The sequence below is a fragment of the Eriocheir sinensis genome, chromosome 17, assembly GCF_024679095.1.
Source record: "Eriocheir sinensis breed Jianghai 21 chromosome 17, ASM2467909v1, whole genome shotgun sequence".
Lineage (NCBI taxonomy): Eukaryota > Metazoa > Arthropoda > Malacostraca > Decapoda > Varunidae > Eriocheir > Eriocheir sinensis.
In genome coordinates this window covers 10144185-10269184 of record NC_066525.1, presented here as the reverse complement: position 1 = coordinate 10269184, position 125000 = coordinate 10144185, and the positions used below count along the sequence as shown (strand labels likewise).

Below are 125000 nucleotides of genomic sequence, written 5' to 3'. Positions count from 1 at the left end.
TGTGTATATGTGTGTGTGTGTGTGTGTGTGTGTGTGAATCAGCTGGTTGGGGGATGGAGCATATTGAAGGGGTACTGTAGGGTTGGTGTGTGGTGCTGTTGGTGCAGCGGCAGAAAAGTAAACAACCACTCATTGCGGGTATTTCAGATCTCACGCTGGTTGGATTTTTGAATTATTTTATTGTTCTCTCTCTCTCTCTCTCTCTCTCTCTCTCCACCAATTTGGATTTTACTACCACATTTCACCAATGCAGTATCCCTGAAAATATTCAGATACAAAGCTAATGTAGAAATTGAGTCGCAACATTTTTTGATATTATATAGGCTACACCATCTTCGTATGTCCTAATGATTTGCCCCCACACATAGGGTTATGCTCCCTATAGTGCATATTGAACATTCAGGGTACCAGTCTAGAATCTGAAACTTGAATGCTGAGCAAGTTTCTCTAAACAGGATCTTTTAATTAAATTATACATGAAACACTGGCCTCAGGCAGAACAGGATTGGGTGGGGCAAGATGGGGTAGCCAGAGCTGACAGCGAGAATGGTGGCAGAAGGATGCCTGAGTGATAGTAACGAAATGCCTTCATCATCATTATCCTCTTTAATTTGCAATAACAATTATAATAATAATAATTACAATACTCTTAACTCAGTTTCCCAGACTAAGAGGTTGGAGCTCATATTTAGAAACCACTAAAGTCAGGACATTGGTAACGTCCAGGGGCCTTGGTCCATTCCCGGATATTCACCAAACTCAGTCTGGTAGTCGCCAATATTCAGTACCGGCCCTAACATTGTTCAGGCAGGCAGTGTCCATAAAATGAAGGAAAAGCTGGACAAATATAAATTGGAAGACAGTACTAACTGAGCTTCAGCTCAGGCCCTGTATACTACAAATAGGTAAATACACACACACACACACACACACACACACACACAAAGAAGAAGAATAGCTTTCCACAAAGAGTGTTGGATACCTGGAATGGCCTGGAAAAAGACGTGGTCCATGCAAAGACGATTCATGAATTTAAGGCCAAGTTGGATAATAGTAGATGTAGAGGCGAGACAGTACGAGCGTAGCTCCCCTCCTGTATACCACAACTAGGTAAACACACACACACACACACACACACACACACACATAGTGCAATCAGAGTTCTGTAGTGCAGTGGTTAGTGCAGTTGCCTTAAAATAGAGGTCACAGGTTTGATTCCCAGGCAGAGTGGAGACAGATCGTCAGTCTCCTTTGATCCATGCCCCCTGTCCATCCAGAAGATAATGGGCAACAGATGTTAGTTGGGGGTTGTTCCTCCTCCCTGGTGTGTATGGGTATGATGTTTCAACCATACGCAGAGACCTATCATTTGTGAGCTCGTTGCTTCGGGAAGGGTACTGGCTGGTGATTGCAAGTCTATCATGTGGTCAAACCATGGTGAATCATTACAGAGATGTGTGTGTGTGTGTGTGTGTCCATTAATATTCTTGATCTGCGTGTGTGTAATATAAGCTTTGGTCAAGAAAAAAAAAATATATATATATATATATATATATATATATATATATATATATATATATATATATATATATATATATATATCATTCAGCCTATAGCGCCAGTAGGCTTTCATGAAGGTGCCTATTGGTCGGCCCAATCCCATTAGTGGCGCAAGCAAGTGTTTTCTGGTAGGGCCATTCTGGCTGGGCTCATTCTCCCTCCAGAGCTCCACTTGATCATTTTAAGAGGGTTTTGCTAGAGTTCAGGTTGATAGGTGCCCATCAGGACAGCATGTGGGTAGTCTTAGACCACTTGGCGATGAAAGAAAATTGTCAGCTTGTAGTGGCAGGCATATAGAACTCAAGAAATTTAACATTTGTGGGGGTCTCTGTTACATAAACCTTGCTAATGTTGAGGGACAATTGTACATTATAGATGCCCACACAAATGGTAAAATTGAGAGAGAGAGAGAGAGAGAGAGAGAGAGAGCGCAATCTCATACCAAACATTACCCTAGTACAGCCATACCTTTGTTTATGATGGCTCGACTCACAGAAATTTCCAGACACAATATTATTTTTTCATTAGTAAAATAATATACCAATTCAAACCATGCACTGCACAAGGAAGCAAAGCCCTTGTGACTCATGGTCTCCTAGGCCAGAACCAAGGTACAGGTGTTTGGAAGCTTTCTAGGTGAAACAGTATAGTCTGTTCGTGCATGTGGTAAGGGTGTTGAGATCTTGGAAAATTTCACATACCTTGGCAGCATAGTTCAGGACAGTGGTAGGTCTCACCAGGAAATCTTATGGTGGATTGGCTTGGCCCACGGTGTTATGAACCTGTTCAGCATAAGTAAATGGTATTGTTAATACCTCTGCAGAAGGACAAAGATCCAGATCTTCAAGTTACTTGTGTTCTCTGTCTTACTATATATATATATATATATATATATATATATATATATATATATATATATATATATATATATATATATATATATATATATATATCTATATATATACATGGATACTAAATAGTGACTTGGAGAGGCAGATTGATGCCTTTGGTAATAAGTATCTAACACAGAATCATGGGATATTGATGGAATGACTGTGTCAAACCAGTGACTACTTTGTGAGACTGATTTGACATATATCATGTTATTAGTCTGTCAGTGCCAAATCAAGCTATACAGTCATGTGGCACACCTCCCAGAAGCTGACTCTGCTCATCAGATTGTTTCCATAAGAGACAGCACTGAGTATAGGAGGCCAAGGGTATGCCCATAGAGTTTGTGATCTGAGCAAGTCAATAGATTCAGGATGGGCATGGGGCTTGCATGGAGACCTGCTCAGAGGAACCCCCAGGTTTGGCATCATAGGGTGGGTGAGGCAATGTGCCCCCTAGCATGTGCCCACAATGATTGGTTGATTGACTTAGTACAAGTTCGTGGTCCGCAACAGATGGCGACTGTGCGCTCCCACTTTCCCCTGCATATTAGCCCAGACCATTGTTCTTATCAATACTAATAATATCAGCTGTAATTTTTGTCATTTAGACTAGATTTCCCCCAACATGTCTCAGAAACAGGTAAAGATTTGTCTAAGGTCCCTCTTAATTTCTGATGAAAGGTAATCTTCCATAGTTTTGGGAGTAGAAATCAAATCAGTACACATAACCTTTGGTCATGTGTTATTTTGAGATAAATGCAAAAAGAAACCTATTACCTCATGGTAAAACTCCAAAATTACACCTAATTCATGATGGTGGATCTGGCCACTACTGAACCTGCAAGTTGCTACTCTGTGTTTTCATTATGGTCTGTCCACACCAGGAAAGTTTGTTTGGAAACATTGTTTCTGAACTGTTTGTAAACAGTTGGCAAACTGTTTATAAACAGTTTGGATACAGTTGGGAACCAATTTTAATTCCTACTTGTTTCCCATCCTGAATGGGAAACAATGTGTGTGTGTGTGTGTGTGTGTGTTTTGTGATGTTTAATATATATATATATATATATATATATATATATATATATATATATATATATATATATATATATATATATATATATATACACACACACACACACACACACACACACACACACATATGTATGTAATATTTTTTGTGTAATCAGCAATTTCTTTCTGTATGTCTTGTCTGTATTTATGTGTAAAAACTATTTTCTACTATAAATAGATTGTGACAGTGAGGTGAGTGCAGTTAGATGTGAGCATAAGAGAATTAAGGCCAGGTGCATGTGCTCACATATTTTAATTGGTGCAGCATTGGTGATGAGTCATCAATACAACATGAAGTGTCAAATGGAAAGCACCATGTGGCCATTTCTTTGTCTTTTTCTTGCTCTCCATTGAGTGCAACATTAAGTAAAATGCAAAGGCTATTGCAGCAACTTCCTCACTCAGTGACTTTCTAATAACAACTGATCTTGACAGGAAACATTGTTTCCAAACAGTGTTTCCTAACCGTTTGATAACAATGTTTCCAAACAAAGTTTCCTGGTGTGGACTGGCCTTTAAACTAACAGAACCCCCACATAAATCTAACAGATAGATAGATAGAACCTAGAACCTGTCGCTGCTAAGAGTCATAGTGTATCACTGCTTATAAAGTAAACTATTGACTTGAAGCAAAGTGCCTAAAAGATTGCCACAGACAGGAAGCAAGATCAGAGTGGCAAGCAGTTGGAGAGTTCATTCAAAGATACTTGCAGTATTTTAATAATTTTAAGTTATTTCTTAATTCCTGCATTCATCTCAAAATAATATGTGACAAAGTGTCCCTGATGTGTACTGGTTTGATTTCTACTCCAAAAACAGTGAAATATTATCTCCTCAAAAACTTAGAAGGACGTAAGACAAATCGTAATTGAAATGGAAAAGTAATGAGAATGGTAGTGGTAGCACCATAGCAACAGAAAATAATGTGTAATTGAAATGGAAACCAGAGTGGAGAGTGGGGAGAAGCTGACTGACCGGGTGTGTGTGTTTACATTGAATCTCTTGAATGTAGGAAAGGACAATGAACATAATCTTGAACATATAAAGTAAGTCGTACCAATGCATTCAGCCATTATTAGTAAGAAAAGAGGTGTAGTTATGGAAGAGTTGAAGAGAGTATAGAGGATCTGTCTAAAAAACTAATGCCTCATAGTCTAATGTTGATACAAGAAAAGTGAGAAGTCTGTTTGATGATGTTAAGGCAAAATTTGGTGGGGATGCAAAGGAAGAAACTTTCAATGCAACTCATATTTGGTTTGCGCAGATTAGGGTCTGCAGCATTCTCAGAAATGTTGGATAGCATGGTGGTGCTGGTGTTACTGTGTGCTGGCCAACCAAGAAGCTGCTTACAAAAAAAAAAAAAGTTTTGGTGATGCAGCACAGGTGCCAGGCAGTGTAAGAAGGCCCACTCCACATATTCTTGTACTTTTCCTATACAGCACTGTACAGTATATGTAAATATATTACAGTCTTTGAATTTATGCTTGTTTATATTGACCATAAGTGCATGGAAATAAGAGCTACTGATAATTGAAGAATAGAGGTTAGTGAATGATATAATGTCTGCAAGATAAAAGTTGGACTTATGAAAAAGAAATCAGGAACAAGATATTTTCATAAGTTGGCAACTGTTAGTAATTATTAGCACACCACTCAGTGAACTCTGGTCATTCATGCCTCACATTAGTAGTACCTCTACACCTTAACACCAATATACAGACATCAATCATCTTTGTGTCACAAGTCATTTATTTCATACAAAGGGGCCACTGGAGACCGGTAGGAGGAACTGCATGAGGCTCTTCCAGGGTAACTGATGGCGCAGTTCATCCCATGAACCAGAGATCACAGTGGGATTCTATACAGTGGATTAATAGCCATGGGAGTCTATAAAGAGTATGCACTGTTCTCCCTTTTAGTTTATATGCCCAACAACATTTCATATGACCATAAAATAAACTGATATATTAGATCATTTTTTGTAATTATTAAATTAAGGGACAAAGCACAAGAGCACTTTACACCAGTAAAACCTCAATAAATCCCTTGCCTCAAATGATGAGTTAATGGTTAATTCATAGTGAAGAGAAACTAATGTGCTCTCTCTCTCTCTCTCTCTCTCTCTCTCTCATTATTTTTTTATTTATAGTGACACTAGGTATAGATTAGGAAAACGTACAAATTGAGGCCAATCAGGTGGCTTGCTGTAAAGAATCAACATGGAGACTACTATAAGCTAAGGTGATAAAGGGTTAAACTACTGGCCGTAGCTTGGTATCCTCCCCAGGCAACTATTGGTAGGATTGATCATGCTTCCTGTTAAACTTAACATGCACTGGGGTCCTTAAAAATGACAGAATTGCCACAAAAAATTATAGCATGAATTGCCCTCATCCCTCAGGGAATATCCCCTTGCTAAACAACAAACAATAACAGCATTTGTCTGTGTTGATATACTGACAGTCCTCAAGTTATGACGGGGTTTGGTTCCAACAGTCAGGTCATAAGTCAAAATTTACATTAAAAGTTAAAATAAAACGTACACCCTGTATAATTGCGTACCTATCAGATGGGACCAACAACCAGTGGGTGATTATAATCCTTAGTTGCTAGGCAACTGGGCACCTAGTTTAGAACTGAATAGTATACAGGAGTTACTGTTTATTTATGTATTACAGTATGATTTATTCAATCATGCCCTGGATATGCAATGGAGGTTTGCTTACCACTGGCAGCACACACCCGATGACCAAGATCAAGACTTTGTAAAGGAAGTGTGTGGTTAAACCTCATTCTATTATTGGAGTATACTGTATGGATTATCAATTGTACTACAACTTTCTTTTATTGCCACACAGACTTATGAATAAAACCAACCATGAACCAACACTAATACCAACACCAAAACAATAATGATGGATGCCGACAAATTACCGTACCATACACCATTACCAATCATCTGACCTTTTCCAGTAGTAACACTTCTCCTTTGTCACCTTCTACCTCTAAGATTCCTCTAATTTAGAAATGTCGTCACCGACAGTAGAGTGAGTAGTGCTTACTGAGTGGGCTTCACAGGCAACTGTGGGGTAAGCGTGGGTGAATTAGGGGTGAGGGCAGTGGTGGAAATTAGAAGGCTCAGGAAAGCTGTATAAAGAGCTGCTCTCTTTACAGTGAAATTTTAAAAATCTGGAATCATTACCTGGTGTTACTAATATTATTGGCCTCTTCATAACTGCAAGCAGTTATAAGTCACATATGTCGTAACTCGAGGACTATATACGTACTATATGTATACGTGTATATATATATATATATATATATATATATATATATATATATATATATATATATATATATATATATATATTCAGTAAAAGTCCCTTAATCCGAAATGCAGGGAGTCACGGACCCGTCGGAAAATCAGATTTTCCAGATTACCATGAGGGATCTCAAAATGTTCAAAACACATAAGGCCGATATACAGACATAACTGGCAGACCTTTATTCTTGGGAGGATGCAGCTGCTGCTGCCCTGCCACACAGCCACGCATATATATATATATATATATATATATATATATATATATATATATATATATATATATATATATATATATATATATATATATATATATATATATATCATTGACATAAACCAGACATAATGCCATACAATGCCTTAAAATGATTTTCCAGATTACCATGAGGGATCTCAAAATGTTCAAAACACATAAGGCCGATATACAGACATAACTGGCAGACCTTTATTCTTGGGAGGATGCAGCTGCTGCTGCTGCCTGCCCTGCCACACAGCCACGCCTGGACACTATATGCGGATCATCAGATATATATATATCTATATATATATATATATATATATATATATATATATATATATATATATATATATATATATATATATATATCATTGACATAAACCAGACATAATGCCAGTACAATGCCATGAGGGTGACAGTGCCTGTCTTTCAGAAAAGATAAAAAATTTCAGTCCTATTATGTAGAAGTACTGATGTGAACTGTCACTTAAAACATCACTATACTTTCTTTTAATCACCAACAGTCTTTTTGGGCATATGGAATTTTTTTTTTTTTATCTTTTCTGAAAGACAGGCACTGTCACCCTCACATGACTTGGTGACCTGCCCTCTCTTGCACCTTCCTCCTGTCTCTTATGAACATCATACTTGGTTGTGATTGCAGCTGCTTCCACTACAGGATCACTTGCAAACTCATTTACCATAAGCTGCATGAGGATTATTGATGTGGTATACATACAGTAAATGTCTGATGATCCGGCATCCAATAGTCCGGAAATCCCGATGGTTCGGAATTTTCAGCTGAGGGTAATGTTTAGCTTCTCAGTTGAATCAAGGCAAATTTTTGGAAGGACATTATGGAAGCCGCATGATGCACCTCATGCTTTTCTTTGTTTATAATCACCGTCGCCCTCAATGCCTCTCCACCACCACCTCGCCCACGTCACCTCATTGCAAGTCAAGGTTAAGGCTAAACTCCCAACTATTATTTACCATAGCAGGACTGCCTAACATAACCTAGCCCCATTATATTAATGGCCTAGATCCACCAAATTAGCAAGCTAGATTCCACCAAATAGGAATAGTGAGTCTGGATTAAAGCAGAATACTGATATCCTATCATCTAGAATTACCTTAATTTTTGCTGTAAATGCAGTGTCCCCCATTTTTTATTGTGCATAGAACTTTTAAAATTATTTGCTAGATATGGGGTTTTGACAGCTCAGCTCAGCATAGACAGAGTGGTGACTCCTCATCCCATAAGCACCAATTTTCATACTCATGGAAAAGCTGACTTGATTTCATGTAACTATGTAATGCCATGCAATTATTCACTGAGCTGTTCAGTAAACAAGGTGATGCCACCTAATTTACCAAGCTCCTCAGTAAATAGCCCCCATAAAAAAACTATAGGGATGATTTCCCTTTGTCCTTTCTTTATCAATGTTTACATTTGTAAGAGTTTGATAGCAATGGAAATCAGTGAATTTTATTGTGCACTTCATGATTTGAGGTGTTTCTGTACTAGTATGTAGTGTTAAGATAGGATGTGTTTACTCAGTGGTGATCATCGTATAATGTTATTATCATTATTACACAGTTGTTACCATTACACATTTTATTAGTGTTGTTATATATTTTTTTATTTTATCATTTGTGTCGAACTGCTCTCCTATTCCTACATGTCCATAACAAGAATGACTGCATTCCTGTTGCAACACATTAATACTAAATTAATGCTATTTAACCTTCAGTACTCCCATAGTGCATCTCAACATACCCAAATCACAATGGGAAACACCTTTTATCCATCGCTGACTTTGCGATCCTCATCAGTACTTAAAGAGTTATGATTTTCCCATACTCTACACCATTTTAATTGTTACATACAGTAAAAGTCCAATAATCAGAATGGCAGTGGACCAAAAGTCATTTGGATCATCAATTTTTTTAGATTATTGAAAGGGGCCCTTGAAAATAAAAATAAAATACATTCATATAATTAGAAAATAAATCATGACATTTTATTACCAGTAATGCACAGCAGTGTTAAACAGCAGTTTTAGGAAGGTAAATCCATGTAAAGAGAGTAGACCCAGAGGTAATAAAAGCAACGGAGGTAATAAAAGTAACGGAGGTTCACTGTGATGCCAAGCAAGACAGAGGTGCCATTGGAAAGGCGTTCCCCTCCAACAATCATGGAATTGAGTCAAGGCTGCCTGGATACTGTATTTTCACTTCATCTATTCACTTTTCACTCATTTATAATAATTTGACCTAATATTATTGTACTGTGCAAAATTCATTAAACCTACTGTACATGTCACTTTGTCATTTTCACTCCTTGTCCTTGAGCATCAGCTCAGGACTGTCACTTGTAGAAGCCGTGGGAGCCACCTTTCTGGCAATATTGGGCACTATAGTCCAAATATCAAGTGAATATTTGTCTGTCAGCACCGAGACAATATGAATCTCTTCTGACCTCTTTCTTGTTCCCACTGCTTGGTGCTGCTCAGCACATTTGGCACCTGTTATTTTATTTTTTCATTTTTTATCAGCCACCTTTAACCCCTTCACTCCGGCGACGTCGATGTCAGCGTCCGACGGAATCACAGTAGGAAAAGGGTTAGTCCTCTTCTAAACCTTTTAATCCTCTTCCATTTCCTCTTAATCATCTTCTAAACCTCTTAAGAGGAAATGGAAGAGGAATAAGAGGAATTTAGAGGAGGATTGAGAGGTTTAGAAGAGGATTAATCCTCTTCCATTTCCTCTTGACCCTTTCCATACTGTGATGCCGATGTCTGCGTCACGGATGGAAAGGGTTAAAAGCTTGAATTATTGAGATTTTCATATTATTGGACTTTTACTGTAATTACATGACATTTTCTGTCACTGCTCTGCAACATAACCACAACATACCTAACCATTTTGAAACACGATTCACATGAGGCGTAAGGGATGAAGTCTGTTTTTTCAGTTTGCACTAGGAAAGGGAGGCTGCACACCCCAGGAAGAACAAGAAATAAGTTTTAAGGGAAAAGTGACCTTGTATTTGGTGTACTGATAGTTGCTTTCCCCTTGCTACTTATTTTTTTGTTTTCCTGGTATATGTAGCATCCTTCTATTAGTACAAACTAGAAAAAAAGAACTGCTCGGCACCTCCATTATGTCCCTCTTGTCTTGAAGGTGGTGAGGCACTCTTGAATGCATCTCCAACACCATCTTTCTCCCCAGTACTTATATGTACTAGATTTAACTACAATTTGAGTTCACATCTTAACTTACTGCCATATAGCCAATTATTGACCTGGTGCTAGTCTTACAATATTCAATTGAAGTCACACCTCTACATGTAGTATATATGTAGGATGAGTACGAAATACACATTAACCCTTTCCATCCGTGATGCAGACGTCGGCGTCACAGTATGGAAAGGGTCAAGAGGAAATGGAAGAGGATTAATCCTCTTCTAAACCTCTCAATCCTCCTCTAAATTCCTCTTAATCCTCTTCCATTTTCTCTTAAGAGGTTTAGAAGAGGATTAAGAGGTTTAGAAGAGGACTAACCCTTTCCATACAGTGTCGCCGTCAGACACCGACGTCGGCATCACCAGAGAGAAGGGGTTAAAGTTTAATTTATATAGTATAATTTATAAGACAATAATACTTTGTATAAGAACACATATTCTTTGGTTATCACAAGTCTAGAAGAGGGAAAAATATTAATGTACATACAAATCCTTTAATAGATTGTCATGCATATCTACTACATGTGATCCCCATGAAATAAAACCTAAACTAAATAGAGCTGCAAAGCTTTAACGTGCAGGCAAATAGTGAAGGTGAGTGAGTGTCTACTTCATATGATCCCCACGAAAGAAAACCTAAAGTAGATACAGAGTTGCAGGGCTTTAACATGCAAGCAAATGGCAATGGTGAGAATGACCAAAAAGGGTTATCCTTAAACTAGAAGGGAAAAAAAGTACAATATTTCAAGGGAATGTGTTAAAGTGTGTGAATATCAGCTACCACTCCGAATGCTAGGAAATTGTAAGGTGAAAAAAATAAAAAGCATTGTACCCAACTTGTATGTTTGTGCCTACCTCCTTGGGGTTCTTGTTTTACATGCCAAACAGGTGTTAAGGTAATGGGTTTGTAGTTTTTCATTGTGTTACCATCTGTATTGTGGGAAGGTAATGTAAACTGAGGAACTGTTGCAGATGATGATGATGGCTGCAGTGAGTGGAGGATGTGAGCCAGCTTTGGTTACTGTTGATGGCAGGAAGGTGTTCAGTGAATAGTGTGGGACTCTTCTAAATCCTCTTGATGGCAGTAGCACTATAAAGTAGTATGTAACATGATAAAATTGAAAGGTAATAGGCATGTCTGCCAAATGCCAGACTTAGCTGAACCCCAGATTTTTTTTACCTGGATTCTATTTCGGTTCCCGGACTTGACCTGGCATATGTTCGACAACTGCTGAACCTCAGATTTTGTCTGGGAAATTCAATATCCAGGAAATCAGTGGTCGAGTGTATTTTTTGGAAATTCTCCAACGAAATTCATCTTTCCCATAGGTTGTTCTGTTTGTCCAGTGCAATTTTTTTCATCGAATGTGATGCTATCTCTGACCAAATTCCTGCGTTGGACATGAAACAAAACACACACTTACACACGCAATATGGCAATAAGACAATTCCATATTGTTTATTTTATTTAAACATTGGTAATCATGAACATTAAAGATAAATTAATGGTTTAGTGCAAAATGAATTGGGATTTGATTTTTGAATCGCAGAACTAATGCACTTAGGATGCTGTGAGCGACTCTGACACATCATGAGTAACAAAAGAGCCATACCTGAATGTCTACCTCAAAACATATCCCCACATCAATTCATGTAAAGTTCTCTACACACTTGTGAGATATCCAAATCATATGCAGGTGGAACATCATACCTATTGGCTTGAGAGTACTCTTCCACTCTGATTGATTTACTATCAGCAATGTTTTGCAGGTCATGAGGTGGTGATACTAGCATAAAATTGATAGCAGGATATACAAAAAATACAAATATCAACAACAGTGTTATTATCACACTGGGAAGAGCTAATGCCCAGTAAGGCTGAGGAACATATGTAAGATCAAAGGAAGCCAAGTATGTGTGTGGCACAAAGGCCCACACAATGTAACAACCAATGCCAGACCATCCCAGCAAATACAAAACAAAACCGTAGTAAGATCGACCAGGGGAAGGAGCAGGGGTATGTTCTCCCATAGTATCTTGCGTCAATTATAGTTTACAAATAGAAATGTCATAAATTAAAATGTAACTCTGCTTGCAGCTTGATTACTAACTAACTAGTTATATTAAATGTTACCAAGATCACATTTGTTTCTTACTTTTAGTCAGACGTTCACACACTACTGGCAATACAAGGTCAAATGAAATATATGCTAAGAACTTATTTAAAATACGAGCAATAAGTAATGATAATTCTTTGTCATTTTACACATACTTTTTTACATTGCTGCATTGGAGGTCCAAACTGATTTACAGTCTTTGTCACTAGGTGCAGGAGATCCATGAAGGAAGAAACAGCTGTCCGTAGCTGCCGAACATCAGGAGATCTGATTTCCCTAAGAAGGAGATGATAGTCTATGAGAGATCTTTATCTTGAACATTATATAACATTAAACACTTGGTTAAGCTGCTAACTTGTGCACATTACAAACAATTGCAGACATTGTACAAAGCAGAAACAGCCAGTGACATTGATTGCTCAGACCCCTTAAGTAACAGATGGCTGAATGAAGCTGTCCTTTTCCTATTCACATGTCCAGTGATTGACATATCTTTGCGAGCATTTAGGGGAGTCGGTGGCTAAGTGGCTAGCATGCGGGTCCCATGTTCACTGCGTTCTGGACACTACGGGATCAAATCCACTGCTACCTCCTGGGATTTTTCAGTCATAGCTGAGTGCCCTAAGACTACCTACATGCTGTCTTGTAGACCACCTATCAACCCGGACTAGAGAAACTGTCCAAGGGAATCAAGACTGAGCTCTGGAAGGCAGCATGAGCCAAGAATAGATGGCGCCACTATAAACACTTGACTTCGCCAAGACGGGCTTGGGCCAACCACCGGGCCCCTAAAGAAAGCCTACTGGCACTATAGCCCATAATGTAAAAAAATAAATAAATAAATAAAAAAAAAATATATTACTGACCCCTACTCACAGTGGACCACCACGACTGTGAGGCACAAGACCTCTAGACACAACTAAGTAAACTAAGTAAGTAAAAATACTTTACTTCCATTAATCAGGTTTTCAAAATCTTATTGCCACCAGCTAGTTATCATCACTGGCAATCATTTAACCCGTGGGCTTCGGCTATGGGAAAGCCGAGAAGTGGCCGAGAAACGACAAAATTACACTGCATTTTGAGACTAAGAAAAGAGCATGGAACATACATCAGAGTACTCCTCTCATAACCATAAAGCCGTTAAAAATATCTACTTTTACTCAAACTCCATTATTTGTGGGTGGTGTTTGTTACAAAATAAACAGTCTAGTGACGCGTGGCATCAAGCTGAGAGTCGCTTGTTGTCTACTATAGAGAATTTGACAAGTGATTCTTGTATGGATACCTAATTCAGTCTGCCATGACCTTACAGCACCACCTATGACAAAAAAGCACACCTCAAGATCACTCACCCACCACAATGACCTAGGGCATTCATGGTGGGTTGCACTATGCCACCACCGCCTACAATTAGCTCGAATTAGGTGTTTTATGGTGAGCCCTTTTTAGGGTCCACCGTACCACAGCCACGACTCGTGAAAGCCCTGAAAAGGGTCTGCCGACGTTCTCAGGTGAAACATTACCATTTGATGCACACATGATAGCCTCAATTAATGTTTTTACTTCTTAACCCGGTAGCAGCGGGGATCATGTTTCTTAATGGTCCCCCCAAGCAAGAAAAATGAGAAAAAATCACCCCTCACACAAACCATTTCATAATATATATCCAAGCATTTGTGATCAGATTATATATCATCTATTTTTGGGGGTTTATATCATGGCACAAATTTGGCCTGTCGCTGCTACACGGTGAAGCCACAAATTTGGCCCGTCGCTGCTACCGAGTTAATTGCTTCCAAAACACTTTGCAGTAAAAGTTAGTTAATCCGGTTCCCAGGGGACAAGACTCGTGCCAGATTAAAAGAAATGTTGAACTTGGATGGTACTACAGTCTTATATATTACATTGTAGTTTGCCCTTATAGTCTGCTCCCTGTGCTGCCAATGAACTACTGCATTTACTGTGTTATGAGTTCTGAGCTGGACACCTTATTACTCCCACCCTCTCATATTAATAGGTTAGCGTAATAAGGAAGGCAAGGAAGAATAATATGGTTTCCAACACGCTTAAGAGTCAAATGTCAGGTGAGGCTCCTCCCATCCCTTGTGCTAATGTATCTGAGTGATAAGGAAGGAAGGTAAGATGGATGCATATACAGTACTGATAATGTGTTACTAATGTGGCTGGTAATATGTTTGGCTTGCCAATCGTCTTCCTAACAATGAATGGAGCCATGAGCATAGCTGGGCACAATAACAGAAAACCTTATTCCCGATAACCGATAACTGATAATTTAAAACCTTATCGGTGATAACCAATATTCATTAACCGGAGACAAATATAGGCGATAACCGATAACCAATATAAATCCACAATTCCAATACTAGCTAGCGATAAATCCGATAGGCAAAAACGATACTATATTGATATTTCAAGTAGAATAACATAGATGAATTCAAATTTTCATTATCTGCATTCTTGAAAACTTACAAAACCTGAAAACCACAAGTTGACACGTACATATGGACGGTAATACTAGAAACGCCTGAACCGGTGTTGTGTTATTTGGCGTCCCCACCGTCAAAAGCTAGCTGGCGCTATTGTTTACAAACACTGGTCCCTCGTGAACTGCGCATGCTCAGACCAGCAAGCGTAGATCTGTACAGTCTCACAAAGCTTTTTAACCATAATTAATAGCCTCTTTCATTTAGCGTAACCCGTTTCTGGGTCGTGATCTGTAGAGTCCCTTGATAGATAGAGTCCCGACAGCCTAAGATTTGGACGCCACTATTGGCCCTGTTTTCGCCGCGAGAGCGTGTGCTAGTGTTTGAAAAGCGCGGCGAAAACACAGGGCTAATAATGGCGTCCAAATCTTAGGTTGTCGGGACTCTATGAGGGACTCTACAGATCATGACCCAGAAACGGGTTACACTAAATGGAAGAAGCTATAAAAGTTGCTGGAAGGCTGAATCAGACATACAGTACCACCATCCTCGCTGTTTCTAGAACGACACTCTACGAGTTGTATTTATATGTACAGAGTGTCGTTCTAGAACCAGCGAGGATACTGTATGTCTGATTCATGTTTAAAAGCTTTGTGAGACTGTACAGGGCTACGCTTACTGGTCTGAACATGCGCAGTTCACGAGAGACCAGTGTTTGTAAACAAAAGTGCCAGCTTCTGACAATGGGACACCAAATAACACAACACCGGGTGCCTTCAATACCATGGCATGTTCACAAACGAATATGGAATATCAAATTTGAGGTAGTGAATAATCATTTTTGGGGCAAAGTTAAATGATTTTTCTCTTTGATATCTTGATTTTTGAGAAACATAAAAAAATAACCTAATGTTTTAATGTTGATGATCTAAATATGGAATCTCTTCACTGAAGATATTTCATACCCCAAAGTTATTTCCATACAACACTAGGCCACGCATGTACAGTAGGGAGACTTTTTTTTTTTTTATGAGGCGGAAAAAAGTAGCGATTATCGCTAGTTTGGTTACAAAAGTAACGAAGACACCGATATATATTTAAATAAGTAGCGGATGACCGATAACCTGATTTCGTTATTAGCGATAAAGTATCGCGATAACGCCCAGCTATGGCCATGAGGTACTTAGGATGGGAAAGGGGGCTGCATGGAGGGATCCCAAAGATGCCATTGCAGGGTGGGTGAGGCAACACCCCCCCAGCATATGCCCCTATTGACTGATTGACATGGGGATAAATTTATGGACTGTTAAATCTTGACAACACTACTATCATGCCTTCCTGTGTACCACATGACTACCTAGCTTGTGTGTCTATTTTGTTCAGCTCATTATTTCACTAAAAGCCAATTCTGTGAGTTGGAAAAGGAAGCCATGAAAATATTAATATAGACCATACAAATAACTTACACACACAAAATGTTCCCCTTGATGGAGAAAACTTTTGAAGATCCTCCCCTCTTTGGTTCTCTATCAACTTGCAAGCTGTTGCGAACCACTTCAGCTTCTTGTTGGGAATTATATGGTATTTCCAATTTTCTAACATACAATATATTAAGGATTGTAACAATGTGATATACCTTATAACTAGAAATTGCTTTGAAGAGAAGAAACATGCAAATTATGGGCATTTATAATAAAAATTAAGAGTACAGTTTCTGCCAAATAGATTATAACTGAGCCTGCCATCAGCCTGTCACATGATCCCCAACTACCTTAGGTGTCAGAATCATAAATATGACTTGTTATCAAAAGATATCAGCAAAAACTAAAACATCAAGCAAGGGGAAATGGATGAAAGCGTTGCTAAGTGAGATGAGAGAATTAGAAGTTTTTAGAGAAGGCATAAGAAATCAAACAAAGGAAAATATTAAAAACAAATGAAGGAAATAGATACAACATGTTGGAGAGAAGATCTGAATGGAAAGACAAGTGTGATACTCTACAGAGAATGGAGGAAGGAGATTGGAGGAAGTATATACTAATGACCCAGCCTCAGAAATACTCTTCAAGTGCAGATCAAACACCCTAAGGCTAAACGATAGAAATAGATTCAAGAATGAGAAAACAGAGTGTAATTTGTGTGGAGCAAAAACTGAAAACTTGGAACATTTCCTACTTTGGTGTCCAGCATATAGTGAGGGAAGGCAGAAACATGTTAAGCTACAACAACCCTATAAAAATGAAGCAATCGGAGATCTACTCTTTAATAACACTGACATACATGAATCAAAATCAACTATTTTGAATTTGTGGAAAATAAGACAAAAGGTAATGAAAGAAGAAGGAAATAATATTAGCCATCAGTGAAAAGCACAACTCATATCCCAGACAGCGAGAAGGATGCATCAGGGAGTGCTGATACAAAAGCTATACTCCCAACCTACAACTGAACTTCCTTCACTATTGAAAAAAGCTCAGGAGAAAACAAACAAAATTGAGCGTGAGAAATGGGAGGTAAAGGCATCCATTTCGGCAAAACTAATGCAACAGTTTTGTGTGTGTAAATGTAAGGATACGCCACTGCTGGGGGTTGATGAGATTCACTTTCTACTTCCATAGCATTGGCCATGGATGTGTATGCAGGAAATTATTAGATGAGTTTTCCTGAAAAGATAAAACTATATGAAAATTGAAAATATAAAGAAAACTGAATACTGTAGTGTATTGTAATGATTCCCAATTCCTGGACTTTTGTGGTTCCTGATTCCCCCTATTAATCAGGGAAACTGAGGGTAGCTGTTACACAATGAAAAAATCTATCTCCACATGAAAAAACATCATGTTTTACACAGAAATGAAAAGTCAGGGTCTTGGAATTAGAATGCACAAGCCTCCAGTATTTTTCAACCTTACTTTGTAATATGAGAAATATAAACAAGGAAAGTTATATTACAAAATAATACTAGAGAATGTAGAATAAATTTTCTACAATACTGTGGGGCCATCATGGTATACGTGTGGGGCTGTCATGGTAAGTGTGGGGTTGTCAGGGAGGGCTGTCATGGTATACGTGTGAGGCCGTCATGGTAAGTGTGGGGTTGTCAGGGAGGGCTGTCATGGTATATGTGTGGGGCTGTCATGGTAAGTATGGGGTTGTCAGGGAGGGCTGTCATGGTATATGTGTGAGACCATCATGGTAAGTGTGGGGTTGTCAGGGAGGGCTGTCATGGTATACATGTGGGGCCATCATGGTAAGTGTGGGGTTGTCAGGGAGGGCTGTCATGGTATACATGTGGGGCCATCATGGTAAGTGTGAGGTTGTCAGGGAAGGCTGTCATGGTATACGTGTGAGACCATCATGGTAAGTGTGGGGTTGTCAGGGAGGGCTGTCATGGTATACATGTGGGGCCATCATGGTAAGTGTGAGGTTGTCAGGGAAGGCTGTCATGGTATACGTGTGAGGCTGTCATAAGGTGACCAGATTTCTGAGACAAAATCCGGGGACATTTTTGGTTCAGAGGCGTGAAAACCTCCAAAACATGTAGTGTTTTTGTCATTGAAAAACTAAAACGGGGACACTGCCCTTACCATTCATGAAGCAGCATTCAAAAGTTTCTCTCACCCTGTTTATCCTAAATTGCAAAGGAATTGAATAAAAATTCGGTAAAATTCTAGTGTTTGCCCATACTCCCCCCTCCCCCCATACAAGCCTGGGGACCTGGTGGGAACACAGGGTTTCGGGTGGGGGACACAAAATCCGTCGTAATCATGTATTTTTTTTTTGTAGGGGGAGGGATAAAAACTCCCTAGATCTAGGGATTTTTCCTCCCACCACCACCAAAATGAGCGTTTGCAACGAATTTAGTGTTTCCCATACAGAAACCACACATTCTCACTGGATCCCCAAGCTTGTTTTGAGAGAGAAGCGTAGTGAACCCACCAAACGATGCTCACCTCACCATCTGGCGTGGGGCCAGAGGCCATTTGCGCTCACATAAACTGCCTACTTCACACTCATGCCCTCTCTCTCTAGTAGGTTGTCACCTCATTGCAAGGTTTCTGTCCTCCAAGTAGAGTCCGTGGCACCAAACACAGTGTATCTTCATTGTTTATCTATGACACAAGCAAAACCACTGGCAAGCCGTGATCCTTCCAATGCTGCACCTTAAACAGTATTGCGGATCCTAGAGCAAGTGAAGGCTCTCGAACCTCCTGCCCAAGCTGTTCGAACACGTGAATCCTTACTGACCGCATTTTGAATCTGCTTCACGGGTTCGTATTCCCAGTATACAAGGTGATCGTGGATGTTGACTCCGCGCCTCCAGAATACGATAATATGCTTCCATATATCATAGTTAAAAAAATAAAATACATGTCCCTCAACCATAATATGAAGGTGGAAGTACTTAAAAGTAAAGAAGAATCCGAATTAATCCCCTTCCCCCAACGATCTTGGGGGACCCGTGGGAAGTCGGGGTATTTGGGTGGGGGAGCATATTTAAACTACTCCAACCGAACTTTACGACCTACTAACAGGGGGGCTTTGCCCCCCTCGACCCCCCTGCTGACCAAGGGGGGCTGCACCCCCCCCCCTTTTAAAGTACCCCAACCGAACTTTACGACCTAACAGCTTACTGAGGGACATTGAATACAAGTAACCTGTGTTCGAACCTGCTTCATGGGTTCGTACGTGCTACCAGTAAGTGAATACATCATCTTCTCCTTCTTTTGAACTGTGACACTTTTGACGATTGCAAGGTTCCTGTGATGTAAATTACTTACCGTTTAGATGCTTCATTATGACCTTAATTCTGTAACGGGGGGCTTCGCCCCTCTCGAACCTCCCTTTAGTATGGAGAGAGAGTGAAATTGCGTGGTTTCCGTACGTTGTAAAAAAGACCCGGAATGTATGAAATTTCTCTACTTCTAAGTAATTGAAAGGAATTTCCCTACATCTAGCGTATTTTTCAACCTCTCGTAACTCAAAAACTATGCATTTGCGACACATTTCATGTTTACCACCGCATTCCCCGGTCTCAATGGCCCCCTAGCCAATTTTGGTTGCGAGGGGTGAGTATGGGCAAACACAAGAATAATACCAAAAATTCAATTGATTAACAATTTGTATGTTCTTGGAAGGTAGTCTTGCAAATTATGCTGTGCAAAGCTGTTTATCATTTCCTTAGTTATATACACTGTACACTGTACAGTGCAAGTAGTATGGTGCGCAACTATACGTATAGTTTGGTCAACATTTTTTTTTTTTTTTTCCTTTATTCGAATTTCGGATCAGTTAAGATTCGTTTTAGGTCCGTGCCAGTATCTCATTACCTACCTTATGAAACATCAGTATCTCTTCATATATCTTTTCTACAAACCTTCAACAGTCATGGAAACGCTTTGAAAATCCAATTCAAGGACTTTTTTTTACTCTTGAAAATAGGGGATAATGTTTACGAAAGCGTGTCACCTCCTCTGGCGACAGTGCAGCCGGTGTTGCGAGAAATACCTCCTCGCTGAAGTAAGTCACATATACATGTGGGGGGGGGCACAGCACCCCCGTTAGTAGGTCGTAAAGTTCGGTTGGAGTAGTTTAAATATGCTCCCTGACCCTAAACCCTCTGCGAGCTATTTTACGGCTGCGGCAGGTGCAGCGTCGTCGCAGCCGCCGCCAGAGGAGTCGACGCGCTTCTGTAAACATTATCCCCTATTTTCAAGGGTAAAAAAAGTCCTTGAATTGAATTTTCAAAGCATTTCCATGACTGTTGAAGGTTTGTAGAAAAGATATATGAAGAGATAGTGATGTTTCATAAAGTAGATTATGAGATACTGGCACGGACCTAATACGAATCTTCTTCTTCTTCTTCTTTGTGGGTGTTTTATGGGGCTAGTTAGGCTGTGGGCCCACAGCCTCTAGAGCCCCGTCAGTGGTAGTTGTTATCAGGAGTCGTTTATTGTGTTGGCCGTCCTGTCACCAGGGCGGGAGTTAGATCCTGTCAAGTTGCCCCGACTTCTGCAGGAAGGTTTGCGTGCACTTGAGGGCGTGGAAGGCAGTGTTGGGGCTGAGGGCGTCGCTGCCCAGCAGGTCCTCTAGGGTTGGCCTGTGAATACGGAGACTGGTTAAGGATGCTTTGAGGGTGGTGCGGAGGGAGTGGAATCTTGGGCAGTGGAGGAGGAGGTGTTCTAATGTGTCAGGTTGTGTGGGGCACCATGGGCAGTGTGGGTCTTGGACTATGTTCAGTCTGTGCAGGTGGGCGTTGAGGCAGGTGTGTCCAATCCTCAGACGGGTGATGGCTGTGTCCAGGGGGCGACTGGGGGAGAAGGGGCGCCAGTGCCGGGCGGGGGAGTGTCTGTAGTGTCCGAGGGTGAGCTGTCTGAGGTCTATCGTTAGTCTGGTGGTCCAGTGGCTGTTGGAGGACTGTCGGAGGTGGGTCTTGAGGTCACTGTGGTCTGGAGAGCTGTGAATTGGCTGGGGGTGTGAGTGTGCCAGGTTGGCAGCTTGGTCCACCACTGTGTTGCCCATGATGCCTATGTGGGAAGGGACCCACTGAAGGTGTACCCGTCTGCCCCCGGAGGTTAGCTGTGCCAGGAGGGAGTGGATGGCAAAGCATAGTGTGTGGTGTGTGTGAGGTCTGTGAGTTGAGAGGAGTTGGAGGGAAGTGAGGGAGTCAGTAAAGAGGGAGACTGATTGTTGTGGGGGAAGTGTTGTCACTGCTGTGAGGCCGTCCCTGATGGCAAAAAGCTCTGCCCCAAGGATGGTGGTGTGGGGTTGGTTTCCAGTTGGTGGAGGTGTGTAGGGTGAAAACCGGGGACAGCAGTAGCCGGGGACAGGTCACTGAAAACGGGGACTGACCCCGGAAACCGGGTACGTCTGGTCACCCTAGGCCGTCATGGTAAGTGTGGGGTTGTCTGGGAGGGCTGTCATGGTATACGTGTGATGCCGTCATAGGGGACACTCGAGATTATAATTCATACCAGGACGGCTAAGCTTTCACCATAACATCTTCCTTGAAGTCACCCGAGGGGCAGATACTGTGGAGGGCCCTGGCAGCCCACCTCAAGCAGGCAGGCACAGGGTCTTGGGTGTTTGATGGGGCTAGTTAGGCCACAGACCACTCACCACGCCGCACTCGTAAACATTGGCAGATACGCGCTTAACTTTTTTTCGCTTTCATTTTTGAGAAAGAACTACTGCATATGAGAACTTTGATAGATTTAAGTTGAAGATAATCAGAATTATTTGAAAAATATGAACGGCTCTTCTTCTTCTTTTGATCTGTAACGCTTTGTATCGCTTCTTAGGTCCTCCTCTCGTTCCTCTTTTCTTCTTATTCACTTATTTTACACTTTCCTTTTCAGTATTACATCACTTTCTTAAACACTTCATCCTGAACTTATGTGTTTTTTTCTGTCTTTCTTTCCCTGATTTACTTACTTTTCTGTGTGCTTTAGGCCGGGTCACACGAGTAGGTTTTGCGGCACTCATAAGAACATAAGAACATAGGGAAACTGCAAGAGGCCGGGTAGCCTACACAGGGCAGCTCCAGCAGAATCCCCCTCCTCCCACTACTCACGATGGGTGAGGTAGTTTCAGGGTTACCCTGCACTAACTATATGATTGCTGAGTCTATTCCATTCTCCCACCACCCTATTACTAAACCAATGCTTGCCTATATCTCTCCTAAATCTATACTTTTCTAATTAATTTAAATCCATTACTGCGAGTTCTATCCTGCTGGCTAATTCTCAGTACTTTACTTATATCGCCTTTGTTGTAACCCTTGACCCATTTGAATACTTCTATCAGATTTCCCCACACTCTTCGTCTTTCTAGTGAATGTAAGTTTAGATGTTTCAGCCTATTTTGATATGGGAGGTTCCTCAGCCCCTGAATCATCTTGGTCATCCTCCTCTGAACTGATTCTAGCAAGTTGATGTCCATTCTGTAGTGTGGGCACCAAAACTGGACAGCATAATCTAATTAAGTGTGGCCTAACTAACGCTACATATAAATAGAGTCTGAGGATGACCTCTGCACTCCTGTTGCATGGTTACCGTCCTGTTAATAAAGCCTAATACCCTGTTAGCCCTATTCCTTGCACTATAATACATTGCTTCCTTAGTTTTAGGTCAAAGTTCGATCACTAACACTCCCAAATCCCATTCACACTCAGACCTGCCTATCGATGTGGAGTCTATAAACTATACCCGTGTAATGGGTTGCATGTTCCTACACTAAGCACGCTACACTTGGTGATGTTAAAATTCATCTGCCATTTCTCTGTCAAGCTGACAGTTTGTTGAGATCCTCCTGCAGTGCTCTAGCATCCTCCCCTGTCCTAATAGTGCGTCCTATTTTGGTGTCATCTGCAAATTTACCTATGTCACTAGTTATCCCATTGTCTATGTCATTGATGTAGAATTGTAGATAATGAATAAAAGCGGGCCTAAAACTGAACCTTGAGGAACCCCACTGGTAACATTACCCCATTCAGATTTTTTACCGTTATAATGGTAACCCTCTGTTTCCTGTCGCAAATCCACGCCTTAAACCAATCAATACCTTCCCTCCTATCCCATGAGCCCTGACTTTATTTAACAGTCTCTGGTGAGGTACCTTATCGAAGGCCTTACTAAAATCAAGATAAACCACATCATAGCTCTCATCATTGTCAGCTGCCTCGTATACTCTATTGTAAAAGGATATAAGATTATTGAGGCACGACTTTCCTTTAATACACCCATGCTCAGATATTTTTTTCCCAATAACATGCCAAGAAATTTTGTGTAAGGTATTAATTTCACTGCTTCCTCCTTACAGCTTCTATAGTTCTAACACCGTACTTATTCCTCCGTCTTCCTCCTTTAGGTCCGTAGTGTCAGGGAAACGACGTTGCCAGACTGTCGTGCTCTGCCTCTTATGTTTGCCGATTTCCGACCCCAAAACTGCTTTCATCACCCAAATAACTGCCTTCATATATGTTTATCGTTTAAATGGTTAATTATTGGTGTTTCTTGGCAACAGTTATGAGCCAGAAACCGGTAAATACGCGGCTCTGAGTACGATAATCTGGCAACGGTGCAGGGAAACAACGTGGTCGCGGCGTAAACAACTCTCGCGCGGTGATCAGCTGAGAGCCGCCTGCTGCTGTGCTCCCGATACTGGCCGGTATTATACTTGTTACTTGTTACTTGTGTTTCTCGTTTATCAGGTCCCACTTCCGCCAAAGCGCTCTGCAGGACCCACATATTTTAGTTCATTAAACTTTCAGTATTGATCACAACTTGTGCCATGTTACTTGTCAATGCTTCCATGTCGTAGCAGGCAGAGAACAGAAAAGTTTTTAGTTCTTTCTTAAATTTGAAGAGATCCTTTCTTCTTCTAATGTCAAGAGGGAGCTCACTGTACAGTCTCGGGGCGGCAGAACTGAAAACGCGCAATCCAACATTTGAAGAGTACCGTGGTTCATGAAGTGTGATTCCAGAAGTGGCTCGGCGAGTGTTAATGCCTTCACCTGGCTGTATTTCATGTAATAATTCTCTCAGATACGGTGGACATATCGCTTCTCACATCAACTGTTTTTAAAGGTCAAAGAGGGGATCAGTTGGGTTCTAATGAGTGTTTCTTTAGGCTCATGTTACTGAAGAAGGATCAAATTACCACCAGGCTCATAAAACTACTGGAAATGCCCTCAACTCATACGAAGCGTTATCAAAATGAGTTTCTTTAGGCTCATGTTACAGAGGAAGAGTCAAACTACCACCAAGCTCATAAAACTACTGGAAATGCCCTCAACTCATACCCAGCATTGTCAAAATGAGTTTCTTTAGGCTTATGCTACTGAGGACGGGTGAAATACCACCAGGCTTATAAAACTACTACTGGAAATGCCCTCAACTCATACCAAAGCATTGTCAAATATGTGAACTTTGGCAACAAAGTGTTTTAAAATACGGCCCACTGTAGTAGTCAAGTTTGCTCTAGGTTAATAGGTGGCCAGGGTAGTATGGAATTAAACGTAACCGTGTCACACTCAACCACACCAGGAAAGACAAAGGGATGACCACTGACGGGGCTCTGGAGGCCATGGTCTGACAGTCTAACTGGGCCCCTAAAACACTCCAGAAGATGATATTCATGCATTTTTTTTTGTTTTCCAGTATTGAGTCTGCAAGGAAGGGGTAAAAAAATACAGATATGGGAAAGAAGCAGAAGAAAACACCTAAAATAACAGGGGAAGGAAAAAATAAGACTGCCCTTCTTTCTGCACCAGTTGAAGCTTCCCATGAATTTGAAGGTCTTGCTGGATTTGAGGAGCTGTCAACATGCACATTAATAAAAATGAGCAAGCGTGGAGAAATCACCAGAGAAATGTGGCAGGATGGGAAGATTGTGAAAAAGGTAAGTAATTCAAAGTGTGATTAGACTGACAGTTTTAGCTAGCACAGTCATACCCTGACATCCATGGGGATTAGATAATAGAGACGCCTGCAGATGATGTTGAAAATCCGCAGATATCTGCTGCCCCCTTAAAACACCAGTGGTTAGCGTGGTCCCTTCATCCAAGAGGTCCCACGTTCATTTTCCAGGCAGACTACAGACAGGTGGGAAGTCTCCTTTGACCTGTGTTCCCTGTCCACTCAGAAGTTAATGGGCACTTGGTGCCAGTCAGGGATCGTGCCCTGGCCTCCGCCTGCCGATGTCATCACATTCATTTTCAATTCTTTTATTAATTCCATACTTTGTTACATCTTCTGTAAATGTAGAAATGTGAAAATAATTCTTCCCCACATACCTAAAGCCTCCCTTTCAAGCATAAGAACATAGGGAAACTGCAAGAGGCCGGGTAGCCTACACAGGGCAGCTCCAGAATCCCCCCCACTACTCACGATAGGTGAGATGTAGTTACAGGGGTTACAGGTAGAGGCTTGATCCTCGTTATACCGGCGGTACTAGGCACGCATCCAGTACCCCGTCACCTTACTGCACCCACACCTCACTGCCACCTGTTGTCCTCGTCCATGTAGCTATTCAGTCTACTCTTAAAACAAGCTATCATCCTTGCACTAACTATGTAATTGCTGAGTCTTTTCCATTCCCCCACCACTCTATTACTAAACCAATGCTTGCCTATATCTCTCCTAAATCTATACTTTTCTAATTTAAATCCATTACTGTGAGTTCTCTCCTGCTGGCTAATTCTCAGTACTTTATTTATATCGCCTTTGTTGTAACCCTTGACCCATTTGAATACTTCTATTAGATCTTTCCGCACTCTTTGTCTCTCTAGTGAATGTATGTTTAGATGTTTCAGCCTATTTTGATATGGGAGGTTCCTCAGCCCCTGAATCATCTTGGTCATCCTCCTCTGAACTGATTCTAGCAAGTTGATGTCCATTCTGTAGTGTGGGCACCAAAACTGGACAGCATAATCTAAGTGTGGCCTAACTAATGCTAAATAGAGTCTGAGGATGACCTCTGCACTCCTGTTGGTTACCGTCCTGTTAATAAAGCCTAATACCCTGTTACCCCTATTCCTCACACTAATACATTGCTTCCTTAGTTTTAGGTCAAACTGACCATCTCCTCAGTAGCATTCTCCATATTGGGCCTCAATACACTGTTATGTGGGGCCAGAGACATGGTGATAGACCTGAAAAACCTTTCCGAGTCATCCTGAGATTAGGCAGGACACTTCCCAACCACCTACAACTCACTCAGTGGCAGAAAATTGCACGGGGAAAAAATGGTTAAAATTTACACACGACACTCAATTGACCAGCACAAAAAAAGTGTAAATTTTACGTACACAATGATGTAGGAGTTAAAATAATTTCCAGTAAGACAACCTTGCTTCATCCTGAGCTGGATGGTGGCATGATGTACAGTGAGCCACAAGCTGTTTGGCTCTCCTTAAGAACACCCCAGAAAAAATGTGGATACCCAGATCTTTTAACTTGATTATATGCTCTAACTTGTTACCTCACGGATATTTAAATCAGCGGATGTTAAGGTACTACTGTATATAAGAATGATGTATGTTTATTCATCTTTATGTGACTGTCATTATGTTTTCTTGGTTGTAATACATTTCAAGATTCAATTGACTTTTCAGAAAAGAAAAAACAAAAAGAAGAAACAGAATACCAAGAAGAAAAATAAAGAGGACACGGCTAAACTGGTAGAAAGTAAGCTTATCAGTGATGTTTCTGATGAGGAATTGGATGAAGAGTCGAAAACAAAATCTTCAAACAAAAGAAAGAAGCAACGTAACCCTTCAGACAAAGGGGATCAGACTGGTAAGAAGGCTCGTTATGACAGTACCACCTACCACGGGGCTCAGCATGGCATGGCTGCTAAGGTAGATGTGTCTGCCTGGAAGGAGGTGTTTGCCCCGCTGCCAGTGCTTGAAGCTCTGGCTGATCTTGGATTCTCTCAGCCAACTGAAATCCAGGTATTGTAAACATATTATTTTATCATTCTTGAGTTGTATCGTAAATAACTTTTGAGATCTGAAAAATTGTTTTATCTCTTAACCAGCTTTCAACTTCAGAAACCAAGAATATTGATGTTCTGTATACTCTGAAGTGATCTGTAAGAGTGTGGGCACCAGAGAACATAAGAATTGCAAGAGGCTGATTGGCCTACACAGTGTATTGGCACACATTACTGCCAAGTCTGTTCCACTCATCCCCGACTATTTTGGTAAACCAAATCTTGCCTATGTCTATTATCTCATGATATTTCAGAAACTGGTCCTCCCAGCAGCCATCAAAGATCGTTTGGATATAATTGGAGCTGCCGAGACTGGAAGTGGAAAAACCCTTGCTTTTGGAATTCCTATTATCCATGGTATTTTGACTGATAAATCCCATGAAATGGAACATTCACCTGCAGAGGCAGCTGACAGTGGGCTAGAGGATAGTGAGCAAGAAGCAGAAGATTGTGATGCAGACCAAGAGTGCCTAGGAAGTGGTTCAGATGTCGAGGAAGATATCTGTGATAATGATGATCAAAGCGAATCAAGTGATGATATTGATGCAAATGTCTCAGATATAGAAGATGTAAATGACATGAATGAGGAAATGGGTTGTGTTAAAGTTATTGATAATGCTGACTTTAGTTTTATGGAAGAAAACGATCAGGAAACAACCAAAAATCCTTCCAAGAAACTCAGAGCACTCATAGTAACACCAACACGGGAACTGGCAATTCAGGTAAGGTCTAATGTGTTGATGATTTCCATTATAAACATTTTATCTGTGTAGACCTTGCACACCTTACTTAGAGATGATCATAATATATTTACTTTATTATTTACTATTGTTTATTTCTATACTGCACCCTGAGATACAGCGATTGTAAATTCTGCAGTGCAATTAACCCCTTCAGTATGGTGATGCTTGTGTCAATTTCATGGAGCCTTGGTATATACAATATATGATGACACCAATGTAGGCATCATGAAACATACTAGCTTACTAGTCTACCATACAAGCAATGGCCTTTCAAAAATTCATACGATTTTGCTGTATAATGTAACCTATCGTGGGAAATTAGTTTTACTATTATTATTGTTGTTATTACTATTATATATACAAATAATGAAAATATTTCACAGAAAAAAATAATTTTTGTTCATGGTTCAAGAAATATTACAGATTTAGCATTATATTGTAAAGTATGTGATAGGACAATATGAATACCCTCATCTGTCAGTAATGACAATAGTGCCAAACTGCTTATCTGAATCTCTCTCTCTCTCTCTCTCTCTCTCTCTCTCTCTCTCTCTCTCTCTCTCTCTCGTTTGTTAGAGTAGTCATCAATGCACTTAGCTACTTCTTAGCCAAAATTCGCATTGTCTGTGACATTTTGGGTGTTTTCTTCAACTGCAGCTTAAATATTTTTATTGGAGAATGATTAGGGGCACATTACTTGTTTGTAATTATGATCTCTTTTAACAAAATGGGTGGAGCATTCCTGTTGTGAATCATTAGTGCTTCATGACTGTCTGGCTGAGCAGGTGTGTATGTTCTGGAGTGGCCTGCATGGAACTGAATTGAGACAAGGAATTACTTTCGTGGGAATACTGGAATGGATAAACTTCTAAATGAGTATGACATGAGTAGCTAGCTGTAGTTTGGGGTTGGAGTCGAGGTCTGGACATATGTGCCAAGCAGCTGTTACTTTTCCTCAGGTGTACACCTGGGTGCTAAAAGCTGGCAGTCTTTTGTATAACTTTCATACAAATCCACCCCTAGGTGTAGTTTGAGCTTATCCTCAGAATGCCTATGTCACTTTTCACTAATCACTATCTTTCTTTTCAGATAAAAAATCATTTGTGCGCTGTTCTGACTCACACTGACATCACAATAGCTGTTGTGATGGGGGGGGTGGCACCACAGAAACAGGAGCGATTATTGCGTCAAGGTCCTGACATTGTGGTTGGCACTCCTGGCCGGCTATGGGAGCTGATCCAGCAAGGCAATGAGCACCTCAGTCAGCTCTACACTCTAAAGTTAGTATTAAAGTTTTTAAACACAAAGAAATTATTGCTATTCTCCTGAATTTCTTTTTAATACATTTAATACATTTTTTATCTAGTAATTAAGGGTAAATTAACTTAATTAACCCCTTTGTTACAGATGAATACTCATTGTAGGTCATGGAAACTTTTTGCTGATGAGCCAATGAAATATTCCCATAATTCATTACTACACAGACAGTTCAAAGGCTTTATTTTGTCAGTTTGTACGACTGTCATGACTTGTATCAACAAGTTGACAAATTTCCAACTGACCATCAGTCGTTACAAAAAATTAACAGCATGATGAAGCAGAGACTTAATAGTGCTTTTCTTTATGTACTGTAGCTTATTTTGTACTACTATATAGCTTATCATTTTTCTTGTATGTAAATGTATGTCATTGACATATATATATATATATATATATATATATATATATATATATATATATATATATATATATATATATATATATATATATATATATATATATATATATATATATATATATGAAATTATAATTATTGGCATCAGAGCTGTAGCAACACATACATTTCAAGGACTAATGCAGTGTTTCCCAAACTAGGGGGCGTGATTCCGTGGGCCAAAAATTGCAGTTTTGTACACACACACACACACACACACACACACACACACGAAGGAGTTACGGTATATAAACAAGCGATGGGGGGGCGTGAGGATTTCTTAGAAATCAATAGGGGGCATCATGTAAAAAAAAGTTGGGGAACCACTGGACTAATGGGTGGACATGCAGAGTAGTCTTTGCCCAGCTGTTGAATGTGGAGGTGCTATTTTTTCCATTTTGCCACAGGAAATTATATCTAATAAATTGTATTTCACTTAAAACACATCTCATGGCTAAAATCTATCTGAGCATGTAAAAAAAAAAGTAATATAAATCACTAAATAAGAGTGTAGAGATAAATATAAACTACCCTCATGAAATTGGGCAAAGCGGGCAAAAAAGACGGTGCTGGAGATTTGTGTTGCGGTGCAGTGGCAGTGTGCACTCAGTAAAGAAGGGGTTAACTAATTGTTATAAATGTTATAAGTTAATTGTTATAAAATGACAGTGCTCATTGCAGAAAATGAAAGTGACTTACAAAATTTGGTCAGTGTTTTTGATAGTGTCTGTTAAAGGAGAAAGATGAAAGTAAATGTCAACAAAAGTAAAGTGATACCTTGGATCAGTTATGTGTAAGCATGGTGGTACAGAGGGAGAGATAAGAGAAAGGGCATTGCAAGAAAGAAGGGTGGTAGGGTCTTTGGGACGAATCATGAATGGCAGAACTGTGAGCATGGAGGTAAGAGGGATTTGAGAAATACAGTAATAGTACCAACCCTCACATATGCAAGTGAAACGTGGGCCTGGAATGAAAGTCAGAGGTCTAGAGTGCAGGCAGTGGAAATGAGTTATTTGAGGAGTGCTTGTGGTATGAGTAGAATGGATGGAATGAGTAATGAAAGTGTGTACGAGCATTTTGGAATGTGTCACAGGGGTGAAGGGAAGAAGTGTGGAGTGGTGGAAGAAGTGAAGCGACAGACTTCAAAGTGGTTTGGCCACATGGAGTGAATGGAGGAGAGTAAGATGACCAGAAGGGTGTATGTAACGTGAGATAGAGGGAGGGAATGCTAGAGGACGACCTCCAGTGAAATGGAGAGATAGGGTGCAGGAGTATGTTATGGAGAGGGGTGAAAGATCTTTGTGAAACTTTGAGCAGGCAAGGAGGGAGTGTCTGGATAGAGAGAGATGGAAACTTCTGCCGTGGCCATCCCCTGGTGGGAGCTCCTAGGAGCAGGCGTCGATGAAATGATGATGATGATATAAATGTGTTTATTTATCTATCTATCTGTCTTTCCTAGCAATCCATAGTTCCAACACCCAATGTCTTCCAGAGTTGAGGAATATATGATGAGAAGAGGGAGGGAAGCTGTTGCTATTAAATAAAGGAAGTGTTTTAAGAAGAACTGGAGACTTGTCCTCTTGTTATACTAGTCTGTGCAGCATTTACCTTCTAAGATAAGGTTTTCAGTGGCATCTGCCATTATTATTATTTATTTTTTATTATTTTTTATTATTTATTTATTTATTTATTTATTTATTTTTTATTTTATTTTTTTTGCATAAAATTAGTACTTGACCCCTACAACATTGTGTGGGTAAAATTAAAATGCTTTAATTTTATGCATTTTTCCCATACTATTTCTCATCACTTAGTGGGCTGTAGATGGCTGGGAGGTGTTCTACCCCTTCTTAGGGTGACTCAGCAAGGTTTTTCAGGTCTATCAGTGTTTCTCTGGCCTCATGAAGCAGTGGCCTGTGATGGATGGCACTACTGGGGGGAGATTGTCAGGTTTTAAGGGACTGCAGGGGGCGAGGGGGGGAAGTGGAGCATCATTTTCACATTGCCACATCATTTTCACATTGCCACATCTGCAGGCGTAATATATGGAGGTAAAGAAAGACCCGGAATCGCGTGTAACATCAGCGGCTGGGAGCTAGGGTAGCTGTTGGGGGGATTGGTTATAAGGGTGTAGGAGGTGTCTGGTGAGTCTTGATAGTTAGGGGAGGATTATTATTATGTATTTGCGTCATTGGATGATGTAACCATGGTTATGAGCTTACGAGATGATTGTTATGACAGCTGGAGGCCCCCCCCCCAAAAAAAAAAAATGTTTAATACACTCTGAATCAAATGATTATTTACTTCAGTATTAGTTTAACACTAACTTTATACAAAAAAAGAATCACTGAAAAGGTGCTACTCCACCAAAATCTTTTTGTATGAGGGGGTCAATGCTCTATGAATTAGGTAACCAAAAAGTAATGAAAATAACAATCATTGGATACACATCCACATTAAACTATTTTTTTTATGGCCTCCATGCCTCCATCCTTCCCACAACAGAGGGCTGGATGAGAGAGAGAAAGAGAGAGAATTCATGAAACTCTAATTGTTCATTTCTTTCAACAGATACTTAGCAATAGATGAAACGGATCGCATGGTTGAACAAGGACACTTTCAAGAGCTGACTCAGCTCTTAGAGTTGATAAATAGTAATGAGAATGCCAAGCAACAACGCCAGACATTTGTGTTTTCTGCAACTCTAACTATGGTCCACTCTGCTCCAAAGAGAATGCATATGAAGAAAAAGGTATTTATTTTTCAGATGTCTGTGTATTTACCTAGTTGTAATTGTATACAAGATCTGACTTAACCTTGTGTTTCCTTGTCTTCATATTAACTTGGATCCAACTTATTTTCAAAAGTTGTGACTGTTCCTTGCTTGCACCAACTCTGTCCAGTTCGTTTCGAGCATCATACTTGTATTCGGGAAACTACGTTTCTTGATATTATATGTACATAATAAGGCAGCTCATACACTGGTGCAACGAATTGAATATTTTTCCAATACTGTTGTTGGATGATGACATTGTTTTGTGTTGTGTAAGCAGAAAAGAAAAAGGGAGGATCATGAGTTCAGCTTTATTTTATCAATAGTTTTCAATGCAGGAGTGTTATAAAAAATTTGGAGATAGATGTTTAGAATGTTGTTTCAAGTTGTCAGATGAAGAAGCATTTGAAACATCAAAGGACACCAAGTGGTGCAGTGTATAGCATGCCAAATCTGCAAGCCTGGGTTCAAATCCTTGCCGGGGCAGTCAGCACATAGTCCACCCATCTGTTGCACTGGCCTTGTGTCCTGGGCCAATGGGCTCTCACCCACCACAGGCTCAAGGGCCAATGTTGCAGAGATGATCACTATAGCCGCATGCAACTAAGAGTGAATGCTCCCAAATTTACTTTTACCTTCAAATTGGTAAAAAAAAAAAAATAATAAATAAATAAAAAAATCCATTGTAGACCTTGAAATTGAGGCTAAGTCAGGGTGTAACAAAAATCAGTAACAAAGTGATAAATAGTGTTATGTCATCTCATCCTCCTCTCCCCCATCAGCTGAACAAAAAATAACATTCAGGCGAGTCACAGAATGGAGGTCCAAGATAGGCTTGGTGTGTCTTGCATGCACACACATGCCTTAGCTACTAGCTGGCAGGGAGATCTGTGTCTAGCATGCAGTTTCAAAATAAAAATATGGTATGAAATTTGAAAAAAGTCAAAATGGTGGGTACTGTATGTCAAAACCACAAAAAAGGAAAGGTATTTTGAAATGTTAAATCAGTAAAATGTCACATAACATGTTTGAATAATGGGAATTGCTTGTGCCATTTTATTATATTTTCAAGTTATCAGTAAATGATCACTTGATTGATAGATTTTATCATTAGTATTTCTTCTAACACCTTCTATTAATTTATTTTCTTCTATATAGCCAAACTACACATTTTATGGTACATAAGCTGTAAATATCACTATATAGCCTAACTGATACATATCAAAGTATGATATTGCAATTGAATAAAAAATCTTTCAGGTGGTAAAGATGACACCAACTGTGAAAATAAATCAGCTGACAAAACTCATCGGTGTTAAATCACATCCTAAGATTGTAGATGTGACCCGAAAGTTTGGAACAGCACAAAGTTTGACTGAAGCGAGGATCAACTGTGATAAGGTATGTAGACAATTATATTGGTGTGTGTGTGTGTTTATTTACCTAGTTGTAATTTTGCAGGGCCTGGGCTTACGCTTTCCACCGAAACTACTTCCTCACTTAGTCTAGTCCAAACCTCTATGCTTCTTTGTGGGAAGCTATATTTTTTTATGTCTCAAGCATCTTCCCTTTCCCATATTTTTTACTGTGTCCTCGTATGTTGCTGGTGTTTTTTACTTCTCTTAGTAACAACTCCTCATTATCTACTTCCAATTTATTCTGCAATTTGTAAATTAGTATTAGGTCTCCCCTTTCTATTCTTTGTTCCAATGTTGGCAGGTCCATTTCCTTTAACCTTTCTTCATGACAATCCTTCCAGTTCTAGAACCATCTTCGTTGCCATCCTTTGTATTCTTTCTAGTTTTTTCACGCGTTTCTTCTTATGGGGAGACCACACAGTTTCCACATATTCCAACTTTGGTCTAATCATAGTGGTAATCATCTTTTTCATCATATCTTTATCCATGTACTGGAATGCTATTCCAATATTTCTTACTATTCTATACATATCTCCGAATATCCTATTTACATGACTCAGACTGTTGATATCTTGTATTGTCACTCCCAGATCTCTCTCTTGAACTCTTAATATTTCTCCATCTCCCATTCTTTAACCCCTTCAACACAAGGACGCGTATACTGCGTCCTTGCGTGCCCCGTACCATATCCGAGGACGCGCATACTGCGTCCTGGCTCACTTTAGCCAATATTAGAGTTATTTTATCTCTATATTTATGCTTACATCTCAAAATTATCAATTAATTTATGCTTCTTTATGTGCACCATTTAATTCTGCATGTTTTCATATATAAAACATGATGATTATGTTGAGTTTATGGCTGAAAACTTGTTATATTCAATAGCAACATTTGAAATTTGGAGCGCTCGGCGATCCTGGATACGGCGCAGGGCACTGTTTGGGCCCAGTCGTAGTGAGTTTCTTTATGTGCACCATTTAATTCTGCATGTTTTCATATATAATACATGATGATTGTGTTGAGTTTATGGCTGAAAGCTTGTTATATTCAATAGTGACATTTGAAATTTGGCATGCGCGGCGATCCTGGATACGGCGCGGGGCACTGTTGTGGCCCAGCTGTAGTGAGTTTCTTTATGTGCACCATTTAATTCTGCATGTTTTCATATATATAATACACAATGATTGTGTTCAGTTTATGGCTGAAAGCTTGCTATATTCAATAGCGACATTTGAAATTTGGCGCGCGCGGCGATCTCGGATACGGCGTGGGGCGCTGTTTTCGCCTGGCTGTAGTGAATGGGTTAAGTCTACTTTGGTCTCCCTTCACTCTTACCCATTTCTATTACATGACATTTCTTCACATTAAACTCCATCTCCCATTTCTTACTCCAATCCCAAATCTTATTTAGGTCCTCATGCAGAATTTCAGTCTTTACTATTTCTTATGTGTCTCAGCAATTTTGCATCGTCTGCAAACAAGCTCATGTAACTATTTACTTTCTCTGGAATATCATTTATTTACACTAGGAAAAGTATTGGTGCCAGTACCGATCCTTGAGGCACCCCACTATCTACATTTCTCCATTACGATTTCATGTCCTTTACCACTGTTCTCATTTCTCTTCCCTTTAAGTAACTCTCCATCCAGTTTTTCCTTTTCCTTTTCAATCCTCCTCTATTTTCCAGCTTCCATAATAGTCTTGTATGTGGAACTTTGTCAAAAGCCTTCTTCAATGCCAAGTACACGCAGTCTACCCATCCATCCCTTTCCTGTGTTATGTCCGTCACTCTCGAGTAAAAGCTTAACCCCTTCAATACGGTGACGCCGACGTCGGCATCACCATATGGAAAGGGTTAATCCTCTTCTAAACTTCTTAATCCTCTTCCATTTCCTCTTAATCCTCTTCTAAACCTCTTAAGAGGAAATGGAAGAGGTTTAGAAGAGGATTAATCCTCTTCCATTTCCTCTTAACCCTTTCTATACTGTGACGCCAATGTCTGCGTCTGTCTCACACATTCCCGGTCCCGGTCGCGACCGTCCCCGATGACTCCCGATAAGCCGATCGGGGCCTGATTGCCGACAAAATAGGCAATAATCCCCGGACCGGCGGCTTACCACTGGTCTGCCGGCGGTAGACCGGTGACCATATATCGATTTTTGATTTCTCCGACTGGCGACTGCAGCAGGTCAGTCGGAGGTCGACCGCCGGCCTACCGGCGGCACATCGACGAGCAAACACTTCGTTGCCACACCCATTTGGAAGGGTATATAAACGCCCGTCCAGGTGTTTTGATCATTCGTGAGTTTGACATCGCAATGGCTTTCCTCGGCTCTCGTGAACGCGAAATTGAATTCCTGAAATTATAATTATTATAATTATAATAAACAGCTTCATACCTGAATTCATTCGTGTGCATAAATTCTCTCTCTCTCTCTCTCTCTTTCTCTCTCTCTCTCTCTCTCTCTCTCTCTCTCTCTCTCTCTCTATATATATATATATATATATATATATATATATATATATGTAGACATGCCACACCGGGAAAAAGAAAAGAGAAATATAGTAAGTACTTTCATATATTACAGACTAAATTTAGTCTGAAGATGTAATATACAAAATTACAGTCATCCCCCGCCGTCATGGTATTTCGTTCGGACTTCGGTAGCGATCGCTGAAACCCATGACGGCGGGACTATAACCCTATGGGAAAATATGCATTTGGGGAAGTCACCTCTGACACGTCATATAAAACATGTTTTTTTCGTTCTTTTTAATGACTGAAATGAGACAAGACCTTGTTAGACAACAATATGTAATCAACACTCACCCTGCAGTCAAAATTTAGTAGCACAGAAGACCCAAAAGTAGCCCAATTTGCAATAAGTAGCCCAATCTGGCAACACTGCAGTGTGGCGGCGCGTGAATTTTTTTTTTTTTTAGGATAATGTTGCTATGAGAAAATCTCGACCAATAGCAGTCGTCCCTGAGTGAGCTGCTGGCCAATAGGAAAGCATGACGTCACAGTCTAACCATGACGTCACTCAGGAGCAACCTAACGTCCCTTGCCCCGCCTCCCGCCTCTCTCCCTTCCCCCTCCTCTCTGCCTCCTCCCTCCTCTCTGCCTTCCTCCTCCTCCTCTCCTTCCCCCCCTCTCTGCCTCCCTCCTCCTCTGCCTCCATCCCTCCCTCCCTCCTCTCTGCCTTCCTCCTCCTCTCTCCCTTCCCCCCTCCTCTGCCTCCCTCCCTCCCTCCTCTCTGCCTTCCTCCCTCCTCTCTCCCTTCCCCCTCCTCTGCCTCCCTCCTCCCTCCTTTCTGCCTTCCTCCCTCCTCTCTCCCTTCCGCCCTCCTCTCTGCCTCCCTCCCTCCCTCCTCTCTGCCTCCCTCCCTCCCTCCTCTCTCCCTTCCCCCTCCTCTCTGCCTCCTCCCTCCTCCTCTCTGCCTTCCTCTCCCTTCCCCTCCTCTCTGCCTCCCTCCCTCCTCTCTGCCTTCCCATTTAGCGTCAATGCATCCGCAGATACGCTGAACTGGGGCCAGATAAGCGGGGGTCACAATTAGTTGATCATGAATCGCTGAAACGCGAGGGGTGAGCCCGCGACCGGGGGGGTGTGACTCTACTTACTATATCTATCTTCTTTATCCCAGTGTGTTATATATATATATATATATATATATATATATATATATATATATATATATATATATATATATTTTTTTTTTCTCTCTCTTTCACCCATTCCTCTTCCTCCTTTCTCTCATCTCCCTCTCTCTTCATACCTCGCTCCTACCTGTTCCTCCTCGTCTTCCTCCTTCCTCCCTTGCTAATCCCCAGGTCAGACACAGGTGTTCACTCGCGGTCTGCCGTGGGTGTTGGCGGTTGACTGCCGGTCGATCAGCGACATTTTTCGACGCCGCCGGTCGACCAGGCGCATCGCCGATATCTTTGAAAATTTTAAAGTTGACCGGCGATGGTCGGCTGTGTCTACGGTCCTCAGGGTCGACCGGCGGTAGACCGGCGGTCTGCCGCCGGCAATACCCGATCTTACAGCCGGTCGACCAGCAACCGGCTTATCGGGAGTCATCGGGGACGGTCGCGACCAGGACCAGGAATGTGTGAGAGCCCCTTAAAGTTAATAAGTTTGTTACACATGAACGCCCTTGTCTAAAGCCATACTGTTTTCTGTAATTATATTGTGTTCTAGAAATTTTGTCCATTGTTTCTTTATGACTTTTTCATGTATTTTGCAAACTTTACTGGTCAATGATACTCGTCTATAGTTCAGTCAATGATACTCGTCTATAGTTCAGAGGTTCTTCCTTTTTCCCACTTTTATATATAAGGACCACCTCAACCCTTCGCCATTCCTTCGATACTTTACCAGTTGATATTGAGCACTTTATGATATCATATACCGGTCCGATCAATTGATTTCTGCATTCTTTCAAAACTCCATCCGGTCCTATTGCTTTCCTCTCTTCTAGCTCCTCCATTATTTTATATACATATCTCTTCTTTAGTTACTATTACTTCCTCCATTTGAACATTCATCTTGTCATCTTGTGGTTCATTAAATTTTGATTCTTTGTAAAAACTAGTTGAATTCTCTTGTTTAGTAGCTCAGTCATGTCTTTAGGATCTTCAGTTATCTTATTTCCATCTTTCAGTCTTTGTTTTTTCCTTTGGTTTGATTTTTTCATTTATAAATCTATAAAACAATTTAGGTTCCTCCTTACACTTTTCAACAATATCCTTTTTGTATCCTTTCTCTTCCTCCCTCCTTATTTTCATATATTATGTTCATTTCTTGCTATCTTAAAGTCTTCTTTATTCCTTTCAATCCTTTGGTTCTTATTTCTTTTCCATCTTTTCCACGCTTTGTCTCTCTTTTTCTTTGCACCTGCACATCTTGCATTGAACCAATCTTGCTTTCCTCTTGCTATTGGTTTATATAATGGGGCATATTTTTTAACTCTTCTCATATGCCTCTATGAAGATATCTTGCTTTTCTTGCACCTCGTTTGTTCTTTTTAACTTTTCCCAGTCCAGTTTTTCATTATATTCTTGAGATTTTCTGTGTCCACTTTCCTGTTGTTTCTCCTTTTTTCTTTGTATGATTCGTCTTCCTCAGTGACTTCATCAGTTTCCAACTCTATTATTACATTATCACTTTTTCCCTTGGGACACACGTATCTTAATTCATTTAACAAGTGCACTCCCTTCGTCAGCACCAGTTCCAGTCTTGCTGGTGTGTGTGTGTGTGTGTGTGTGTGTGTATTTACTTAGTTGTAGCATATAGCACCTGAGCTACATTTGTGTGGTCCCATTTCTGTAAATCAGTAATTGTCCAGTCTTTCCTTAACTGTTAAACACTGCTATCTCTTCAAGATCACTTATTAGTTTATGTATGGTAATTAGATCTCCTCTTACTCTTTTTTCCTCCAAAGCTGTCAAATTCATAACCTGCAATCTGTCTTCATAAGTGAATTCTGGAACCATCTTTGTTGCTGTTCTTTGTATTGTTTCTAATTTCTTTATATGGTTATATGTTTATCTTTATGTGGTTGCCATTCTACTTCTGCATATTCCAATTTTGGTCTGATCAATGAAGTAATTAATAAGGTTTTTCATCATAGCCTTGTCCAAGTGATGAAATGCTATTCTTATATTTCTTAATAACTCATCTCAAAATATTTTGTTGATGTGACTTTTCTTGTATGTCACTTTAAGCACACTCTTGCCCTCTCTTCAACATTTTATTTCCCCTTTATAGTTCTTCAATTTCTTTCTCTCTTTCCTCACATCTTTTCTCAGCACCGTCTCTTTTCCCAAACTTATACTCTTATTTTTCCATACGTTAGTCCCCAATAAGGCCAACAATTATCTTTATCTGAGTTTCTGAATGGTGTCCTTCATTTCTATCATTTCACTCTTCAGATCTTCTCTTAGCCCCCTCACCTCCAGCTTTGTCTTATCATTTTCCAGTTCAGTCTTTCTCAGCCTTGTTTTGAGAGCTGTAGTTTTGATAGGGTGCAGGAGTATGTCAGGGAGAGGGGTGAAAGATCCTTGAGAAACTTTGAGCAGGCAAGGATGAAGTGTCTGGATAGAGAGATGGGAACTCTTCTGCCGTGGCCTTCCCCTGGTGGGAGCTCCGAGGAGCAGGCATCAAAGATGAATAGCTTTGTCGTGTTTAACACCCACAGAATGGAGAGATGGGTTCTACCGGTTGTGTTTCTTCTATATTGATTGAACCACTTTATTACCTTATAGGTCCAGTGCATTTTTGAGACAGGAGCCAACACAAAATTTAGCCCCCGCACCCACCTGTACCACAGACTAGGCCTGAAGTTTTAATCAGCTGGTCCTCCTCAACCGCCACCGGGTTTGTTTACAGAGTGGTGATGTGTGCGTGTTGACTCATCTATGTTTCATCTCCGTGTGTCTTATGTGAGGGGTCCTGTCTCTTAGTCTCAGTCCATCAAACGTAACTTTAAACTGATATAAATTTTGAACTTTAACACTCTGTCCAGGTTGTTCTAATGATAAATGCATCTTTTAGGAAATCTGTATCTTGTTATTTTTTATACATTGTCTTTTTCAACTTCTTTTCATGTCCTTTAGTTGCTTCCGCATCCCATACAGATTCTCTTCATTTATTCTTTCTTCTTTCATTACCCTGAACACCAATCACGTCACATCTCACTCTTCATTCTTTAATAGATGTCAAGCCAAAACTTTACAGTCTTTTTTGGTATGTTACATCTGTGAGGGTCCAACTTGGTTGCTGCTCTTTATATTCTCTCAGTTTTGTTTATGTGGGGACTGCATATTCCAGTCTAGGATGGACCACAGCTGCTATCAATTTCTTCATTATCTCTTCATCCATGTAATGGGATGCCACTCAAGTTTGTCAGCAGCTTATCAGTCCCCAACAGTTTTGTTTATATGCTTTTTTTGGTGACAAGTCAACCTAGACCAGCAGACCCAGGTCTTTCTTCTTTGCTGTTTTGATATTTTTGTATACCATTGAGTATTTCCTTGACAGCCTTTTAGAACTGGTACCTATTTCCAATACTTTACATTATTTTGCAGTAAATTACATTTTCTAACCATGCTTATTATTGTGTGGAAGGTAGGCCCATTACTAAGTAAACTTTTCTTTAGGCTGTTTTCCACCATCTCAATATTCACCACCTGCTGCTCTTCCTGCATACACAACTGAAATGCCAGAATTTGCTCTTTACTACACTCCCACATGGCTTCTGCGTGTAACGAAACACACGAGAAATTAATCCAGACAAGGAAAGGTTTGCCGGTGCCGGGGATCGAACCCGCGACCAGCGTAACAGGAGAACCACTCCTTTACCAGTCGGCCAAAGAGGTACCCCACTGGCAGAGGGAGTTATGGGAGGCTCACCCATCAGGCTAGTCGTGTCACTACACGGCTCCCCATTCCTATTTAGATTAATTTCTGTGTGTTGAGTTCCCATTTTCTATGAACTTCGGAGAGCATGGGCCATCACTCTACCTGTTACCCCTTCGGGGAGACACAACAGAACCACAGGAGAGGATGCCACCGCCTTGCCACCAGTGAAATGCCAGAATTGCTCTTTACTACACTCCCACACGGCCACTGCATGTAACGAAACACACGAGAAATTAATCCTGAAAGGTTTGCCGGCGCTGGGGATCGAACCCGCGACCAGCGTAACGGGAGAACCACTCCTTTACCCCAGTCGGCCAAAGAGGTAACCACTGGCAGAGGGAGTTGTGGGAGGCTCACCCATCAGGCTAGTCGTGTCACTACACAACCCTAGGTTATAACATTTATGTTATAATAATGAAGCAAGACTTATGTTAATCAGTGTTGTGTGTTCTTTTAGAAATTTAGAAATTGTTTTAAGTTAGCCATGAAATAGTATCCTTTTGCTTACCAATAGAGCATCTGACTTCAGAGAAATATAACAAGGTCAGTAATCACAATCACTCAGTTTTGTGCCAGGCTCTCATGTTACATGTGAAAATATTCCTTTTTACAGGACGAGAAGGATCTCTACCTCTACTATTTTTTAAAGTGCTATCCAGGTCGCACTTTAGTTTTCTGTAACAGCATTGATTGTGTGCGAAGACTCCAGAACCTCTTCACTTTGCTTCAGTGTCAGCCACAGGTATGAGTATTCTTTATTATATTTTACTTTTTAATCATAAATGTATTTATTTACTCCACTGTATTTTGTAAGAGGAAACTAGTGCCACAATACAGGAGGTTAAGGTAAAGGAGTGAGTGCCCCCTAACAACTATCCTTTGCACAAAATACTTGTAAGAAATGTCACATTGCCTGTTTGACTCCCTACCCTGTCTTTTTGTGAAACAGTTAACATGATAATGATTACCGGTATGAAAATTACAGTGTGCACATCACTTAACTAACACAGGATATACTCCTCAAAGCTCCCACCCATAGATATAAATAACATTGAAGTACAGTACCCTCCTGAGTTTCGCGATCCTCGAGTTTCGCACTCAATCCTAAATTTTTACCATCCCGACCTTCGCGCAATATCGCCCCAAGTTTCTCGTTGCTTTGACATGTATGCGTCACACGCAATTCCTTAAGGCGGTGTCACACTGGCCGTTTTCCTCCAACCTTTGGGGCTACTAGCAACTGCGGTTGCCCGTGCACCCAACCGGGAGCGAATTGTCGGTTGTCTGTACAGCTGGAAAACGGTTGGGGATATGAGCGACCGCACAGCTGTATGTAAACAGACGACGGCAGTGGCTGAGGAGTGAGGAGCGGTGGAAAATAGCCAATCAAGAAACTCGTAAAGTAAACTGGCAGAGCTGCTTTGTTTACGTTGTGAATACGGACAACCGACCTTGGCCATGTGTGACGCACACCCAGAAAAGTTGGAGTTGCCAGTCACCCCTATTGCCAACGCGGTTGAAGGAAAAAGGTCCAGTGTGAGACCAGCAGCTTAAAGTCGCGGTCACACAAACTATTTTCTTGGGAATTTCCCACCGAAGTTATCTCCCGACAATTTTCTGCCTCAGATTTATCCTCAAGTTTGGTCACACAAAGGACTGTTGCATTCTGGGATATATCAGCTGAAAATCAAAACAAACAATTGATCCAGACAGTGCAGAGTTTGTTTTTTGGTGCTTGCTGAAAAAAAAGAAAAATAATGAAAGGAAAGCATTTGTTGGTTCGTGAGTGTTTAACTCAGAGACAAAGGGAGAGTGTGTTACAGCTTGCTACCATTAATTAAATGCCACAAGAACTTTGGAGTGAGGGCCCAGACATGATAATGCAGTGGCTACGCTTGGACAAGACTCAAGTCCAAGACCTGCTCAACCTGGTTACTCCAAGCTTATCTAGCTTCGTGGAACTCATTGTGGTACTGGAAAAAACACGCAGATAGCTACTAAACCGATTAGCTGATACCCTCTTCTTCTTCTGACCACAACTTACCGATCTCATGAGAAAATAACTGACATGCTGGTGACCGAGTTTCTGACTAGAATTTCGATGAAATGCAGTCGACTTTGAATCTCTGTACAAAATTCTTGAGAAACTAGCGGTTGGGTGACCGTGTTCACACTTGCTGGTGTGAGATTCACAGAGATGCATGCTAATGGCCTGTGGTAAAAGCTACGAACTAATGATTTAACCATCAACGTTGACTTCAGATTTACAAAGCTTTCATTTCGTCATAGTTAGAGGCCGCTGAACTCCGTCGATGACGTCATCGGACTCAGCCAATCACAAGCGTGTACTCAGAACGGTCAGCCAATCATAAGGCAGGTAGCCCCCTTCAGTTGTGGCTTCAAAACAACCTATTCTCTCTTCACATTTTCTTCCTTTTTACACGGCATGTATTTTGAGATAACAAGGTGTTCTCAACACCCCGAGTTTCGTGATCCGCGAGTTTGCCGCTATACCTGCAGAACGAAGCAAGCGTGAAACTTGGGAGGGTACTGTATAGCAATGGGCATCCTAAGACATGCATGCCCCTTCCTCACTCCATTCCTCACCCCTCACAGCACACAGTACGTAAGTCTTGTCCATTAAGATATAGAAATCAAACCTGGGCCCTCAGATTCATAGAAAGGTGTGCTAACCACCTCACCAAAGAGGCATGCAGTGTTAGTTGTAGATAAATTCACCTTGATTTAAATGTAATATCTTTTTAATACATATCTGCTGTTAATAAGAAAAATTAATTTGTTCATTTATACTGTACCATTTTTTGTGTGGAAACTTAAAGATAATTTGTGTTAATGTTTTCAGTCTCTTCATGCCTCACTGCAACAGAAGCAGCGGTTAAAAAGTTTGGAACGTTTTTCAAATAGTCCTCAAGCACTTCTCCTGGCTACAGATGTTGCAGCTCGAGGCTTAGATATTCCCAACATACAACACGTTATTCACTACCAAGTTCCTCGGACAGCTGAGGTATTTCAAAGTATACTTTAATTGAAACTTTACAAGTAATAATGCATGTATTATTTGCATTGTTTTACTTTAAACTTTGAAGCCAAAATCATGCAGTATGTTACTCTAGTAAGTAAAAGGATGTAGAATGAGATAAGAATAGTGGAAAAATGAGCAAAACAGTTTATCATTTAAATATATTATACTATATTATATAGTGGATGAGACTGGAGAGAAAGATGTCATTTTGACTAGCAGAAATAAATAGCTGTTAAAGTTCTGATCATTGTAAAAGTAGAGAAAACAGAAGTTTTATTATTAAGAGAAGTATTAACTAATGAATCCCTCCAGACTTATGTTCACCGGAGTGGTCGCACAGCTCGTGCCCAGCAAGAAGGATTGAGTGTTCTTCTGATTGAGTCATCAGAAATAAAGAAGTATCGTCAACTGTGTGTCACCCTAAACAGGGCCACAGATCTACCTCCATTTCCAGTTGACTCAAATATCATGAGTCAGGTGAAGAAACGTCTTGATCTTGCTCGCACTCTTGAGATAATGGAGCACAGGATACGAAAGACAAATGCTAACAATGAATGGTTCAGAAGAGCTGCAGAAGAAGCTGACATACTGATTGATGAGTAAGTAATAAATGTTTTCATACATGTGACTGACTACCTGCTTCTCTGTTGCTTGAGTACTGTTTCCATTATTAATTATCTTCAGGAGCAACAGGAATCCTTCCTCTTCTTATATTTTTCTATCAAATACAATCTATCTTTATCTATCTCTGATGCAGCTTTACCCAAGGATCTCCCCTAGGTATGGTAGCCATGTCAACAGTTCCTCATTCATTACTTTTTATTCAAAACACACTCCTATTTCTTATGTATTCCCTTACCATTTAATTTCATCTGACTTGTTTTATTATTATGTGGTCTCCCAGCCATTTAATTCGTTACTCTGAATTTGTGCTCTTTTGTCATGACTCAGCCCCACCAATTATCATTCAACACTCAAGACTTATTTCATTTTCATACCACACTGACATATTTCATTTCTTTTGCCCACATACTTTTAAAAAGCAGCAACTATACTAATAATCAGGTTTCTCCTTACCCAAATGCTTAGATTTCTACCTCAAGATTTTCTCAACTGACTTTATGACTACAGTATTCCCTCCAAATGCACATCTTTTTTTAATGCATGGCTTTGGTTATGCACAGTAACAATAAAAAATGACTAAATATAAAATCACCAAAATTAAATGAAAAATTATGTATATTTTATTCAGCAATGGAGCAGGCCTATTTAGATGAGCAGCACAGTGCACACAATCACTCAGAGCTGTATCCTTCTTGCCCTCTTTATGATTAATCCTTCTCTCCATTATATGTGCCAAATCCAGAGGACTCTTAGTCCACCCACATGTTTGCCATGTGTGGCATCCCTATAAGGCTGGGAGACTGGAGTCGTGGAGGTTGCGATGCTGTAGTCGTATGCTGTGGCTAGCAACACACAGCTTGCTACCATTAAATGCTACGAGAACTTGGCAGTGAAGACCCAGACAGGATGAGGCAGTGGCTATGCTTGAACAAGACTCAAGTCCTAAACTTGCTCAGCATGATTACTCCAACCTTATCTAGTTTCGTGGAACTCTTTGCCGTACTGGAATAAACAAGCGGATAACTACTGAACCGAACAGCTGATACGCTCTTCTTCTTCTTGTGACCATGACTTACCGACCCCACGAGAAATTAACCGACATCGGGGGTAGGCGGTGGCCGAACTGGTAGCGTACTGGGCCCACATTCACCGCGTGATGGACGACGCGGGTTCGAATCCCCACGCTACCACTCGGATTTTTCAGTCACCGCCGAGTGGCTTAAAACTACCCACATGCTGTCCTGAAGACCACCCATCAACCCGGACTCTAGAGGAAGCCGTCCAAGTGAATCAAGAACGAGTTCCGGGGGGCAGCACGAGCCAATGCAAAATGGCGCCAGAACGGGCTGGGCCGACCATCAGGCCCCACCTGGAAGAAGCCTTGGGCTGACCATCAGGCCCCACCAGGAAGATGTCTACTGGCGCAACAGGCAACGACGTAAAAAAAAAAAAAAACTGACTAGAATTTCGATGAGTTTCCTGTGAAATGTAGCCGACTTTGAATCTCTCTCGAGAAACTAGTGGTTGGGTGACCGTGTTCACACGGGCTGAGGCAAGATTCACAGAGATGCGTGCTTATATAAATAATATATATAAAATATAATATATAAATATATAAATAATAAAATGAATATAAGGTTGCTACTTCACAGATTTTCGCCTATCGCAGGGGGTTCTGGAACCTATCCCCCATGATAAACGAGGGATCACTGTACATCATATCCATTATAATAGAGTTTCATAAGGCTATAGTGAGCGTTTGAATGAAAAAGTTGTGATGCGGCACGCTGGCTGTCTGGCATCACCCGGCAATGTTTACATTTGCAGGTCGATGCCTCCCCAGGACCAACTTTAGCTACTCGTGCTGAGTCCCAGATTAACACCCGGGATATAGGACTCCACAGGGCCGGTTTGGGCTCTTAAGACGAGCCAGAGACAAAGTGTTAGCTTTATAAGTATATGCCCAGAGAGGTGTGTTACTAGCAACAGCACACAACTACATCGCTCACCCTCCAAGACTCCTATCTCCCAACCTTGCAGGGACACCACACACAGCAAACATGTGGGAGGGTGTACCAACCCATCCTCAGGGTTTGGCATGTCCAATGGAGAGAAGAATTATTCAGGAAGAGGGAAAGAAGGATACAACTTGAGGTGGTTGAGTGCACTGTTACTCATCCAGATAGGCCTGCCCCTACCATAAAACATAAATAATTTAGTTATTCACAACAATTTTCTAAAAATGCCAAACTACAGAAAACAGCTACGGGCCCATTTTCTTTTGTGGTAGAATAATAGGACAAATATAAACATCCTCAGATACCACACTTGGGCCAGGGATGTATGAGTATTTATACATCCCTGTGCTTATTTTTTTTACAAGGAAATAAGTTGCTCTCTTGTAATCCCTCTTATAGTTCCTCTTCACTTTATATATTTTAAGTAATGAATTTTTATTGCATTGAGTGTACCATTTTTCTCACCTTGATATTTTTACAGGGACATCCTTGATCCAGATGAAGAAAGAGAGAAATCCATGAAGACTGCTCAAGAGAAGCGTGAGCTTAAAAATAAGCGTAAAATACTAATGAAGATGCTTTCAACCCCATTCATGAGCTCTGACTTCTCAGGGAAATACCCAACCCAAACAGGATCACTTGTAACATACAGCATAGGCATGAATTTTGACACAAGTACCAAACAAGAAAATAATGACTCCAATAATGCATTGTCTGTGATGAAAAAAGAATCTAAAGATTTTCAAAAGCTTGTGAAGACCATAAAGAATAGGATACCAAAGAAGAAAATAAACAAGAAAAAATTTAAAGGTTTTGAAAAGAGGAAATTGAAACAAAAGAAGAGTCTTGCTAATGATACTTAGGATCATATTTAGTATAAACAACTTTGACTAAATTTTAATATAATAATGTTATTACTTATAAGTATATAAGTAACAATCAAGTCATATAAACATCAAATATTTGAATTCTTGGATGAAACAGGTCAGCTTTGTTTCACTAGCCTTGTATATAGTCTGTATTTAACACATTACCCACACTGGGGTGGAACAACAGACATTTATATCTCAGACAATCTGCCTGTCAGGTTTTATTGATTTTCAGCTTGTTACAGAACACTGCTCAACTGTTGTGTTAGAAATAAACAAGTACTTATACATGCGTGTGATCTGTTTCTTGTACTGGCCTGAATTCATAGAATTTAGTGTAGGATACATGAATTAAAGTATAGAACAATGTGGTACTTTCCAAAGTGTAAGTATGGGTCAGGACAATGTTATCTGGTACCTCAATGTGAAAGAGATGGAAATGTAATGCCTCTCAGGTGCTTCTCTAAAAGAATGGTGAGACAAAGTTCAATATTTCATTCTAATAATTTTGTATTAAAATATAGCAGAGAAAATGGCATTGCTCACCTTACTCTACTTTGTGCAAAATTAAGCCATTGATGGGAAAATCTGACAACTCCACATGCTACTGACCACCCTCTTCTCAAGCTGATAAAGTTGAGTGAAATAAAGCTTCCAGTGCTATGATCCATATTAATATGTTAGCTTAATTTTTGGTGTAAATGAATTTAGTATAAATGTTGGCACATAATACCAAAGACACCATCTGTCAGACAAGAGCAACCTGTTATTTATTTCATTTGGAACACTTGCAGAGGGGCAATTACATAGTTACTGCATGCTGCCTCCCTACGGAAGTCAGTATCTTGACTGGTTTGATAACGAATAAAACGAATGTCATCAGCTGCCCTTGCCTGACAGATGGTGTCTAGATATTACGTGCTAAAATACATTCTATATTTATTTTGGTCTAAAATGCTGCCAGGTTTTCCCTAAAATAGTTTCCTTTTGCTAGACATAAGGTCAAAGTAAGCAATGCTTTTTTTCTCAACAATACAAAATTATTTGAATTAAATATTGTACTACTTTATCTCAGCCTTTTTCATTTTCACACTGAGGGACTGTCTACAGTACTGCCCTTTATCAAAATTTAGTTTAGAAAGTTCATTATCTCATATATATGCTATGAAATCATTGATGATAACATGTTCCTTAATATTTATCAAATGCCAGTGGCACTTTCTACCTATTTATGTGCCAAAATTCCTCGAACTTTAGGTCTATATGAAGCAAAGCCATCCATTTTCACCTTTGGCATTTTGGGGGGCTGTAAAGAAGCTCGGGCTGCAACTCTCTTTCCAGCAATGTCAATTTCAAAATTTGCATTTTGTAGAATGTAATCAGGTGTGATATTTTCCCCTTGATGGTGCCTAACAAAGCCCAAGCACACCATCTGGTTCAGTGTGAATCCAAACCTGAAAATGTAAGAGAAATTATAATCTTGGTGGCTAATTATGATACAGCTGATGCTAATCTTGTGCACACAAACTTCCATCAAAGTATAATCCAAAGAAATTAACTTTGAGTTGAGAGTGAACTTCCTGAACACTGTTGGAACACAAGACTTTTGAGGTGCATAACTAGATGTGAAATCTAATATGAATAATAACATGATTTGTACAGCAAAAGGGGTATATACTGTAGAAAGCACTGAACTGTGACTCCAGCTCTCACAATGGATGCCAATGTTTACATGCCCAAACAATTTTGATAAATTTCCCTAGCTACCCCATCAACATTGCTACACCAAATCCAGCAGTGCAGCTCTGATCTCTGGTACCAAGAACCTGCAATTCCTATTCTCCTGGACTTTTCAAAATTCAGGAGAGAGTTGTGTTCCTGGTACCATAGCCATGGGAATTGACACATTACTCATGGCCAACTCTGTCAGTGCCAGTAATAAAATTAAAGTCATCCAAGACAAAAAGTGTGTCCTTAGTGGGGCACTGGTCTAATATGAAGTCGAGTCCAGTGTAGAACTCATCCTCTTCACCTACACATATCTCAATAACAGCATAACCTGAAAAAAGGAGAAATGAAGCCCCGTGTGCTTTGGCCTCACTGACATTATACGCTCATCAACTGGAGTAATCTCCACCACAAATAGCTGCCGTTGGCTGGAAATGCCTATATCTACCTCCTTAAGATAGGCACCATTGCTCAAGCTAAACCAGTACTTCCCACATCTGATTTTACTACTGCCAGGCCTCCTCATCTTAGCAAGTCCCCCTATATCCACCTTCAGCCTTCTGAGCTCATTCACTAGGAAAAGGCATTCAGTGATCCTCTGAGAGGCTCAGGATGTCTCAGGAGCCCACACACAGAGCCCTTCAAAGGTTAATCCCAACTAATATAGCTCTTTCAGGTAAATTTCACTCTGTTTTAGAGGAATGTTCCATGATCTTACTTAACAAAATATAGTTTTATTTCCATCAAAAGTTAGTGACACTCAAAACTAGTACATAACTAAGACTACAGGAGGAATAAAAATTTCATTTACCTTTGCAGCAGTTTACAGTAGGACAAGGAAAAATAAAAGTTGATGGCAAAGCTTTAAAAAATTGCTCGTTTCTTATAAAGGACATCTTACTTGTAAAAAAAAAAAAAAAAAAATAAATATATATATATATATATATATATATATATATATATATATATATATATATATATATATATATATATATATATATATATATATATATATATATATTGGCATCCTGAAGAAACAAAGAAGGCTTACAGCAATGATTACTGGAGGCAGAGTAGCTTTTAGTTGTAAGTATAAAAGTTGGTTTAAAGTCTACTGTTGCTCTGAGTGTTTTAGGTGGAGATAATTTCAAAACAACATGGATAGCCAGTTCCTGCCCCTGCAAGAAACCAAGGAGCCAAGCTTGTCAATAACTATGCTGAGAACAAAGCAAATACTCACGCTGATGATGTTGTATTGCCAACATAGTGGTTGTTACGGTAAATGGGTTCCCCTCCCCATGGCCAAATGTCTACATCAGCATCAAAAGTGTCTTCCAGTACAAAATGGACCAACCTCCTCTTCAAGCCTTGGCTGGACTGTCGCATGAGTGCAAATTTTCCAATGAAGTACTCTTTCTGAAACATTGAAATGTATATTAAATTTATAATAATGATGCAACGTATAAAATATGTATATCTCTCATGGAGGTACAGAGGGAGGGAGACCCCATCTTAAGTGAGAAGTGAAGCTGCTCAGAGCACTGGTGGCCATAATGTGATTGGCAAAAAACAAGCAGGTGTGACCAGATGCACCCAGCTCTGCCTGACAAATTCAGTCACAGACCACATTGAACTTTCCTTCGGTCATTTAGAAGTATGAAAGACTCTAATAACAACTCGACAGTTACAGTTTTCTGCTGCTTATAAAAAGCTCCTAGTATTTAATGGCATGATTGATACAGTTTGTGGCAGCTGTTTGCCAGTAGAATCAGTACCAATACCAACTTGTAAGAATACTGTTGTACATAATATAGATCCTCTCTGTTTTGAAAAATAGACATGTATATAATTTTCATACACTCAAATGAGCACCATAATTAAATATATGTTTCTAGTAATTTCCACCTGTCAAAATGTTCCAACAAAATTGGTACATATACATATTGCAGGCCTGTTAATTGATGTTAGCAAAACTACTAAAAGGTTGTATGGCTGTGAATAGTGGCAGCCTGATTCTGCCGGTCAAAGGTGTGGCAGCTGCATGGCTTCAATGGGATGAATGGTCCAAGCCAAGCAGGGTGCCTCCTCTCACCATACCTCCATGATATCACTTAGGGTAATTCTCAATATCAAGATTGCAAGGTCCATGAATCATGATCATACATTAAGCTTAACTTTGTAGCCTCTCCCGACTTCATATGGGGTAGTTGTGGAGTCCAACTCTTCTGCCCAAAAGGGAATGAACTTCTCAACTCGTAAAGTTCGCATCGTCAGCATTCCCACATTTCGGATCCCATAGTCATGTCCAATCTGTAATGGAAATAACAAGAATGATCTCACTGTTCAAAAATTTTACCCTGGAAATAACAAGAAAGATCTCACCATTCAAAAATTTTGCCCTGCATATAAGGTTGGTACACAACATTTTAAGCCCTTCATTACGATGACAAAGGATAACTAATGTCGCATAAAAATTCTAAGAACATCACAATAATTGCCATGAAAAATCTATGGTATTTATCGGCTTGCCTAGATAATTATGAGCTAAGAATGTAAACTTGAAATATACTTCGGCATAACTCACCACTTACAATAGCTCCATCCATCAACTTAAAAATTTGACCACAAGAAAACATTAAGAGATAGCTATTTTATTTGCATAAGTATTCCTTACTCTATTGTGTTCAACACATGGTAAAAGCATATGTTTGTAAGATAAATATATGTATTTTGTTAAGGTGAAAATTGACTGAACAAAAAATTTTGGTACACAGAAAACACACTTGTAAGCCACCAGAAAGTAGTCACAGAAAAGAAAGATTATTGAAATTCAACATACTCCATTTACTGGCTGCCATGTACCTTTTTTTTGTCTCGTGCTCTTCTCAGACTTACACATTATAACCTTGTTTCCTAATGCACTGCCTACTACTATCCTCAGACAACTTCTGTGTCACCCATTCACCCAATAATATCTTGCTTTGTAAGACATGGTTTAATAAAACACTGCAAGCTATATAATACATACCTTCATCAATTGCCTGTAAATGTGAAGGGTATATTCTGCTGGGATTATTAAGGTGTAGCCTGGCTCTCCTGTATGAGTAAAGGAGAGCACCAACACTCCAGAGGCATAGGCAATATTTATCTCCTGAAAAGATGAGTAAAAATTTGATCAATATTTAGTAATAAAAAAATCAGTCAGTTATGTTTTTTTTTTATCCAAAACATGCTTGTATACAATAACCAAGAAAAGACAATGCAAATTTCTTTGATGTGGGATGTGCATAGTTAGTTACCTTTGCCATGTGCTCATAAAATATTAAGTCAGTGTTACATATGAGGGAGAGCATCTCTCGTGATTTTGGACCCACAACACTTAGCACAGAGTACTTTGAGGTAACATCTGCCACTGAAACACAAGCCTCTGGAGTAATCTGTCTCCTCATGTAGTCCATGACTCGGGTCTGCTGGGTTGTGGGGGCAAGCATCAGGTAGCTGTAAAATATGTTTGTTTTATGACCAGAAAAAAATTGATAATCTATTAGTTTTGTGATGTCCCAACAATATATATCTCAACTGTTTAACTGAAGAATCGCACCTGTTATCTGTGCGACGTATAAGAAGACAATCATTTTCATAGCCACCTCTTTCATTTTGCATTCCACTGTGCACCACTCCCCCGACAGGCATGTTGACATCATTGCTACACAGCTTCTGCAAAAACTCAACCACCTGGTTTCCTGCAGACTGAAGAAACAAAAAATCCATGTCAAAATTATTTTGGGTCCCATAAGTAAAATAGTTCTTAAAAAAATATGTAGTTCCCATTATCATTAATGATGTAATGTGAAATCACAGTTAACTCAACCACCTGTTTGCTCTATTGCATAATGTTGGATAACCAGGGGGTCAACTGAACTCAAGTTGCTGGTGCCCAAACTTCCCGCACAACTCCCCACACAATACCTCCTCGGGCCATCTTGATGCAGCTTGCCCACTCATTCCTCCCAGCCAGTGGAAATATTTTCGCTAGTTCTGAGGATCATTAGTTATGAATTTTGGAACTATTTCTATCCTATAGTCACGGGGCCCCACTGTATATGTATGTATATATATATATATATATATATATATATATATATATATATATATATATATATATATATATATATATATATATATATATATATATATATATATATATATATACTACTCATACTGGCCACATACAATGCTTGTTTGAATAAGGAGGGTTTGTTTGATAGTTTTAAATTTATGAATTCATATTGACATTGCAAGAGAGCCACCTGCATAAATAAATGAGAGAACTGCTGATGTTATTAGGCATGTAGACAAAATGGTTTTCTCATAACAAATGGAAATATATGAAGCCCCAAGCTGATGTTACAAACCCATTTTACATCATTATGCACATACATTCAAAACAGTACATATACATGAATCATACATTAACCCCTTCAACACGAGGACGCGTATAATGCGTCCTTGCATGCCCCGTACTATATCCGAGGACATGCATCCTGCGTCCTGGCTTGCTTTAGCCAATATACGAGTTATTTTATCTATATTTATGATTACATCTCAAAATTATCAATTAATTTATGTTTCTTTATGTGCACCATTTAATTCTGCATGTTTTCATATAGAGTCGTCCCTCAAATAGTACAGGGGTTAGGGACCCAGAACCCCCATACTATTCGAAAATCCACATAAAATTAGTGCCCCCCTAGAAGCACTCCTACGGAATCCAAGTCCCGCCTGGCTCAGCGGTTAGGTACCTATGGGCCCAAGTTGCCAGTTATACATTTTCTGCTGCAGTCACAGTGCAGTGTTACTATGCTGGGGGGGTCGAGGGGGGCGAAGCCCCCAATTAGAGGTCAGGTTGTAGTAGTTTAAATATGCGTCCCTTAACTATATATATGGAGGCGTAATGTCATATTTTGGAGTTAATCTCCAGAATTACCGTTTTGTATCTTATTTCAAGTATGATTTAGAGGGAAATAGAAACTGTGGTAAACAGTAAGAGAGAATATGAGTGTATGACATGGCTCGCTCGCTGACAATGTGGAAGGGAGCGCTGCCAGGATGTGTCGCTTGCCCAGCGTGGTAACACTACAGCAGAAAATGCATAACTGGCAACTTTAGCAGGCGAGTAGAAACTGACCCAGGCAGGACCCGGATTTCGTAGGAGTGCCCACTCCTGCCCACCAATTTCTTGTTTAAGGTAAGAAAATGCCTATTAATGTGTTTATAATAGGTTAATTTATGAACAAACAGAAAAGAATGGCCTTTATCTCCACTCTTGGAGCACTGGCAGTTACTGCAGCAAGAATTTCTTTTACACTATGATAGATACAGCAAACACTGCTCTCATTCACTTGGTATGCTCTCCCTACCGCAACGTAACGCATCCCAGAACGTAACTTCTACTAAATCTGAATTCTTCTGCAAAGTGAATACCTTTCTCAAATGCTTTGGGGTGCTTTCAGCAAGTGTTTTGGCTTGTCTCTTGGGTCCCATGTTCATGTTATGTGGTAATGGAGAAACGAAGCTGAGGTCGTGCACACACACGGACTTTGGGAATGCACATATGTTTCAATCTGGCAGAACAGTGTTCCTGATTTTGTGCACACACAAGGACTGAGGGGATGATGTGCATGGGTGGCAGTCTCGTAGAACAGAGTTGCCACTCACGCCATGGCTACTTGGTGCGACAAGCGGGAAATTTAAAAATCCTAAAAAAATCTTCTATGACAATCCATATAAAACCGAAACTGTACTATTGGAAACCGTACTATTTGAGGGACAACTGTATAATACATGATGATTATGTTGAGTTTATGGCTGATAACTTATTATATTCAATAGCAATATTTGAAATTTGGCGTGTGCGGCGATCCCGGATACGGCGCGGGGCGCTGTTTTGTCCCGGCCGTAGTGAGTTTCTTTATGTGCACCATTTAATTTTGCATGTTTTCATATAAAATACATGATGATTATGTTGAGTTTATGGCTGAAAACTTGTTATATTCAATAGCAACATTTGAAATTTGGCGCGCACGGCAATCTCGGATACGGCGCAGGGCGCTGTTTTGGTCCGGCCGTAGTGAAGGGGTTAACTATACAAGCAAATATTTAAAATAAGAATTACCTTAGCTTCCTCTGCATCAAACTGCTTATACTTGTCTAATCCAACAGACTTGAAAGAAAAAATAAAAAAAAGTTTATTAGTATCTCTTAAAGTGTGTGTGTGTGTGCGTGTGTTTGCATATACTAAACAAGCATTGCAACTTATTGCACACTTTGCCTTGATAATGAACCTAAATGAAAAAATAAAAACCATGATAAATAATGATAATATTATGATTTTACCGTAACTTCAATTTTGGTAAAGGACGAAAGGTCAATAACTCCCACGCCTTCCCTGCAAGCCTGGTACTCTTCCTTTACACACTCCATGAAGGATGGCTTGTGAAATGACCCCTTGGGCATCTGTGCTGGTGGGTCACCTCCTGGAAATTAAAACAGTTGAAAATTATCATTTTTTCAGCACAATCATTATATAAGTAAAACTTTATACTAATGTTTTCCATGTGATGAATTACCTGAAAGAATTTTTGAGCATAATTCACTCTACTTATTGAATTTTTTTACATGGAAATTCTTTTGTCAGCCAAAGAAAACAAAATTATGGCATGAGTGAACAGGAATTCAACCTGTAGAGATGCTAAGCTGCTATTTCTCTTGTGGAGGGAAAGGAAACAATAAAAATCTGGTTAACCAATCTGATGATACCATCATTCCATCATTCAAGGAATCAAAGTTGTGAAAAGGTGGAATGCTATTCTTGAAAACAATAAAATAATCCTTACTTTTTGTGCCCCCCCCCCCCCCCAAAAAAAAGAAGAAAAAAAAAGGGTTGCTTTACAAGTGAAGACTTTTACATGAGTATATACAGTAATTATGATATTTTAGCTTAGCAGTCAATATTCTAGTATATTCTATAGTGCCTCCATGATCCAGTGGTTAGCATGGCTAGCAACGAATCTGCGGGCTTGAGTTCAAATCTCAGCCCGGGCAGTCAGCGTGCAGCTCACCCAGCTGTTCATCCTCCCTTTCAGGCTGGTCAATAAATGAGTACCTGGAGAAACCTGGGGAAGGTAAACTGTAGCAACACAAATGTCACACAGGCCCTGTGTCCAGAGCTAATAGGTTCCTCACCACCACAGGCTCAAAGGCCAATGAGACAGAGATGGACACCGTGGCCTCATGAAGCCATAGTGTCTGCCCCCAACTTTTCCTTACCTTTATTCTATATCAATAGTATGTTGACACTGACCTATTAATTTAATTTGAAAACTTGTATATTACAATATCTTACGGTTATGTGTTATGTCAAAATACAGTGGTCGCTCAAAGCCCATTCTTGTTCCAAAAACTGCACCCCGAGCTTCCTGTTCACTATAGATTGGAGAGCATCTCAGTTTTCTAGCCAGCCTGTACTCACACTGACTTGGATAGAGAATTTCGTAGTGTCTGTAAAGAAAGAAAATAAACTAAAGGTAATCCTTGAGTTACAATGGGATTCAATACCGACAGGCCAATGTCCAATTGGACATGTCAAAATTTTAAAAAGTAAAATAATATTCAAATGTCCTGCCACGGGTAGAGTGGCATTCCCACGCCTCCTACCCTCAAACACCTACTCTACTAATGGCAAGATATTTGATATGTCAACCCATTACTTAACCAAGTGTCAGTGTTCATGAGGAAAATAAACACTCAAGAAGAGTGAAAAGTTAAAAAATTATCTAGATAAAATTTACAGATGTAGCAAAACATGGGATATAGAATATTTGCTGGTGACCACTGAGGAAGCCAAGGAAACACAAGAATCCCGAGCGTTTTCGTGTATTTACATCTTCAGGGGAAGATGTAAATACACCCTGAAGATGTAAATACACGAAAGCGCTCGGGATTCTCGTGTTTCCTTGACTTCCTCAGTGGTCACCAGCAAATATTTACAAATCACGTGCGACCAAGTGATTGTGTTGCATAATGGGATATAGAATTTAATGTAAAAAAATGTCATGTGCTGGAAATTGGAAAGAGTGAAATAAGACCTTCAGGACAATAAGTACTATTATAGCTACCGCTAATGAATTAAGTTTTCGAGTACTAGAGGTACCACTACCTATATTAACCTAAATAAGTACTGCTGGTACTAACAGCAGTACTAAAAATGTACTACCAATAGTAACACCAGTACTTGAAATGGCATTGCTGCCTACATTTGTAAATAAAATATAGTGAGTGAAACTCATACTTAATATGGTAAAGGGTTCTTACCTGCCAACTACCTCCCTTGTTCTCTCCTTGAGGTAGCGTCTATTATTGTGGAGGTCAATGAAGCGTCTGATGTCAAAGGCCAACATCTCCTTGGCCAAGGATCCGTACATGATCCACTCAGCTATTGCTTGCCCTACACCTCCACAGCCTTGTAAACTGTTCCCATTCATCCCCACAGCCACAAAGTAGTTATCAATCTAAAATTTTGAAAAGAAGGTCCTGTAACTTTTTTTATGTATTACAAATTGTCTTATATGTAATTTCAAGATATCAATACTTAACAATAATGATGAATATCCCTCTTTTACTAAGTCATAAATCAGTAAATGGTAGTCAAAGACATTTCAATAAGTGGAATATGGAAAAAAATCAGCATGTTTGGTCTTCAAGTTCTCTCAGATCTAGCCATCCATTATATCAACTAAGATGTTTTGTCAAACTGTTTCTCCCAATTGTCATGCACCATCAGTACAGAGAAAGCCTCCCTTGGGGGTGCACAATGCTCTCTAGTTCATGATGGCAAAGTTGTACATCATACCTCAGGAGCCTCTCCCAGGATCCATTTACCATCAGGTGTAAAAGTGTCAGGAGAATTAACAAGAGGCTGATACTCGGCTTCCCTTAATACAGGAAGCCGATGCTCTCCCGCCAGTCGAATTGGTTCTGAAAGAAAATAAATAATTTTAACTAAGACTGCTAAATGAATCTAGACAGTTCTCAAAATCTACAAAGTGGAAACCCTAATGTTGTGTTACATTCACACACAAAGTTGAAAACACAAGGTTATGGACAAACCACTGGATCATAGTTTTTCCATACTTTTCATCAGGACTGAGTCAATGTGTCAGTAATGGCACTGGCTTATTTCTCACATTTTAACAGTAGCCACTATAACAACATTGCCTATATACATTTTTCGGCTAAAACTCTTCTGCACACCGACCCCATTAATGCAAAAATTTTACCCCCTTCCAGAAACTAGAAGGAAATATGAAAATATTCTTGACACGACTGAGGAGTGTGAAGGGTAGCACAGGGCTCCTACAATCAATTGTAAGACACACAAAACAGGGATGATATGAGAGGTGGGCAGCCAGACAGGACTTGGCCATCCCCATGGTTATGGCTGGGGATGATATTTATTACTTTGTTCTTGTGAGATTGCAAGCTGTTGGCAAAGTCACAATGGGTCACTATAATGCTACATGATAATACTAACAAAAGCATTCCAACTTACTAAATTGCTCTTCATCGCCTGTTAAGGTATTTTTCCACTCTTGAGGAATACCATCACCAAAAGCCGGCTTGGCATGAGGCTCAAATCCTCCTACCATAAACTGCTTATTTCGGGTGACACAGAACATGTGAGAATCATAATCCCGAACAACTGGGTGATCATCTGATGCCTCAGCCATTGGTCTGTAATGCAACATAAATATCAGATCAGTGATTTGGGTGAACTGCAAATAGCATGAAAGGAGAAGTCATCTAAATTTTACAGGTCTTAGTTAAAAGGTACATTTATTCATCATCAGGCTCCAATACCTCAATAGGTAAGATAAGCAATCAAGAAAAATCTGAAGAAGGCCCTTATGACCAAACAAGAGAGAGCCCACTAGAATGGTGGACCACACTACTATACATATTCACATACCATTCACACAGCCTCTGATACTGACTATGACAGTGACATTGGCTATGATCACATCTCACACTGATTATGATCTGACACCACAGATCATCACCTTTATGTTTAAAGTCCACAGAAGGACAAAGGCCTTTCCTAATATTCTCCACCTCTTTCTGTCCAATATTCAATACACATATCATACACAATCCTCTGGAGCATCCTCATACTTTTTAAACAGCACTAGTATTTGCTAGTTATATCTTACTTTTTCCTAAGAAATATCAAATCAGATATGAATGTTTCATAGCACCTAAACCTTTGAAGGGTTCCTTACATAGTTTGCATGCAAGATATTATCTATGATGCCTTACTTTGTATAAAGATAAAAATGTTCAGCAGGAAAAACTGGAACACGGACCTTTGGAGAACTTCTTTCCCCTAACGTTCGAGCCCACTGGAAATAAGAAGTACATATGTCAATTATTTGAATAAGAAAAAGCATTAGTATGTTAATTGCTTCATACTCTCAGCAATTCAAACAACAAATATATAATGCAAAGAATGACCTTTGTCACTGTCCTGTCAACAATGGCTGGAATGGCTAAAGCTTCCTGGTTGCTATTGCATTTATTCTTTTTCATTTAAAGAACTGAGAGAAGAGGAAATGGAATGTGGAAGTGTGAATCTGAAAGTCCCGAGAAAAGTGAAGGAAACGGGCTAAGGTGATACGGTGTTACAGAGAGGATGGAAAGAACACACATAATGAAAATTTACAGAAAGGATGGAAGGTACAAAAATAATGACAGTTAATATCAATGAAGTTGGTGATGAAGGGATTACAGCGCTCTCACATTTTCCATGCAAATGGTAGATTATATTTGATATTATAATTAACAAAAGAATAAAAAGGGTATACTAAGCATTTTGCAAGAGATTATGAATAAGGGAAAATAAGTTTTAAACAAATAGTGCAGCCATGCATATATCCAAGTATAATCCTTAGAAAGAATATTAAGATGCAGGACATAACATGCATTTTGTATCTAAACAATCCTGGTGATTTAACTAAAACTCATAACTAACCATTCCTGAAGCATTTACAAAGTATTCACAGTGGATTGTGCCAAGAGATGTAATAATATGGGTGACTTTGGGAACAATTTGTGAATGAAGCACTTCATCTGTTACAATTCTTTCCACAGTGCAATCTTCAACATAGACAGCTCCTGGAAGAGAGAACTGTTTTAAGTACAAGTGATGAACTATACATAAAATACATTAGGGTTGTAATGGGATATTACTTATATATTTTGAATTTATCATATTTTTATGTAATTTGCACTTTGCTACAGATAAAATAAAAAAAACCCAGCCAGAACTAGTTCATCAACTTCTTATGTCTTGTTTTCTCTCTGTCCTCAATGAAAATGGTCTATGACAATAAATTATTCTCTAAAAAAAGTTTTGAAGTTTATATTTTTTTATAAAGTATAATTCCATGATACAAATTCTTTAGCATTCATGGAACAAACCAAATTAACCCCTTCAATACAAGCAGACAAAACATAACCTCCATGCCATCCTCTTTTTTACAGACTAATATAAGACATCCATGACCATATATGACATACAGCGTCTCTAGGATATGGTTCGAGAGATGAAATGACTCATATACTGCGTCATGGTACTGAAGAGGTTAACATGTTATAAGTCAAATTTACATAAAAACAATATAAATTATAAAATTTCCTGCAGTGGATCAAGTGGCATTCCCACACCTGCTACCCTTCCCCCCAACTCACCTCTGTCCTCATGAGCTCGCCTCGCCCCAGCCCTGCATTAGTCTGGCACAAGTCTTTGCTTTCTAAACTGCCCTCTTTTGGATTCTATCCCTCTCTCTTTTCCTTTATCTCCAGTTTCCTTTCCAGCCATTCTATCTCTGCCGTGGTAGGCGGTCACTGTTCTTCCCCTAAACCTATCAACAGTGGTGTTCCACAGGGCTCTGTTCTATCACCCACTCTCCTCCTATTATTCATCAATGATCTTTCCATAACAAACTGTCTTATCCACTCATATGCTGATGACTCCACTCTGCATTATTCAATTTCTTTCAACAGAAGACCCTCTCAACAGGAATTACATGACTCCAGGCTGGAGGCTGCAGAACGCTTAACCTCAGACCTTACTATCATTTCCGATTGGGGTAAAAGGAACCCTGTGTCCTTCAGTGCCTCAAAAACCCAGTTTCTCCACCTATCAACTCGACACAATCTTCCAAACACCTATCCCCTATCCTTCGACAACACTCAGCTGTCACCATCTTCAACACTAAACATCCTCGGTCTATCCTTAACTCAAAATCTTAACTGGAAACTTCACATCTCCTCTCTCACTAAATCAGCTTCCTCGAGGTTGGGCGTTCTGTATCGTCTCCGCCAGTTCTTCTCCCTCACACAGTTGTTATCCATTTACAGGGGCCTTGTCTGCCCTCGTATGGAGTATGCCTCACATGTGAAGGAACTCCACTCACACAGCTCTCTTGGACAGCATGGAGTCTAAAGCTCTTCATCTCATCAGCTCTCCTCCTCTTCCTGATAGTCTTCTACCTCTTAAATTCCGCCACCAAGTTGCCTCTCTTTCTATCTTCTATCGTTATTTTCACCCTGACTGCTCTTCTGAACTTGCTAACTGCATGCCTCCCCCAGCTCCCGCGGCCACGCTGCACACGACTTTCTACTAAAGCTCATCCCTTTACTATCCAAATCCCTTACGCACGAGTTAACCAGCATCTTCACTCTTTCATCTCTCACGCTAGTAAACTCTGGAACAATCTTTCTTCATCTGTATTTCCTCCTGCCTACGACTTGAACTCTTTCGAGAGGAGGGTATCAGGACACCTCTCCTCCTGAAATTGACCCCTCTTTTGGCCACCTCTTTGGATTCTTTTTAGGAGCAGCAGTAGCAGGCTTTTTTATTAATGTTTCCTTTTTTTGTGCCCTTCAGCTGTCTCCTTTGTTGTAAAAAAAAAATATATATATATATATATATATATATATATATATATATATATATATATATATATATATATATATATATATATATATATATATATATATATATATATATATATATATATATATATATATATATATATATATATATATATATATATATATATATATATATATATACAGCAAACTCTTGATACAACGGACCCGCTTATAACAGATTTCAGATATAAAAGACAACGTCAGAGGGTGAGAAATCCACAGGGACCAACCGAGAATAGTTTTTGAATCAACTGCATCCGGCAACTTCAAGAGCGTCTGCTAGCCATCTCGCCCTCCTCTCTTTATCTGCTCTGCCATCCTTCGGTTTCAATAGCCTTCTTCAGGCCACCTGATGAACTAATTTCCTCCTTGTGGTTCCCATTCAAATGAAAAACTTATTTACCCCATAAGAGTCTTATGTATCAATCCAAGACGTAAATATAATGGAAAATGGCCAAGTGTTTGTTAGTGTTGGTGACACTGTTGAAGCAACAGACCAATCACAGACAGACCTGTTGGCTCAGGGGCAAATCAGAGACATGGGGAGCAAAGTTCGGCCAGCTACGTGCAGAGCCATCCCCTACACACACGCACACACATAAATTTGAAGCACTAATATCATTTTTTTTTTTTTTTTTTTACATTGCAGCCTATTATTAGGCTTCTTCCAGGTGGATCCTGATGGTCGGTCCAAGGCTTCTTTCCGGTAGGTCCTGATGGTCGGCCCAGCCCGTTCTGGCGCAGGCGAGTGTTTATAGTGGCGCCATCTTGCATTGGCTCATGCTGCCCTCCCAGAGCTCATCTTTGATCCTAGAATCTAGAGTCCGGGTTGATAGGTGGTCTTCTGGACAGCATGTGGGTAGTTTTAAGCCACTCGGCGGCGGCTGAAAAATCCCAGCTTGGTGGCACCGGGCGGGATTAAGAAACACTGCCCTCCTGAACACGAGGCACTCAGCCACCGCCTCCCCATAAGTAGGTACATTATTAATTTATTAATTAACAGCTCTTTAAAATTTTACCATGTTTATATGATTCTAAGTTGTTCAGGTATTCTCTTCTATTATACGGAGTCTTGGATTTTGAAACGGGTGAATTATTGGGGAGCGCACAGGAACGCATCTCAATGTCTATAATGGAATTAAAGGGGAAACTTCGCTTAGATTAACACATTTCCGTTTTACTACAAGCAAATGTTTGGGAACAGAAATTGCTTCTAAATTGGGGACTTGTTGTAGTACATGTCTGATACTCGTATCACACCCGTAACAATACAGCAACCCCCACAGGGGTGTGCTGTGCAGCTATACCAACAACATACACACTAAAAACTATACAGTAGTTTCGATAAGTATCAAAAACGCTACGGTGGCGTCACGATGTGTTGACTACGTGCACGTGTCGTGTCCTCGCAGTGGTTGGTTCTCAAGGTTTAAGAAAAGACACTATCAAAAAAAGGAAGATGGTCTGGGTGTCACTGATGTCTTGAAACAGCTGATCGAGGGCGGCGGTTACGATCTTCTTCAAATATTCAATGCAGATGAAACTGGACACACACACACACACACAACCTGACAAATTATATTATCAACATCATTATTGACACACACACACACACACACACAGAGAGAGAGAGAGAGAGAGAGAGAGAGAGGCTACATGGCTACACATGCAGCGCCCTTCGTGATGGCTAACACAATGATCATAATTATCATTATAAACATTATCATTGACATTATTGATATCACAAGTGACGTTTTTTTTTAACACTACGTAGTGCAGAAGACATGATTGATGATGAGGAGGCTGATGATGAGGAGGAGGAAAAAGAGAAGAAAGATGAGCCAACAGTTCAGCAGTTAACAGAAATATTTGCAATAACAGAAAAATTGAAGGAGGCCATTTACAAATTTGATTCAAATTCGGACCGACGTGGACATGCATCCACACAATTCAAAAGGGATTAAATGAATACAAACTGATGATCACACGCTACTTACGTACGTGACAAGCGAGAAGATATACTGTATACTTATGTTTATTAGGCTAGTCTGTATTATTACACGTATTTTTAAATTGTGCAGCTATACAGACAACATACACCCTAAAAACTATATGCTGATGTTTAATAGGTTAGTCTGTATTATTACACGTATTTTTAAATTTTCAATGCCTACAACAGACTTTCGGCATTAATGGACTACCGTATTTCGCGGTGAATAACGCGCACCTTTTTCACATAAAAAATGCCTGAGAGTTTACCCCAGCGCGTTATATGCCGAAAGAACATTTTATTTATTTATTTTTTTTTTTTTTTACATCTTTGGGGTGTTTTAACCCTTTCCTTGCGCGCGGTGCGGACGCGACTATCCCCTCAGGCGCAGTCGGGCAGCCCAATGGGGGGTTTCTTTTAACCTCTGTATCTCAAAAACTATTCATCACAGCTAAAAACCAAAAACACCATTGGAAAGAGGAGGTCCATATCTATAGGAGTCGGTTATGTATGCCTCTCTTGCGAACGTACATGCACGTTCAGGGAGTGTCGAATGTTAACACTTATGTCAGTGCGTGCGGGATGATCAGCCATATTGAGGGAACTGCGGACATCTCTCCTTCAGATTCTGGCAAGGGAGGATTGCCAACTGCAATATTTACAACTATTTGGTCAAAGAATCAGTCAGGTGATAGGTGAAGCTATGCAAAAATGGCACTATATTAGGCAAGAACATCCACCAGTTACTCGTCCGTAGATTTGCCGCACTGGGCTGATATGATTTTCCACCAAATTTAGTGAAGAACCCACTCAATTGGCAATCCTGTGTTGTGAGAATTAGTGTTGGAACACTCTCATACGTGGGAGATTTGAGTGCGGGTGGAGCTCACAGCGAGCATTTAGCACCACCAGCAAATACGCCTAACGCTCGCTGCGAGCATTTAGCAATGAAAGGGTTAAGGGTCTTTTTTTTCGTCTTGTCCAATAACAATTGCAAACTTACCTTTATTATTCTTTATGAGCCTTTGTAGTCCATAGCTGTCCTATAATATGTTACCAGAGAATACAGGGCGATCAAATAACTACTGTACAAAAATTAAATCGGTGGAGGATCGCACATGCCTTGTTGTTATCCTGCTTTTCCGTCGGGCGCCGACACAACCCAAGCACCATTTGCATTGTTTTGTATGACTAAGGAGCACTGTTGCCAATTTCAGCATTAAGCTACATAAAAAAATCATATTGGAAAAAAATATCCATGTGTTCATTATTAATTATTAATATTAGTGAGAATAATGGGGTAAATATGATATCAGAAACTGTACATCGTGAGTCTTGTACGAGGAGTTATTTTGCGCAACACTAGCCCGGTCGCCATTTGCATGGTTTGAAAACCACACAACCACACCCATACAACAAACAGCTGCATGCCGCATGTCACCAGAACGGCGTGAATTGTGTCTTGCCCAGTTGTCTGTCATAACCTACAAGTGATGGGGAGAATAATATGCTAATTATGATATCAGAAGCTGTGCATCATCAGTATGTACGGGGATGTATTTCTCATAACACCAGCCCGACCGCCATTTTCATTGCTTTACTCAAGGACATTTGTCAATTCAAGCAGTACAGGTTACACCAAAAATATATAAATTTTGGGAAACTGTATATCATCAATGTTCTTTAACCGTACATATTTCTGAGCATTTAAAGAACTTTTTTTTTTCAGAAATTGTTGTCTTAACCTGTAGTGTTTAGTACGTACATATACGTACCTCTTAGGGAAGTGTTTAGTACATATATATGCGCAAGCTCTTTTGAGGGCTCATACGCCCTTTACTTTTGTTTGTGTATGTAATATTGTTCATTGACAGTAAAGAGGAATAATTTGACAAGTCTTCGTATTTGTAAATGGATGTTAAAGGGCCTTTCTGTACATTTGTCCGCATTCCAACAAAAATCATTATACAAGAAGGTAAGTTACTTTCTTCTAGGTAATTACTCCTTGATTCTATAATCAGTAAGGCATGAGGAATTGTAAATTATGGTTCAGAGTAATCGGAAATGAAAACTTATCGTCTGAAGCTTCATAGTGTTTTGTTGAACTTTGTGAACTACAGTTGTAGTACAGACGACCTTGAAGCGAGCGGTGTTGCTTGATGCACATCCAATCATTTTCTTGTTCTTACAATTCCTGTTTATTTTTTTAGGTTTTTGTGATGCAAAGAAGTACTTATACATTACTCATGCTTTAGGGTAGTGAGAAGTGTTTATAATGGAAAGAATATAGGCTCTAAAAAAAAATTAAAGCTAAATTTCCCTTTCCTGGTATGAGAAAAATAAGACAACGAACAATCTAGGGTTCCATTCCTCGCATATAAATAATATATATATCAAATTATTATTATTATTATTATTATTTTTTTTTTTTTTACATTTTAGGGGCAAATAAAAAAAATACGAAAAAAGTGCAACCTGGCATGACCCCTATTGATGACAAAAGACGACACTGTGCGGGTTAAAGTTTGGGGTGCGCGTTATACACCGGTGTGCATTATACGCCGCAAAATACGGTAAGTTCCCCTAAAATTAGTCCACTGTACCGAGGGATTACTGTATGTATGTGTGTGTGTGTGTGTGTATATATATATATATATATATATATATATATATATATATATATATATATATATATATATATATATATATATATATATATATATATATATATATATATATATATATATATATATATATATATATATATATATATATATATATATATATATATATATATATATATATATATATATATATATATATATATATATATATATATATATATATATATATATACAGGTAACTCTCGATTTACGCGAGTTTGGTTTACGTGTTTTTGAAATAACGCGGAGTCCAAAATCCAAATAAATGTTTAATTTACACGTTTTTTCCACTTATACGCGATATTTTATGGAGTGGCCACCATATGTCTCACGCAACTGAACTCACACGGCGCCACAGCCACACAGCTGAGCTCAGTTCTTCCCGTGCGCCACTTGAACAACAATACAGTACCCACACTGCCACGCTACTCAACAATAGGGGTGGGCAGGTACCAGTACCAGTACCGGTACTAATGGTACCAGCTATACAGTACGGTACCGGTACGAGACTGCTCGGTACCGGTACCAATACTAGCCAGCCGCTCATGATGTCCCTCATTTCTTCCTCACACAAGTGAAGCTGAGACTGAGTGCCTGAGTGGATATCTCGGTGATATGGATATTCTCTCTCTCTCCACTGAATGAAGTGAATATTTATTTTTCGACAGAAACCTACCTCTTGTTTGATTTACATTGTTTTTGATTTACACGACTTCTTCAAGGACGCAATACTTGCGTAAATCGAGAGTTACTTGTATGTATGTATGTATATATATATATATATATATATATATATATATATATATATATATATATATATATATATATATATATATATATATATATATATATATATATATATATATATATATATATATATATATATATATATATATATAAGCTATGCTCTTAGTACCCTGTCTCCATATCTACATTCTGTTTGTTTGTTTTTGTGTATGTTATGTTCTTTCAGCTAATATGTGCTCCTCCACTATGTGTGCTTTTGTTTCTTAACTCTGTGTTGTGAAATAAGTTTACTCACCTTGACTTTGTGCAAGGGAAGCCAAAGTGGCACAAACTGTGTAAGGGTCAGCTACAGCATCAGCAGGTATCCACACACCACCCTCCAGGTCCCCAGTGAACAGGTGGGGATGCAGACGTTTTATTTCATGGCGATCTAACCACTGAAAGAAGATTCACATTAAGTAAGGCCCATTACCTGCATTTATGCAGTGGCGTGCTTTGGTACATTAAGAACAACAAATATACTACATGTTCAATCAGATCAATCAAGCTTACATTATGCACATATACTTTTTTATGGCAAGGAAGGCCACCCAAGGGTAAACAAATATAAAGTATGGTTTCCGCAAGGGGCGTTTTACTGATGACCGTCCTTTCCTAACTGACTCCAGGTCATCATCTTCTCATAGCCATTTCAGTGAAACTTTTGCTGTTACCTTAAACAACCTGAAAGCTTTTAAGAGTCTGGCACAAATCTTTGCTTTCTTAACTACTCTCCTACAGATTATATCCCTCTCTTTGTACTTTTATCTCCAGTTTCCTTTCAGGCTGATCTATCTCTGCTGTGATAGAAGGCAGTGGTGGGCACAGTTCCGCTAACCGCTAATTAGCGAAGCTAACTTATTCGTTAGCTGATTAGCGTTTTCGCTAACTTTGGAAACAGTTAGTGGTCCAGTTAGCTTCCGCTAAGTATAGTTCCTCCTCCTAACTTAAGTCCACTAAAAAATTCATACAGGTTTGGTCTTGTCCGTTGTGGGCAGACACAGCACCAGTAGAGCCATATGGCGCAATAATTCCAGTTCTTTCATTTTTGGGTAAATCACGCCTTAAAGTAGGGTAAATGGACAATTATTAGGGAAACTTTTTGGTATTTTAGGGTGATGCATCTTCCATTTCTAACTCTTTGAACTCTGGATTTAATAACAAGAATTCGATATCGTAAATTTACGGGAAATCTTGGGTAAAATATACGGATTTAGGATAAACAGGAGGCTTCTTTCTTTTCTCTTCTTGTTACTTGTTGGGCTCTTTGTTCAGTTCAGCTGCGACGTTGTCAACGTGTAGTCACATTCATTATTGTCGCCTTGTTTATCGTTATCAACATCATGGAAGGTAACCAGAGTGAGGACGTTTTTGTTCCTCCTGAGGATGCTGACCCTGTTAGGGAGCTGGCAGAAGCTGTGGGTGAGGCAGAGGACATTCAAGCTGTCTAGGAGTTCCAGAAGTTCCAGAACCCGTGGCCCCACCTGGAGAAGTACTTTATCCTTAAATCAAGAGATATGACGAACACCAATGTCTTGCACTTCCGGTTCGTCATGTGCCAACACAAGGAGGCCATCATTAATGGACAGACAGGGTTTTAGAACCAAAATACTAAACCGAAGCTAAGTCCATATAAAAAAAGTTAGCAGTTAGCGTTAGCTTCCACTAATTTCTTTATCAGTTTACCAGTTAGCGAATTGAACTTTTTGTTTAGCGGTGCACAGCACTGGTAGAAGGTCACTGTTCTTCCCCTAAAACTATTAACAGTGGAGTCCAGGTTGATAGGTGGTCTTCTGGACAGTATGTGTGTAGTCTTAGGACACTCGGCAGTGACTGAAAAATCCCAGCTTGTGGCATTGGGCAGGGTGCAAATCTGTGTCGTCCTGGATGTGGCAACATCATGCTATCCACTTAGCCACTGCCTCCCCTTGGTGATCATGAGTCTATTTCTTGGTAAGATCGTGGCAAATGAACCTCTATCAATTGTTGACCATTTCAAGTCCATCTTTGTAGCATCTGTATCTCTTTACATTTTCCTTCCTCCTTTGATTCTTATTCTATCCCCAGGTTTTTTATATATCAATAGTATTTTGTCTATCTTATGAAGATAGACTACATACTGTGACACAAAGGTAAGAGATACTGAACCAAAAAGGGGATGTATCAAACAGTAAGAGCCCATTCATTCCCTAGGCCTGTAATCTGATACTGCCTTTTAGTTAAAATAACAGAAAAAAAATAAGGATGCCATCCAAACTTACTTCACATTCAAGTCCAGATGGTTTTGTGTATGCTACTCTCCGTTTAAGAGCGATTGCTCTGTCCCTTGTTCGTGCCAGGTTCAAACTGCCACATTGTTTCAAGCCTGAAAATATTTAACAACAATATTTCTTCAGATGAAGAAGCAGAAATCTTAAACATGAATGCCACAAAATTGTACATGACTATATGAATGGATGCAGAAAAACTAAATTATAGCTCACTTTTCATAATACACTTAAACATCATTAGAAAAAAGGGTTTTTTCCTATGAATAATAAAGTTAAGGCATACAAAAAAAATCAAGTTAGAAAAAAATATTTCTCACATCCCTTTCTTTTCCAAAAGATATGCTACGATGGCTACTCTGATCGAAAAATCCTGGTCTGCCCAAATCAGGGTGGGCTGCAGCTCCCCCAGCCCCCCAAGCTCGTACGCCTATACACACACACACACACACACAGATAAAGGAACACACATAGACACAGGAATGCACAAACACACACTTGCACATGGAGAAGCAGTGGCCAAGTGGTCAGCATGCAGGCACAGTGTGCCTCAGGACCTAGGTTTGAGTCCCACTCAATTTTCAACTATCAACGAGTGGCAGAAGATTACCAACATGCTGCCCAGATCTTCAATCAACCCTAACCAGTGACTTCGGCTAAGTGGAGCACAGGGGGGCCAGCATGGGCCAAGTAGTCATATATCACAGCAGCCACTATAAATAAAATTCGCCTGTGCCACTAACGAGCTAAGTCCATCCAAGAGGCCCCTCAAAAGAGCCTACTGGCACTACAGGCAGAACCTAAAAAAAAACTACGAGTTGCAGAGTCACACACACCAGTGGCAGTATCTAATCTCTGGTACTGTTCACAATTGGACACTGCTAGCCATTCTGGAGCCCCTTGACACTTTTATCCACAATGGCTACCCCAAATGAAAATGAGACATGATCTAAAGCAAAAAATAGACAGGGTTGAAAAGCTGGAGAAAGGAGAGAGCAATTACAGCTTGGAGGAGTATAAAGTTGGCTCTAGCATTCTTTATATTCTTTTGAAGAGCGAGCCCAGCAAGGACGTGGAAAAGCATTACACACTACAGGGGCTGAAAATCGAGGTGTTGGATTAGGCATTACGAGTGGTTTTGTCTCTCATGGATGTCTTGCTGTGCAAATTCTGATTGAAAAACAAATAAAAGAGGACTTTACATTACATACCTAGGTTATGACCTTCCTCTTGGAGAGCTTTAATAAGGTTGACAGAGTAAGTGACAATCTGTCTTTCTGAAGATGGTTTGAATAGCCCCAAGACTCCTGACCCATTGTGGGAGGTTCCAGACCCTATTCTGAAAACAGAAAAATAAAACAAAAGTGAGACAAAAAAAGTACATGCAAAAAAGGTTATACACTGCCATCACTATCATCTGTAACCTTATAGCCTCAACAGTATGTTCACTTGTTTCATCTTTACAATTACAATTACATTAAATAGATCATACTCTATTCAATTATAATATGTACCACCTACAGCAGGCTCTCGACAACAATTTTTAGTAGATGCCTGTGAAACAGTTATTAGTGACCATTATTGTGTGATATTAAAGAAGTAAAAAAGGTTTATTGGTGGTGCTACTAAGAATTGTCATTCATATCATGTAGCCAAAATAGTACTCTTCTAGAAATATATTCAGTTGGACAATACTGGAAACTGGACAATGCGCCGCACACTCAGGGAGAGTGAACTGTGTTACATTGTGACACTTAGTAATTGTAAACAAGGGGGGGAGCAAGAATCCAAAGTTTTCTATGTGACGTGTTTCCTTAAAACATTATTTCCTGTGGATATAACTGCAGCTGCATCCAGTGCAGGGCTACTTGCCAATATTTTGCCACAATTAACTAAGGAAAATAACAACTTTCCCTGTTCTGTCTCTCCCTCTCAGCACACTCAATCCCTCACCCACTAACTACCTCCAATATGCCTCCACTCTATTGATTCATTTCACTGGTGGTCATCCTAAACCAGTCTCCCTAAATCTTGCCCTTATATGAGGCTTCAAGAATAAAAGGGGCAAACTTGCCAGAAGTAAGTTAGGAGAAAATTCCATTTTTAAACACACTACCCCATGCTAGAGGCAGGAAAGCCAAATTTGATTTGCCTTTTATACCTGCTCTTTTCACTAACAAAGAGACAAACTCCTGATCTCTTGGCATAGAGGAAAGGAACACACTTATGGTGGTACCTAAAGGTCTATTTTCTTTTGGCAAAGAGTTCACCCTTTCTATTCTGAGCACCTCATATACTCTGTACCAAGTCTGACTCTTTGCTCGCAATCCTATGATGGAAAATATCAAACAATTAAGATAGTAATATATTATGTGTTGTCCTGGGTTGATGGCCTTACTTGCTTTGGTCCAATAAAACAACATCTGTCCATCCTTCACGAGTGAGGTGGTACGCTATGCTGTTTCCCACTACACCAGCACCACATACCACAACCTGTCAAACAATACCATAGTATAACTTCTATTTGTTGAGTAACAAAAAGGCTTTCGTGGAGGTTGTGGGTATTTCCATGGGTAGTTTTATGAGCCTAGTCTGACAAGGATTCTGCACAATAAATGTGAGACACTCATGAGGACTCAACTAATCTCCTTTGCAGCCCTTGGAAATATTTGTTGTGGGAGCTGAAGGCATCTGAGAATACAGGTCCAAGGCTGGTTTTGAGACCTACAACACTGATCCCTGCACAAGGGAAAATCTGTGTAAAAATAAGTTACGAAGCTCATGCTGTTGTGAAGTTCATGGGGCAACAGTTTGACACTAAAGGGTCAAACAAAAAAGTCTGATCATACTGTCTTTAAAATTATTTCATGTATTAGTATTATTTTATAAATTAATTCCTGTTATCCAGATTTCAGATTATTGACTTTTTTTTCTGCACTCCATATTTCACAAAATTCTATTCTTTCTGGAGGATTTAATTTCTTGCTTTCAGGAACTCAGGTTGTTTGGTTATCATTTTCTGCCTTCAAGGATTCAGACAGCTAGGACTGTCAACCAGTGGAAATATGATTAATATTTTTATTGTATTTAACAAAGATGAACAGAATATATCAGAAAATTTAGAGAAAACAACAACTGTATTTACATGTCTTCAGTACTTATTGTATGATGGTTAATTCCATAATAGAGTTTAGAACATACCTGTGCTTGAGATGGAAGGTATGAACTGTATCTCTTACTGAAGATAAATGGCGACTTCAATCTGAATGCTCTTGATGATGATATTCTTGAAAGTTGACATGAACCGAATTCCCTGCAACATGCTGCATTTATTTGAAGAACTTTTCTTCCTGCAGATGTAATTCCAACAAAGCCTCTGTGATGCATAGTTTCTCAAACTTTCCTAGTAATGTTTCTCTGGCTTCATTGGTTTCTTCTGAAAAGATACCATGGCCAATATATATAAGCATGTGCATAGTGCAAAACATTCATATATAAAAATTAAATAACTACTGAAGTGTCTTCAAAGAATTGTGTATAGAGTGGAAATTATCTGCAGTAGCTTGGCTGACCTGTTAACTCGTACAGTGTTTAAATATAAAAAAAACTCTTAGTGAATCATACTGACTTTGCATCCCTGTGTCAAGTGCTGCTTAGATTACTTTCATGAAAAGCGTGCAAATAACTATATGACTGGGAACTTAGACACCTAACTCACACATGCAAGAGGTGAGCTGTCAGAATCAGGACATGGAATATAAAGCATCATATCAAAACATTAACTTCACTATGTGTAAAAGTTCACTTGTATCTGGAAGAGCCTTGCATGTTTCTCTGTGCAATGGCTTCCTGGGAAGCCTGGCTGCTAACCCTGATTGCCAACTGTTAATTTTGCTGATAAAATTCTCATTTTCCAATTGGCAATTAACCCGGTAGCAGCGGGGATCATGTTTCTTAATGGTCCCACCATATGAGAAAAATGAGAAAAAATCACCCCTCACACAAACCATTTCATAATATATATCAAAGCATTTCTGATCAGATTATGTATCATCTATTTTGGGGGGTAAATATCATGGCACAAATTTGGCCCGTCGCTGCTACCGGGTTAAAATTGTAATTTGGTGACCTGGTGATTGAAGATACAATTTTTTTACCAAGGTTCAGGTCCATTTTCTTTACTTAGCTTTTTCATCTATCACCTTTTTACTTTGGTTTATTCTGCCTGATAGATATTAGCACAGCTGAGATGGGCCATCACTGGTTTCAGGGCCCTCACCAATTTCTACCCTTTGGGTGACTTCAGGGAGGGTGTTGTAGTGCGAGCTTGGGTATCCTGGTATTGGCCATCTGTCCAGGCTGTGTTTCATGCTGTCCACTGATGTTGTAGTTAAGTCCCGGATCTCCTTCGCCAGGCAGTTAAAGAGACGTGCTCAGCTGTGTGAGAAGGAGTTGTGCACCAGAGTTCGCTGCCTTGAGTGTTGCCCTGTGTGCCCCTCATGTAGCACAGTCTTTCTCTTCTTGGGTGGGAGTTTTCTTGTAGTCCCACATAATCAGCAGCTGATGCTAGAAAACTTAGGAAACTAGTGATTTCTAACGGGAATAGTTAGCAGTTTAATTTAAAACATATTCAAACTTACCAGAAAAAAGGTCTGCCCAACATGAATTTTTTCCTGAACATTGACCCACCGGTGTTTGACTCACAAGTGTTATACATCATGTGTCTTGTATCAATCAATCAACGGGGGCATATGTCAGAGGGGTGGGTGTCCCCTCACCCATAAAATGACACCAACCCCAAGGGCCCCCAAGAACATGGAAATTTCTTATAAACCGCTTATAAACCGATGAGGCCTGCGTGTGTGTTTAATTTCCAGATTGTTGAGAGGTGGACAGCAAGGTATTTGTGAGCTTGGACCGATGCCAACAGTATTATGCGTATGTGCGTGTGATCCGGTAAAGCGAAGTAATATGCATTTGTCAAGCCAATCTCTTTGACTTTTCAGCTAAGAACATATGGACAGAGTGGGCAGAGTCTTTCTCTACATCATCTAACTCTTGTTAAATGGTTGTGTTCGCGTTCAGTAAGCAGCCGCGTAGTACATGTCATTCGCTAACTGGCAGTCTCATCTGGCGACGAATTATTCAGAAACTCAACACCATCATAAGCTCTAGTTAAAATAAATCCCACGTGTCACAGTAACTTAGGAGAAACAAGTGTTTTACCGGAGTGGTTGCTGCTGCTCTCCCTTGGCCGCGACTCCCATTTTGGTCTTGGTCTGGGATGGAACTTGAAAGTCCTTTTTGCATGGTCTCTGAACTTGAGCTTGAAGTTGGTGATGGTATCCGTGGTGATCATAGGGGAAGAGGAGTGGAATAGCAGGTTGGAGGAGGAAGACGGAGGAATAAGTACCGTGTTTAGGACTATATGGCTGTAAGGAGGAAGTAGTGAAGTTAATACCTTACACAACCTCTTCACCTACGCAGACAAGCACAGACTTACACTTATGTACAAGATCACAAACACTCACATTGACATTGACCCACATACTTTCACAACGTAAATAGTCAACGTACTCGTAACACACACATCCATAAATACCAAACATATCACTGGCGCATACAAGCACTCATACTTTCCACGCTTCTTCTTCTTCTTCTTTTGACCTGTGACGCTTTGTATCGCTTCTTAGGTCCTCGATCCTTTCGTTCTTCCTTTCTTCTTTTTTCACTTCTACACGCTTTTCTTTTCAGTATTACATCACTTTCTTAAGCACTTTATCCTGAACTCAGGTTTTCTGCCCTTTTCTTTCCCTGAATTACTTGCCTATGTGCTTTGCTATATTTTCCGCTATTACACTTTTCACTCCACTTTCACTGCTGAGATTTTTTTTCCCAGCAACATACCAAGAAAAATTTTGTGTGAGGTATTAATTTCACTGCTTCCTCCTTGCTGCCATATAGTCCTAACACGGTACTTATTCCTCCGTCTTCCTCCTCCAATCTGCTATGCCACTCCTCTTCCCCAATAATTTCCACCACAGATGCCAATAGCCTTTGCCTCTCCTCTTCATACCTGTCACAGGCCACTATCAGGTGCTCTATTGTTTCCTTTTTCCCTAAACATAAGCTACAGTTTTGGTCCTGTTCGTCTCTGCTTCTCCCCTTTACTTCTACCTTGAACAGTTTACTCCCCCAGTCTCGGGGTACCAATTCCCTTTCAGGCTTTTGTTTTCTCTTGTACCATTTTAACGTCGACTTTTCTGCTGCTCCTGCTTGCCATTTTTCCGGGCCATTTGTGGCAATGCATTTCTTGATGTCCTTAACCCTCATTCTATTCCAATCATTTTCAAGATTTTCTCTCCTCTTCCATCTAGCTATTTCTTTTTTCCATGAGGATGTTGTTCTGTCCTCTGTTATCACCTTTTTTACCCATCTTTCTTCACTTAGTCCTTCGATTTTCTTCATGAATCCCATCTTGCCCTTTATAATTCTCTCCTTAAATGTAGTCCATCCCATTTCTCCCCTTAAGGCCTCCACGGCTGTGCATCTAGGAGCACCCAGTCCCCATCTGCACATGGTGTTCTGCACCTTCTCATATTGCCAGGTCACCTTCCCTGTACTCTGTTATTTATGACCCGTACAGGCAGTATGGCACCGCTATCCCCTTCCACATACTCCTGCCTACCTCGTATTTATGAATAGTCCTGCTGCCTGCGTTTATGATCATGCCCACCATCCTCCTGGCTTTTCCTTCGTTTATTTTCCTTTGTTTCTCTCCTCCTACTCCTTCTTTGCTGACTTCCAATCCCAAGTATGTGTACTTCCCCACTCCCTCTATTATGATGTTTCCCAGGACCCACTGGCTATTGGCATTGTTGTTAAATTTTATGGCCTTACATTTCCTGGCACTGAATTTCATCTTCCACTCCCTACTCGTTGGTAATCCTCAGTAGCTCCTCCATATCTGCCTTGTTTTCTGCCATGAGTACAATGTCATCTGCGTAAGCTAAGCACCCAAGTTTTCTGTCTCCTACTCCTCCTTTTTCTGATTTTCTGACTTTCACAAGGAGTTCTTCTACATAAAAGTTAAACAATGTTGGTGACATCACACATCCCTGTCTTACTCCAACATTGTTCTCCATCCAGTCCGTGGTGGTGTCTCCCAAAGTGAATTTTACCATATTTCCATTGTACATCTCCTTTATCACCTCTGCTTTAACAATTTCATTAGCTTGCTTCTGTCCACTGTGTCATATGCCTTTTCAGTGTCTATAAATATCAGGTACAGCTCTTTTCCTTGCTTCTTATTTCTGTTTATTATTTCCTTATGAACCAACACATTTTCCAGCCCTCCTCTTCCTTCTCTGAATCCACTCTGTTCTTCTCCCCACGCTTTGGATTCCTCTGCCTACATTTTCAGCTTTTCATTCAAGATTTTTCCAAATATCTTTGCCATGATGTTTATGACTGAAATGGGCCTATAGTTTTCTATTTCCTCCTTAGGTTGGTTCGTTTCTCTACCTCTCAGGTTCCTCTGCAGTCTTTTCCATCCCTCTTTCTCTCTTTCTCTTGGAGGCATCTCGTTCAGTTTCTGAGCCTGCTCCTCCTCCCATATTGCTATCTTCTTACTCATCAGTATCTGTGTTTTCTTTTTCTTCTTCTTATATTTTCCTGGTGCTCCATGCTTCTTCCACCTCTTTGTCCCACCATCCTTTTAAATGATAAATTCCACTTTTCTCTCCATCGGGTCTTTTTTTCTCCCCTTTCTTTTCTCCCTTCACCACAGATTACCTGTATCAGCACATGGTCTGAGATGTCAATTTCTTCATTTTTCCAGATCGAGCACTTGTTTTTCATCACTTCTTCATTCACTAAAATGTAATCTATGGCTGACTCTGCACCTCTGTCTCTCCTCCCAGTTCCCAGTTTTTAATTCTTAATTTTCTATTTTCTGCAAAATCCAGGATCATCATCCCATTTGTGTTAGTTCTCTCATTATTGAGTCCAATGTGTCCATTTAGATCTCCCATAATCACCCACTTCTTGCCTATTGCCATGCCAATTTCTGTCATTTGATCATATAGTTTCTTGTTTTCTTCATAGTTTTCTGGTCCCTCCACTCCCATATAAACCACTGTGATCCACCACACTTCTTTCACATCCTTGATTTTTACCGTGATAATGTCCCTTTTTCCATGGGTCAGCCTGTTTTCCATTTCTTTGCATAACTGCACTTCTGACATACTTCTGCCTTCTTTCTCCTTCATTATTACTTCCACACCACCACCTTTCTTTTCTCCAACCTTCCTTCCTTTTCCTATGCATGTCCAGCCTCCTTCTTCCCATTTGATGCTATTGTGCCAACCTGTCTCTCCTACTCCGACAACATCATACTCCTCTCCTTCCTTCAATACAGTTCTCCATTTTCCTTCGTTCCAACCCCTTGTATTAATGAAGGCCAATAGCATCTGTCCTTTCTGCGCCTTCTCCTATCTCACTCTTCCTCTTATTCCTTCCCTCTGCTGGGCCCATTCCACAATGTTCCACCCCATCCACCTTTTTCCCAGGTAGGAGAGGTGAATGCCGTCCCATCCCCACACTTCTCCCCAAGGCATTCCCTCCCACAGTTGTAGGCCATCACAACTCCAGTCCTCTTGTTTCTCTATCAGTTTCTTGTTTAACCACTGTCTCTGTTCTTCGTATCTTGTTATCTCCTTTCCCCACCTCTTTGTCTGGCCGATGATCAATGGCTTGTTTATAACTTTCTCTTTTAGCATTTCTACCACTTCTCTTATCATTTTTAGAGTTCTCCACTCGCCCACTTCCTCCAGTTTGTTTCCCCCTCCTTCCACCACCACTAAGTCCTCCTGCCCAATCTCTTCCAGTGGTCTCTCACTGTTATGCGTATTGCCTCCATGCTGGCTCCTCCTTCGGTTCTGTCCGTATGTGACTGGAACAGCCTCCCTCAACAGATTTTAGACTGCGGTACAATAGACTCACTTAGAAAACAAATACACACTCACTTGTCACCACAACACACCAACACTAAAAATGGACCATATTGGCTATACAGGCAGCGCCACACGTGGCCACTCAGTGAACTGTCAAAGCAGTAGTCTTTCCATAGAACTCAAGTTATGTACTAGAGTGCGTCCGAGGCTGCCTCCAGCTGATACAAGGCCTTGGTGCCGCCATCGCTCCAAGCCAACGACTGCACACATGCGCTTAATTTACTCTTACCCGAATTTCTGACTCTATTATTTGACATGGAGAAAAACTGAAATCGGGTAGGAGTGAAGTGTGTGCAATCATATCGGCTTGGGGCAACGGCGGCATCATGGCCGTGTATCCCTGAGACACTGCAGCCTCAGGCGCACTCTAGTCTATAACTTGAACTCAATGGAAAACTCAGCTAGGAGTTGAGTGGCCACATGTGGCGCTGCCTGTACAGCCAATACGGTCAATTACACTTGATTCACTTTCCTCCCCTGCACATTCGGCTCCCCCGTCCCCCCAACAGCCAACAAAAAGGTGTCCTGCGCATTATATTCAGATCCAGATCCACAAAAAAAGATTATTGGCGTGTTGTTGGGAAAAAACTGTACAATGAAAGTGAAGTGAAAAAAAAGTGTAATAGTGGAAACTAACAAAATGGGCAAAGAAAAGCAGTCAGGGGAAGAAAAGAGCGCAGAAAAACACATGCAGTTTAGGGTGAAGTATTGATCGAGCTGTAGCCCTACACTATGAAGTAATTATATGTGCATGTTGTGAAGTATATATAAAAGTGCTGAGAAGGACGACCTTAGGCGGAGTTCCCACTATTCAGTTTTCACGGATCCGTCGACCGTCAGTGACGTCATCAACGGAACCCGGGGCCCCGCGCGGAGTCCGTCCAGAGATGAACTCAAGTTAACTTTTGGGTCCGTAACGGGTACTTAGCTACAAAATAACATATACAAGAAGTCGTTGTGGTTAATGCTGTCCATATGTTTGTCAACAAATGATGAGCGATGGACTGACGGAGTGGATCATCCCTGAAGGGCGTCCGCTGTTTCGCTGACGTCATTTTGACGTCATTAACGTCAACGGATCCGTCAGACGGAATAGCGGGAACCCCGCCTGAGAAGCGATACAAAGCGGAACAGGTCAAAAGAAGAAGGATGTCACGAGTGGACACTAATGGTGTAACCTTTGGATCGGCATTCTCACGTGCGATCATGCTGAGAGAATTAAGTAAGAGAGGGGACAAAACTATGGGTTTAAGTGTTTAACTTCCCCTTTTCATCTCATAATCAACATCGGACACATACTGAGCCCCCTTCATCACGATCGACGTGCGCTGTATGGAGCAGAGATAACAATTTAAATTACAGGAAAGATGACACCAGAAAACTAGAAATAATACAAAACAATATGGGGAGGTGGTGTATATATATAAGTGCCCCAAGAAGCTCTAAGGGGAGAAATGGGATGAAGCACATTTATTATTTAGCGAAAGAATAGCAAAGGGAAAATTATGCTACCTCAAGAAAATAGAAGCAATGAGTGAAGACAGGTGGGCCAAACAGGTGCTTATGGCATTCAAGGATAGATCACAGTGGTGCAATTAATTATAAGGAACTTGAGAAATGTAAGACAAGGGAGGGAATAGAGACAGAGTAGAATAACTTAAGAATAAAGGAGCTAAGGGAGAAATGTGAAGATAATGGCCATCATGCAAGAATATGGAGGAGGGGGATGGAAACAATTAAAGAGCACTCTAAGATGGTACAGAAACAAAACGAAGATAGGAAAGGAAGAATGGTACACAGGAGACTGGGGAAGTAAATTGCTATTCAAAGCTAGAAGTGGAACATTAGAGGTGAATGGTAGAAATAGAGGAACAGATGCAAGGGTGTCAGGCATGCGGGGTAGACGGAGACCCTGGAACACTTTATAATAGAATGCATATTATTAGACGGACAAGAAAAAAGTAGAGCAAATGGGACACAGGAGTGGGAAGACAGGAAGGAGGAGGAGGACAGAGGCTTGAAAACTGTACTGGGGCTGACTGATGACAGAGACACACATTATGATAGTGAAACACACGAAGAACTTCCTGCGTAATAGCTGGAAAGCAAGAAGCAACTAAACGGTGCAGAAGAAAGGGAGGGAAAAGAGACTGAAAAATAAGAGACAACTAATCCACATAGAAGAGAGGAAGAAAGAAGAAGGAGAGAGACCTAACATTAAGCGTTCAAAAACGGAACAGGTCTAAAGAAGAAGAGCTGCTGTTTGGCTGTTGGAAGTCGGAGCGTCTGAGGTCTCCGTCTGACAAGAAGAAATATCTGAAGAAACTGGAAAGACTACAAAGAATAGCTACTAAGATGGTACTAGAATTGAAAGATCTAAAAGGAATACAACTGTTACCAATGAAAAAAAATGTAAGGTGCATAAACTGATTTGCATACTAGTGTATAAACTCATGAATGTCTAAGGTATCAGGATAAAGACCTTTTACTGAAAAGGGGAGGTTCACTCACCTGGTTAACTCACGTCATTGGTTGGCTAGCCTCACAATTCATGTCCATGATTTGGATGGTCGATCACGGTGTGAAATGCCAGAATTTTTCTCTTTACAACACTCCCACACCACCACCGCGTGTAACGAAACACACGAGAAATTAATCCAGACAAGGAAAGGTTTGCCGGCGCCGGGGATCGAACCCGCGACCAGCATAACGGGAGAGCCACTCCTTTACCAGTCGGCCAAAGAGGTACCCCCCTCTGGCTAAGTGGGTTATGGGAGGCTCGCCCATCAAGCAAGTCAGCACTACACGTCTCCCCATTCCCATTTAGATTAATTTCTGTGTTGAGTTCCCATTTTCTATAAATTCGGAGAGCGCGGGCCATCACCCTGTTACCCTCTCGGGGTGACACAACAGAACCACAGGAGAGGATGCCCACCGCTTTTGCCACCAGTGAAATGCCGGAAATTTCTCTTTTCTACACTCCAACACGATCTCTGCGTGTAACGAAACACACGAGAAATTAATCCAGACAAGGAAAGGTTTGCCGGCGCCGGGGATCGAACCCGCGACCAGCGTAACGGGAGAGCCACTCCTTAACCAGTCGGCCAAAGAGGTACCCCCTTAAGTGGGTTATGGGAGGCTCGTCCATCAGGCAAGTCAGCACTACAGGTGCGTGTACAACTAGGCATTATATTTAGGGCAGCTGAGTTGTGTGTCATGAGCAGAGTTTTTAGGACAACAGGATGTATATGGCAAGTAGATATTCAAAGTATAAATATTACATTGGTGGGCAGAGAGTTAAGAGCACAGACTTACATATACTACCTATAGACTGCGTCCCCCATCTCCCTGCATTGTACTCTGAGCAGTACTGAGTGATGCCCGCAGCCCGCCGCGGCGGACGTGGGTTTGCCCAGTTCATCCAAAACCGACGACTTCACACACCTCACTCCCACCCGATTTCCTGACCCCACCACTCATTATTAAGAAAAACTGAGATCACCATCAACTTCCTGAGAAAATTCTGTATCATGCTAACATAAATTTGTGACTAATGTAAATACAAACATACGAAAATCGGAGTTAATGATCGAAGTAGCGTATAGCTAAACATTTTCTTGCATTTCTTTCCCTTCAGCTCCTTAGTACTCAACTATTTTTTGTCTCATCACTTTATTAAGAACAGATCGATCCTCAATCTGCATGCTGTTCTGATTCTGATGGTGTAGGGTACGTCTCGAAGTAAAACTATACAGGGCGTCAAAATCGCCTCCGAACCCTCTGAACATAAGCTATGCCTTGACGGCGTTCATTCGTCTTTGCATTTGTTTACCCAGACTCGCCGCCAGTATTGCCAATTCAAAATTTATAAATAAGCTAGGATGGCCTAAAAAATCCGCCAGATGATGGGTGAAGCTATAGAAATTTGCCGCTAGATTGGACTTGAAAATCCGCCAGTTGCTCTTGTCAATTTTAAGATTTATCCCGCTAGATAACATGCAATTCCGCCAGATCTAGCGGAAAATCCGCTAAAATGGCATCACAGCTCACCGCTCTTGCACAATGGCGTCCAAATCTTAGGTTGTCGGGACTCTATGAGGGACTCTACAGATCACGACCCAGAAACGGGTTACGCTAAATGGAAGAGGCTAAAAGACAGCTGTCAGAACCACAGAGTTATATCAGGACGCACAGCATTATTGACACTCCGCCATCCAGGCACAGCTTATGTTCGAGGACAATTTTGACCCTCAGTATATTATTACCTCAGGACTTAGCCCACACCACCAGAATCAGAATAGCATATAGTTTTAGAATCTGTGCTTAAAAAAGTGATGCGACGAAAAATAGCAGAGTACTAATTATAATTTGACTTACAAAGTCGAAGGGAAATAAGTGTAAGAAAATGTTTATGTGGAACTTCATGTAACTCTGATTTTCATATATTTGTTTTTACGTTATTGTTACAAATTTATGTGGTATCAGCTAGCTTTTCTTAATAATGAATAGTGGGGTCAGAAAACCGGGTGGGAGTGTTAAGTTGTTGGTTTTGGATGAACTGGGCACACTCACGGCCGTTGGTCCAGCAGAAGTCCACAAAGGCGTCACTTGCAGGACCTTGTAAGTCTGTGGTTAAGAGGCCACAGGAAAAAAAATGAAAAACAAAAATTACATTTTCCCCATATAGGAATATAAAAACAGTAAAAATCAGGTTCTAAATTAAAAAAAAATAATAATAATAATAATCAGGTGATATAGTTATGAAATGGGCATGAATGAAAAGAGGAAAATTAAACCTATGTTTGGAAGGAATAATGGAAACACTATGTGACTAGAAATATGATAAGTTACTAGCAGACAATCAACAGGAAGCTGATATAAGATGTGGAGATTGTTTAAAAGACAATAAATGGCAAATTCAGCTTTCCATGGTACGAAAAATTTCTTTAAAAAGTAAGGGTGTTTGTATGCAATGATATAATACAATTGCCTAGAATCAATTTCTCAAATATTCCTTGTAAAATGCCATATATATCCAACCTATAGATAGACTTTGAAGTATCATGTGCTGTGTACATCCATCATATTATAAATCTTCAGTTGAAACTTTTCAAAAAATATCAATTACATCATTACTGAAATAGATCTGCTTTGCAGGGGGCCAGTCATGCCAGATTATTGGAAATGCCAAACAACTGAATGGTACTACAAGTGTGGACAATTAGAAGGTACTACACATTTATGTATTTTCTTTTTGTTATCTGATTCCCATCTGCCAGTGATGTACTGAAATATGTTACAAGTTTCTAAGTCAGATGCTTCCCTATCCCCATTCCCGAGTGTTCATGGATATGTATGACAGGAAGGCGAGGGAGGAGGAATCTTATGTTTTCCATGTCATTTACATGTCGCTTACACCCCTAGTGATACCATATCTGAGTAATTATGAAGGTCAGAGAGGAAGAAGGAGGCGAGGGAGAAAGCTAGAATGAAATGGAGATGTGAGGGTGGACAAACCACAGCTGACAGGTGAACAACACAGTTGGTGGTGCATCTGTGCAGGCAACTCTTTCCTTTCCTGTGATAACTTAATGAGCAATTCCTCTTTTTTATATGCAGGGTGTGAAACAAATTGTGTCAACATATTCTCAGACCTGAAAGAATATTTATTCTGAGTAGAAAACTATAAGCATACACTTTTTGTATTTGTTATAGTGTGAACTGGACTGAAGGATCCAGTGGGGTGCACTGCCTTTGGCAAGGATGAAGGAAGGGTGGATTGGAAGGAAGGAAATTAATTGGGGGATGAGGAATAATGAGGGAGGGTTCCTCATGGGAGTGTTGTTGCCATTTCCACAGAATTGACATTAATGTATGTTAAAGGAAATAATAAAAGGAAAATTTATATTTCTTTAATTATTGTGATAGTTACATTTGTAAAATTAAAGAAATATTATATTTAAAAAAATGAAAGAAAAGCGGAAGTAATAGTGAATGCAGTCCTCAGTCAAATAAAGTTATGTCAGCAATCTTTTTATTTTATTTTAGCCACACCTGGAAAGAATTACTTGAGAATGTATAAACATTGGATAAATAATCTGATGCACACTCTTGTAAGTTTATGCTGTCAATTTAATATTATTAAGTAAAGGCATCAACTTTTTGTTGAAGATGCTAATGCTATCAATATATTTTTAACATGATGCTGTCAGTTTTTCACCCAAGCAAAGATTCAAGTGTCAGCTTAAAATTCTTAAAAATTTCTTAGTTTGACTTTCAATTATGATGTTTTGAAGAGCTATGACTGTTCAGGTTTGGGAACTCTGAATGGGAGAATATGGTGAAGAGCATGAGCTGTGAGGTGGAGTATAACTTGGTGTGTTTGCAAGGAACTGGGAGAAAGTCTTACAAAAAAATGGCAAGGTATTCCCCAACATGTCTGAGTTTTTTTTATTTTTTTATCAGGCATAACAGCCCCATCCCTTCCAGTGATGCTAAGGAGAGCAAAGATATCTTGAGGCCCAAACCTAATAGAATTAGTAACAAACATTTTGTGATAGCATTCAAGCAAAAGAACAAATACATAATCATGTTTATACAATATGAAGCATAATAAATGATTAACGCTGAATGAATAGTTTTTATTTTACATATTCATATTATATATATATATATATATATATATATATATATATATATATATATATATATATATATATATATATATATATATATATATATATATATATATATATATATATATATATATATATATATATATATATATATATATATATATATATATATATATATATATATATATATATATATATATATATATATATATATATATATATATATATATATATATATATATATATATATATATATATATATATATATATATATATATATATATATATATATATATACAGAAGAATATGCTTTTAAGGGTGGCATTTGTATGTCACTAAAAAATTGCTGATGCTAGATGTTGAAGCTGATGCTGACAGTGTCATATTTCTCAGTTGTTTATGTGTGGTACTGATGGCACCACTATGTTTATCTGTTGTACACAATACTGATGGTGTGTGTGTGTGTGTGTGTGTGTGTGTGTGTGTGTGTGTATATTTACCTTATAGTAGTGTACAGGGGCTAACTACACTTGTGTGGTCATCTCCATAACTATATTCGTCCACATATTTCTTAAAGCTCCATGCACTCTTCGCCTCCACCACTTCCCATTCATTCCAGATATTTTTAATTCTATGAGGAAAACTACTTCTTTGTGTCAGTTCAAAATGTTCCCTTCCTGAACTTTTCTTATGACTTCTTAAGTCTCTGTCTTCACTTCCCCTTCTCAGAAGTGGGTCTTTATTACCTAAATTTTCTTGGTCATTTACAAGTTTGTATAATGTAATTAGGTTACCCCTCTCTCTCTCTTCTTTCTTCCAGTTAAGGACTTTTTTTATTTATTTTTTATTTTTATTTTCCTTCATAAGGAGTCTTCCAGTTCTGGTACCATCTTGGTGCCTATTCTTTGTATTCTCTCCAATTTCTTCACGTGCTTATTCTTGTGAGACCACACAACTTATGCATATTCTAGTTTTGGTCTAGTCATTGTAATTATTATCTTTTTCATCATATCTTTATCCAAGTAGTGAAATGCTATTTTTTTTTTCCTTAACATGTATGTTTACCTTTTACCGTTGCTGAGGTTTCAGGCCCCGCAATATGCTGTTTATATGTTTTTAAGTGATAAGTCATCCAGAATTATCACCCTCAGGTCTTTTCCCTCTTTTTCTATCACCATTATGTCACCATTTTATGTGTATATTTAGGTCTCATTTCACTTTTCCCCATTAGCAGAACATGCCTTTTTTTTGGCATGAAATTCCATTTCCCAGGTTTTACTCCATTTGTTTATCTTGTCAGTATCTTTTTGCAAGTCTTCACAATCCCCTTGGCTCCCAATTTTCCTCAATAATTTTGCATCATCTGCAAACAGGTTCATGTAACTGTTTACTCCTACTATATATATTATAAACATAATTGGTTCCAGCTGTGGCACTCCACTAGTCACTTTCCTCCAATTTGATCTTTCATCTCTCAACACAGTTCTCATTTATATTCCTTCCAAGTAGTCTTCCAACCAGTATTTAATTTAATTATTTAATGTCATCTTTATAAATCTATTTCCCCGAGTACTTTTGTTTTCTTCACACTTGAATGTCTCCCACTTCACTTCTCCACAGTTAAAATCCCACTATTATCACTTTATTGATTTTCCTTATCCCCATCTCTTAACTCTAAGGAGTCCTTTTACATTTCTTCATGCTCCCCATTTGTTCAACAATTTGTCTTGGGGTGGGGGGTAATGCCATCACTATCTTCCCCACTTTTATTTAGTATCTGCACACTTAACACTGCTGCTTTACCTTTTTCCTGTTCTACTTTATCACTTTTAACTATGATTTGGTCATTATCATAACACCCCTTCCCCTATTACCTTTTCCCTCCTTCCTCCACATAGTATGAATGTGTCTTCTGTTAGTTTAGTTTTGACAAGGCATACCACCTCCATTTTTTCCCCTCAAAAATAGCCTTCTCATTCTAGATTCCTTGGTAGTACTCCTTCTATATGTGTATATTAATTCCACCTCATCTGTTTCTACCTCTGCTCTTCTACACTTTTCTCCTTCTTCGCTCCCCAATTTCAGTTTCTCAACACTTCCTTATTCTGTCGTTCAACACTCCAAAAAATCTCTCTTCCTCTGTAGACCTCTTCATTTCTCTTCCTTATTTCATCCCTTTGTTCCTTTGCCTGTTTTCTTTCTTCATTCAAATTCCTCCTTATAAACAAGTTCTTATATTCTTCCATTTGTTTCAGTCTAAAGGCTCTTCCAATATTCCCTCTGTCTCCGCTTGAAGTTTTAACCTTACTTTCATTAGCTGAGCCCCTCCTTCCATGTATCTTCCTAGTTGAATTACTTCCTCTACTTCATCTTTTCAACTTTTGAGCAATTCCTTAACCTTCCTTACCTCTTCTTTGTCTCTCTTGATCTTTAATGGGATTCTTTCCTCTTTTAATCCATATATTTGTACTCTTTTCTTCTTCACAGCATCTCTAATCAGTGACTCATTTGTTTGTGCAACCTTTATCACTTCCTTTTCCATGTTACTCTTCTGCTCCTCTTTTTGTTATAATAACATTTCCATAAAGGACACTTTATCATTTTCTTGTTCCTCTCTTATAAATCTTGACTGCCTGGTTCACTAAATCCAAAACCTGTTCCCTGATAACACATTCATTACCTCCCTGCTTTATCTTGAATTCCTCTGAGCTTCAGATTTTCTTCTTCCCACTTAACATGTTTTCATGTCTTTTATAGTGCCCTACAACTGCTTACCCACTCATTTTGAGTTTTGTCTTGTCTCCCCCAGACTCAGTTTTCATCACTCACAGCATCATTCTAGAATAATCAACATCATCATCCATAAACCTGCTGAAAGGTGATCCTATCGTAGCACTGGGTGCAGACAAGTCCATTGTTCCCTTCCAGTGACTCACTATGTCCGAGTTGCACAAACAGTTTTCCTTAATTTGGAGACAGGACTACTTACTTAGCACCCTAAGCTCCCCCTTCCTTCACTAGGTTCTTCTGGGAGTGGTGCAAAGTATCCATGTAGTCAAGCTGACTGTACAATCGTTCAGAACAGGTTCTGAGTGTGTGTGTGTGTGTGTGTGTTTGTGTAATTCACTTCTTGGTCTGCTGCAGGTCTCTCTCGAGACAGCCAGCCGTTACCCTACGGAAGAGTACAGAGCTCATAGTACCAATCTTTGGGTAGGGCTGAGACCACTCACACACAACACACCGCAACAACGAGGTCACAACTCCTTGCCTTACATTGTGTACCTACTCACTGCTAGGTGAACAGGGGCTACACGTGAAAGAAGAGAAACTCAACTTATCTTCACCCGGTCAGGGAATCGAACCCCAGTCCTTCTGGTTGTGAGGCAGACATTCTATCCACTGAGCTACCGGGCCGTGTGTGTGTGTGTGTGTCTGTGTGTGTGTGTGTGTCTGTGTGTGTGTGTGTGTCTGTGTGTGTGTGTGTGTGTGTTTACCTAGTTGTGACATACGGGAAAAGAGCTATGCTCGTGCTGTCCCGTCTCCATATCCACTCTTATCCAACTTTTCCTTAAAATCATGAATGTTTCTTGCACAGACCACCTCCTCCTCCAGTCTATTCCATAGCTCAATGCTTCTATTTGGGAGGCTAAACTTTTTCACATCTCTCCTACACATGGTCGCCCTCAACTTCTTTCCATGTCCTCTTGTTTCTCTCTTGTTCCACACACACACAGGTGCTCTCTGTCCAAATGCTCCAATCCGTTCACCACCCTGTACACCGCTATCAGATCTCCTCTTTCTCTTCTTCTCTCCAGGGTTGTGAGCCCTATGCTATTGAGTCTCTCCTCATAAGTCCGATCTCGATGTTCCAGTACCATCTTAGTTGCCACTCTCTGCACTCTTTACAGCTTCTTTATGTTCTTTTCGTGAGGAGACCAGACCACTGCTGCATACTCCAACCTTGGCCTTATCATTGTGACTATTATTTTCCTCATCATCTCATCCAAATACACAAATGCCATCCTTATGTTCCTCAGCAAATTCAGAGTTTGTTACGTTATCCTGTTGATGTGTTTGTCTGATGACATGTTCTCTGAAACAATCACTCCCAAATCTTTTTCCTCCACTCCTCTGCATATTGTCTCACTTCCCATCTTGTAATCATATTCACATCTTCTACCACTCCTACCAAACTCCATTTTTTTTACATTTCCCAAGGTTGAACTTCATCTGCCATGTACCACTCCACTCCCATATTCTATCCAGGTCCCCTTCCAATGCCTCACAGTCCTTCACATTATTCACACGTCTCAATAGTTTTGCATCATCTGCAAACAAACTCACATAGCTGGACACTCCATCCACCATATCATTTATACAAACAGCAAACATTATTGGTGCCAACACCGAACCTTGTGAGACTCCACTCATCACAGGGCACCAGTTGGAAACCCTGGGGATGTCCTCCAGCTACTTAGTCAGTCCATCACCCACTCCACCCCTATTTTTAATTTTCCAAATTAGTCTTCTGCATGGTATTTTGTCAAATGCCTTTTTCCAATCCATACACTCCATCTGCCCAGCCTCCTCTCTCCTGTATTAAAGCTATCACCCTTGAGTAGTAACACAACAAGTTGGTGACACAAGATCTCCCTCTCCTGAATCCAAACTGGCAATCTGAGATAATTTTCTCACTTTCTAAGAAATCTGACCACCTGTTTTTAACCAGTCTCTCACATATCTTCGCAACCACACTAGTGAGTGATACCGGTCTGTAATTTGATGGGTCCTCTCTCTTGCCTCCCTTAAAAATTGGTACTATGTTTGCTCCCTTCCAATCTTGTGGTACCTTTCCTTCCCTCAGGGAGGCACTCATCATGGAGTGCAGTTTCTCCGTAAGTTGTTCACTACATTCTTTCAAAATCCACTCTGATACTCCATCTGGCCCCGTTGCCTTTCTCACATCAAGCTTGTTCAAACTTTCCTTGACCTCCTGCACCATTAACTGCATCTCTTGCATAACCCAGGGGTTGTACAAATTCTTCTTCTCTTGTGAAAACTCTGGGAAGCTGTTGTTCATTACCTCTGCCATCTCTGCTGTGTCCTCATATGTAGTTCCATCCATTTTCAGTTTATCGATTTTTTCTCTTTTCTTCAACATGTCTATAGAATAGTTTGGGTTGGCCTTTGTACTTGTCGATTATATATTTTTTATACTTCCTTTTTTCTTCTCTTCTAACCTTTGTATATTCATTCCTTGCTTGTTTGAAATCGTTCCACGAGTTGATTCTTCTTCATCTCCTCCATCCCTTCCAAGCTTCTTCTTTTCTCTTTCTAGCTGTGTGTGTGTGTGTGTGTGTGTGTGTGTGTATATATATATATATATATATATATATATATAGATATATATATATATATATATATATATATATATATATATATATATATATATATATATATATTATATATATATATATATATATATATATATATATATATATATATATATATATATATATATATATATATATATATATATATATATATATATATACCGTATTTCCTGACATATAAGATGCACCTATAATTTGGCAAGGTATATTTAGAAAAAACTAAAAATAAAATCCACATTTTCCCTGAACTTAATGCATATGTAGTATTACATTTGACCACCTTACTTACAATTATTACTGTTATACCGTAAGTTGCTCTGACGAGTTACAGTGCTCTTATCCCAAGCAGCTGTGACCTTGAAATGGTAAACAAAAGGGTTGGTTTGTGAATTCACTCACTGCGCAGTGTACAGGCGGTAACTTTCACCGAGCTGCTGAGGGAACTAATCATGCGGGGATGCTACGTTCGGTGAGCAAGCAATTGGTCTTGATCTTGACTTTCAGGAACCGTATACCTACTTTCAAATAGAAATAGATGTTCATTAATTTCTATCAATCATATTGTTAAAAAAAAAAAGAAAAAAAAAGCGTTTACAATTAACACTTCAGTCATCCACAGATACCAGTTCTTTCGAACATGTATCACAGAAAACGTCAGCTGACCAGGCCGCTGCACAGCAGAAATACCCCCAGACTAATCCACCCAAGTCCACCCCATGGTCACCGAGCAGTCACGTTAGGCAGCACCCTGTTCCATCAAAATTGTTCCTGTGTAATAGCTGCTTTAACTGTCACCACCAAGGTACCCTGGTGACGGGCACACCGCGGTGGTGTTGTGTTTTATGTTTACGCAACGTCACACATGGCGCATCTTCTTCTTGTGACCTGTATGGTTTTATTGCTTCACATGTCCACCTCCAATCTTCTGCTTATTTACACTTTCCTTTTCCATTTCATCATGCTATTTATTATTTAAATCGATCAAAATATGTACCTTCAGCATATACCGCGCAGGGGTAACTTTTTCTGAGTGAAAAAATTGCACTCTATACACCGCAAAGTACGGTATAGTTCATTCTGGGGACATCTGAAAACCATTGTGTTAAACGGAGGTGTTTTGGGTGTTGGTTTCGTACTAGTAACAATAACCCCTAGGCCTACCAAAACCTAACCATCAGGGTATAAGACGAAGAGTGACTTTTTCTTCTTCTTTTTTCAAAAAAAGTGCGTCTTATATGGCAGGAAATATGGTATAATATATATATATATATATATATATATATATATATATATATATATATATATATATATATATATATATATATATATATATATATATATATATATCTATATATATATATATATATATATATATATAAACAAAAACAAAAAATCTAAATTATTCTCATAAGTTAATCACAACTGCAATAATAACAAGTAGTCAGCTTGGTCTTGTCCTCCAGCTTATTTTAAATATTCAATTAAATTTATGGCAATAAAGAACATTTATCTTGTTAATTCCTATAAAACTAACCATAAAAATAATCATACTAACATATATTTACCTACATAAAGACTGAGTTTTGTACTTGTTCCGGCCCCATTGAGGACCAAGTACCTCCCCAGGACCTAGAGGTGCAGTAAGGTCAAGCTGAGATGGACAGGAAACAAGGAAAATGCTCTCAATCAGAATTCATCTCCCTTATTTGGGCATAAATTTTGCCCAAGGCCATACAATCTAGTTTAATATAAACAAATGCATACTCATAATTATATAACCGGGATAAAAAGAATTACAACTACTATATAGAAAACCTTTTAACATCTTCCTTGTAAAAAATTAGACAAGTAACAATGTACTTAAAATATTTATTACATCATGTATCATTCAGTTAATGTCAAGTGTTCAAAAACTAAAAAGTGTCAAAAACTGTACAATCCTTATACTTCTGAGATTCACTCTCAACTAGATTAGCCTTTTCTTTGGAGACCTGCAAAGAACGGCTTGGCTATTTTCTGTTTTCTTCCCTCACTCATTACAACTTAAAAAATAATGCCACAGGGAAATAAGCTGCCTGTCATAAAGAATGAACTACTTAAAACAACCCTTGTATACTTGAAAAAAAACAAAAAATAATAATAATAATGTGTTCATTTAACAGTTTCCTTTAAATGACTCTCACTCTCCAAAATGAAGCCCTGTTTCAAGTTTTGCAGTTCACATGTTAAATCACTTTAGGATAATTACACACACACACACACAAAAAAAAAAAAAAATAAATAAATAAATAAAAAATAAATAAATAAAAAATAAAATAAAATAAAAATAAAATAAAAACACTTCACATGGTTTGATAATTTTGATAGTCTGTTTATTATGTTACTGGGTAGTCATGAGAGTAGTCCCAGCCTCATAATTCAACAAATGTTACTAATAAAGTTCCACATATGGTAGAGCATCATCAAATTTGCCACTAAGATGATCCTTGAAAAAATAAATAAATAAATAAATAGGAATAAAAAAGTGGTAATTGAAAATGCTAGGTATAAAACCCTGACCTCTACATCTTGTAAGTATGGAGTCCCTGAGGGTGCTAAACAATATTGTCAAGCACTTATTTTAACAGTTCAGTTGCATTGAACATTTTTGAAACTTAGTTACTGACATCAACATCAAACACAACAAATTTCTTTTATGATAGCAAATTTCCATAAACATAAATCACCACGGGTATGGCCCTGAGGACATAAAAAGATGAGTGACCTGTTAGGAGAATGCCATGAACAGTGGCTGGAGTTTCAGTTATAGTAGTTCAGAGTTGCTCAGCTTAAAAATGACAACTTGACTCAGTTACTCAGCTATCATTACCAAATGGATCTTTTTATTAAAAAAAATCCTGAAGGGTGGCAATGACAGAGTGGTCAGTGTATAATTAATGCAATGTTACTTAAGCTCTTTTCAGACAGGCACTGTTAGATGTTGTTAAGTAGTGCAACATAATCTTTGTCAAAGAAATCTTTTTGAGTTAGTGGACTTTGGTGTTGGCTTTTTCAATAGATAGTATATTAAAATAAATAAATAAACAAGACAAAATATTATTGTATGTTTACATTTTGATTTTTGAAGAATGAAATATCTAAATTGATGAGAGGAATTTATAAATATTTAAAAAAATCAAAGGAGTAGCTAAGATTTATATTTCATGTAAAGTATCTAAACTTTCACAAGAGACAAAACAGGGACAATCATTTTGATGAAGTGAATCAGCTGATTGATAATATATCTCAGAACATTAAGTAAAAATTCAGATCATGAAACATTGCTTTTGGTTATTATGACCATAGAGTATTGTGAGCATAGTCTATTTTCTGAGGAATGACAAGCATCACCCTTGCGGGTGGAGTAAGAAGACTCTGTTAGCCTGTTAGACTGTTAGAGAAAGTCAGTTATGCATTCCAAAGGTGGCAATGGGATGTCTGCTTTCAGCTTCTTTATGAGACTCTTTTAACAAGCTGATTATTTTGACTTTCCTTTTAAGTATAGGTATCATTTTTTGTCAAAGGAACTACACAAAACATTTGAGATAATGAATTGATATTTCCCATAAACTTAATGTCGTGGAAATTATAAATTTCCACAAAATTGGCTGAATGGATAGCATGACGGCGCCACGTTCAGGACGATGCAGGTTCGCACCCTGCCCGGTGACACCAAGCTGGGATTTTTCAGCCACCGCCGAGTGGCTTAAGATTACCCACATGCTGTCTGGAAGACCATCTATCAAACCGGACTCTAAATTCTAGGATTAACCCTTAAAGTGCGGGCTTATTTTGCCGTGCCTGTCCTCCCACGCGGGCATATTCAGACAAAAACATACCTCATTTCAACCTTTCATATCTTCACTTATACTTACCTCACGTAACTGAATGAAGTACCATTGTAAAGTACATAACCTTAACTGTTTTTTGACGCTAAGTTGAAGACTATATGACCTTAGGTAGAGCGAGTACGGAATATTGAAGTATGATCACTGAGAGCACATTTTTATAGACAGTTTTCCACCCCGAGTGGACTTCCCTTCTATGATTTAGTAATAAGAAGCACATAACTTTATTACAGTTTATGTGAAACACCCCCCAAAAAAATTAACTTCCAAGGCCTTCTTGATGCCCCTGATGGGTATTGAGGTCAAAGGGCCCCATCTTGTGGCTGATATTCACTGGAAGGTGGGAAGAGGTGGGATGTCTAGCGGACACCTTTTCAAAGCTTACACAAGTCATACACTGACCAATAATTAGTCAAGAGAGCATGATTGGGTATTGTTTGAAAGAAAACGACATGCATACCCAACTTCAGCATAAACAAAATAAATATGACGGGGCACTAAGTAAAAAAATGCCTTGTCGACTATTGTCGACACCTATGGTTTGAGCCCAGGCACCAGCTGTCCACTATTGTCGACACCCGCGCTTTAAGGGTTAAAGGTGAGCTCCAGGAGGGCAGCATGAGCCAATGCAAGATGGCGCCACTATAAACACTTGCCTGCACCACAATGAGCTGGGCCATACCATCAGGCCCCTCCAAACAAGCCTACCGGCGCCACAGGCAAAGACGTAAAAAAATAAAATAATAATAATAAAAAAAAAAGTATTTTTTTTATATCTTTCCATGGATTTATGTTAACCAATAGAAGGTACGGTAAAGCTAGGAGTATACGCTATAACTGCACAAGGAAGTATTCCATTCCATTGGCCCTTTGAGGCTGTAGTGGAAGATAACTCATTTAACCAAACAGAACCAGTGCAACATCCAGGTTACCACAGTTTACTATCCCCAGATTTTTCAAGGTACCCTTATATTGACCATCCCAAAAGGAAGGATGAACAGACGGGTGGGCTGCATGCTGACTACTCATGCCAGGATTCAAACCCAGGCCCGCAGATTTGTTGTCAGGGACACTCTCCATAAAACCGCAGAAGAGTTTAAAATAATGCAAATAATAAATAAAAATTAAATATAAAAGTTAAGAAAATCTTTCCTGTTAAACAAAGACTGCGATAGTAATGTTGAAGATGATGATGATCATGACTGATTCTGGTAATGTACTAAATACATTAAAGTTTGAAAAAAAGAATGCATATATATATATATATATATATATATATATATATATATATATATATATATATATATATATATATATATATATATATATATATATATATATATATATATATATATATATATATATATATATATATATATATATATATATATATATATATATATATATATATATATATATATATATATATATATATATATATATATATATGCACATATAGTATATATGCAAATGTATATAGTGTATATAGTAATGCATATACACATAGTGGTACAACAATTTCATAAAAATTTGAGAGAAGGCAATGTCATGTGAACCTAACTCACCAGCTGGGATAAATACTCAGATGTCAGTGCTCAAATATGTTTTGAAAATGAAGAGAAAAAAAAGCATCACATGAAAATACTACTTGAATTAGAGGAACAAAACTGAAAGACAAAAAATAAATGTGTACTTATAAAAGATCAACATTAGAGGGAACAGTAGATATCTTCATTCATTTTAAAGGTAAAGATTAGGTCAGTCCTCATCTCTGCCACACTGACCCTTGAGCCTGTGATGAGAAATAATCCATTTCCCCAGGACACAGGGCCAATGTGACATTTATATTACCACAGTTACCTTCCCCAGGTTTCCCTAGGTTTATAAACCAGCCCTAACATGAGGATGAACAGCTGGGTGGGCTGAGTATCAAATTCTGGCCCAGGCCAGGATTCAAATATAAGCCCTTGTATTTGTACCTAGTGTGCTACCACTTCACCATGGAGGCACCATTTTAGCCCGACAGAAAATACCCCAAAAGATGTATCATGAAAAATTAAACAATATGTAATGCAATTCTTCACAGAAGCAGCAAAACTTGAATCAGAGCCACACATACCTATATTCATATCAAATGTTATCCCCTTTAGGATAGTTTATATCCCACTAACTACATTTCATCTGGAGTTCAGTTAGTTTCAGAATTTTTGTTTGAATACTTTATACCTACAAGTTCATGAAAACTTGAAACAATGTACATTTTATCTAACAATACCATCTCCTCTAAGATCCTTGTTGTGAATATCTTCAACTATGCCATGAGCCCTGAGATCTTTATTATGGATGCTATCCATGAGTTCATGTCCTCTGAGATCTTTATTGTGAATATTTTCAATGTGTTTTTTGAGGGAGTGCGGTCTCTTGGCACTGAAGTCACAGTGGGGACACTTGTGAGGTCTTTCTCCTGTGTGGCGCAACATGTGTCGCTTGACATTATCTGACCGCTTACTGGTGAAGTCACAGTGTGGGCATTTGTGAATTTTGCCAACATTTTCCTTTTTGTGTGCCATAACAATTTTGTGAGTTTTACAAGTACAGTTACAATGTTTACCAGAACATGGCTTAGTTGCTGATGCCTCACCATGTGATTCTTGCTTGATGCACTTACAATCACCATAATGACACTCCATTGCCTCCTTGAGTCCAGATGAACCTTGACCCTGGGAAAAAAGAAAAAAAAGAATAAACCAGTTTAGATAAATATGAACACCAGCATAAACATACATGTGAAGAATAAAAAACAAAAAGCAAGTTTGCTATGAAGGACAAAAAAAAACTTAAGTTCAATACATCTTTAGTAGTGAGATGCTGTGAAACTTACAGTATTTTCAGAAATGACAGCAAACCCTTGAAGTAGTGGACCCATATTTCCCAGAATTTGTTTTCTGGACAAAATTCTGAATGACAGCAAGTCCACAATACCTTCGTTATACCAAAACTGATTGCAGCGCAAGGGATGCTTCCTGGCTTATGTGCATCATCATCAATGGTTTCTGATGTACCTATCAATTTACGATATTTCTCACATTCGATGAACCTATAATACTACCCATTTTTCGAATTACAATTGCTGTGATTCACGGATACGATCATCCAAACAAGGACACGAAGTCCCGGCTTCGCTCCCAAATCTTGGACCTCCACCTCAATGACATTATTCTGTTGTCTACCTTATCCGTCGAGCCGGTGTTTAATGTCTGGCTCAATGGATAAGGTTGACAACAGAATAATGTCACTGAGGTGGAGGTAAAAGAGTTGGGAGCGATGTCAAGACTTCGTGTCCTTCATTTTGGAGAAAAGCAGTTCGCAACAGTAGATGCTTCTAAACATGGCCTCGATGTGTTGAACATGAGCAATGTATTTTGGGAAATTACTAGAAGGGAGGACGAGGTCGTGGTCAATGGACAATGGAAAAGAGGTACAAAATGTCGTCCTAAGTTCATCGTTGCACTGTCGCTCCACCAACTCCGCCTGCAGTGGGGCAGGGGTATCGTCCACAGGGAAGTCAAAGGGGGCAGTGAACAGCTTGAAGTCCAAAGCCGGCAGCATGACTCCTGCGAAACAGAAGCAAATTCTTCCCGCATAGAAGCAATGACACTAACGCAAGTGTCCAGATCCACAAGCAGCAAGGCAAGGAAAATACGCAAACTTAACATCAGACAACTGAGCACATCTTCATTTTGAAGGCGCTGATGTGTGAGTGCATGTCTGTCATGAGAATATTTTTGCCTTGCAGCTTCACATTTGAGGGCATTCAGCCTCCACTGCGCAGTGATGTCCATGAGTAGGGTCAGGCGAGTAAGCCATTGTGGGTCAAAGTGACCCCAGTGTGGGGAAGATTCTTCTGACGGAAAAAAGTGGTGGTCTCCTGCCAATGATGTCAATGAGAATAGTCAGGTGAGCGAGCCACTGCGGGTCAAAGTGATGAATGTGGGGAAGATACTTCTGATGGAGGAAAGAGGCGATCTCCTGTTGCAGGTCGCACACAAGAACAATATAGCCCTAAGACTAGACAGTTTCAGCCTGTCCTTTTTTGTTAAAATTACAAAGGATAACCAAATCTCAAGAAGAGCAGATCACCTTTAAAAGTATAGACCTGGCAACTCTCACGAAGTGAGGTGAGGAGCACAGGCTTGCCAAACAGTATTTACCAGATGTTGATTGGCAATATTTTCTGGGCTTTGGCAGACTAAATCACAATATTAATGCCTAGCAGGGTAGCGAGCCGGACACTAGGCCATCATGGACCAGATATGGCCTGCGGGCCATAGGTTGCCCGCCCTTGATCTAGGGGCTGCCAGTGGGCAAGCATGTGAGCCAAGCAAGGATGAGTAACCAGAGTACCCAGTTATCTCAACTTTGAGCAAGTCTCAGCTGTGTTTGGTTCACACTACAGCCCACACAACTCCCTGCAGGTAGGGGATTGAACCAAACCGGACAGTAAATCAGCTTGACGCAATCATATAGGTGTCCCACAGCAACAACTCCCTCACAATATTCCCTAGCAGCTCTTATAGGGCTTTTGAAAACAGCCTCAAAGTAAAAATCTAAGAAATGATTTCCTGCAAAGCAAATTATTAGTTTATAATTTTTTTCAAGACATAACGTTCAATTTAAGCACATATGCATACATTATGTTACGTTATGATATGTTTTCAGTCATTTTAATAATGCAAATGAGAAAAATATCTATTCAAATTAACCCTTAAATGACAGCTATTGTTTTCATAATGTTCTTGAAGCAACATAAATAACAGCTAATTTTATTGTATGATTATTCATACTGTATGAATATGAAGTGTTAAGAAATCCAAATTATGATACGTCATGTAAGTCACGCTAGAGCAGGGTTTTTTAAACTTTTATGTACCACATCCCCTTTAGGAATGGGTCCTTCCTTCCACGTCCCCTTGGATATATTATAGATAAAATTCGCTCCCAGATTTAATACCAGTTGTAAGCCTAACTATACTATTGAAAACTAAAGTTAATAAATGCAATACTTTTGCATTTCTTCATAAATTTTTTAATATCAGCCAACGCTCCAACAACAAAATTCCAACTTTTCCTCCAGGGCTCCCCCCCCCCTTCCTCTGGATATTACTAATGCCCCCAGTTTAAGAACCATGGCATTGGAGGGTGTGAAATAAAGCTAGTTTTGTGAGGTGCACAAGACAGTACTCCAAGCAGCTTCGAGGTGGCCTCAGACAACGCACTGCATTCAACAGGATGGCAAGGACAAATTACTATATATTTCACTTTCTCTTTCAACCTCTCAGAATTGAATGTTTATGATACGAAATGTTCTTTCTAGTGATATAATTCAGATAATATATACTATATTCACTTTTACTCCACCTCAGAGCTGGAAGGGGATGGTGGAAAGTTTTACTTTAAATGCAGTAGAAATGGCAAAGTGACATCATCACTCTCTACATCACTTATTACTGCTGTCACTGCTCACAATGCATTTATCACTACTGTTACTGTACTCAGAATTATCTTCACTTTTCATCCCATCTTTTCCTCCTAACTCGTCAAGCAGTTTCCTATCTTTTCTTGAGGGGTGCTTGCTTGTGTTCACTGGTGGCTCACTGAGGACTAATGGCATCTCAAATCCAAGAGGGTCAGTTGCAAAACATTTGAAATTTGAGCCAAACATACAAAATTTGTGGCCCACTAGTCTGATTTAATCGACAATTGGTAACCAAACGGACCACGAAGGATTTGATCAAAACAATAATGACTGTCGTTTAAGGGTTGAATATCTCAAGGCACAACTAAAGTATAAGTAAATCTATTCAGTATATGATCTCCAGCAAATTAAACTATTGTTACCTGTGCTGCCGCAGCCCCAGAGAAGTTGCCTGTGAAGTTGTAGAGGGCATCACCAGCTTCCTATGAAAATAATTATGCATGTTAGACACCAATATAATGAAAATTATAATATACTGATCAATGTAGCACACATATAACACATGTTTGAACTGCACTTACAAAGACATACGTCACTCTTTCATATTTAACTTAGAGCTTTTCTATCCATTCTAGCACCAGCCAAAATGAAAGAACATGATACTAAAGATCCCTACCTACACCTACCTAGAAAGCCAACACAAAATATACAGATGATCAATATTTTATATGTATATGTATTTCATTTTTTAATTATTAATAATAAGTGGGGTATGCTACAGCAAATGTAACTAGTTCCAGAATGTCATTCATTAGTTTTCTTATAACCTTGAAGCTTCATGGAAGACCATAAGAACCTACATAGAGATCAAAATGTGTGAAAATAGCAATGAAATATGCAAACCCGTGAGGCCGCAGACACCAATGTAGCCCAAGCGTCCAGTGGGGCACAAGAGCTCAAATCCAATATGAGGCTTTGCTCTCAGCCCTCTTTAGATATGCTAAAAGACAGGTAAATGCATATGCAACTTCCTACACAGAACTCGGCTCCCCTCAATCCTCGTGAGTTTGCACATTTCATCGCTTTGGGTTGCTCCATCGTCTGGCGCTGCACGAGTATGCACTCACATTTCATCACTATTTTCACACTTGTTTTGATCACTACACTGTTTTCTATAGTTTTCCAAGGTGTTTAACAGTAAGTAAAAGACATATGTGACAAAACAGGAGTAGATCACTGTCATGAGAAGTTTTGGGTGAGGGGAGATGCTACCTGGGCCTCATTTGAGGAGGGGAAGGAGGCTTGAAAGCCTAGAAGGGGCACCTGAGGAAAAGCAGGGCAGGACAAGTGAGGAGGGAGGAGGGTGAACAGCTTAGCCTTCAGCAGTGGTTCTCAACTTTTTTCTTATTATGTACAGTCTGCAAAAAAGGTATCGAGCACCCATGAGTTGATTGTATACAATTTGAGTGAAATCTAAAGACATAGTGTTGTGTTGGTTAGGTGGATACCAATGGCTAGATACTTTTTTTGCTGACTGTACCTCTTGAAGCAGTTATGTACCCACTCACCCAGTATATGAGAAAAAATCCAACTAACTGAATCCCAGTTAATGTTTAACTTGCTTTAATTATGTAGAATCAATTGGAAGTCTACTCTGGTATGTGTGAACAAATAAGTCCAAGAAGCATCACACAAGAAAGTTTTGCTTTAATGCTTGAAAGCAACAGTAGTTTGATAAGTGTCTCATATCTCAAAGATTCCCCTCACATACCCGTTGGGGTATGCATACATCAGGTTGAGAGGCACTGGCCGAGATTCTCCTCACCTCATGTACACTTTTAACTTTCTTCCCCATTTTTAATATTGCATAGCAATTATATCTACAGTTTTTTGTTTTTTGTTTTCAATTTCTTGCTTGGCAATTATTTTCTAAATTTTTTAGATAATCAACTCTCTTTTCTGGTTTGCCAGCTCATGGCTAAAGTCATATTGCACAAAAACTGCTGCTGAAAAATCAGTACAGTCATACCCTGCCTCGGAGCATTATTAAGTTCCAAAAGCCATGATGTAACCCTTTTTTTAATGTAAACCAAACATAATGAATTAAAATGACAAAAATTACCATAAAACAAGCTGTAAAATATCGTAAAGCTAGTGTGAACACAAAAAACTAGTGTGTGTGTGTGTGTGTGTGTGTGTATATACCATTCAATATACACGTATACCATACTGTAGCAACACCAGCATGTGGAAGGTGATCTGCTGGCTGTATGGGTTTGTTTACTTTTGGTAAGTCTTCATTTGGCTAATCGAGCACAGCTGATGACCAAGACTTGGTCTGGACCAGAACCATATTGTAATATGTATACCATACTATGCACAAATATACCACACTGTAACAACAGAAGCATGAAGAAAGTGATCTGCTGGTTCTAAAGGTTTTTATTACAGTTTGGTGAATCTTCATTTGACTAACGGCATACGATCGCTGACCGTGACAAAGACTTGGTCTGGACCAGTGGTGCGCACCGCTAACCAAAAAGTTAGCTTCGCTAACTGGTAATCCACTAACTAAAAAGTTAGCTTCGCTTACGCTAAACCAGTAAACTGATAAAGAAGTTAGTGGAAGGTAATGCTAACCAATAACTTTTTTTTATATGGATTTGGCTTTGGTTTAGTATTTTGGCTCTAAAACCCTTAACCCCTTCAACACGAGGACGTGTATACTGCGTCCTTGTGTGCCCCGTACCATATCTGAGGACGCGCATACTGCGTCCTGGCTCGCTTTAGCCAATATTAGAGTTATTTTATCTCTATATTTATGCTTACATCTCAAAATTATCAATTAATTTATGTTTCTTTATGTGCACCATTTAATCCTGCATGTTTTCATATATAATACATGATGATTATGTTGAGTTTATGGCTGAAAACTTGTTATATTCAATAGCAACATTTGAAATTTGGCGCGCACGGCGATCCCAGATACGGCGCAGGGCGCTGTTTTGGTCCAGCCATAGTGAGTTTCTTTATGTGCACCATTTAATTCTGCATGTTTTCATATATAATACATGATGATTATGTTGAGTTTATGGCTGAAAACTTGTTATATTCAATAGCAACATTTGAAATTTGGCGCGCCTGGCGATCCCGGATACGGCGAGGGGCGCTGTTTTGGCCCAGCCGTAGTGAGTTTCTTTATGAGCACCATTTATTTCTGCATATTTTCATATATAATACATGATTATTATGTTGAGTTTATGGCTAAAAACTTGTTATATTCAAAAGCGACATTTGAAATTTGGCGCGCACGGCGATCCCGGATACGGGGCGGGGCGCTGTTTTGGCCCAGCCATAGTGAAGGGGTTAAAAACAAACATAGTGTCCTGATATTTCAATATGTTGTAGCTTAGACATGGAGCTTTCCAGAAAGGTATAGCATGCCAAAATCAGATGATAAATGTGTACACTAATAACCATATTATATTCAACATACACTTTATTTATGCCTTATATATGAACTTGCAATTGCAGTGCAGAAAAACAAAATCTGATGATATCTGATGACACACTACACAGGACTGCTCCCCCACACAGCTCGGGATTTGTCAGGTGGAAAATATTGAATTCTTGTTATTAAATCCTGAGTTCAAAGAGTTGGAAATAGAAGATGCATTACCCTAAAATAACAAAAAGTTTCCCTAATAATTGTCCAACTACCCTTCTTTAAGGCATAATTTACTTAAAAGTGGAAGCCCTGGAATTGTTGCACCGTGGCTCAACTAGTGCTGTGTCTGCCCACAATGGACAAGAACAAGCCTGTATGAATTTTTTAGTGGACTTAAAGGTTAGCGTAGGAAGAACTACATTTAGCGAAAGCTAATTGGCCCGCTAACTGTTTCCAAAGTTAACAAAAACACTAATCAGCTAACGAAAAAGTTAGCTTCACTAATTAATGGTTAGCGGATTAGTGAAACCGTGCCAACCACTGGTCTGGACCATACTGTAATATACAGTAATACCTCGGTTTACGAGTGCCTTAGCTTACGAGCCTTTTGATTAATAAGCAATGACTTGGTGTACGAGCATCCTGTTTGTACAAGTCAAAGACACGAGTGTGGGTTCCCATTGTTCGAAGCTAGACGAGAGCACTCAGCGCGAGAAAACAATGGAAATAGGGTTGCAAGCTGGTATCACACTGGGCCTTTTTCCTCCAACTGTTGGCGGAAGGCGCAACAGGCAACTCCAACTTTTCTGGGTGTGCGTCACATACGACCAAGGTTGGTTGCCCATATCCACAACGTGAACAAACCAGTTCCCCTGTAGCCACATGGCGCCGTTTGTAAAAGTAAGGCCAAAGTATGGGCTGTTGTGGCTCGTACTGCTGTTACTCAAATTATGGACTTGCTCCAACAGTTAATTGGAAGGATGAAGCTGTTGTGGGTATGATCGTGGCTTCAAAGATGGGAGGACAGGAGTATTTACCCAAACCAACAACTCGCTCCCCATTGACCGTAAGGGCAACAGCGGTTGCTCCTAGCTCCAACAGTTGAAGGAAAACACCCAGTGTGACACTGCCTTCAGTCCACTTACGTTTGTACTCTAGTGTGCGATCTTTGTGCTTTCAGCACTATATCATTTATATATGATACTATATTATTTATATTATTTATATTTATTTACTATACTATATTATTTATATTTATAATTATTTATCATTACTAGTTGTTAGTAAAATTACTTTCATTTTGTATAAAATAACATGTTAAATGATTTTTATGTTTTTGGGATATGGGACGCATTAATGGGATTCCCTTTAATTTAAATGGGGAAATTCGTTTTGGTTTACGAGTGCTTCAATTTGCGAGCAAAATTTCAGAACGAATTAAACTCGTAAACCAAGGTCTGACTGTATATACCGTATTTCCTGCCATATAAGATGCACTTTTTTCAAAAAAAAGGATTAGAAAAATCACCCTGTGTCTTATACGGCGATGGTAAGGTTTTAGTTGGCCTAGGGGTTATTGTTACTGGTACAAAACCAACACCCAAAACACCTCCATTTGACACAATAGTTCCCAGATGTCCCCAGAATGAAATATACTGTATTTTGCAGCGTGTAATGCGCACTTTTTTTCACTCAGAAAATGCCAAAAAGTTACCCCTGTATGGTATACGCCGAAGGTACATATTTTGATTGATTTAATTAAATAATGTATAATGTGATACAATAGAAAAGGAAAGTGTGAATAAGCAGAAGAGAGGTGGAGGACATGACCATACAGGTCACAAGAAGAAGAAGACGCGCCACACGTCGGAGCGACAGACTTACATTCTAGACTGCTCATCCCCAATCTCCCTGTATTGTGCTGAGTGAAGCCAGCCTGGGGCCGTGGGTGTGCCCAGTTCATCCAAAACTGATGACTTCACATACCTCACTCCCACCCTGTTTCCTGACCCCAACATTAATTTTTAAAGAAAAATTGAGACCACCATCACCTTCCTGAGAAAATTCTGCATCACATTCAAATAAAATTGTAATAATGTAAAAATACACATACGAAAACCAGAGTTAAATGAAGTAGAGAGCACACATTTTCTTGCACTTTTTTTCCTTCAACTTCTTAGTACCCAGCTGATTTTCGTCACATCACTTTTATAAGCGCAGATCCTAAATCTGCAAGCTTTTCAGCTTCTGATGGTGTAGGGTACGTCCTAAGGTAAAAATATACATAGGGTCAAAATTGCCTCCGAAAATAAGTCGCGCTGTGACAGCGTTCATTCGCCTCGGCATTTGTTTACTCAGGCTCGCCGCTCTCGCACAAACAGACTGCTGTAGGGAGGGATTCCAGCAAGATCAAAAGAAATTTATTATTTCGATCTTGGATTCCAGCTTACCAGTAATAAACTCTCGTAAACTTGTAATGGCCAGAAATGTGCTACAGTTGTAATGGTATTTTTCCCCATGTAAATAGAGTTAACGGGATATTTGCGTAGCCATATATATGTACATGGGTTTCTCATGACATGTAAAGGAAAGAAGGAAAGGAAAGAAGGAAGAGAGAGAGGGAGAATTAAAGGAGGGAGAAGAGAGAGAGAGAGACACAGCAATATGATTATAATAGTAATCTATTGAAGGGACGCACGGATCGATACTCCACTGTCACGGTGCGGCTTATGTTCAGAGGCGATTTTGACCCTATGTATAATTTTACCTCGGGACGTACCCTACACCATTGAAGCAGAAAAGATTGCAGATTTAGGATCTGGGCTTATAAAAGTGATGTGACAAAAACCAGCTGAGTACTAAGGAGTTGAAGGGAAATAAGTGCAAGACAAAGTGTACTCCCTACTTCATTTAACTCTGATTTTTGTATTTGTATTTTTACATTATTGTTACAATTTTATGCTAGTGTGATGCAGAGTTTTTTTTCAGGAAGATGATGGTGGTCTTAGTTTTTCTTAAAAATAAATGTTGAGGTCAGGAAACAGGGTGGGAGTGAGGTGTGTGAAGTCGTCGGCTTTGGATGAACTGGGCACACCCACGGCCCCGGGCCGGCTTCACTTGGAGGGCCTTGGCGAGCAGTCAGGTTTGTAAGTCTGTGGTGGGAGCCAAGGCGCAGCGTGAACACAAAACAACACACAACACCGCCACGGCACAACAGTCAACAGTGTGCCGGGTACCTTGGCGGTGATGGTTAAAGCGGCTATTACACAGGAACAATATTGGTGGAGTAGGGTGCTGCCTCACATGACTGTTCGGTGACCGTGAGGCGGACTTGGGCGGATTAGTCTGGAGGTATTTCTGCTGTGCAGCGACCAGGTCAGCTGCCGTTTTCTGAGATACATGTTCAAAAGAACGGATATCCGTGGATGACTTCAGTGTTTATTGTAAACGCATTTTTGTTTTTCATTGTAAAAATAACTATATTAAAACATAATATGATTGAAAGAAATTAATCAACACCTATTTCTACTTGAAAGTAAGATTGCCAAGATTGACCAATGAACATAGCATCCCTGTGTGATTGGTTCCCTCTGTAGCTCTGTGAAAGTTACCACCTGCACACTGCACAGTGAGTGAATCTACCAACCAACCCTTTTGTTTACCATTTCAAAGTCACAGCTGCTCAGGGTAAGAGCAGTGTAATTCTTCAACCAACAGTGGAACACTTTGAACACAGAGAAGGGCACAAAGCAACATACGGTATCATAGTCATAATTGTAAGTAAGGTGGCCAAGTGTAATACGTACTTCATACACATAAAGTTAAGGGAAAATATGGAGTTTTTAGTTTTTTTCTAAATATATTTAGCCAAACTATAGGTGCGTCTTATACATAACGTATATGAACTTCAATCTGCTGCCATATGAATTATTGAACTTTATAATAAATAAATAAATATATATATATATATATATATATATATATATATATATATATATATATATATATATATATATATATATATATATATATATATATATATATATATATATATATATATATATATATATATATATATATATATATATATATACACACACACACACACACACATTATAAAGTTCAATAATTCATATGGCAGCGGATTGAAGTTCATATAGGTTATCTAATTGTTCAGATTATTGGGAAGGACCCCAGAAAACTCAAATTATATTCACACAATCAGTAAAAAGATATGACATATTATTACCCACCAGCAATGCTTTATAATGCTGTACAGCAATTCTAGGAAGATATATCCATGTAGAGAGAGTAGATCTAAACTAATAAAGGCACAAAGAAGTATAGTAGGTTCACGAAAATGTCAAGCAACATTGGAAAGGCAAACCCCTCTGGTAATCATGGAAATCATATACAATCCTTGGAAAAAACGTTGGGAGTTGGGAGTGCGTTAGCTTACTGAGAGCCCGCCTCACCACCACTACCATTGCCGCCCTCCTGCTTAGCCAGATACACAGGAGGCTCCATTAGCAACTCACTCTCATACTACAGCAGTTCATGATGACTAAACCCAGTAAAGTCCTTAGGATTGGCAGAGTTGAGCAGAGCAACAGGGGAAACATCACACACCTATGTTCAGTTGACCCATGGGTGAGGGGTTGAGCCAAATGTAACAGTGGATCAACTGGGCCCAACAAATTGGCATCCCACACAACAGCTCCTTCACAATATTCCCTCAGCAGCTCCTATAGGCAACTCTTTACCAGAAACAGAAAAATAATAATTGAGCTAAACATTTGTAGAAGGTAAGATGGAGAAGAGGTGACACTGGCCACACATACAACATTGATGTCTGTTTTACATTCACTGCCTCACCCAACTCAGTGGACTCAGAGGGGTGTTCAGTGCCAACTTGGCAAGACCTGTCAGCTCTAGTTCATAACATTTCACAACGTTGTGTGACCAGCAGGTCAACTGAACTCAGGGAGCAGGTGTCCACCCTTCTTGTGCAACCCCCATACAATGTTTCCACGGGCCATCTTGACACAACTTTCCCACTCATTCCTCCCAGGCAATGGGAATATTTTTGCTAGTTCCAAGGCTTTGATCGTTAGTTATGAAACTTAGAACTGTTTCTATCCTATCACAAGACTTGAAATCACTTGGTTAGAAAAGCATTAGTTGCGGGTCCTGACTCTACATAAACAGAGATATATATAGATAGATAAAAAGATAGATATAGATGATCAGTCTAACCTCAACATCCGTGTATTTAACATCCACAGATTGAAACATCCGGGGGGTAGCCCGCTGGTATTATAAAGTTAAAGATTTGGGTATCCACGGGTTTTCTTGAGCAGTTTAGTGGCCAACCAAGGCACTTGCAGCTCGATGTACACCCCACCGCCACCCCACGCACCTTCATACTTCCAGTAGCTACACCAGTGGTTGCTGCAAATATGTTAGTATCTATTAGCAGATATCCGTGGATCCTCAACATCCGTGGGTGTGTCTGTTACCTAACAACTGCGGATGCTGAGGTTTGACTATACTGTATATCGATATACAGTACCCTCCCGAGTTTTGCGCTTGCTTCGTTCCGCAGGTATAGTGCTGAACTTGTGGATCACGAAACTCGGGGAATTGAAGATACTGAAAAAGCGCTTATTTGTTCCGGCCCATGGAGAAGCTGACTTTTTTCCAAATTTATTCCCTTGCTATCTCAAAATACATATGTAAAAAGGAAGAAAATGTGAAGAGAGAACGGGTCGTTCTGAAGCCACAGCAGAAGACGGCTGGCTGCCTTATGATTGGCTGACAGTTCTGAAAACACACTTGTGATTCGTCGAGTCCGATGATGTCATCGACAGCGCTCATCCAATCAGTGGCCTCTAACTATGACGAAACGAAAGCTTTGTGAATCTGAAGTCAACGTTGATAGTTAAATCATTAGTTCGGAGTCTTTACCGCGGGCCATTAGTGCGCATCTCTGTGAATCTCGCCCCTGCATGTGTGATCACAGTCACCCAACCGCTAATTTCTCAAGAATTTTGTACAGAGATTCAAAGTCAGCTGCATTTTACAGGAAACTTATCGAAATTCTAGCTAGAAACTCAGTCACCAGCATGTCGGTTATTTTCTCCCAAGGTCGTTAAGTTGTGGTCACAAGAAGAACGTATCAGCTGATCGGTTCAGTAACTATACACGTGTTTATTCCGGTACCACAATGAGTTCCACGAAGCTAGATAAGCCTGGAGTAATCAGGTTGAGCAGATCTTGGACTTGAGTCTTGTCCAAGCGTAGCCACTGCTTCATCGTGTCTGGGTCCTCACTGTTGCGTTCTCTTAGCATTTAATGGTAGCAAGCTGTAACACACTCTCCCTTTGTCTCTGAGCTAACCACTCATGAACTAATAAATGCTTTCTTTTCATTTTTTTGCTCTTTCTTCAGCAAACACCACAAAGCAAACTCTGCAACCTCTGGATCCATTGTTTGTTTTGCTTTTCAGCTGATATATCCCAGAATGCAACAGTCCTCTGAGTGACCAAACTTGAGGATAAATTGGAGGCAGAAAATTGTCAGGAGCTAATTTCGGTGGAAAATTCCCGAGAAACTAACTTGTGACCATGCCTTTAAGCTGCTGGTGTCACCCTGGGCCTTTTTCTTCCAACCGCGTTGGCGATAGGGGTGACCGGCAATTCCAAGTTTTCCGGGTGTGCGTCACACACTGCCAAGGTCGGTTGTCCGTATTCACAACATAAATAAAGCAGTCACCCTGTATCGATTAAATAGTTAACAAAGCAGCTCTGCCAGTCCACTTTACTAGTTTCCTGGTTGGCCATCTTCCACTGCTCCTCACTCCTCAGCCACTGCCGTCGTCTGTTTGTTTACATACAGCCGTGCGGTTGCTCGTACCCCCAACTGTTTTCCATCCATACGGACAACCGACAACTCCCAATTGGGCGCATGGGCAACCGCAGTTGCCAATAGCCCCAACGGTTGAAGGAAAGCGCCCAGCGTGACACCGCCTTCAGGAATCGTGCGTGACGCCGACAGTAGGTAGGCATGACCCGTACATGTCAAAGCAGCGCGAAAGTCGGGGTGATAATGCGCGAACGTCGGGATGGTAAGAATTTAGGATTGAGCACGAAACTCAAGGATCGCAAAACTTGGGAGGGTACTGTAGATATAAACATAGATACAAGTACCTCTCAATCTACATGAGTGTTATGTTCTCCGTGAGTTAATATAATGTAAATTTTATGTAATGTAAACAATTTTCCCGTACTACAGTAAAACTTCCCTCATCCAGTAACTGAGAAGATTCAACGGTGCTGGATAAGCAGAATTTCTGGATACTTGAGGTATATTCCTAAAATTCCCCATGTAATTTCATTCAAAGAAAGATGATGACACAGGTACTGTATACTCAGCTGTGCATCTTCTGACTACAAGTATGTATGCATGTACACTCAACCCTCGATTTCCCTGAAATGTGGGAAGCAACTGTCCAGGAATCATAACAGTCCAGGGACCACGGAGCATTTGTTCACAATAGACTTTTACCACACTTCATCACATCACATGTTCAGCAGACCCCCTACTATTTACAAATTATAGCAATATGGTGCTGTTCCTGCAAACAAAACAGTAAACATAGCCGAAAGAGAACGTATTTCTGATAAGTGGACATGAAAAGGCATAGATAATCTCTGGACAAGAAGCAGCCATGCACTGACCCACTGAGTCACTGCTTGGGCTGGGTCTGGACCCTGGCCCCCCAGAGTAGTTTTTATTTTTTATTTTTTATTTTTATTTTCTGCCCAATAGCGCCAGTAAGCTTTCTTTTGGGGTCTTTTGGGCCCAAACCAATCATGGCACAGGCAAGTGTTTATAGTGGCACCATCTATTCTTGGCTCGTGCTGTCCCCCCGAGCTCATTCTTGATTCCCGTCAATGTGGGAGTGAGGCAGGGCTGTGTCCTTGCCTCATCACTTTTCAACACTTGTTTGGACTGGGTACTAGGCAGAGTTGTGGACAAGAGTCATTGTGGAGCATCTATTGGCAATACCAGGGTCACTGACCTTGTTTTTGCTGATGATGCAGCAATCCTTGTGAAGTCACTGGAGGTTCTGGTGATGGGTCTCGAGGCACTGCACGAGGAGGCAAAGCCCCTGGGACTTCAGGTTTCCTGGGTCAAGACCAAGGTACAGGTGTTTGGAGGCTTGCTAGATGAAACAGTACAGTCTGTTTATGTGTGTGGCAAGGACATTGAGATCTCAGAAAATTTCACATATCTTGTTAACGTAGTTCAGAACAATGGTGAGTCTCACCAAGAAGTCTTATGGCAGATTGGCTTGGCCCACAGTGTTATGAACTCACCTAGCATGAGCACAAGGTGTTGTCGATACTTGTGTAAAAAGACAAAGATCCAGATCTTCAAGTCCCTTGTGCTCCCTGTCCTAACTCTATGGCTGTGAGACATGGACACTATATAGGGACTTGGAGAGGCGGATCGATGCTCTCGTTCTCTCATCTCTCGCTGATGAGGTTTCAGGCCCCGCTCCACTGTCAGCGCAGCACTCCACAGGGCCGTCAGCAACAATGATGTTAGCCTCAATAATAATCCTCGATATACACTTATTCACAATGTCGTAGTGAGTGAGTCTTAATTCCTTTCATGGATAACCTACTGATGTCCTTTTAATAAACATGGCATCATTATAGTCACTTGGCCATGTTTTGGTTCATGCTTATCACAATATCTTTCCTTTTTATAATATCACAAATATCCATTTTCATTTTCCATTTATCTGATATCTTCTTTATATTATCACAATTCAATGTCTAATGATTATTTCCAACTCACTAAACATTTATCACACAATTTATCTTCGAGTCTCAAACACCAATTAATAGCCATGATCGGTTATGTTATGAATTCTCTCAATTTCAGTTTGAAGAACTACAAAGCACTGGTCATTTGCTGAGTGGCTGATTTCAGGCTTCTTGTACCTCACACAGTTTATGCATTTCCTCTCAGTCATTGAGCAATCTTTAGATTTGTGATCACCAGTGAACTTGTAAGATTTTTGGGCATCTCCATTGTTCTTGGCAGTGCAGTTGGCCTCAAGATGGCCATATCTTTAACAATGGTAACATATGATTGCATGGAATCTATCTCTCACAGTGTACACTCCCCACTCAAGTTTTATCTTGTCATGATGTTTATGAATCAACTCTCTAACAATTGGATCACATTTCAAAATATAGTGCACTGTGCCACCAGCAGCAGGGTTGCTAAAAATCTTCTCAATTTTCCCCTCAACTCCAGGAATCGAGTGTAGGAACTCATTCCTGTTTAACAATGTCTCAATTATCTTATGTCCGGCTCTTCCTTATGCACATTGTAGATCATGATCTTTGGCCTTAGTTTTCCCACACTTTTGTGCTAACTTGCTCTACATTTTTAAATTTCTGAGCTGCTTCATTTCTTGCGTTCTCATCATTAAAGTTCATAACAATGTTAACTCCATTCGTGAATCTTGAATCAGTAATCTGAATGCCTTGTAATGCCTGGGAAGCTTAATTTTTCAACTCAGTAGCCTTTTTGTCTTGATCAGAGGCCTTCACGACAAGGAGATTCTTCTTCCTCTTGAGTCTGGCTATGTTAGCAAAACTGGTGCAACCCGACTCTGCCTGCTCATCACAAATCACGCCTGCCACCTCACTCAACTCCTTGACACTGGACATCTGAGATTCAACCTCATCTTTTACCACAGATATTTCTTTAGATAATTCTTGCTTGAATTTATCCAATTTTTCAACAATGTTGGTAGCGAGAGACGCTTTATGAAAATGTGGAATGCAAATCCAATTTATTTTAGGTACATTATCCTGCTTGACTCGTCAAATTAGCACACTTCACATGACACCACCTTGGACAAAAATAGCATGCAATCCACTTCTCGCCTGTAAAATCTTCACAGACATAACAGGAATCTCTCAGACTCCTGGTTCTGCCCACCATTGTCGACTCAGCAGTTCCATGGAGCGAGCTCACGCCGGCACATCCTTACCCTACCCTCTCACTCTCTCTCTCTCTGCCTTTGGTAATGTGTCAACACAGAATCATGGGATATCGCTGGGATGACTTTGTGTCAAACCAGCAACTACTCCGTGAGACTGATTCAAGGCCTATTACCTGCATAGTACGTCAACGCCAACTCCGGCTATACGGGCATGTGGCACATTAGCCAGAAGCCGACCCTACTCATCGGGTTGTCTCTGCAAGAGACAATCTTGAGTGGAGGAGGCCAAGGGGACACCCACAGAGTTTGTGGCTTGAGCAAGTTGATCAGTCTTGCCAGGAGGTAATCAGGATGGGAAGGGGGCCTAAATGGAAACTTGCCCGCAGAGACCCCCGGACTTGGCGTTGTAGAGTGGGCAAGGCGACTCGCCCCCTGGCATATGCCCCCATTGATATATATATATATATATATATATATATATATATATATATATATATATATATATATATATATATATATATATATATATATATATATATACACACACACACACACACACACACACACACACGCACACTCAGTTTCCGTTCTCAATTTACAATATTTTGTGTATACGGCCGACGTATATCACCACCTATTTTTCAATTTACAACTGCCGAGACTCACATATATGATCGTCCAACCTGCCGCATGAGTTTTACTGTTTGCAATTGGTGTATGTTACTATTGAAAAATTACACATGATCATTGTGTAAAGTCAGTAATGACTTCTAAGCATCCTACAAGTGTGAGTGCATTCAATAATAAAGGGAACTATGTGACGGGAAACGGGATTCACCGCAACCATTTTCAGCTGAGTCTAAGAGGTGCGAGCAGTTATCACTAACAGTACTTTACCAACGATACCTGCTTAACCCCTTCACTCCAGCGACGCTGACATCGGCATCCGACGGTGTCACCGTATGGCAAGGGTTAGTCCTCTTCTAAACCTCTTAATCCTCTTCCATTTCCTCTTAATCCTCTTCTAAACCTCTTAATCCTCTTCCATTTCCTCTTAATCCTCTTCTAAACCTCTTAAGAGGAAATGGAAGAGGATTAAGAGGAATTTAGAGGAGGATTGAGAGGTTTAGAAAAAGGATTAATCCTCTTCCATTTCCTCTTGATCCTTTCCATACTGTGACGCCGATGTCTGCGTCATGGATGGAAAGGGTTAACGATACTGGTATCTCAACTAATTTCACAGTACAGGATTGTGTTCCAACAGTACCTGGTTAACAGTACTAGTATAAGAACCAAACATCCCGATAACAATGCTAACCATACCTGCTTAACAGTACTGGTAACACCACCAAATGTCTTCTGGTCTAACTCAGCTAAACGTGCGGTTGTGAGGGGTTCAGCGTAGAGGAATTCCCTTGTACAGCATTGCCGCTTGTCTCCTAGCCCGCGATGTAGAAATGTTCTAATATTAAGTAAAACCATAGCAAATATGATCAGCAAATATGCATACACATTTAATCTTAAGTATTATAACGTATGAAAGAACAGTTAACTTATTATTTATAAGATATTAATAAGTATATAAAGAAACATGGCATACATATTTTACAGTGTTGCTAAAAAAATGCTATACTTATTATTGAGTTTCCCTATCGTTTTGGGATGGGTAAGTAGTTTCACAATTATATTTAGATTATATTGTGAAGGAATGTATGTTAAAATAAGCTGACATAAGTAAGAAAAAAAATATTCAAATCCTCGTGGCAGTAACGCCATGAGAGAGATAGGCAATCGCGTGGGGTTAAAAATGTGGCAACGCTGTACTCCTCCTTATTCCCTATTGGGCACTGCTACAGCCGCGTTTTAACCCTTTCCATACGGTGACGCCGACGTTGGCGTCATGAAGCGCCAGTGCAATATACGGTGATGCCGACGTGAAGCGCCAGTGCAATATACGGTGATGCCGACGTGAAGCGCCAGTGGCATATATGACGACTGAGTGATCCCGTATTCTGTTCTGGCCGTACTTAGGAACTCCATGTATTGCCCTTGAGTTCCGATTTTGTTCCACCGTAGAAAACGCCTCAAGTCTGTTTATTTTGTGGTAGACTTTTTTTCTCTCTCTCTCTCTCTCTCAAAAACAGGCAGTGAACGCCTGTCTATTTTTTTACGGAGGGGGGGAGGAGAGAGAGAGAGAGCAAAAAAAAGCTTACCACCAAATGAACAGGCTTGAGTCATTTTCTGCGGTTTGTCATCCACATCTTCAGGGCGAGAGAGAACGAGAGAATAAAAAGGAAAATATTACCGATGTGATATGAAAATTAGCCGCTGTAGCTCAGTGATGTATTGTGCTCTGCCATGACATATGACTACCTGCTAACCACCTACACTGAACAGGAAGGGATCGAACTATGATCTTCCCAAACGGAAATGAGCATTATGCCGACTGAGCTACCACGGCTATGGGTTCAAGAAAGGTTGCAGTTCCATCAAATCTTACTTTCCTTTCAAATTTCTCTCTCTCTCTCTCTCTCTCTCTCTCTCTCTCTCTCTCTCACACACACACACACACACACACACACACACACAAGACCCACCACCGGGACGACAGCCTTTCACTCCGTGAAATCTAAGTGTATTGCCGGTGAATCAGTGGGATATTTTCCATGATCTTACATCTGTGTCCTTCCCTTCCCTCTCCTTCACAAATCTATTTGTTTATCGCAACTAATATAAGGAAATACAATTCAGCAGATATACGTCATCTACACATAACGCAAATTTCTCTGTGTATTTATGGATACATCTCAAAATTATCAATTAATTGATGTTTCTTTATGTGCACCATTTAATTTTGCATATTTTTGTATATAATACATGATGATTATGTTGAGTTTATGGCTTAAAACTTATTATATTCAGTAGCGACGTTTGAAATTTGGCGTGCGCGGCCAGACCAGATATGAGGCAGGGCGCTGTTGTTGCCCGACCATAATGAAGGGGTTAAGGGTAGTACTACTATAACACTACTACTGTAACATGCTCGAGAGAGTGATAAGACCAAGATATTACACATGTAAACAAAACATTTTTAGTCACTATGAGTCACACTAAGTAAATGAAGTCATTGAAAGTCATTTCAAATTATTATAAGTCACTGTAAATCATTGTGTTCTTGTGAATTTAGGCAGACCCAAGAATACATCTACATTTAACCCATTATATATAGGACTCAATTTATGTTATTTTGATTGAAGATTGAAGGGAGATCTGTATACATACTTCTTATGTAATCGATGTGAATAACAAATAGAGTTAAAGGATGTGAACGGCTCTAACAGTTCAATTCATTAACTTTCCCAGATGTTTTAAGTGCAGGGAAGAATATTTCCGCCAATATGGCAGTAGTAGAACAAAGGTAATAAAGAAAATACATTTCTCTAATAATGAATTATTATACTTTCTACAATGAGAACTTCTGACTTCATGATATAAAGGAAAAAAACAACCATACATAAACTTCCATATAAAAATACCTACACATTGTGATTCTTAAATTGAATCAGATGGCTCACTGACTTTATTGAATTACAGTACATGCTTTAGTTTAGACTATTACAGATGTCTAAAGAATGCAATAATGGGGGACTTTCTTTGCTGAATTTTGGTAGGGGGCAGCAACATATCCAATTCTCTGCCATGAAGAACAGAAATTAACTGCTTATCATTTGCTTCTCTAGAAGGGCTATGCAACAAAATACTATGATATTTCATTCAAATTATCTACATAATTTTGTATGAGACTACAGCATTGCTCACCTTCCTATATTTCTTATAATCAAAACTATTCTGCTGCAAAACTGGAAGCTCCAATTTGTACTTGCTGTTTCCTTATAAATATGATGCAAAGGTGAGTAAGATCAGGCCTCCAGTGATATGAGATCCTTCTAGTGATTTTTCTAAGTTCATGTATCAACTGTGTCAACCCTAACTTTTGCTGGAAACATTAAGAAAAGATGTTAGCACAGTGTTCCCTTTATATTTGTGGACTTTTTTATTAGATTTGATTATTTGATGGTTATTCTATAAAAATTAAACTGTGAAATATTCATAATTGAGAGGCAGTATGAAATTCTTGCCGCACACATGACAGCAGTGTACACAAGTGCTAGAGGGGGCCCACAAGGCCACCTACCCCACCTCCCTCCTCAGTGCATGTCATCCTAAAAGGCCATCAGTGTTGCCATTATTTTCATAGTCTTCAACACCTTTTACTTCAAAGACATACGTATATTAATAGAAAGGATGACAGTGTCAGAGTAACAAAAAATTGATACTGACCAAAAAAATAAGTGATATTAGATAAGTTTGAAAGAGATGAATCTTCCCAGTTTTAGCCATCATATGGATCTCAAGAATGTAACCCCTGCGAAAAATAAGGGAACGCTGTACTTGGTAACACAGAAACATTCCCAAAGTGAAATCCTGCCCACAAAGACAGGATGCAATCACATCTCACCCAACCCCCCAAAAGCATTTTTAGTTTGTGTGTGTGATCAAAGACAGACAGACTGTATGAACATAGTCTGTTTTATGGCCTGCCTTTATGGGCAGGATTTGAATACCACAACTTAATCTCGTATACAGGACTGTGTCCGGGTTACCAAGTACTAGCTTTTATTTTTAATACATTTTTGTCAAAAGATAAAGCTGACACAGCAGAAACTTGTGCTCTAGAATGGACATATATAACTAGAAGCCTGGTTTTACTCACCTTTGCATCACATTTATACAGACAGAGAGCAGAAAATGGAGCTACCAGGTCTGCAGAATAGTCAATGGTTTTTTTTGCAAGGACTAAAACAAGGCGAGGGATGATTTCTCTACTACATTTTCATACAAAATTATTTGAATTATTCGAATAAGATATTATAATACTTCACTCACAGCCTCTCTTAAGATAATGATAGGCATTGCCTTCCTGTATCCTTAAAGCCAAGAGAGCGGGTGGCATGGTGCTAGCCCCTACTTGCACAGTTGCAAAGTTGCCCATTAGTAATCAGCATGCAGCTAACATAGAATACCTCATACATCATTTTGAAAGCCATTCTAAATTCAGAAAGTCAATATTACTCAGAAAAAAAAAGGGTTCATTATTCTTAAAGCATTAAAAAAAACTTACTGTGTTAAATTAATAAAAGCTACAATGTCTAATGCATTTCATTGTGGAATTCTGTCCTCTAAAACATTTTTCATTACAACACAAATTTAGGATAAATATACAATAAACTGAACCTTGCATGGTATCTGACCTTTCAATAGTTGCAAAACCTTATATGTTGCTTTAACCTAAAAAGTGGCAATGGCAAAGTCACTGCCTAAAATACACTATCCTAGGAATGTGGAGCTGCTTAAGCACCATTCATGATTGTTAAGAGTCACAGGATGCCCAGACCAAGGAGAATCTTATCTGTAATGTTGCATAGGAGATCCCAATACTACATAAGTACCCCAACCAGAACAGGAACTATTTCAAACATTCATTTAGTTATTCTTTTAACTCATGTCCATCTACCATATTAAATGGAAACATTTTTGTAATTGCATAATTTACATTAAATATAATGATACAATAAAAGGCACAACATGATCCTTTGGTGACCAAAAATACAAGTACATCATATGTATTTTTTTCTTATGCAATCAATTTTAGATACATATAATTCACTGTATGAAAATTGCTCCACATCTAGGCAATTTGAAAAGGAGATACCTTTATACCCTAAAACAATGTTGCAGTGACAAAAACATTCTGCATGCCAGATTTATTCCTTGAAACAGACCACTGGTACAACAACTGAGGACTCTTTCAACCTACTTATTGAAATTATGATTTTCAAAATTCTTATCAGATCTGAGAAGCTGTAGTGCACTATGCTCTTCTCCCTGCCCACTCCACATGCTGCCCTGATGATCTCTGGTGACTTGGGAGGTTCTGGGAATCAAGTAGTAATACTTCAGTAGCTCTCCTTTTTTTCATTTTCTTATTAACAATTAGAACATTGTAGATAATTCCCCCCAGGTGCAACTATGAAAAGAAAACCTACTTAAGAGAAATTCAATGCTTGTGTACATATTTCTTTTTATTCAAATAGATATTTTGAGCATGGCATGTTACCTGGACTCATACTTTTACCCTTTACAATCAAAACTTTAAATTTTGCTGAACCACATGCAAATTTTCAATATTTTTATTAACTGCCAGTGAAGAGAGAGAGAGAGAGAGAGAGAGAGAGAGAGAGAGAGAGAGAGAGAGAGAGAGAGAGAGAGAGAGAGAGAGAGAGAGAGAGAGAGAGAATTTAATATTTGCTGACCTAAAAATGTGATAACTTGCAAGCTGGAGTATGTAGACTTAGAAAAATGAGGCCTTCTCTGCCAGTATTCTTTTTATAAGGAGTTTGGACTAATAAAAGTTTCAATGAAAAGGGAATATATAGTAATGTTTCCAAACATATAAGCAGGCTTCAAGAAATATTATAACTGGGAACATCTCATATATATAATCCACATACAGTCGGTAATGTTGGGTGTATACGCTATAGCTGCGCGTGGCTGCAGTGCTCATCTCCGTCGCATTGGCCGTTTGAGCCTGTGGTGAGTAAAAACCTATTACCCCAGGACACAGGCCAGTGTAAAATCCAGGATTGCCAGTTTACTTTTCCCAGGTACCCATTTATCAATCAGCCCAAAAGGGAGGATGAAGAGCTGGGTGAGCTGCTTGCTGACTACCCAGGCCAGGATTCGAGCCCAGGCCCATAGATTTGTAGCTAGGCACACTAACCACTGTTCCATAGTGGTGTATACACTAAGGACACCTCTATGCAAGAATATAGGCAACAGAGACCCACGCATAAAAAATTAACATATTAGGTTCCATAAATAACCATGTTATAAATTTTGGATGGTGAGATGTCTGATAATATAGGCCAACTAAAAATATATATAGCCTACACCTAGCCTTTTTATACATAATACAGAACAAATAATTATATATAAAAAAAGAAATCAATAAATAAAATAACTCATAAGCTATTTACCTTAATACTTAGGAGGCTGAACTTGCAGGGGATGGGAGGGTGAGGTTTAAGGCTCAAGGCAGAGCTACTGAGCCCAAGAAAATTCCAGCTAAATAGCAGCCTGCTCCCATGCTGATGCAGCCAGAGGTAGGTGCCCCAATACGCTAGAGGGCTGCACCTCTACCCCTACTCTCTCTCTCTCTCTCTCTCTCTCTCTCTCTCTCTCTCATTATAACTCATGCTCGCTTCCCCCCCCCCCCAAAAAAAAAAAAAAAAAAGTGACCAACAGACACATCCTCATTTGCAAAGCACATATTCCCTCAAATTACAGGAATGCTAGATGGTTATCATAGGATTTAAAACTTGAGATTGAGACTGTAATAGTGCTTCTTATACACTTAACCCTTTCCATCCGTTACGCAGACGTCAGCGTCACAGTATGGAAAGGGTCAAGAGGAAATGGAAGAGGATTAATCCTCTTCTAAACCTCTCAATCCTCCTCTAAATTCCCCTTAGTCCTCTTCCATTTCCTCTTAAGAGATTTAGAAGAGGATTAAGAGGAAATGGAAGAGGATTAGAAGAGGACTAACGGTGACGCCGTCGGACGCCGACGTCGGCATCGCCGGAGTGAAGTGGTTAACCATTACAGACATTGGAATGAAGTCATGCACTTTACACAAAAGGCTAATGTGTCTGCCTCTTACCTGACTCAAAGTTCTCTCTCTCTCTCTCTCTCTCTCTCTCTCTCTCTACCTCTGACCATGTCACCATTGAGCACAAGCCACAGTTGGCTGAAATATATATCTAAAAGAAGTTACTCATTGATACGTCCCTAATCTGTTCTCCGTCGGGTATGATTTTATTGCTTTTGCTTCTTCTATCTCATATGCAGAAGCACTGATCTCAAGACAATAATATGGTCGATGCTTAATATCATGCTAGAACAGCCAAGGCTGGCAGGCAAGTAAGAACAGCAGGGAGGGTGTGTCAACAGAACAAAAGCCAAAATAAACAAAAATTATATCTTGACGAAGTAAAACAGCCAGTCACATATTTAAAAGGTGACACACATAAAAGACGGAATGTAATTTTTGCTTTTTTTCACTCAAATTGCATACCATGAGGTTCAACTTACAGACATAAAGGCTAAAATTAATTGTAAGAACACCCTCGCATATTAAGTGACTGGAATACTACAATCCCTCACATTAGGCAATCCTACTGTATAATGAAAAATATATTTTAATCAATCAATCAATCAATAGGGGGGGCACTGACTTGCCCACCTTACAATGCCATTCCCTGGGGTTCTTCTGAACAAGTTTCCATGCAAGTGGCCTGTTTACCATACCAAATATTTCTCAGCAGGCTCCAATGACTTGCTTTAGCAACAAGTCTGTGGGTGCCTCTTTGGCTTCCCCCACTCAGGATTATTTCCTACAGAAATAATAGGGCAAGCAGGGTCAACTGGGTAGCATGCCACCTAATATGCCAAGAGTTGGCATCCTGCACTATGCAGATAATAGGTCTTAATTTAGTCTAATTGGGTAATAACCAATGACAAAAAGTCATTTCAGTGGTACCCCATGATTCTGTATTGACATATCAAAGGCATCATTTAACTTTAAGTTACCCTTTAAGTTATGTCCCATTACCATGGCATAACACAGGGAGCACAAGTGACTTGAAGATCCGAATCATTGTTCTTCTACACAGGTATCAACAATGCTATATACTCATGCTGAGCTAGTCCATAATACCATAGGCCAAGCCAATCCATTGAAAGACTTTCTGATATGATCTGTCACTGTTCTGCATGATGCTACCACCATAGGTGGAATTTTCCATGATATCAATGTCCTCACCACATGCATGACCAGACTATACTGTTTTGTCTAGTAAGCCTCCAAGCACCTGTACCTTGCACGGTCTGGGTCCAACAGACCTGACATACCAATGGCATTGAGAGCTATTACAAGAACTTCCAGCAACTCTGCAAGGATTTCTGCATCATCAGCAAAAACAAGGCCAGTGATCTTGGTATTGCCAACATACATTTCACAATGACTCAGAGTACAGGCCAGTCAATAAATCAACAATCCTTGCAGAAATGACAGGAGATCCCTGAGTGCCGCATTCTGCACCAAATCAAAAGACCAGCCCCCTCATCGAGTCAAGAGGAATGATGACAGATTGCCATATGGCAGTCAAGACTGCATGCAATCTTTGGATCATGGCTGCACCTCCAGCAAAGAACATCTCCACATTGATGTTACAAACACCAACTGCCTTTCCATCCCTCAAGCTTGTCACAGCCTCTCTGACCTCATCAGTAAAGGGATGAATTTCATGAACTCGTGAGTCAGCATTTATTTACAATGAAGCAGTTGGGAGCTACTTGCTTGGGGGTCCATCATGCATAGCTACTTAATGTACTTGACCTAGCAAGCCTCTGCCCGTTGATGTCTGACAAGAGACAAACTGCTGTTTGTAAAATGCTCACCTGAGAGGGAGATTCAGAGTGGGTTACCATGATTTGCCTTCCCCAAGTTTACCCAGAACATTTCTTGACCAGCCCAATAGGAACTGATGAAAAGATGGGTGGCCTGTGTGCAAAATGCCTTGGCCAGGATCAAACCTGGTTCCATGGATTTGTAAAGAGGCATGCTAACCACTACACCATGGAGGCACACATTTCCAAATGCATTACATGGATTACATGCATTAAACTTTCCTTTACAGATCTTGGCACCATTTTCATGTGTCTCAACATCTTGTGTTAAGTTGTAATCTATTATTGTATCTTCCTCAACCTACTAATTTTCATAAGCTCATAGAAAATTCATATTTTGGCCATGAAAGACAGACACACACACACACACACAAAAAAAAAAAAAAAAAAAAACTAAGGAAAGAATTTCCTTATGAGTAGGGGGACCCAACAACTCCACACAAGACTTGGATTCAGTTTGTTTCTTAGCCACTTAACAGTAATGTAATTATTGTATTTCATAAAGAATACTTCATTCCATGAAGTAATCAATATTTATAGCATTATTTTTCTTGTGCATAACACTGATTAAACAACATAATCAGAGTGTGAAAATACATTCATATTTCATACAATAACTGCAGCCAGGCGCTAGAAGCCGGCATCAAAGCAACACTGCATATGTACTTGAATCGATGGTTTAAGACTTGATTTGCATGACATTCTTCATTCTGGGTCTGGGTGTACTTGAGTGGGCCTTTACTTGGAGTGTCTGGAGCAAACACATGAGCAATGTTCCTTTCCATCCCACACATCTTATTACATTTGTTTCCCATGATTTTTGTCTCCATGACTGTGTTTCCTGAGAAGGAAAAGTTGCCCTGCCCTTCAGCCTATTCAAATGTTGTTGTTGTTGTTTTTTGGCTTTCTTTGGGGGCCTGGTGGTTGGTCCGAGCCCGTCATGGCGCAGGCAAGTGTTTATAGTGGTGCCATCTATTCTTGGTTCATGGTGCCCCCTGGAGCTCGTTCTTGATTTCCCTTTGA

At 39.7% G+C, this 125000-nt stretch overlaps 4 protein-coding genes across 8 annotated transcripts in view; 1 reads left to right on the top strand and 3 right to left on the bottom strand.

Annotated features, from left to right (window-relative positions):
* Positions 1–12370: 12370 nt before the first annotated feature.
* Positions 12371–22298, bottom strand: LOC126999931 (uncharacterized). The gene is made up of 4 exons (XM_050863097.1): positions 21873–22298; positions 17474–17561; positions 16365–16493; positions 12371–12727 (listed from the first exon to the last, which is right to left on the bottom strand). Exons 2-4 carry the CDS (start codon positions 17524–17526, stop codon positions 12592–12594), a joined length of 318 nt encoding a protein of 105 aa, XP_050719054.1. The 5' UTR covers positions 17527–17561; positions 21873–22298; the 3' UTR covers positions 12371–12591.
* Positions 22299–23845: 1547 nt separating this feature from the next.
* LOC126999930 (ATP-dependent RNA helicase DDX24-like) lies at positions 23846–48313 on the top strand. Its single transcript, XM_050863096.1, has 11 exons — positions 23846–24066; positions 25059–25299; positions 27014–27352; positions 27648–28115; positions 29226–29416; positions 32422–32602; positions 33884–34024; positions 42079–42207; positions 44329–44490; positions 44821–45107; positions 47632–48313. Exons 2-11 carry the CDS (start codon positions 25096–25098, stop codon positions 48011–48013), a joined length of 2484 nt encoding a protein of 827 aa, XP_050719053.1. The 5' UTR covers positions 23846–24066; positions 25059–25095; the 3' UTR covers positions 48014–48313.
* LOC126999928 (pyruvate dehydrogenase phosphatase regulatory subunit, mitochondrial-like) lies at positions 48033–75917 on the bottom strand. 5 transcript variants are annotated; one of them, XM_050863091.1, is made up of 21 exons: positions 75733–75915; positions 74786–75072; positions 73708–73942; positions 72905–72999; positions 71718–71845; positions 70501–70604; positions 68496–68637; positions 60834–60976; positions 60122–60204; positions 59358–59539; positions 58659–58783; positions 58121–58317; positions 57153–57307; positions 56144–56283; positions 55923–55970; positions 53349–53497; positions 53047–53245; positions 52776–52898; positions 51911–52057; positions 50988–51163; positions 48033–49473 (listed from the first exon to the last, which is right to left on the bottom strand). In XM_050863091.1, the coding sequence occupies exons 3-21, from the start codon at positions 73891–73893 to the stop codon at positions 49245–49247; spliced, it is 2751 nt and encodes a 916-aa protein (XP_050719048.1). In that variant the 5' UTR covers positions 73894–73942; positions 74786–75072; positions 75733–75915; the 3' UTR covers positions 48033–49244. The 5 variants fall into 5 exon arrangements, with proteins under 5 accessions (XP_050719048.1, XP_050719049.1, XP_050719047.1 ...); XM_050863092.1 differs by having other exon boundaries at positions 74786–74943; positions 75733–75801; XM_050863090.1 differs by lacking the exon at positions 74786–75072 and having other exon boundaries at positions 75733–75914.
* Positions 75918–96922: 21005 nt separating this feature from the next.
* LOC126999927 (zinc finger protein 181-like) overlaps positions 96923–125000 on the bottom strand; it is a 66827-nt gene continuing 38749 nt past the window's right edge. The window contains exons 3-4 of the mRNA XM_050863089.1: positions 101334–101393; positions 96923–98155 (exon numbers count right to left, since the gene is read on the bottom strand). Of these exons, the coding sequence (XP_050719046.1) occupies positions 97697–98155; positions 101334–101393 (519 nt within the window). The 3' untranslated portion in view covers positions 96923–97696. The remainder of the gene's footprint in view (positions 98156–101333; positions 101394–125000) is intronic.

Bases quoted from the DNA above. Each gene is read 5' to 3' on its own strand.
- LOC126999930 (XM_050863096.1), top strand. From the start codon at position 25,096: ATGGGAAAGAAGCAGAAGAAAACACCTAAAATAACAGGGGAAGGAAAA. The intron at 32,603-33,883 runs GTATTTATTTTT...AAAATCTTTCAG, and splicing joins GAATGCATATGAAGAAAAAG to GTGGTAAAGATGACACCAAC. The intron at 45,108-47,631 runs GTAAGTAATAAA...ATATTTTTACAG, and splicing joins GCTGACATACTGATTGATGA to GGACATCCTTGATCCAGATG.
- LOC126999931 (XM_050863097.1), bottom strand. From the start codon at position 17,526: ATGGCCAATGCTATGGAAGTAGAAAGTGAATCTCATCAACCCCCAGCA. The intron at 16,494-17,473 runs GTATCCTTACAT...ATTGTATGTTAG, and splicing joins CATCAACCCCCAGCAGTGGC to AAAATTGGAAATACCATATA. The intron at 12,728-16,364 runs GTAAGTTATTTG...TCTCCTTCTTAG, and splicing joins AAGGGGAACATTTTGTGTGT to GGAAATCAGATCTCCTGATG.
- LOC126999928 (XM_050863091.1), bottom strand. From the start codon at position 73,893: ATGCATCACAGAGGCTTTGTTGGAATTACATCTGCAGGAAGAAAAGTT. The intron at 70,605-71,717 runs GTATGTAATGTA...AAATATTTTCAG, and splicing joins AGAGGAAGGTCATAACCTAG to GCTTGAAACAATGTGGCAGT. The intron at 60,977-68,495 runs GTGAGTAAACTT...TCTCTCTTCCAG, and splicing joins TTCCCTTGCACAAAGTCAAG to GAGCTGTCTATGTTGAAGAT.